At 38.5% G+C, this 133,176-nt stretch overlaps 1 protein-coding gene across 2 annotated transcripts; it reads left to right on the plus strand.

Annotated features, from left to right (window-relative positions):
* The first annotated feature begins 57,472 nt into the window (after nucleotides 1-57,472).
* Nucleotides 57,473-116,728, plus strand: GALNT1 (polypeptide N-acetylgalactosaminyltransferase 1). 2 transcript variants are annotated; one of them, XM_025365362.1, is made up of 11 exons: nucleotides 57,473-57,711; nucleotides 66,535-66,709; nucleotides 81,899-82,065; nucleotides 87,669-87,876; nucleotides 91,572-91,742; nucleotides 93,729-93,846; nucleotides 95,551-95,731; nucleotides 96,676-96,815; nucleotides 108,401-108,499; nucleotides 109,009-109,143; nucleotides 114,704-116,728. In XM_025365362.1, exons 1-11 carry the CDS (start codon nucleotides 57,573-57,575, stop codon nucleotides 114,848-114,850), a joined length of 1,680 nt encoding a protein of 559 aa, XP_025221147.1. In that variant the 5' UTR covers nucleotides 57,473-57,572; the 3' UTR covers nucleotides 114,851-116,728. The 2 variants fall into 2 exon arrangements, with proteins under 2 accessions (XP_025221147.1, XP_025221148.1); XM_025365363.1 differs by having other exon boundaries at nucleotides 57,573-57,711; nucleotides 66,541-66,709.
* The last annotated feature ends 16,448 nt before the right edge of the window (nucleotides 116,729-133,176 follow it).

Here is a 133,176-nt window from a genome sequence, read left to right on the forward strand (position 1 = left end):
GGGACTGTAAAAAAGGTAGGAAGGTGGCACTGTTGTAGTGGAGAGGCCTGATGCTTTGGAGATTGAAGTCCATATTCTGTTCGTATTAGTTTTAATTATTAGTTTTAATTATTTTTAATTAGTTTTAATTATTTTAAGTGTTATCTGAAGTAATAGAACTGATATAGGGAGAGTAGCCGTGAGAGTTTCAACTTTTACTTAGACTGGGGGCAAAAGATGACTAAAACAGCTCTGCCACTGGGGATAGGAAATGAGGGTAACATGTTCTCTGATCTGAAACCTGTGAGGGGATTGAGAAAGTAGAGGGAAGAAAAGGGTGGTTAATTTAGACTGAGAGTCTTTGAACAGGGCTGGAAATCCTTTGATGAGCAACCTCTGGGGCATTTCAGTACATGAGATGTATACATACTCCTGGAGAGAAAGGACCTTTGTGGCAGGAGCTTTTCACTCAAAATGCTTTGAGGAGGGGATGCAACACTGGCAGCTTATCAGCTGGTCCTTGTGCTGTGGTCCTGCCCTGTGCAGTGGTAATAGTTGGTTCAGACAGATGTGAATGTAGGCTGTTGATAATTGGAGATGGGGAAGCAAAACACAAATGAATCACAACTTAGAATATCTCTGGCCATATACCAAGCACAGTTCTAAGTGCTGTACTTGTATTAATTCATTTGCTGTTTATAACAAAATTAAATGGCACTGAGAAGATAAGTGGTAAAGCTGAACAGGTAAACCTGTCCCCATGTCTGTGCATTTAATGTGGCAGTCTGGCTCCAGAGACTATGGTCTTAACTGTCTAACTAGACTACCTTGCTCGGATAGTTTGGGCAAGATTGAAAGGGGCTTTGAATACCAACAAAAAGAGTATGGATGTTCTTTAGAATGCAGGAGGGAGCTGTTGAAGGATTTTGATGAGGGCATTCGTTGACATAATCAGAATTAAGCTTTAACATACATGTAGGTGAGTGATTGCTATTTCAAAAGACTAGAGGCAGGAAATGAGGCTAATGCACTAGTTCACATGACTTTGTATGCAGGAGCATACAGGTGCATTTTTAGAAATGGAATCAGATGGTCTCATCCATGGGTGAAGGAAAAATAAGTCAATCACTTGATTTGTAAGGGGTGTCACCATTAATAACAATAGAAAAAAACAGAGTTTGAGAATAGTTAATGAGTGTGTTTTGGGACATGTCCAGTTGCAGGTGTCAGAGAAGGATTCTAGTTGAAACTGTCCTGTAGGCATCATAGTTGGAGCACTGCATTTTGTTGGGAGAGGTCAGGTCTGGGGGTACAGATGAGCATCATCAGCATTGAAATGATGAAAATAGGGAGTGGTAGAAAGGGCTGAGTAATAAACCTGAGGGGATACTTACAGTTATGGGCCCAGAGGAGGAAAGTGACTTTTACATCCTCACTGGGCAAATATTTATTGAGTATCTGTTTGTGCCAGGCACCGTGACTACAATGGGAAATAAACAGACTTGGATCCTGCCTTTGTTGATCATACAGTTTAATGAGGAAGATAAAAATAGAGACAATTAAGTAAACAATGGGAGAAATGACATTTCAGCTGAGACCCAGAGGTCTAAAAGATTTTAATAATACAAAGAGTATGGGCAAGAGGATTCTGGTAAAAAAGAATGCTATGCACAGAGACTGTGTAGCAAAGAGGACTCATTCTGTTTAAGGAACTGAAGTACCAGTGTGGCTGAAGGGCCATTGGTGCAAGGGATGGGGGGGGTGAGATGAAGGTGGGAAAATTGGCATGGGGTAGCTGATGCAAGACCTCATTCTCAGTGCTGTTGAAAGGTTTTGAGTAGGAGAAAGTTCTGCTTCTGATTTTAAGCAGATCACCTCTTCTGCAGTGTGGAGAATGGATTTGGGTGAGAGGGTGGAATGGGTAAAGGGGAGGCATGGAGATCAGTTGGGAAGCCCTTGCAGGAGACCTGGACTGAATGGTGGTAGTGGATATATCTGAGGCTGGGGATCAGACTCTGGTGTTTCTCTCGGCAAGCTCCTCTGGCCTTCACCTTAGTACCTCTGTTTTTCTTTATCATTGTATGTATCATGTTACCCCTCTCTGTTTATCACTGTCCCTTTTAGGCTGCGAATCCCTTAGGTAGGGACAGGGACCTTCTCTTACTGGTCTGCCTACCACCTGAAAAGTGATCAGTAAATGTTGAATAAATCAATGTACTTGTCTTCATACTGAGGTCGTTTACCTGTTGCCGTTGTTGTTTTTCCTTGAGAGGAGTTGCAAGACGTGGGAGGCTGTGGGCAGGGTTCCACGGGAGAAGGAGCATGCTGCATGTCTGGGGCCTGTGAGGAGGAAGCACCGAAGAAATCTCTGTGGCATGCAGAGGTGTTTTCAGGTGTTGAACCACAGGGAGGTCTACGTGATTTGCTCATTAGGATTAGAGAGGGCAGAGTTGGGAAAGCCAATAAAGGAGGACTTAGAAAGAAGACAGTTGCTGATGTCCAGTGCTGCTGAACAGGCAGGAAGGTGAAAAGATTCTTTGCCTGCTCTCTGTAGTTTTTGCAGAGGGGGAAGAGCAGAAATCTATTACCAGGGGATAGGAGTGACAGCAAATGTAGACCATTCCTTGAGGAAGTATTTGGGAGAGGAGAAAGGAGGAGATTGTAGCTTGCATTTGGGCATTTGGGGTAGTTGAGGCAAATGGTTTTTAGGATAGGAAGGAGCAGAACCTATTATTTGTAGGTAGTAGGTTATGTTGAGTCAGGGTAGTAAGGTGTATGAGAGTCACTGAGGGGTGACTGGGCACAAGGAAAGTCAGCTGTGGTGACTGGAGATGGCAAGCACCCCATTGCAGGAGGGCAGCTAATCAGCTACTAGGATTTCGCTCTTTGGGTATGCTCACTCAGTGGTGGCAGATGATTTTTTTTTTTTAACCAGAGAAGCTAGAATACAAGTCTTTTTTTTTTTTTTTTGAGATGGAATCTTGCTCTGTCACCCAGGCTGGAGTGCAGTGGCACGATCTTGGCTCACTACAACCTCTGCCTCCCGGGTTCAAGTGATTTTCCTGTCTCAGCCTCCCGAGTAGCTGAAACTAAAGGCACGCGCCATCACACCTGGCTAATTTTTGTATTTTTAGTGGAGACGGGGCTTTTGTCACGTTGGTCAGGCTGGTCTTGAACTCCTGACCTTAGGTGATCTACCTGCCTCGGCCTCCCAAAGTGTTGGGATTACAGGAGTAAGTCACCACGCCCAGCCTATAATACAAATCTTGATTTTTCAAGTGTAATGTCCTGATTTTTAAATGTTGGCAATTAAATCAGTTTTTCAATCTTTTTTGGGCAGGGGGGCAGGAGTAGGGGACAAAACTCTCGTCTCTGGCATAACTTTGCCTGAAAGTTACCTTGGGAGAAAGGGCTGATGGCATTGGTTGGTGAATGTGAAAGAGAAGAGGAGTTATTTGTGAAGCAAGGCTTCCAAGGCTTCTTTGTAAAGGAATGTAATTAAGTGTACAAGTAAAGAGTATTATCCTTAAAAAGGAGAAAAAACTCAGAGGAACAAGGGAATGTGAGGTAAAAGTGAGGTGGAAGGAACTCCGGTCTGATGAGGTGAGATTTCTCTGTAGAGAGGCAAGGAATATGTTAGCTGGTCTGTGGGGGTGTGCACAAGGGAAAGTAAAGGGCGAGAGAGGGCTTCCGGGAGAGGAACTGTAAAGAATAGTAAGGCTTGGTCTGGCTAGTTAGTGTAGGTTTACAGGGGACTCCACCAGTGTTTCAGAACTTTCTAATGTCACTTTCCTAGAAATTGAAGCAGAAAAAGTGAAGAGTAGAACTTACCGAGGGTTAGAGATTGTATGTAAGGCTGAAAGGTCCAATGAAGTGAGGGATTTTTTGTGTGTCAAAGAGTACATAATTGCAAAGGTAATATGACTTCTGTGTTGGAAGCTGAGCACATGAAACTAGAAGGCTGGTTAAGTATACTAGGAGGCAACTTCCTGCAGTTGGAGAAGAACGAGTTTGACAGGGGTGAGGGAACCTAAACTCCAGTGGTTGGAGACCATGATGGTGGTGTATTTTATGTCTGGGTTTGGTTTTGGCCGAAGAGTAGTTTATGGTATAAACAGGCAGGTTGGTGTTGACACTTGAGATGGACAAATCAGGATTGAGGCCACTGGGGACTATAAGCTTGGGTGTTGCTGCTAACAGAGGTTTGAGGTGAGCTTTGGAAATGGGGAGGAAGATGGTAAATCCAGTGTTGAAATCAACTCATTAGGGGAGGCTAGATGGTGCCTTAAAGATCAGTGTCAGTATGAGGATAAATTTTTTGGGATGGGGCCTAAATGAAGAGGCAGATTCTGACAAATACACAATTCAAATTCTGTTGTTACAATATGATTTTTCAATAGCATGGAAAATATCCCATGTAAAATACTCTTAATATATAACAAAAAAGTAACGTAATATTTAATAATAATACAATTTACATAATGAAATGATATATGAAAAGATTTTGCTTAGAGGAAAGAGAGGTGGAGTCTGCCTGGGACACACACACAGAGAAGCTGTCCCTGACCTGGTTTGTTCTGATTTACTAGCAACTCCCAGACTTGTGGGAGGTAACAGTGGCTGATCCAATCATGCCATCACTTGGGAGCCTGAAAGTACTTGCAGTACCAACTTTTTGAGGGATGACTGACTTGGAAAAGATCTTCAGATTTCCCTTAAGCTTTTAACAGTGGAAGAACATTGATTTGTTTAGTAACCAGACCGTAAACCTGTGGCAACAAGGTGCTGCATGTCCACTCTCCGCCCTCCAAACAAAACTAAACAGAAACATTGTGAATTTAGGGATGCTCTTTTCTCTTGCCTAGTGTTAACATGTTTTTGCATAAAAATACTATGGCAGAGTGGGACAATAAGATAATTTTTTTGCATTATTAAATAATGGCAGTTTTTTCCTTGAGAGAAAAAATAACGTGTCTACATAGTAAGATGTCCTGACAGTACCAAAAAGTACACAGTGAAAACTAATTGTTCTATTCTAGTAATTTTTTCTAACGTTGTAAATGGAAGGCATAAATATTTCTGGGCCAGATGAGAGTTGCCTCAAAATTCTTTTCTGAATTAGAATATTACGAAAAGATATGATAACTAAAGTAGATGGGAAAGAAATTACCAGTGGGGTGTGACTTGCTGGTAGGCATTTTTAAAAAGTTAAATTTGGGGTGCATTTGGAGAAATGGAAGGAGGTAGGGAATGTGTATTTGGGAGAGAGGGTGCTGTGAAGACACAGCATAACAGCAGAGAGTTTGGAAAGAATTTAGGATACTGATTTTAAATATAGAGATTAGGGTAGATTATGTTGGAGAAGAAAAAAGCGCAGAGTCTTTCACAGTCAGTAGGAGTTTATCTGAGCCCTGAACTAGAAAAACTATTTTCCCCGGAGACCCCAAATGGGAGCTCTAACTGTAGCTTGATTCAGATTGGGTCAGAAAGGTGGAAATAGGTAGACAAGTCAAAGTAGACAGGGATCTAGGAGACTATGGTAGTAATAATGTCATTCCTGGAAAAAATTGTTGAAGGCTTTAAACCTGAAGCAAGCCAGCTGGGTAACTTTTATACTCTTCTCTTACTTCTGAATGTTCTTTGCCTTCAAATGCTATTGAACTGTAATAGAGTTTCATTATGAACTTGAACCTTATGTATGCTAAAAAAGTGTGTTGAGCTGGAGAGGTGGGAGTTGGGGGGAAGGGCATAGAGACTTGGCTCTTTGTAAAAGGTCTCCACCCTTGTGTACTTGTAGATACCTGAGAGTGAGTGTTATTTTTATTTTTATGTTTTTTAATCATCGCAGAACTCTTTGAAAGGGACTTTATAAAAATACACCCTAGAATTTCACCAGGCAGAAATTTCAGGTCCAATGTAGGTGGGCCCACTTCCTCCCATGCAACTCAACTCCTCACACCATAGTTCCTCACTTCTGTAGGGGAAGTCTCCATACCTTACTCCATTGCTCATCACATCTTAGCCTCTGGCTTTCTCACTGTACTTACTAAAACATCTTTCGAAGACTTACTATTCTTATCCTCAGCAGAGCTTCCAGTTCCAGCATGAGCCCCAGCATAGTACCTTCATGCTGTACTCCATTGACTGATCTTCATTCACTACTCCATTGGATTCTTTGGTTAGAGGCAGTAGAATCCACCTCTGCCTAACTTAAGCAGGAGGTAATTTATTGGAAAGGAATTAGAATCTCACAGAACTGATGGAATTCTAGAGAACCAACCTTGGGAACAGGTCAGTGGAAACTAAGGCAACTCTTGGGGTTAGGAGGCAGAATTGCAGAAGTGGTCTGATCAACAGGTTACCACTGGGATGATTGAACCCAGTCTGTTCTTTCATCCTTGAATATTACTTGCCCAAGATTTAAGAGTCCTGGAGAAAGCATCTAGTTGGTGAAACCTAGGTCATGCTTAATGTACCAGTGGTGAGAGTAGGGATTTATAGTATTTACAAGAACCTCCAGGAATCCCTTTGGCATCCATTAGTGGGAGGGTAGTCATATGGAGTTACATATGGGATTATACAAGGACAGGTAATTTTCCAGCAGGAAATTAGGATGGGGGGAGAGATGGATGCTAAGCAGCCAAAATGAAATACCTCCTCCAGACCCCTTGTCAACATTAAATAATTTTATGACTTTTTACATTCTAGTAGTTTACTTATATGAGACAAATAATGACAGGTTATTTAGTGCTTTTCTCAGTAGAATTTATATTGTGTCTGATATTGGCCCTTTACCTGCTGCTCCTTTAATTATCTCAACAGTCTTATAATACAGGCAACTTGTGTGAACTGACCTGGTAGTAGGTGTCAGAGTCAGGGTGCAAACTCAAGCAATCTGGGCTACCTTGCTTGTATGTGGTTTAAAACATTATCATGAATTAGTTAATACTTTTAAATGAATTTGGATTCACTGGTTGTTAGCATAACTGTACTTTTGAAATAATAGTCAAATTCATGTAATAAAACAGTTTACATCTTTTAAGTCACAACTTAAGTTCATCTTTTCAACATATATATGTAAACACCTTGAAATTAGGCATTAAATGCAGTGATTCTTTATGCTGGGGACATTCTGAGAATTCACTTCTAGCTTTTTTGAACTATACAATACATCATTGTTAACTATAGTCACCTGACTGTACTATAGAACACTAGATTTTCATCTAACTCCCCTCCGCTCCCGTCCCCTCGCCTCCCTTCTCTTCTCTTTCAACAGTCTTGCTCTGCTGCCCAGGCTGGAGTGCAGTGGCATGACCTTGGTTCACTGCAGCCTCCGGATTCAAGCAATTCTCCTGCCTCAGCCTCCCGAGTAGCTGGGATTACAGTGCCCACCACCACCCCCGGCTAATTTTTGTATTTTTAGTAGAGATGGAGTTTCACCATGTTGACCAGACTGGTCTCGAACTCCTGACCTCAAATCTTCCTGCCTTGGCCTTCCGAAGTATTGGGACTACAGGCGTGAGCCACTGTGCCTGGCCAATCTAACTGTATTTTTGTACCCAGTAACCAGTCTCTCATCTCCCCTTCTCCTCCCTACCCTTCCCAGCCTCTGGTAACCATCATTTCACTCTCTACCTCTGTGAGATCCACTTTTTTAGCTCTCACATACGAGTGAGAACATGAGGTATTTGTCTTTTTGTGCCTCGCTTATTTCACTTAACATAATGACCTCCAGTTCCATCCATGTTGTTGGAAATGACAGGATTTCATTTTCTATGGCTGAATAATATTCATGTGTATCTATGTACCACATTTTCTTTATCCATTCATCCGTTGATAGATGCTTAGGTTGATTCCACTGTTTTGGCTATTGTAAACAGTACTGCAATAAATACGGGAGTGTGGATATCTCTTCAGTGTACTGATTTCCTTTCTTTTGGATGTATACTGCCCTGGGGTTGCTGGATCATATGGTACTTCTGTTTTTAGTTTTTTAGGAGCCTCCATGGTGTTTTACATAATGGCTGTACTAATTTACATTCCCACCAACAGCATATAAGGGCTCCCCTGTCTCTGCATCCTTGCCAGCATCTGTTATTTTCTTGTCCTTGTAGTAAAAAGCCATTTTAACTAGGGCGAGATGATACCTCATTGTGGTTTTCATTTGCATTTTCCAGGTGATGTATCCAGGCATTTTCTTTTTCATGTACATTTTGGCTATTTGTATGTCTTCCTTTAAGAAATATCTACTGAGATCTTTAGCCCATTTTAACAATTGGATTATTTGTTGTTTTGCTCTTGAGTTCCTTATAATTCTGGTTATTAATCCTTCATTGGATGGATAGTTTACAGATGTTTTCTCCTGTTATACAGGTTATCTCTTCACTTTGTTGTTTCCTTTGCTTTGTGGAAGCTTTTTAGCTTGATGTGCTCCATTTGCCTACATTTACCTTTGTTGCCTGTGTTTTTGAGGTCTTCCCGAAAAGTTTTTGCCCAGACCCATGTCCTGAAGCATTTTCCCAGTGTTTTCTTCTAGTAGTTTCCTAGTTTCAGGTCTGAGATTTACATCTTTTTTTTTTTTTTTTTTTTTTTAGACAAGGTCTCACTCTGTCATTCAAACTGGAGTGCATTATGGCACAATCACAGCTCACTGCAACCTCGAACTCCTAGGCTCAAGTGATCCTCCCACCTCGGTCTCCTGAGTAGCTGGGACCACAGGCATGCACTGCCACATCCGGCTAATTTTCTGTATTTTCGGTAAAGATCTGGTTTCACCAGGCTGATCTCAAACTCCTGAGCTCAAGCAGTCTGCTCGCCTTGGTCTCCTACAGTGCTGGGATTACAGGTGTGAGCCATTGCGCCTAGCCAGATTTAAGTTTTTAAATCCATTTTGAGTTGATTTCTGTATATGATGATAAGTAGTGATCTAGCTTTATTCTTCTGTGTATGGTCATCTGGTTTGCCCAGCTGGATTTATTGAAGAGACTGTCCTTTCCCCAGTGCATATTCTTTGTGCCTTTGTCAAAAATGAGTTGGCTGTAAATGCGTGGATTTCTGTCTGGTTTTCTGTTCTGTTCCATTGATCTTTTTGTCTGTTACTATGTTAGTATCATGCTGTTTTGGTTACTATGGCTTTCTAATACATTTTGAAGTCAGGTAGTGTGATGCCTACAGCTTTATTCTTTTTGCCTGGATTGCTATGGCTATTTGGGGTCTTTTGTGGTTCCAATTTAGGATTGTATTTTCTATTTCTGTGAAGAATGTCCTTGGTATTTTGATAGGGATGCATTGAATCTGTAGATTTACTATGGACATTTTCACAATATTAGTTTTTCCAATTCATGAGCATGGGATATTTTCCCATTTTTAAAAAGTCCTCTTTAATTTCTTTCATCAGTGTTTTATAGTTTTCCTTGTAGAGATCATTCCTTCCTTTCTTTAAATTTATTCCTAGGCATTTAATATTTTTTGTATTTAATAGCTATCGTAAATGGGATTGCTTTCTTAATTTCTTTTTCATTTTATTTGATGTTGGTGTGTATTAATGTTAGTGATTTTTGTTGTTGATTATGTATTCTGCAACTTTACTGGATTTGATTATCGGTTCTAATAGTTTGCTGATGGAGTCTTAGGGTTTTCTAAATATAATACCATGTTGGTGCAAACAAGGATAATTTGACTCCTTTCTTTCCAATTTGGATGCCCTTTATTTCTTTTTCTTTTCTAATTCCTCTGGCTAGGACTTCCAGTACTGTTTTGAAGAGAAATGGTGAATATGAGCATCCTTGTCTTGTTCCAGATCTTAGAGGAAAGGCTTTCAATTTTTTTCCCATTCAGTACAATGTTAGCTGTGGGTTTGTCACATATGGCCTTTATTTTTTGGGGGTATGATCCTTCTATACCATTAACATTTTATTAACGTAATGTGTCAAGTTTATTGACTTGCATATTTTGAGCTATTCTTGCATCAGTGGGAAGAATCTCACTTGATCATGGTGAATAATTTTTTTTAATATGTTGTTCAAGTTGGTTTGCTAGCATTTTCTTGAGGATTTTTGCGTATTATGTTCATCAGGGATATTGGTCTGTAGTTTTCTGTTTTTGTTGTGTCCTTGTCTGCTTTTGGTATATGAGTAATGGTGGCCTAATAGAATGAGTTTGGAAGTATTTCCTTCCTTCTCTTTACTTTTTTGGAATAGTTTGAGTAGAATTGGTATTAGTTCATCTTTAAGTGTTTGGTAGAATTCAGCAGTGAAGCCATCAGGTCCTGGGCTTTTCTTTGATGGGAGACTTTTTATTTACAGATTTAATCTTGTTACTTTTTATTGGTCTGTTCAGATTCTGTATTTCTTTATGTTCTAATTTTGATAGGTCATATGTGTTCAGGAATTATCTCTTTCTTCTAGGCTTTCCAAGTTTTTGGTGTGTAGTTCTTAATAGTCTCTAATGATCCTCTGTATTTCTATGGTATCATTTGTTAACGTCTCCTTTTTCAGTTTTCATTTTATTTATGTGGGTCCTCTCTTTTTCTTAGTCTACCTAAGGGTTTGTTGATTTTATTAATCTTTTCAAAAAACAACTTTTTGTTTTGTAGATCTTTTGTATTTTTTGGTCTCAATTTACTTTTTTCCTGCTCATTATTATTTTTTCCTTCTATTAATTTGGAGTTTTTGTTCTTTTCTAGTTACTTGAGGAGTACTGTTAGGTTGTTTATTTGAAATATTTCTACTGTTTTGATGTAGATGTTTATTACTATAAATATCCCATAGATTTTGATATGTTATATATCCTCATTATTGATTTCTGATTTTACTTCATCATGGTCAGAAAAGATACTTGATATAATTTTGACGGATTTGAATTTGTTGAGACTTGTTTTGTGGCCTGCCAGATGGTCTGTCCTGGAGAATGTTCCATGTGCTGATGAAAAGAATATGTATTCTGCAGCAGTTACATGTTCACTAAATGTGAGTTAGGTCCCTTTGGTCTAGTGTGATTTATATTGTCTTATGACTTAACAGGTTGCTGTAGTTTCTATTTTTGATAGATTTGTTTTTTAGTCATCATTATAGTGATATGAATGGTTTACACATTGCAATTACAGTATTGAGTATTCTGAATTTGTCTGTGTACTTTTACCAGTGAGCTTTATACCTTCAAATGTTTTGTTTTTGCACATCAGCATTATTTTCTTTCAGATTGAAGAACTCCCTTTAGCATTTGTTATGAGTCAGGTCTAGTAGTGGTAAATACCTTTAGTTTTGTTTGTCTGGGAAATACTTGATCTCTCCATGTCTGGAGGAAAGCTTTGCTGGGTCATCGGGGTTGGTAATTTTTTTTCTTTAGCACTTGGAATATGTTGTCGCACTCCCTTTTGGCTTACATAGCTTCCACTGAAGTCTCTTGCCAGATGAATTAGAGCTCCTTTGCATGTCATTTGCTTCTTTTTTTCTTGCTGCTTTTAGGATCCTCTTTTTGTCGTTGAACTTTGAGAGTTTGATCATTATATCTTGGGGTAGTGTTGTTTGGGTTGAATTGTTTGGTGATCTCTGACCTTCTTGTATCTTTATATTTATATCTTTCTCTAGGTTTGGAAAGTTTTCTGTTATTTATTTGAATAAGCTTTCTACCCACCTATTTCTCAACTCCCAGTTGAACACCAGGGACTCTTAGATCTTCTGTTTGAGGTTATTCTGTATATCTTACAGGTGTTCTGTGTTCCTTTTTATTCTCTTTTTTCCTCCTGTGACTGTATTTTCCAATATCCTGTCTTTGAGCTCACTGATGGTTCTGCTTGATCCGTTCTCCTATTGAGACCCTCTAATACATTTTTCAGTTTAGCAAATGTATTTCTCAGTTCCAGGATTTCTATTTGATGTTTTAAAAACTTTTCAATCTTTGGTAAATTTATCTGATAAATTTCTGAATTGTTTTTCTGCGTTATCTTGGAGCTTGCCGATTTTCCATGGAATTGCTATTTTGAATTCTTGATCTGAGAGCTCACACATTGCTCTCTACTTAGGGTTGGTCTCTGGCGTCTCGCTTTGTCCTTCTGGGGAAGTCATAATTCCCTGTTTGCTGTTTCTTGATATATGTCTATGACTTCACATTGAAGGGTTAGTTTTTTATTCCAGTCTTCTCTATATGTCTTGTTATTCTAGCGTATGTTTCCTTAGAAGTTCTTTGCAGTTGACTATAATTTTCATTTATCCTAGATCACTGCCTCCTTTTTGGCACTGGATGGTTGGTGCCTTAAGTCTAGGTTTTCCTTGGCTCTTGCAGATACTCAGAGCACTGCCTGTCCCAGATGGAGGTGGGAGGGTTTTTCTCCTTACAAGCTTCCTGTGGGTTGAGGCAAGAACAGGGAACCCAAGCTGGTGGGGAAGCTGGCCTTTGACCTTAATGTCACTTTTTCCAGTGTAGAAATTGTGAGACGGAGGAATTTTCCATGTGCAGTGCCTAGCAGATTGGGGGAGGGGTATCATGGATAGAGAAGTCTGTTTCTCTTACTGTCTACTTGGAGTTTTTCCACTTCTCTGTGGCCCTGGAGATCTTACTAGCCTGAGATTCAAGTTCTGGGATATTGCTGGTGATATTCTTGGGACTGAATATTTGTTTTTGGTTTTCTGCAGAGGAGGGTAAAGCCAGGTTGCTGCAATTTTGGTAACATCACTTCCTCTGTACATATTTTGAATGGTAGCATCATGTATCTGTGACACACACACGTTAATTTATTAATTTGTTTTGAAAGTGTTAATGAGGAATTCCTTACTTTCCCAAGACTTGTGGACTATAGATTAGGAAACCCTGGCTCTCCTCTTAGTGGCATGTGATTGTCTCCCAATCGTGACTTCTCTTCTTCCCCACTGTGTGGCAATCTTTGGTGGACCCTGAGCTCCATCCCTCTACAATTAAGCCAACTCTGAACTTCACCCTCCCCTGGAACTAACAGTTATATGAGCCAGTAAATTTCCTCATGTTTAAGCGGTTTGAGGTGAAATTTCTGATCTAAAGCTAAAGGAATCCCAACTGATGTAGTAATGCAGAATTAGAATGTAAGGAAATAAGAGGGTTTTTCTTTATTTTTTTCTTTCCAACTTTTAGGTTCAGGGGGTACGTGTGCAGGTTTGTTACATGGGTAAATTGCATGCCGTTGGGGTTTGGTGTGCAAATTCTTTCATCACCCATGTAGTGAGCATAGTACTTGATAGTTTTTCTATCCTCGCCTTCCTCCCACCCTTCACCCTCTAGGCCCCAGTGTCTATTTTTACCCTTCTTTGTGTTCATGTGTACTCAATGTTTCGCTCCCACTTATGAGAACATGTGGTATTTTGGTTCCTAATCTTAGGATAATGGCCTCTATTTGCATTCATGTTGTTGCAAAGGACATGATTTTGTTCTTTTTAATGTCTGCATGGTACTCCATGGTGTATATGTGCCACATTTTCTTTATCCAGTCTACTGCTGATGATGGGCATCTAGACTGATTTCATGTCTTTGCTGTTGTGAATAGTGCTGCGATAAACATAAATGTGCATGTGTCTTTATGGTAGAATGATTTATATTCCTTTGAATACATACATGCCCAGTAATGGGATTCCTGGGTCAAGTAGCAGTTCTAAGTTTTTGAGAAATCTCCCAACTGCTTTCCACTGTGACTGACCTCATTTACATTTCAACCACCATCATGTAAGCATTTCCTTTTCCCTGCAGCGGCACCAGCATCTGTTATCTTTTGACTTTTTAATAATAGTCATTCTGACTGGTGTGAGGTGATATCTCACTGTGGTTTTGATTTGCATTTCTCTAACGATTAGAGATGTTGAACAGTTTTTCATATGTTTATTGGCCATGTGTATGTCTTCTTTTGAGAAGTGTCTGTTCATGGTCCTTTGTCCATCTTTTAATAGGGTTGTTTGTTTTTTGCTTGATGATTTGATAACAAGATTTTTATGTTGGGTATTTATAAGTTGAACACCAAGATACTGCTAAATAGGCTAGTCTCTCAACCTGGCGTTTAGAAACTGCGTAAATTTAGGAGTCAGAGGACCACCTGGGTTTTAGTTTCTACTTTGCCACTCCCTACCTATATCACTAGACCTAAATTTCCTGAACAATAAAAACAAGGAGGTTACCCTCAATAAACCGTAATTTACTTTTTATCTCAGATATTCTTTAATTTTGGAACCCATGTAAAATATCTGGTTAAATTTAATTAGGAGTTAAGAAGGTGAGGATTTTGCAGAACAGGCATCTTAGATCTTTAATGTATTTATTATGGTTTCATAGGCTAGTAGCCCCAAGATGTTCTGTTTCTGCAACTTTTCTGTAAATAGCACTGGCAAAGTCTTTTAACAGTGTTTTAGAAACTTTTTTTCTGACCAGGCACGGTGGCTCACGCCTATAATCCCAGCACCTTGGGAGGCCAAGACAGGTGGATTGGAATTCAAGACCAGCCTGGCCAACATGGTGAAACCCCATCTCTACTAAAAATACAAAAATTAGCTGGGTGTGATGGTGGGCATCTGAAATCTCAGCTACTCGGGAGGCTGAGGCAGGAGAGTCGCTTGAACTCAGGAGGCAGAGGTTGCAGTGAGCCAAGATTGCACCACTGTACTCTAGCCTGGGCCCAGACTCTGTCTCAAAAAAAAAAAAAAAAAAGAAAAACTTTTTTTCTCTCAGGTGCTTAAAACAAATAGTTTTTTTTTTTTTTAAACTCTCAGATCTCCCTCCCTCCCTTCCTTTTTCTTCCTTTTTTAAAACTCATATCTTCCTCCCTCCCTTTTTCTTCCTTTTTTTTATTGTGGAAAATTTCTAATATATGTAGAAGTATAGATAGTATAATGAACCCTCATATACTCATCATCTAACCTCAGTAATTATCAACATTTTGACAGCCTTAAAACCAGTAGCTTTAAAGTGCTTGCATTTGACTCTTCTAGATAAGAGACTTTTTTCCTGCTGAACTCTAGACCTAAGCTAGGCATCTCTTGCTTCAGTGTTTCAGTTGCCTGCATGTTTGTTTAAGGTACTGTTCTTTTTAGCATCATAAGAAGGTATAGCACTGTGAAAACTAGTCTTTATATTAGCAGTTCTGGCCAAACAATTATGAATATTTAGGCATTCATATTTGTACATATCAAGGTAGGATGAGTTATACTGTGCTAACAATCTACCCTAAAACCTCAGTGGCTTAAAACAGTCACAAGACTTGTTGATTGACTGCGGCTTCTGTTCTGCCTCACCAAGCTGAAAGAGCAGTTACTGTCTTGATTGTTGCCAGCACCATCGTAGAAGGAAAGAGAGCAGGGCAAATTGTGTGCGGTCTCCTAAAGCTTCTGCCTGGAAGTGAATCATGGCATTTCTGCTCATGTTTGACCAAAACAAGTCATATGACTAACCTGTATTTCTAGGGGACAGAAAAGTTCAGACTCATCATGTGTTGGTGAAAAGAACCAGAAATGTTTGGTAGGCAACACTAATGACTATCACAGTATTGTGAGAAATATAAAATTTCACCTGTCTTTCAACTTGATGTATAACAGCTAAGGCTTCAAGAATTGTTTACCCTCATTCGACGAGTGTAGGTAATAGTATTAAAGTTACCCTCATTATTTTCTTAGCTGTTATTTTAAAGCCAATTTTAGACTCGTTAATTAGAAGTCCTCAGAGAGGGAATACCAATTGCTAGATTGGATCCCAAATTCTTTCTAGGAGGTACAGAGTTTTCCCTTCTCCAAGGTGATACAGTCAGTATACCAGAGAAGGGGCAGAATAGTTACAGCTTCTTTGCTTCTTATTATAGGAAGACCTTGCCCATCGCTGTCCCTCTTCCTTTTTAAAGTAGGATTTTGATTCAGTTGTGACATGAGTAAAATCCCTGGTCAGACTCTTGGATGTTTCAAGTGGGGTTTGGGATTCCAGATCAGATCTCTTTGTTGATGTCTTTTTGGGCTGGGATTTGTAGATTGTGACCATCCACTGTGAGAGACATAGTCGTAGCACTGGCCATATTTCTATCACATTCCAGAGGAATCTGCCTGACCCCCACAATTCCTGCTCAGAGGTGCTCTTGGTCATATTTTATACCCTCAGAAGTATGCACCAGACTCACGGCAGCCAGGTCAGAAGCACCTGCTGTGATATGACCTGGCTTGAAAAGATAAGTAGGCCGGCCACTCTGCCCTCTTCCTGAGAATTTAACTTCCCAGTCTAAGACAGAGGCCCTGAGTCTAACACAGTGCATGGGAGAGTAAAAAAGCCATTATCACTCATAGGCAGTTTGAGAAAATCAGAGGAAAAAAGTGAGGGCGGAGAAAAAAGAGAGAGCAGAGTTGACTGGGGATGAAATGAGAGGGAAGAAGCTCTTGGAGTGTTGTCCTCATGGAGTCCTTGAGAGACACTAACCCTTCTGTTGGGGTCTTTGGTGGGGCCTTGTGTTCTGCCAGAGCCACTGCATTTTTGCTTCCTTCTGTGATGCCTTACTCTATGGTTGTTTCTGCCCTGTTTGGCTTGGGATTCCTGGTTTCCTTGCATGCATGCTATAGGATAGGATTGGGTGTCGGTACTAGTTTCATGCAGAGGCTTAGTGTAAGAGTAGCTGAAGCAAGGAAGAGGCACTTCTCTCTCATGTCTAAATCTGGACTTACAAGCTCATGTATGAGGCTGGGGGCTGGTGTGGTGACTCCATGGTTTTCTGGGATCTTAGTTCTAGCTTTCTTATTTGCTGACTCAGGGGCTGGTCTTCATCCTCATGGTCTCAAACGAAACTTCAACTATCATATTCATGTTCCATGCAGTGGGATGGAGGAAGGGTGAAAGAAGGGTCATGCTGCAGTCCTTTTTAGACACTTGTGTGAAGTTACACTCAAGGCTTCCTCTCATGTATCAACTAGAACCTCCAACTAGTCATTCCAAGGGTAACTTGGAAATAATATATCTTTATTCCGGTGGTCCACGTACCTAGCAAAAATTGGGGGTTCTGTAACTGCTGAAAGGGACATGAATATTGGGGGATGTCTTGCAGTGTGCTTCATATACGTTTAAAAAATTTTTTTGATATAAATTTAGGGTCACTGCCAATTTTTATTTTTAAAATAGGGATTTGGGGAGAATTATCTTGAATCTATACAGCAGTTTTTATATTTTAACAATATCAAATCATCTAATCACTATTTCTTAGATCCCTCTCTATTTAGATATTTAAAAATTTTTCTCAGTAATATTTTTTATTTTTCACTGAAGTTGTCTTACTGCTAAGTTTATTCCTACAATTTTGTGGGTTTTGTGCTATTATAAAAGGATGTTTTAAGTTGCATTTCTAATTGTTTGCTGCTAATCTGTAGAAATGCAATTGATTAGATTATGTTGATCTTTTACTTTGCATGCTTATTAAATTTAATTTTTTTTAGATTTCTAAGAATTTTGCCCATAAATAACCATGTAATTTATAAATAGAGATAGTTTTATTTCTCCCATGCTTCCTTTATCTTAAAAGTAAACTCCGTGTTGCTTGAGGCCACCTCTGTGCCTTGGTATGAAAAGAGTGTAAAACACCACTTAGAATCTTCTTGTTTGATTTAATGCCTGTTTGTACCTGAGTTTCTGCTGTACTGATTATTTCAGCCAAACTAAACAAAGATTCACTTTGTTTCTTCATTTAATAAACGTTAGTGTCTATTATGTACTCTGGGTGTGGTACTAGGTATTGTAGACACAAAAGAAAGACACGAAAATGAAATACGTGATCTTTTCCCTCAAGGAGCTCACAGTTTGGCAGAGAGACAAATGAGTAAGTAAAAATAATATAGTATGATAAATGCAGTAATGAAGATCAACATTCAGGGTATAAAGTGTACGTATACTACTAGAATGACGGAAAAGGAGGACTAGCTTTCTGCATCTTGCAGCTCTCTTATTTCTTCAAGACAGGAAATAACTAAGCACTAGCCATCACAGGAGCACTGTAAGTCCAAATGCAGGTGTTCTTTCTTACAGGAGCTTTCCAGTTCTTCCTTATTAGTGAACAGAGTAAAAGCTTTCTCTAAACAAATCCCTAAACCTACCACAGTAGAGAGCAATCACATATGTATAATGCTTTATGTTTTAGAAAACTCTTCTCATTACAAACCTAGTTTTACAGAAATCCAGTTACCCAGTTTTGTCAGACTAAGATATCTTTTGGCATTTTAAAAATAGCAGTCTGTGTTTATTGACCAGTTTGCCACTGGTGGTGTGTTTTACTTTATATCTTATCCCTCTTTACTTTTTTTCTGCCTTTGTCTTTAGAAAGTTGGTCTTTGATATTTTGGTGCTTTAGAGGATAGCTACGCTAAGCTTAGATTGAAATGGAATTCTAATGCAAAAAAAATTAGGTCAGTTAAATCTCTGTCAGTTTATGCAGAATATATGGGATAACATGAGATTAATAGAGCATTGTTTCTGCAGCCCATCTCTTGGGATGTGGAAATAGCTTTGCTTTTTAGACCTCTTGTTTGAGGGGGTGTTTTTGCTCTTGGATAATTTTGTCTGGAGCACCTTGCTGCCCTTGAGCGTCTTCTGTGTGTGTTGTCATAGTATGTGTTAAATGTGTGAACTGAAAGCACTGCTATGTGTGATAGTTTACCTAGATAAATTGTAGCTCTAAATTTTATGTTTTAATTCTTCACTGTCTTGGCATCATAGATGTTGTTGGACAGTCCAAAAAAAAGGAAGTTTTCCTATAAGATAATTATTTTTTAATGGAGGTTGGGCACAACATTTCATCAGAAGCATATTTCATCAGAAGCATTTGGGAGAAAACAGTGACCAGGAGACAGAGTGAATTAAAAAATAAATATTGATTGTAATCATCTGCCCACTCTTTGCTTGGTGTTAATATCCTTAGATTCTTTACATTGAAGACATATATTTTAACACTGACATCCCAAATAATAATTCATGTTTTCATTATTTAAAAATGAAGTTAATCCCTAGGATTTGGTTATTCTTCAGTATACATTTGATCCTTTCAGATCGAGGTGGAAAATAGTTCTGAAAACCATTTTTCTGAAATGAGTGGAACACAGATCATTTCAATTTTTTTTATTTTTATTGTTCCTGGAACAATGAAGATACACTTTCATGGATCACAGAGTGTTCAGATTTCAAGGAATAGCACAGCTATATAATTTGTGAGGCCATTTCAGACAGAGAAAGCAACACCTGTGCAGACATGGAAGCCAGAGAAAGCGTGACATAATTGGGCAACTGGGAATGGTTGGATGTGAATGAAGAGCAGGGCATGGGAAAGAGGTCCAGAGTGGAGCCAGGGTGTGGTCGCAGCTGTGATGGGCAGAGTTCCAGAGGCCTCAGCCTAGAAGGCCCTTCTGTAGGATCTTCCCGTGTCTGGCTCCCTGCTCTTCCAGGCTCCTTCTCATTGTCTTGCCTCAAGGAAGCCTTTCCTGATCACCTAGGATAAAGTAGCCGCCAGTCACTTGCTAACAAGCCAACTCCTCTTTTTGTTTGTTTATGGAGCATTCCTTACTGGCAATCACTTTTTGTTTATTGTCTGTGTCCTAGTGCTTCACTACAGTTCCATGAGAGCAGGGACCTTGTCTGTCCTGTTTATTGCTGTAGATCTAGAGCCCAGCATAAAACTGGCATTTAATAAATGTTTGTGATGTGAATATAAGTGGATTTTTTTTTATTATGGATTTTGAATTTTAGTCTGTGGGCTAATTGTTCTCAGTCATGTAGTTCTCTAAACCCTTTTACACTTTTAGAAATTACTGAAGACCCCAAAGAGTTTGTTTTGTAGGTTTATATGTATTGATATTTACCGTGTTAAAGATAACCTAGACATTTAAAAATAATTCACTTAAAATAATAGACTTGTGATATGTTAATGTAAACTTTTTTATGAAAAATAACTTTTACAAAACAAAAAGAGTGAGAAGTGTGGCATTATCTGACATTTGTGCAAATCCCGTTAATGTCTGACTTCTCATAGGTGGATTCTCATAGGTGGATACCTTCTGTTTTCCATTCAGTCTGTTGATACTGCATATCATGTAGACTCTGGACCTCAGCCACATAGGAGGGAATGAGAGTAAACAGGCAAATGGTGACTTGGCATAGTATAAAAATAGTCTTGACCTTGCAGACCTCTTGAACGGGTCTTGATGATCCCTTGAGTTGGATAGGGTGGGGGGTCTTTGTACTACATTTTCAGAACTGCTGCTGTAGGTGGATGATTTGCAAACTTTATAGTAGCAGGAGTATATTTTCAAATATCTCCCAACAAGTTCCAATGCGTAGAACAGATAAAGGTGGAGCTGTTTTGGTTAAAGTGCATATGTGGTGGGAGTAGGGATTCTGGAGCAGGGGAAGTTCCCTGGAGCCATGCTTTCCCTTTCTTTCTGATTTTTTGGCTGAGCTACTAAATTGGCCATGGGATTAATACCTTTACGGCAGGAATACTGTGTGAGAGAAAGTGAAGCAGTTGAACATACTGCAGAGAGTTTCCACCCTGTGCCATAGTTTAACTTTCAGTTATTTAATAGCTTTTTAATATTTTATATGTCAGTAGAAAACTTGCTGTAATTTGCAGCAACCTTATAGAAATATTTATGTAATCAAATATTATCTAACTCAGGTTTTTAAAAGACAGTTTGCTCTCTTTGTCCATCTGAGAGTATGTAAAATAAAATTCAGTCAAGGTCCAATACATAATCAGACAAACGTAAGGATGTGGAGGAAGTTTAATATTGGGAATTGGTCATCTAATTGTATGTGCCAAATGGAGGAGGAATTCTCATGGTCTTGTGAGTGGAGGGAATGGCAGCTGGCCAGAGGCTGCCTAGAGCTTGGACTGTGTGGTAGGCAGCACCACCACCAGCTGATGGTAATACATTGTTGTGATAAATGCAGTGTTTAACTGCCTTGGGAAACATTCTCAGCTCAGTCTATTTTGTTTCTGTGTGAAACTGTTTCTAATCTTTTTTGTCTCCAAAAAAAGGATCCTGACAAAAGTTTCCCATAAAGCTTTTTCTTTTCTTTTTAACACAGTTATCCTGTCTCTAAGTTTTGTAGGCTTTGCCCTTTGGGAGTTTTATCTGACAGGCAACGTGAAGTGGCCTCATTACCATCATTATTTATTACCTGTATCATTAAAAAAAGAGATCATTTATTGTATATAATTATATTACAGTGTTTATATAAAATATGAATTCTAGCTTTGTTGTCTGCCTTTTAAGAGAAGGAAAAATTGAGAGATAAAGAGAAAAGTAATGAAAATAATTACAAGGCTGCAAAATACTGTCTTAGGTTTGGACTTAAATATTTTTAAGATGTGATTTAATAATTTCACACATGATTCTTATGAAAAGATAGAAAACCTGTTTTAATGAGTTAAAAATAGGGTACATCTCCATAAAAGATAGAAGGAGATATAGTTGGACAATTTGCCTTCTGGATTAGGTTTAAAATTCAAAAGAACGTTGATACTAATTAAATTCAAATTATCTTCAGAAATGTGAAAGATAATTCTGCTAATTTAACCATTTTTTCAGTAAAGGCTTCACTCTAAGCCTATTATGTTTATTTTTATATTTCTTTAATTTTTTGAATAAATAGCATCATAAGTTTCCAATTAATATTAAAGTGTGCCCCAATTTCTTTTGAAGTAGATGGAGTCATGTAGTATTAACATATCTGGGCCGGGCGCAGTGGCTCACGCCTGTAATCCCAGCACTTTGGGAGGCCAGGGCATGGATCACCAGACATCAGGAGTTCAAGACCAGCCTGGCCAACGTGATGAAACTCTGTGTCTACTAAAAATACAAAAAATTAGCTGGGCGTGGTGGCAGGTTCCTGTAATCCCAGCTCCTCGAGAGGCTGAGGCAGGAGAATTGCTTGAATCTAGGAGGTGGAGGTTGCAGTGAACTGAGATCACACCATTGCACTCCAGCCTGGGCAACAAGAGTGAAACTCTTGTCTCAAAAAAAAAAAAAAAAAATTCTGGAAGCAGCTCTCCATCGTACCTCAAACCAAGAGAGGAGGGAAGTACCCATAGTTTCTTAAAATTTTATGTTTAATAAAAATTAATTAGTGGTATGTTATAGGGAAGTAAGAAATGTTTTAGTAATAGCTATCTTGTTTAAGATCGCAGCTCCTATCCACCAGGCACTCGTGGTCCTCCCTACCTGACTACTCAATTTTTTCTTTCTTTCTATTGCAATACCTTCTGTGCTATAATCTAGTTTACTTATGTTTATTATTTCCTGTCTTCGACTCTCCTCCTACAGAAGTGCTTTGAATGCGTTGATCTTTGTTTAGTTTACTGATATGTACTTAGTGCCTAGAACGTATCTGTTAATTCAATGAATTATTTTTCCCTTGGCTTCTAGAAGTAGATGTACATTTCTTTTAGGGAAAAATACTCAGCAGACTATTTAAAACTTTAAGAGGCTTCTGTTTTTGGCAGCGTGGCAGAATAGAGGTTAAAAAAAAGGTCCCACATTATGAAATGTTAAAAATACTGGACTTAATATTCAAAATATCTTTTAAGTGCATTGTTGAGCTGACAAGAAGTAAGGAAACTTTCCAGAGACCCAGAACAAGACATCTTGAATCCAGGGAGGTAAGTTAGTAGTGATACTGGCTGCCGTGCTAAGGGTTCTGGTATTTGTAAATCCTTGGAGACCTAGAACTTTGGCTTTTGGAGGGTGGCCACAGGGTACCAGACGATGTCTAGGGATCAAGCAGTTGCTAAGTAAGATCCAGAGACCTTTGTGTAACGCTGAAACTCCCTGAAAGGTGTCAGTGGGTAAACTAGGAAAAAACAAAAAACCTGTCCCTCAGGGGTTGGAAAAGTATGGGGTAGGTAGAATAGGAACAAGGTTGCCTGTTTCAGTTTTTCACCAGAAGGGTAGAATAACCTTCCCTGAAAAATTGTAACTGCACTTCCACTGTAAACTGGATTTGGGGTCGGAGTTCATACTACCTTAATGGTGCGGAGAAGGGGAAACAAAGCCAAGAATTTAGTGAAAAGTAGTCTCAGGTCTCAGGACTTCGAATCAAATGAAATCCTCGCTGGAGAAATATGGGAACACAGGCCTCAGAGAATTGACACAGGTAAAGTTTCTTCCTAGAAATGCATTCACAATTTAAAAAGCCAAAAACACTTTAAATAAACCATGAGTTAATCAGAAGAGCAAGGAGACCATGTAATGAGGCATTCAAACATGGCAGATATTGTAGTTGTCAGATATGGAATATAAGGTAAAGGCTTAATATGTTTAGAGAGTGTAAAAATATGTCTAAAGAGCAAAAGACTGTCAAAAATAATTAGGCAAGTTGAATTCAGCAATATATAAAGGAAATACTGTATATTGAACAAAGGGTTTATTCCAGGAAGGTGAGCTTGGTTCTGCATTAGAAGGACTATTAATATAATTATCCACACAAGCAGTTTAAAGTTAAAAAAAACTATATCATCCTAAAATATGCAGAAAAAGAATTTATTAAAATTCATCTCTCTTTTATGGTAAAAACTCATAACAAACTAAGAACAGAAGGGAAATTCTGTAACCTGACAAAGGGCATCTGTGAAAAACCTACAGCAAACATAGTATTTGATAGAGAAACATTAATGGCATTCCTTTGAAAAGTAGCAGCAATATAAAGATGCCCACTGTTACGCTGCCTCTTCACGATTGCACTGGAGATACGAGTTAGTGCAGTAAAGCAACAAAGAGCTGCAAGGCTATGAGGAATGAACAGAATGATCATTCCTTAGAGTGAATATAAATACCTTCATAGAAAATTCAGGAGTTTATTAAGTTGCTAAATATATGATTGATATAGTAAAATTTAAGGACTGATATCCAGAATCTGCAAGGAATGCCAATTAATCAGCAAGAAGATCAATATGGTAAAGTCAGTTCTATTACTCCAAACTAGCAGCATGCAATAATAAATGTAATAAAAATATTTCTCAATAGTAAAAAAAAAAGCCACGTAGGAATAAATAGAAAAAGAGAGGGCAAGACCTTTAACTAGAAAGGTATAGAAATATATCGAAAGACATTAAGAAGACCTAAATAAATGTGAGGACATACCGTGTTCATAGAGAGAAAGATGGTTTCCTATAAACATATCAGTTAATCTGTCTTTAATATATGAATTTATCGCTCTTTTAAAAAACACCCAGCAGGGTATGGTTTTGTTTGTTTTTGTGGAATTTGACCAGTTAATTCAAAAAATTATTTGGAAATACAAAGGGTCAAGAATGGCTAAGACATTCCTGAAGCAAGTACTTGTCTTACAAGATTTTAAGGCAGTGTAAAACTTTAATCATTGAGATGGTGTAATATTTGGACAAGCATAGACAAATAGATAATGGAAGGAAATTAAGGCAAAAACCAGAACTCTAAGTACCTGGAAACCTAATACATGACAGAGCTAATGTTACAAATCAAGGAAATGGAATACTCTTTAAATGGTGTTGAGATTATTAGCCACATTTTAAAAAATGGTAACACCGTATTAGAAATAAACAATTTCAGATGGATTAAAGACTAGATTGTGAAAGGCAAAACTTAAGCCTTCAGATGAAAATATTAGAGAGTATTTTAGACCTCAGGCTTTGGAAACCGAAAGCACAATTGTTGAAGGAAAAGGTTTATTAATTTGGCTGTACTAAAATTAAGATCTCGTGGGTTTTTTGTACGCGAAAAGGAGAGTGTAAAGACTAGTCACAAATACGCAAGTAGAAGATATTTCTCATACAAAGGACAAGGATTTTTAAAGTCACAGTAATGCACACACCCTTTTGTCAGTACCCATACATACGTAAGTGTGAAAACAGTTAACGGCAAAAGAAAGCAAGAACTGTTTCTTAGGAGAAAAATGAATAGCCAGTGTTGTTTTCAGGGAAATACAAATTAAAGCTACATTGACAAAATTGTAAAAATTGGACATTGTCAAGTATACCACCGCACTACTCCATGGCAGAAGTTGGCAAACTTTTCTGTAAAGGGCCAGATAGTAAGTATTTTAAGTATTTTAGCCTTTGCAGGCCATACAGTCTCTGTAGAGGCCAACAACTTTGATGTTGTAGTGCAGAAGCAGCTGAAAAACCATACATAAATGAATGAGAGTGTCTGCATTCCCATAAAATTTTATTTACAAAAATACTAGTTTGCCAGCCCTTGCTCTATGACACCAAAGTTAGTGAACTACATCAATATGGATGAGTCTTAAAAACATAATGTTGGATTTAAAAGGTCGCAGAAGAATACATTATAATACGATTTAATATATGTAAATTGCAGAGGTAGACAAGGTAAAGGATACAGGTTTGTGGGTTTCATCATAGTTGCTGGGACATGACTAATTTTGAATTCTGGCCTTGATGTTTATAGTCTATGTGACGCTGGCCAAATTACCTAACTTTTTAAAGTGTCAGTTTTCCTGTCTGTAAGATGGGGCACATGATAGTACCTGGCTTACTGGGTTGTTGGGAGGATTGTTAGACAGTGCCCATCAAAGTGCTCAGCACACAGTAAGTGCTTGGTAATTGTTGTTATGCTTTTATTCTCCTCTTTAATTTATATCTCTATTAAAAGAAATATAGCCATTATTGCTTTGGAAACTCTGTTTTTTTTTTTTTTTTTTTTTTGTCTGACCTGCATTGCATATGGCTAATGAGAAGTACTAAGACTTGAAATATCCTCACCTGAAGTCTCGAGTAATGTTTGATTTCTTTTGCTTAGCACAGGTTGTAAAAACCTTCTAGTGTTTTAGTGTTGTGTTTAAATCTCCACGTTCATGGTAGCTTGCTGAATACTTGGCAGAAACAGCTTCCAGTGTCACGTAATCTTTCTCTGTGGCAGTTAGCATCATCCCGGACTCCTTTTTCAGAGCTCTGTCCTCCTTTGTATTGGCACCACTCTTCACATTCCGTGAGTTCTCAGACCTTCCAGTCCTCTAGTATGATCCACCCCTCAAACTTCTGACTCTTCAGCTTCCTCAACTGAAAACGAAGATAAAACCCACTTGAAAGGGTTGTTATTACGATAAAATTCTCTCTGTAATGCCTAATCATCCACCGAGGAACCTTGTAACCATAGATCCTGACTCATTTATGCCGGAGTGAGGTGTGGTGTGAAAACAAACAAAACTTTATGAGTAGTTCCTTCCCCATTTGAGCAGCAGTGATGGGTGAATGTAATGCAAGCCGCACATTGCAGGCATTCAGACAGCTCCCCCCTCCATTTCCTGTCTGTGGCTACTCTTCTCTAGGCTCTTCTCTCACACCACCAAGAATCATTTATTACAGGTATTTATATTGACCATTTCCTCCCTGAAGACAGTGACATTGTATAACTCATCTTTGTTCTCATATGGTCTGGTAAAATGCTTGGCATATAGTAGGGCACTTACCAAATTTGTTAACTGAACAAATGTCTACTATATGCCTTGATTTTGTTCACGGAACACCAGTGTATGCAGTATTTGGCCTGCCAAAGTAAGATGTTAAATCCACTGATAATCCTAATTTAGCTTTTAGCTCTCTGAAACAAGTTTAAAAGTTACTTCTTTGTTTTAACATCGTATTCCGAGAAATTCTAACATATATAAAAGTAGACAGAACAGTGAAACGAGTCCCCTTAAACCTGTATCCATCCTCCACATTCAGCAAACACATTTTCCCACTTGTGCTCCACCTCTCAATCTACCCTCACTCCCCTGCTCTCAAGCCCAAGTATTTTAAAGCAGTAGAGATCATCATGTCATTTTACCTCTAACCTCCTTCAGTACAGATCCTTTAAAATGAGAACATTTTGAATATGACCACAATGCTGCTATCATTCCTAATTAACAGTGATTTTTTAGTAGCATCTATAACCCAGTTCATAATGGTATTTCCTCAGTGGTCCCTGAAGTTTCTTTTTAAGTTGATTTGTAGATTCAGAACTCAAACAAGATCAACATAGTACATTTAGTTTTTTTAAAAAAAGCTTTCCTTAAAAAGAAATAAAACAATACCTATTTTAAAAATTATTTCTCTCCTTGTCTCTTCTTCTTTTTTTTTTTTGAGACGGAGTCTCGCTCTGTCGCCCAGGCTGGAGTGCAGTGGCCGGATCTCAGCTCACTGCAAGCTCCACCTCCCGGGTTCACGCCATTCTCCTGCCTCAGCCTCCCGAGTAGCTGGGACTACAGGCGCCCGCCACCTCGCCCGGCTAGTTTTTTTTGTATTTTTCAGTAGAGACGGGGTTTCACCGTGTTAGCCAGGATGGTCTCGATCTCCTGACCTCGTGATCCGCCCGTCTCGGCCTCCCAAAGTGCTGGGATTACAGGCTTGAGCCACCGCGCCCGGCCCTCTTCTTCTTTTCTTTGTGATAACTCTTTCTTCAGGTTAGGGTTCTTTGTAATGAAACCATAAACTTTGCTCTAGCAGGTAAAGGTGTCATCTTTTAAGACTGCTTTGCTGTTCTTTTTTTTTTTTTTTTGATAGCCAAGCACTTAACATGTATAGAGAGCACTACTGCAGTTAACAGCACAGCAAAATGCAAAACTGTTCACTGTTTTCTGATCTTTCTTGTGCAATGAGATAGCATTATGTGCAGTACCGTTAGGAAAATAATTTTACATCATTTTCATTCATCATAATTTTACATTATTTACATTAAATGCAGTCTAAACCTGTAAAATAATCTTGTATTCATTAAAGAGTATATGTTCTTTGGTATATTTAAATAGTTTAAATATATCTGTAAAATTTTTTAGTTATTCCTCTTGAATTTATGGTTAGGGTCTCAAGAAGGAAGTTTGAGACTAGACTAACGTGTGTTTGAAAAAGACTGCTCCTGGATGAACTTAATTTTTAAATTCTCTAAAGCTCAAATGGAGAAATGACATCTGCAAAAAATTTATCTTTTCGTTACATTATAGGTAATAAAGACAAACATGTGTAACTGTTTAGTGTATTTAAAAGGAAAGGAGAGATAGCCCAAGTGATTAGAGGGTTTAGTAGAATACAGTTTTGAGAATTAGAATTTTAAAAAATAATGCAGAAGAAATGTTTGAGTTATTGATGTGAATTAAATAGCAGGTTTATTTCAGAGGATTTTTTTTCCAACAGTTTACTTAACTTTCCTATTACATTGTTAAGATGTCAACTTAATTGTACTGCACTGGTTTTGTTTGTTTGTTTGTTCTGAGAGCAGGAACCAAATCCTATAATCAGCCCCCTAAAGAGCTGAAACAAATATCAAGAAAAGACACTAGAGATTATCCCCTGGAATGGATCTTAACTGATAGCAATGCAGAAGCAGTCTGAGACTACAGGGCAGACCGAATTGAAGGAGGGAGGCAGAGAATAGCTTTTCACAGGAAAATCAGCAGGCAAGAATGCAGAACAACCAGTAATGCTATAAACTAAGAGAAGTTAAATGACATTAGGGAGAGACTAGTAAGAGAGAAACCAAGTTAGAAAAAACAGCACCTCAAAAACTGATACACCAAATTACTGATTAGTTAAAGGAAAAAGGAAGGGTATGGTTGTTTTGCGGTGTGTGATACCTGTGATAAATCTGTAAGGTAGAATTTGTGACTAACCAGAACACTGTCTTTCTGTAACATGCTAATAAATGAAAAGGTGTTTTGTTTTGTTTTTTCAATGGTAACTAAATATTTCAGGCTATTATTAGGGCCAAAAGTCTAAAATCTGCCCTAACTCAAGTTTTGGTTTTTATTTGGTCTGTTTAGCAAATCTGAAAACTTTCTAGATCTCAAAAGTTGCTTGTCAGTAACCAAGTAACATCAGACAGTGTATTAAGGAAAGTAGTTCTCAAAGGAACCTTCATGCATACAAATGTAAAAAAAAAATTTCATCTAAGGGTACTACTGTCCTTTGAGATTTTTTTCTTCTTTTTCTCCTCACAGATGATCCAGTTGTGGAGGAGGAAAAGTATGGCACTGAGCTCTGGGGAATGCATGGGAAAAAAAAAGAAAATTGGGAAAAGGGAGTGACAACAGAGATTTCCATTTAGTCTGCAAATTGTTTTTGGTCTTTCTCATCCGTAGTGCAGCGCCAAGAGACTGTGGGATCATACAGTCTTGTTTGTTATCCAAACTGGCAGTGGCAGTACTGATGACAACAGTGTAGTAACTGTCTGCGCTCAGTAGTGTCGTTGGCAAACTTCTAGTGAATTCTTTATCCACTCTGGTGGGCCACCTCATGGAGTATACATGTTGTCTTTGCTTTTTAACTTGATCTATGGACCAACACTTGTTTGTGGGTAACATTTAAGAATCTCTGTTTAAAGTTTAGAAAGTAAAAGGTTTTTTGAAATAAAAAATGTAAAGCCTATACAAAAGTACCATTAGCAGACGATAAGGAATAAGCCATGAAGCCACCTCTCCCCTATGTCTTGTCTTATTTTTCTGTTTTGACTGATTTCCTTCTGTGTTTGTTAGCATTAGGTTTGGCAGCATGGAAAAGGTCCCTGTATTCCCTCTTCCCCCACAAAAAAGGTGCTTTAAACAAGGTAGAGGTTTTTTCCTCTCAGGAAATGGCAGCTATGTGGTCACCAAAGACCCAGCTCCTTTTATCTTTCTGTTTTGCATTCTTTAGCTTATGACTTGCCTTCTCAGGGGTATCTCCTGGTTGCAAAGAAGGTCCTTGCAGCTCCATCTGTTGTGTTTGTTTTCCAGGCAGCAGAATCAAGGAGGGGTGAGGGCAAAAGGGCCCTTCTCTCCGTGAAGTTGGTCCCTTTAAAAATCTTTCCCATATTCCCACCCAGTGATTTCTGATATTGGCCACCCTAATCTTCAAGGCAGGCCAGAAGGTGTAAATTGTCACTTTTACTAATACAGCAGTTTGATTTGTAAAAAAAAGAAGAGGAAAATATTGAATGAACAACTAGCAGTCTGCCACAATTTAGATCTTTTATATAGAATAATTTCTGATATAGTTGAAGTCCTTCCCTCCCTCCCTCCTCAGAAACAACCACTAGTAAGAATTTGGTAAATTATTCTCGTGCATATTATTTTCTACAATGTTTGTGTCCATAAGCAGTCTGTTTTATTTTAATATGTTTTAAAGCTGTATATTAATGGAACATACTGTACATATTCTGCAAATTGCTTTTGTCTCATTCAACATTTTTTACTGATAGTGATGCACATAATTCTAGTTTGTTTTTCTTGCTATATAGTAATCTATTATATAGTTCATGTGTACATTTAGGTTGTTACTTTTTTTTTTTTTTTTTTTTTTTGCCGTTGTAAACAATCCTGCAGTCATTTCTCTTTATACTCATGTGTAAGAGTTTCTCCAGGGACTGCAGCTAGAAGTGAAATTAGTGAGTGAGAGGGTAGTGCTTTCTTCAGCTTTATGAGATATTTATGAGATAATATTGCCAGATTGCTCTACAAAGTGGCTGTGCCAAATTACACTTGGAACAACAGTGTGTGAGTGTCCCATTTCCTTGTTTCTTACTAGTTGTGTTTTTGCCGGTTTGATGAGGTCACATTCATTTTCCTGAGTACTACGGAGATTGAGCATATTTTTATATCTTGTCTTATATGTTCCGTGTTTATGATTCTTTGTCTGTGATTTACCCATACATATCTTTTGGCCATTTTTCAATTGTATGTGTCTTTGTTGTTTTATTTATTTATTTATTTTTTAGAGACAAAGTCTCGCTTTGTTGCCCAGGCTGGAGTGCAGTAGTGGGATCACAGCTCACTGTAGCCTCAGCCTTCCAGGCCCAAGTGATCCCCCGACCTCAGCCTCCCAAATAACTGGGACTACAGGTGCCTGTCAACACACCTGGCTAATTTTTTTTTTTTTTTTTTTTACTTTTTGCTTTTTGTAGAGATGGGGTCTTCCTATGTTGCCCACGCTGGTCTCGAACTTCTGGGTTCAAGTGATCCTCCTGCCTTGGCCTCCTACAGTGCTGGGATTATAGACGTGAACCACCGCAATTGGCCTGTTGTTTGTTTTGGTTTGTAGAAGTTTTTAATACATTTGGATACTAATCTTTTGTTCATTATCTGTATTATGAATATTTCTTCCCAGGCTTTCGCATATCTTACGATGTCTTTGGTTATATCAAAAATTTTAATTTTTATGTAGTAGAAATTATTCATTCTTTTGTGGTTTGTGCTTTTTGAATATTGCTTAAGAAATTCTTCTGATGTAATGATGTGACAGTAGTTGCCTGTAGTTTAGAGTGTTAGAGATTTATGCCTTTAAGCCTTTAAAATGTTTTTTTGGTATGGTATGAGGTAGGAATTTTACTTTTACATATGAATGAACATTTACTGAATAGCCCCCCCTTTCACATGGATTTATAGTGCCGTCTCTGTCATATATGAAGTTTGCATATTCATGTGGGTCTGATTCTGGGCTGTCTTCTGTTTCATTGGTCTTTTCATCTGTGTCTGCCTGCGTATCACACTGATGTAGTTACCATATCTTGATGTATGGTAGACAGAGTTCTCTCACCTTGTTGTTCAAAATTGTAATGGCTTTCTTGGCTTTCCTCTTCCATGTAATTTTGGGATCTACTTTTAAAGTTCTATTTAAAAAACTATATTGATATTTTGATTGGAACTATAGTAAGTACACAGATTAATATAGTTTTTTCTTTACTATAGAAAACCTTCCACACGTAAGGATAATATTCCTTAATTTTTTGATAGATCTTTCTAAGCAATTTTCTTCTTTTTCTTTTATTATTATTATTATTTTTTTTCATTAAGAGTTAGGATCTCTGTCACAGAGGCTGGAGTGCAGTGGCATAGTCACAGCTCACTGCAGCTTCGACTTCCTAGGGTCAAGCAATTTTCCCCCCTCAGCCTCCCAAGTAGCTGGGACTACAAGCATGTGCCACCGTGCCTGGCTAACTTCTGTATTTTTTGTAGAGACAGGGTCTCCCTGTGTTGCCCAGGCTGGTCTCGAACTCCTGGACTCAAACAGTACTCCTGCCTCAGCCTCCAAAGTGTTGGGATTACAGGCATGAGCCAAAGCACCTGGCTTAACAATTTTCTAGTTGTTATTGGTACAGAAGACTTTAATCGAATTTTGTATGTTCATCTTGTATCCAGCAACCTTGCTGAATTGTCTTTATTTTCTTGGATTTTCTTTTATTTTTTGTTCGTTTTCTTCTTTCTGATTCTAAATCTTTTTTTTTTTTTCCTTATTGTACTGTGCTAGATAGGGTCTCTAGTACATTTTTGACAGGAAGAAGTAATAGAAGACATTTATCTTTGCCTTTTTCCTAACTTTAACAGTGAGTAGTTTTTTTAACTGTAGATTTGGGGCAGATATCTTTTGTCAAGTTAACCAAATTCTTATTTCTAGTTTTCCATGAGTTCTTTCGTTTTAAGTGTCATAAAGGACTGCTGAGTTTTACTATTTTATATAATATGTAAGTTGTTTACAGCTATATATTATAGTTCCTCTTACCTACACCTCCTTTCTTTGTTCTAATCTTGTCATCTTTCACATCTTCATATAAGTTGTACAACACAGAATTATAACTTTTGTTTTAATTGGTTATACAACTTTTAAGAAATGAAGAGGGAAGAAATCAGGCTTTTATATTTATTCATATATTTACCGTTTCTGGTGTTCTTCGTTCTTTCTCACAGATCTGAGTTTCCATCTTGTGTCATTTCCCTTTTACCTGAAGAACTTCCTTTAGCATTTCTTATGGTACACATCTGTGAGAGATAATTTCTTTTGACATTTCTTTACTTGAAAATGTCTTCGATATGTATAATGAGAAGTCATCCTTTTTTTTTTTTTTTTTTTCCTGTACATAATTTTTTTTCCCTGTGGATGCTTTGAATATTTTCTCTCTATCTTTGGTTTTCAGCAGTTTAAACAAGATGTGCTGTGGTTGTGGTTTTCTTTGTATTTATCTGCTTAGGTTTCACTGGACTTAGACTTGCAATTTTGTTCTTCCGCAAATGTGGCCATTATCAAGGTTTTTTTTTTTTCCATGTATTTTTCTTTGTCCTGTTTCCTCTGTTCTCTCCTTCTGCAACTCTGATTTCACATATGTTAAATTTTATGCTATACCACAGCTCACTGAGGCTCTGTTCATTAAAGATTTTTCTTTCCTCTTCAGATGGGATAATTTCTTTTGATCTGCCTTTAAATTGACTAACCCTGTATTCTGTTGTTTATAATCTGCTGTAATCCCATCAAGTGAATTTCCCATTTTAGACTTTATATTTTTGTGTTTTACGTGATTCTGTGTGGTTCTTCTTTTATAGTTTTAATTTGTTTGATAAGAGTTTCCTCTGTTCATTATTAATTTCTTGAACATATTTATAGTAGGTACATTGTAGTCCTTGCCAACTGATTTCCACATCTGGGTCATCATCTGTTCAATAGCATTGACTGCTTTTTTTGACTCAACTTTTCTGTTTATTTTCATGCCTAGTAATTTTTTGTAGACTGGATATTGTGGATAATATGGTTTTTTGTTTGTTTGTTTTTGTTTTTGACCCTCAGTTCTTTCTTCTCTTAATGAATATTGATTCCTTGCTGGCTAGATTTAAACTCCGAACTCTGCCTCCCTAGCATTGGGCAACATCATGGATACCTCTGTTCAGTTCTTTCAGCCATCTAAATGTTCCTTTTCTTTGGAGCCTCTGGAGTCTGCCCTGTGTTGTATGATTCAAAGTCCAACTAAAGATGGTAGTGAAGTTTACATACATATTTTAGGGTTCTTACTTTTCTAGTATTTCCTCCCTCACTTTCCAGTTGCCTGCTAGTTCCAGACCTCATCCTTTGATGCTTCAAGCCAATTTGATTGTGACTTCCTTCTTGAGTTTCAGTAACTCTGCACAGTGTAGGCTGGTAACTGCCGTTATTTGTGAGTAGGTTAGTCTAGAATAAGCTACTCTACTTTTCTGTGTGTAAGTCTCTCATGCTTTCACTTTCAGCTTTTCTGAATCCTTATGTTTTTGGTGTTTGTTTCGTAAATAGCATTTAGCTTGTTTTTTTTTTTTAATCCAATTTGACAATTTAGATATATGTAGTCATTTTGTCTTAATTTTAATAACTGATGTTTTGGGTTTTATTTCTACCATTTGTGCTGTCTATAGGTGTGGTTTCTCTATTATTTTAAATTCCTTTCTCATTTAAAGTGATTGATTTTCTATTTCCTCCTTTTTCAACTTTGATTTTTAACTTACACATTCTGTTTTTTTTAATTCATTGTTACCTTTTAATTGTCAACATATTTGCTCTTTAAAAAAGCTAAAATTAATCTTTCTACCCTATCCCTAAATACAACGACCTGAAAATGCTTTCATTTCAATTGCCTTTCTTCCTTCTCACATGATACTGTTTTCTGGCATTTTTATTTATTTACTAAATAATTATTGAACTCTTCTATCTTGTGCCAAGTACTGTTCCAGATGATGTAGTAATAACATTAAACAACATAAAGCTCCTGTCATTTTGCAGCTTACAAGATAATTAATAAATTAATTAAGATACATTTTGATGTAAGTTAGTAGTTGGTGCTACAGTGGAAAGTAAAGCATTAGGAAAAAATAAAGAATAACATTGGGGGTGGAGATGCTGTCTTGTAGATGAGTTTCTGCTCTCTTCAGACATTTCGTAACATCTTTAGGGCTCAAGTATGAAAAACATAATTCCCATGCTGGGCATGTTTACAATCTAACCAAAGAGTCCTGGGGAAAAGATACAGATATGGAAGCCACTGGCACATGGCGGGTGAAGCTGTGCCACTGATGAACTTCCCAGGGAGGATGTGTATAGTGTCAGGGGGCTTGAGAACAGATCCGGAGAAGAGTGGGGAGCCAATAAAGAAGACTTCAAAGCGTGGTCAGAAAAGTAGAACAAGAAATGACCCTGGGAGCCAAGAGAAGAGGCTTTATTTTATTTATAGCCTGTCTATGCTAAAAATAATTTAAGATGGCTAAGATATCAAGTAGAATGAAGCTGAGAAAGAGACTTGTGTTGCTAGGTAGGACATTACAGTGACTTGATTAACAGACGGTTTCGATGAAGTGAAGACTTGCCTTAGGGTTAGAGAATAAAGATTTCTTGTGCAGAAGATGGTAAAGGAAGGAAGAACGAATAGAATGATAATTGGAGAGGTTGGTGTTATATCAAAAACATACAGAAAATCTTAGAGATTTGGGGGATTCCATGACCAGAAAATAACATGGGCCCCTGGCCTGGAAGAAGTTCCTGCTGGATCCTTTACTTCCCAGACACTGTTCCCCTGGTAGGCGATGTATTTTCCTGTGTCTGAGTTCAGAGTGGGGAAAAGATGCATATTTTTCTGAAACTCTAACGCAGTGTTCTGTTGTAATGATCTGGCATTCATCTTCGTGCGATTAAAAATTAAAATATGAGAAGAAATTAATGACTTACCTGGCCTTTGCTCTTCATACTCCTTAGCATGACAGTTAAGATTTCCTTTGTTCTGAACACACCCCTTTAGTTATATCTCCCAATTAATTCTTCTGTTTGCTGTTCCCCAGACACTCCCTGCAATTTCTTGCCTCCCTATTTTAACTCACACTATTTTGTTGACTTGAGATATTATTTTGCCTTTTCCTAACTCATACCAATTCTCCAGTCATTCTCCCCACCAGTTTCTCTTTTTTGTGCACTATAGCCCATCACAACTCTTGGCATCTTTTGCAAAGATTTAAGTTGTGAAATGACATGCAAACTCACTTTATTATCTCTCCTTCTATATTGCAAGCTCATTGAGGATAGGGACTGAACATTTTTTATGTTTGTGTGCATCAGACTGCTTAGTGTAGTGTTTTGTACATATTGGAGAAAGTTTGAGTGAATTAGGGATATGTGATTCTGTGATAGACTAAGTAATGCCATGTCTGAGATGAGCAGGTCGTATACCAGGTTCTAGTTTGTAGCTCTTAAAGTTTATGTTGAAGTTCTGCTTCTTTGCAGTCTCCTGTAAAAGTAGAGTCCTTAATTTAGGTCCTCCACTGATTTGTATCTTCATTTTTTTCTTGACAGGATATATACCTATATAAATCAGTAATTGTAGTTGTAGATTGGTGTATCAGGATGCTTTTCACTGTAGTAGCAGAATACCCACTGTAGTAGCAGTTAAATCAGTGAGGGCTTTATCATCTTGCATAACAAGAAGTTCAGACGTGGGGAGGTCTGGTCTTAGGATTGGTCTGGCTCCATGAAATCATGAACGTCCGGTGTGCTCTCCATTTTTTCAATTTGTCATCCTCAGCATGTCAGTGATGGCATGTTGGTGATGACTTCCTTCATGGCCTCAAGATGGTTACATTACTTCTAAGCATACACTACTTCTGTACTCTCCAACAATAACCAAAGGTTGAAAAGTGTAGTTTCTCCTTCAACATCTCTATGAGAGATATAACTTTTTCTGAATGCTTCCTAGCAGACCTCCCTTTGGGTCCCATCAGTCAGGATTTGGTCACTTGTATTAGCTAGAGGAATGGAATGACCGTGGTTGGCTTGGGCCAGTCAGGAATAGGTGACCTAGCAGAGAATAATCACTTGAATTCAGCTGGGGGTCCAATGCAATGAAAAATGTCAGGATGGGATAAGGAACAGTGTCTCCCACAGTGCTGTGTAGGTGTCTTTGGCCTTCCCACCTGGAAAGTTAAGATCCTCACAGTTTTCTAAGAGGGAGAGAGATAATTTTGTATTTCCACTGAGCTTGGCATTGGATCTCAGTAATAATTTATTTATTAACTCACTCATTCATGTAATATACATTAAACACATTTTGTGCCACGTACTGTGCTCAGTTTTGGGGAAGTAGCTGAATAAGGCATGATCCTGGCATCAAGTGGTAGCTGCCTATAGTTAAGTGTAACAGGGTGGCTGACTAAGGGGGGAGAATAGAGTTATTCTGAGACAAACTGATTTTAGGACGTTTATTTTTCAACAGGAGATGTGGGACATGTGGATTTGGGATATGAATTCATTTGAAAAACCACTTTGGGGTAAGTTGATAGTTGGGAGTGAATGACTTTAGGGCTCTCCTTCCCTTACATTAGGGTTTGATCTTACAGCTAGCTTCTTAGGTTTTAAAAATTATGTTGATTGGACTTTATGCCTCATAACAAACAAGAGAATGGCTTGTACTAAAATCCCAGTTTAGTAATTTGAGAAATGTAACAATAAAGCATAGTCCCAATACTAATTAATTAGTATACACACTTCTGATTAGGGAGGTCAATCTGAAGGCTAAATGAGGACCAGGTTCAGAAATTGAAAATACTTGTTTTATAGGATTTAACCTGCTTGAACTTACCCAGTAATCCTGTCATGTGATCTGGAAATCATTCCCAGAGCCAGTGTTGAAGATACAGCGTGAAAGTTTGTCTGTGAGCTTTGCTTTGCAGTGTTCCAAATGACCATTTGAGTTCTTGTTGCATAAGTATACATGAGAAAGGCTCTCCATTGTTTATTTAATCTGAGAAGGTGCCTCTAGAAATAATACCATTTAAAATTTACCAAGTGTGTACTGTCATGTACGAATGTGTTGTTCATTTTCTCATTTAGTTTAGTGCAATGGGACTATAAGGAAGATATGTTTTTCTCATTTAAAGGAATGAAGAGGCTCAGGTTTTTGCAAATATAGTAACATTGCGAGGAGTCACATAACTAATAAGTGTTGGAACTGAAATTTGAACTCATATTTAAATTTCAGCATTTGGCCTAATAGTCACTTACTTCTGTCTTAATATGCTGATTTTGTGTGGGTTCCCAAGACCCACCCCAGGTTCAGTGATTGGCTAGAAGGACTCACACGATCCAGCATACAGTTGTACTAACAGCTAAGATTTATTACAGCACAGGAAAAAGGTGCACGGGGTGAAGTTCAGAGGAAAACAGGCACAGGCTTCCAAGACTCCTCTCCATGTGGCGTCACACAGGATGTACATAATTCCTCCAGCAATGAATCGTGACAACATGTGTGAAATGTTGTCTACTAGGGAACCTCATTAGAGAGTCAGTGCCCAAGATTTTTGTTGAGGCTGGTCATGTAGGCATCTTCTGCCTAGCACATACCAAAATTCCAGATTCCCAGAAGGAAAGCAGGTGTTTATACAAACAATGTTGTTTCTAAAGTTTAGGCACAGTGAATCACACTTATCTTTTAGGGAAAGTTTTATATCAGTGTAGGGAACTGTTCACCATTCAAGCGTCCACATGCCAGCCAAGGGCCAATCTCGACAACCAAGTCCTTCTAAGGATAGCAGTCTTACGCCTGTTAACTTTTTTCCTCTATGCTGATTTATTCATTTGAAGAAGTTGTGATTATGATCATTCAGCTTCTGACAAGTAATGAGAAAAGTAGGTATGATGACAAACTAAATTCTTTAATGGAATCTGTTTTGTGGAGGGTGGAGAGGTCCCAGTTGCCACTGATTTTCTGGAATGATGCACGCAACATAAAGTTGTTCTCATGACTCAGGTTTATTACAGCAAAGGATACAATGCAGGAAGAAGGTAAATGGTAGAGAGGGTAGGCATAGGCTTGCAAGTCCTCTCTCTGAGAATCACAGGGACATGCTTTTCTCTCCAGCAGTGAGTGATAGAGACACATGCAAGATGTCTCTAGCCAGAGAAGCACACAAGTGTTACAGTCCAGAGTTCTTACAGGGAGCTAGTCACATAAGCACATTCCTACCATATGACCAGCTCTGGTAACTGATACTTGGGACCCCACACCAGACACCAGGTACACATCATAAATCTTAATGATTACTTTAAAACAATGCTGACAGCCTGGTACATCCTGACTCACTGCCTGGAGCACACACAAAAAGATCATTAACAAGTGACTGTGAACAATCCAGGAACATAGTTCTCAGAGTTTGGCTAGGGTCATTGCCGTGACTCCAGGAATCCGCTAGAGATTAGCACGACCTAAGTAAAATGGACCTCCTGTGTTAACTCTATTCACACAGTTGAAATACTGTCGGATTTGTTGAATGCAATATTTAATGCTAGATATAGTCTTTATAATATGATATTCTAAACGTAGAAACAATAATTGATAGTAAAATAGCTGACCAATTTTATTTCTCTGAGAAGTTTGTAGATTTTTTTAAAATTAGGGATTTATAGGTTCTTTTCTTTTAGGGTGACTTTTGGATTTCCTATTTTTGTCCACAACTATTTGTATTATATAATGATATGTGTTATGTTGAAGGGTAATACAAAAATATTAACTTAAAGACAGTTATTTCAAAATTAACCTTCACTTTGTGAAGGTCTTCCTTGTGATTGGCTTTACAACACAATGGGATCCTTTTTTACAGAATTTCCAGATTCGCAGAAATACCAGTTTTGCAGAAAGCACATCAGCCATGTTTTTTTTTTTTTAAAAGAATGTCTGATTCTAGGATATGGAGTCAATCTTTGCTGCTTTATTTATTGCTAGTTGAAACCTGCTTTATGTTATACAAAAACAACAAGGAGGATGGGGACAATCCCATGCTTAAAAATGGGACATTCTGAGTTAACATAGTTAAATAGATTCCTTTACTTTTCCTTATTGCAGAACTTTACAGACCCTTTAGTAGGACAATATGCAATGTGAATCTACCAGGACAAATAGAGTATAAACTGTATCCTCGTCTTACTTGACTCTGGAATCTCTTTAGTGAGAACTGTCTCAGTTATTGGTCCTGCAATAACAGTGTTCTTTAGAACAAAATGGACCAGAGGGAAAGAATGTCTTAAGGACAGGGGAAGTCCATTAGAGGGTTTTAGGTCAAAGAGAGCCAGAAACAAAATAACTGTAGAAAAAACTTACTTTAAACAAACAAAACCTTGTATCATATGCTGCTTTCTGGTAAAACCTTTTCAGAAACTTCCCTATCTTGATGTTTCTTTTCCTGTCAGGTTTCCTTAGTTGATATTTCTCTTTTGTAATGTGAATGACATGTCTCTTAGATTGGTGTTTTAACAGTGTGATTAGATGTGGGTCATTACCTTCATGCTTGTACCACCTGTAGTACCTGATGCAGTATCAAGAACATCATTTGCCAAGACTTAATAAATATCTGGAGAGCATGAAATGAGTTGTGACTCAAAAATACAGGCATGTCCATGTTATTGTGCTTTGTTTTATTGTACTTCACAGATACTACTTTTTTTTTCCCCCCCAACAAATGGAAAGTTTATGGCAACCCTACACAGAAAAAGTCCATAGGCACCATTTTTCCAACAGCATGTGCTCACTTTGTGTCTTTATGTCACATTTTGGTAATTCTTAGAGTATTTCAGAGGTTTTCATTATTATATCTTTTGTGGTGATTTTTGATTAGTGATCTTTGTTGTCATTATTGTAATTGTTTTGAAGTGCCACAAACTTGTGCCCATACAAGACGGCAAGTTTAATCAATAAATGTGACTGCTTTTCTGACTGCTCCACCGACCTCGACCAGCCGTTTGCCTGTCTCTCTCCCTCTCCTCGGATCTCCCTGTTCCCTAAGATACAACACATATACCACCACACTCTGCTAAGCAACAGTATTGAAAGGATGCAAATTAATAACCCTTCAGTGGCCTCTAAGCATTCAAGTGAAAGGAAGAGTTATGTGTCTCTCACTTAAATCAAAAGCTAGAAAAGATTACACTTAGTGAGGAAGGCATGTCAAAAGCAGAGATAGGCCAAAAGCTGGGCTTCTTGCGCCATATAATTTGAAAAGTTCTGAATGGCAAGGAAGAGTTCTTGAAGGAAGCTACGCCAGTGAACACACAAATGATAAGAAAGCAGAACAGCTTTATTGCTGATAAGACAGTTTTAGTAGTCTGCATAGATCAAACCAACCACAATGTTCCCTTAAGCCAAGCCTAATCAAGAACAAGGCCTTAACTCTTCAATTCTGTGAAGGCTGAGAGAGGTGAGGAAGCTGCAGAAGAAAAGTTTGAAGCTAGCAGAGATTGGTTCAGGAGGTTTAAGGAAAGAAGCCATCTCCACAACGTAAAAATGAGTGCTGATGTAGAAGCTGCAGCAAGTTATCCAGAAGATCTAACTAAGACCGTTGGTGAAGGTGGCTACACTAAACAACAGATTTTCAGTGCAGACAAAACAGCCTTCTATTGGAAGAAGATGCCATCTAAGACTTTCATAGGTAGAGAGGAGAAGTCAGTGCCTGACTTTAAAGCGTCAAAAAACAGACTGACTTTGTTAGTAGGTGATAGTGCAACTAGTAACTTTAAGTTGAAGCCAATGTTCAGTTACCATTTTGAAAATTCTGGAGCCCTTAAGAATTACAGTAAATATCTTCTGCCTCTGCTCTATATATGGAACAACAAAGGCTGGATGACAGCACATCTGTTTACAACATGGTTTATTAAATAATTTAATTCCACTGTTGAGACTTGCTGCTTAATAAAAAAGATTCCTTTCAAAATATTACTTTTCATTGAGAATGCACCTAATTACCTAAGAGCTGTGATGGAAATGTACGATGAGATTAATGTTTTCATGCCTGCAAATACAACATTTATTCTGCAGCCCATGAATCAAAGAGTAATTCTGACTGTCAAGTCTTATTTAAGAAATACATTTCATAAGGCCATAGCTGCTGGGTCTGACCCTCAGACCCTTACCAAGCGACACACTCAGACACAGGTATCCAGTGAAAGAGCAGGCTGGGGGACTGGGGCTGCTCATGGATCCCAGGGAGGGTATTGTAAGGAGTTGTAGCAGCCGTGGCCATGATAAACTGGTGCTGCAGGCATTTATTTAGTACAGATTTATTGACAAAGGCCTTGAGTCAACATACCTGTGGGTAATTAACATGGTGTCATCCCCCCCCAGAGCAGTCCTGCACTCAGATGATTAAAGGCAAGGTTCCAAGGCCTAAGTAAACTAACTTACCTAGATCAGTTTCTTTACATCTCCTTGTTATCTAACCTAAGCTTTCAGGCACAGGGTAAGAGAATCTGGCTGCCTTCAGCCAAATCCTTTTCCGAAGCTTTTATAAAATCTCCCGGCCTTCCAAGAAGGTTTGCATCTTTCTACAATTTTTCCCACCACATTGACCAACACATAGCTGCCACAGACAGTGATTCCTCTGGTGGATCTGAGCAAAGTAACAGAAAAGAGTTTCACTGTTCTAGATGCCATTAAGAACATTTCTGGTTCATGGTAGGAGGTCAAAACATTGACAGGAGTTTGGAAGAAGTCCAGTTCAACTGCAGGTGTGGTGGCAATAGCAAGAGAACTAGAATCAGAAGTGGAGCCTGAAGATGTGGCTGAATTGCTGCAATCTTAAGATAAAACTTGAATGGATGAGTAGTTACTTATGGATGGGGAAAGAAAGTAGTTTCTTGAGACAGAATCTACGCCTTGTGAAGATGCTATGAACATAGTTGAAATGACAACAAAGGATTTAGAATACTCCATAAACCTAACTAGATAAAGCAATGGCAAGGGGTTTGAAAGAATTGACTTCAATTTCGAAAAAAGTTCTACTCTGGGTAAGATGCCATCAAACAGCATTGCATGCTATAGAGAAATCTTTCATGAAAGGGAGAGTTGACGTGGCAAAGTTCATTTTTATCTTATTTTAAGAAATTGTGACAGCCACTCCAACAGCAACCACCCTGAACAGTCAGCAGCCATCAACACTAAGGCAAGACCCTCCACCAGCAAAAAAGTTACGATTCACTGAAGGCAAAGATGATTGGTAGTATTTTTTAGCAGTAAAATTTTTAAATTAAGGTATATATATTACTTTTAAAGACAATGCTGTTGTGTACTTACACTACTATATAGTATCAACGTAACTTTTATTTGTACTGGGAATCCAAAATATTTGTGACTCATTTTACTGAATATTTGCTTTATTTTGGTAGTCAGGAACCAAACCTGCAATATACCCGAGGTATACCTGTAGTGAAACTTTGTTTTTTTAAGGAACAACAATATAGTAGACATAAAAGTTAGGTGCTATGCATTTATTTTTAGTAATGATATCATTTTGAGAAACATTTTTGGAATTTTATTTTAAACTTCTCTTAGACTTCTCTTGAGTTCGGCTCTTTTTCCCATCAACATTAACTTACTTCTTGTGATCTTTATGCTTGTTTGATTTGTAGAATTGTTCCACCATAAATATTTATTTATTTTATTTTATTTTTTTTATTTTTTATTTTTTTTGAGACAGAGTCTCACGGCGTCCCCCAGGCTGGAGTGCGGTGGCGCGATCTCGGCTCACTGCAAGCTCCGCCTCCCGGGTTCACGCCATTCTCCTGCCTCAGCCTCCCGAGTAGCTGGGACTACAGACGCCCGCCACCACGCCCGGCTAATTTTTTGTATTTTTAGTAGAGACGGGGTTTCACCGTGGTCTCGATCTCCTGACCTTGTGATCCACCCGCCTCGGCCTCCCAAAGTGCTGGGATTACAGGCGTGAGCCACCGCGCCCAGCCCACCATAAATATTTAAATACTTCTAACTACTAGATTTCTTTCTTTCTTTCTTTCTTTTTTTTTGGTCAGATGAAATCTTGCCCTTGTCTCCCAGGGTGTAGTTCTATGGCGTGATCTCGGCTCACTGCAACCTCCACCTTCTGGGTTCAAGCAATTCTGCTGCCTCAGTCTCCCGAGTAACTGGGATTACAGGCGCCTGCCACCACGCCCGGCTAAGTTTTGTGTTTTAAGTAGAGACAGGGTTTCACCATGTTGGCCAGACTGGTCTCAAACTCCTGACCTCGGGTGATCCGCCCACCTCGGCCTCCCAATGTGCTAGGATTACAGGCGTGAGCCACCATTCCTGGCCTTAACTACTAGATTTCTTTTGCAATATTTGTATTATTATTTTAAGTAATTAAATGATCAATCATAGCTACTGCATTTTTTTTTTTTTTGCCTTATTAAAACTTACCCTTTAAGATCAGGAATAAAACAAGGATGCCTGTTGTCACTTTGCTTGTTCAATATGATGTTAATACTAGAAATCTTCGCAAGGTAGCAGAATTTAAATTCAATAAATAAAAGCAGAGGTGCATTTCTATAAATCAACAATAAATAAAGTGATACCGTTTCAGGTAGGAAAAAATACAAAGTATCTAACCAGTATTTTGTAACAAAATTTGTGTTAAACCTTTAAAAGAAAATTATAAAATTTTATTGGAAGATGTTAAGAAAGGTATAAATAAATGGAGAGAGAGAATATTTTTATAAATTTGACGGTGCTATTAGAAAGATAGCAGAGCTCTCCAGTTATTTATATTTTTATATCAGTCTAGTCAGAATCATGACAACTTTTCTTGTTGGGTTGAAAAGTTGATTCTAAAATTTTTGAGGAAGACTTAACAGGTCAGGAGTAGCCAAGGCACTCCTGAAGACGTTGTGATAGGTGAGAAGAATTATTTTCACCATATATGAAGAATTAGTATAAAACTATAAAAGTTAAGATGACAGTATGGTATAGGGAGAGGTAGAGCAATAGAAGAGAATATGGAAACCCACAAACTTGGCTTGTGACAAAGTTGGTATTGCACTCCTTTAAAGACAGCTTTTCATAAATAGTTCTTGACAACTGGTTATCCCCATAGGAGGGAATGACATTGAATCCGTACTTACATGGGAAAAGCAAACCTTTAACATTTTTAGATATTAAAACATTGTTTGTAATGATTTCTAGGTAGAGAAGATTTTCTTAAAACACAGAAAATATGAACCATAAAAGATGCTGCTTTTTTTGTTTTTACAGATGGGGGTCTTGCTATGTTGCCTAAGTTGCTCTTGAACTTCTGGCCTCAAGCAGTCCTCCCAACTTGGCTTCCCAAAGCGTTGAGACTATAGGCATTAGCTGCCATACCCAAACAAAGATACTTCTTTTTTATTAACATTGGGAAAAGGGCTGGGGACGGTGGCTCATACCTATAATTCCAGCACTTCGGGAGGCTGAGGCGGGAGGATTGCTTGAGCCCAGGAGTATGAGACCAGCCTGGCCAATATGGGGAAACCCTCTCTCTACAAAAGAAAAAATACAAAAATTAGGTGGGCATGATGGCGTGTGCCTGTAGTCCTAGCTCGAGAGGCTGAAGTAGGAAGGATTCATTGAGCCCAGGAGGTTGAGGCTTCAGTGAGCCATGATTGTGCCACTGCACTCCAACCTGGGCAATAGAGGGAGACCCTGTCTCCAAAACCATGGGAAAAGATATTGCAGTACATTTAACTCACATAAGGCTACATTAGGATCTTCACAAGCTAACAAGAAAAAACAACACATCTAGTAGAGTAGTGGACCAAACTTCAGTAGGCACATTAGAGAAGAGGAAATGGAATGATCAGTAATGTCAGAGATGGTAGGGAAACGCAAATTAAAACTATATTAAGATACCAATTACATCAGATTGTCAAAAATAAAAATGTCTGACAGTAAGTGTTGTCGGTGATATAACACATCCACCACATCCAGTGATATAACAGTTCACATCTGGTGGGTGGTTTCAGCCACCCTGGGAAAACAAATTAGTGATATCTGGTCATATTGAAAATATGCATACTGTGTGACCTAACAACCATACATATATACTTTAGATCAGGGGTTGGTGTGATGACTCATGAGTTAAGAATGGTTTTTAGCATTTTTAAGTGGTTGGGAAAAAATAATATTTTGTGATTTATAATGTGAAAATTATATGAAATTCAAGTTTTGGTGTCCAAAAATAAGCTTGGAATATTGTCACACTCATTTATATACCTCTTACAGATGCTTTCATGGTGCAACACTAGAGTTAAGTGGTTGCAACAGACATTGCATGGCTCAAAAAGCCTAAAATCTTTATCATCTGGCCCTTTGCAGAAAAACTGACCTCTTCTCTAAATAAATAGTCTTGCACATACGTACTAGTAAACATGTTCAGGAATGGTCATAGCAGTATTGCTTGTAATAATGGAAACCTAGAAAGAACCCAAATGTCCGTTAAGAGTAGAGTAGAGAAATATGGTTTGCTAAGCCAGTGGAATACTATTCAGTAGTGAAATGGAATTGGATGCATGAATGGATCCAAGCATATGGGTGAATCTCAGAAACAGTGTTAGAAAAAAGCAAGTCAGGTTTTTCCACTTATAAGCAGTTCAGAAACAGTGAAGTATAAACAAGGGATTGTTAAAGATACTCGTGAAGTTAAATTATCAGGACAAGGAAGGACCGTAAGTTAAGAATAGGGATTGCCTTTGAAGAGTTGGGGAAAGGTGGGATTTGAGAGGGAATTTTAAAAGTCATGTTCTTATTATTAACCTAGGTGCTGGTGATGTATGTTGTATTGTGATCATTTATTTCTGTGACACATTTTATATGTCCTCTTTTGATATTTTATAAGTTTTTGTGATCTGGGGCATTAAAAAGTATCTTTTCAAATAGTATAGTCTGTCTCATAATATATAATTATGACCCACAGAGGGGAAGCTCATCAGCAGACTAGAAGCTGCTTTTTACCTATAGCCCCCTCTTCCCTGGTTCCCCAAGCATTCTGGTTGTATCAGGAACCCAGTTCAGATTTTCTTAAGCAGAAAAGGGAACTAATAGGAGGATTCCTTAGTGGGTCACCGAAGCCAAGGAAGAGTCAGGGACTTGGTCACTCTCAGGGCGCTCTGCCTCTCACCTGTATGTCTGTGCTTGGCCTTGTTCTTTTTAGCTGCAAGTGGCCTTCTGCACGTCGGGGGCAGTGTGACTGAGTACAGTCCTAGAGCACAGCCTTCCAGGTCTGCGACTCAAGAGGCCAAGGAGTCAGGTCCTGTGGTTAGCCTGGCTAGGTCATTTAACTATACTGTGGCCAGGCAACTGGATCTGTTACCAGAAGAAACCCTTGAAGGAGGGGAGGAGAGGTTAAGGGTCAGAATCATGAGCCAGGGAGCCACCTTTGTTTGTAACTGTTACATATGTATTAAGTGTAAAGCAGTATGTGTGGCATTTTGTCACACCTTTGTGTGGATATTAGGGCTGTTTTGCCATTAACACTAAGATGCCGTGATGTTGCCTAAGACATGACACTGAGACATGGCTGAGGTGGGAAGAGGGGTTAGAAATGTCTGTTGAGCGTATTACCTGTTAAAAATCAAAATACAGCATGATCAGCTCTCCTACCACTTTACAGTCACACCCGTCTCCTTCCCTTCTTCCCATAAGGACATTTAAGGCATTAAGTACTTGAGTTTAAATAGATGTTACAAACTTGGTTTAAAACATAACATGTATCTGGCCAGGCACGGTGGCTCACGCCTGTAATCCCAGCACTTTGGGAGGCTGAGGTGGGCGGATCACGAGGTCAGATTGAGACTATCCTGGCTAACACAGTGAAACCCAGTCTCTACTAAAAATAACAAAAAATTAGCCGGGCGTGTTGGTGGGCGCCTGTAGTCCTAACTACTCGGGAGGCTGAGGCAGGAGAATGGCGTGAACCCGGGAGGCGGAGCTTGCAGTGAGCTGAGATCACGCCACTGCACTCCAGCCTGGGCGACAGAGTGAGACTTCGTCCCAAAAAAAAAAAAAAAAAAAAAACGTAAAACATAAAACAAATCTACTATTCTGAATGATTGGAAGGGCATTTAACCCACTGATGTTTAATTGAGATGCAAATTTGTAGGTAGTTTGTATCTTCTGCTTTTCTGTTTGCCAGGTTCTTTGCTTTGAACATACATTACTTTACAAACAGGAAAAATATAAACTTTTAAAGGTATTGCTGGAAGTCAGTTTATCGTCTTAAAAACTAACATTGCACTCAAGACACTAAACACTGTATTCCCTAAATTGAAACATTTGAGCCAATATATTTAGTAGGAGTTTATTTACATCATGACTACCCAAAATGATAAGCTTGTTCTTCTGACCTCTAAACTTGAGATAACACCTGGGAAATAACTACAGAAAGAGAATATCCAGGTTTTAATGAAATTTTGTCGACATCAGTCTGGGCAGGAATTTTGGATTGATTTTTTTTTGCTAATTTTTGTTAAATGCTTACGTTGAATAAGAAGATTCTAAGACCTGAAAATTGGTTCTCCTTTTTCTTTGTCTAGTGAATGAGGCTTCTCAGTGCTAAATTTTGATCAGTAATCACTTGACAACTCAAAAACTGTGGCAGAAATGTTGGCCTGAACACTTTATAGGAAGCTGGGAATATAAATTGAAGCCTACGGGACTGGAGCCGTACTCACTTTGGCTAGTAGGGTTAGGCCAGAATAGCTGCTACTTGGTTTTGACAATTTCGGCTTCAGTTGTCTTTCCACAGATTCACTTTTTTATTGCTATAAGGTAGGATCCAAGTTTATTTTTTTAGTTATATGGAAAGCCACTTGTCCCTGCATCAATTTTCTTTGTAGTAGCATCTTTTTAGTTTTCTTTTTTTTTTTTTTTTTTTTGAGACGGAGTCTTGCTCTGTCGCCCAGGCTGGAGTGCAGTGGCCGGATCTCAGCTCACTGCAAGCTCCGCCTCCCGGGTTCACGCCATTCTCCTGCCTCAGCCTCCTGAGTAGCTGGGACTACAGGCGCCCGCCACCTCGCCCGGCTAGTTTTTTGTATTTTTAGTAGAGACGAGGTTTCACCATGTTAACCAGGATGGTCTCGATCTCCTGACCTCGTGATCCACCCGTCTCGGCCTCCCTAAGTGCTGGGATTACAGGCTTGAGCCACCGCGCCCGGCCATCTTTTTAGTTTTCACACTTGTATGAATTTGTCTTGGGGTACCATATGGTTTTAAGTACTTCTGCTTTATAATTAAATCTAGTCCAGGCCAGGTGCAGTGACTCACACCAGTAATCCCAGCATTTGGGAGGCCGAGGCGGGCGTATCACTTCAGGTGAGGCGTTCGAGACCAGCCTGGTCAACATGGTGAAACTTCGTCTCTACTAAAAATACAAAAAGTAGCTGGGCATTGTGGCATACGCCTGTAAACCCAGCTACTTGGGAGGCTAAGGCAGGATAATTGCTTGAACCCAAGAGGCAAAGGTTGCAGTGAGCCAGGATCCCACCACCGCACTCCAGCCTGGGTGACAAAGCAAGACTCTGTCTCAAAATAGATAAATAAGTAAATGAACAAATAAATAAATCAATCTACTCCCCAGAGCCTCATTTGGGTTTTGATCAGAATTATATTGAATTTATAGATTAATTTTGGGAAGAACCTGGTATTCATTTTCTCATCTATTTATTAGTTAGTTGTTCTTTTGTATCCTTCAATAAAGCTCCACAGTTTTCTTCACCTGTTGCACCTATTGGGTTTTTATAGCTATTTCGAATGTGGTTGTTTTGTTTTGTTTTGTTTTGAGATGGAGTCTCACTCTGTTGCCCAGGTTGGAGTGCAGTGGCACAGTCTCAACTCACTGCAAGCTCTGCCTCCCGGGTTCACGCCATCCTCCTGCCTCAGCCTCCCGAGTAGCTAGGACTACAGGTGCCCGCCACCATGCCCAGCTAATTTTTTATATTTTTAGTGGAGACGGGGTTTCACTGTATTGGCCAGGATGGTCTCGATCTCCTGATCTCGTGATCCCCCTGCCTCGGCCTCCCAAAGTGCTGGGATTACAGGCGTGAGCCACCATGCCCAGCCAATTTATTTTATATATTCTAGTTAGTTATTACTACCATATAGGAGCATGACTGATGTTATATGTTCATCTGTATTCATCTGTCTTGATGAAATCAATAATTAGCTCTAATGGTTTATCTATTGATTCTTAAATAATTTCTATGTAGAAATCGTACCATCTGCAGATGATAATTTTGGCTTTTTTCCCCCTAAGCCTTATTTCACTTTCTTGTCTGTTGCTTGGACCTTTAGTATGATGTCAAACTGAAGTGAGGATACATAACTTGCCTTGTTTTAACTGAAGCTCCATCATTAAATATGATGTTTATTGTAGATTAAAGAATTCCCTTTCTAGTTCTAGTTTGCTGTTGAAGTTTTCTGTTGCTGAGTAATGAATTACCTAAAAGTTTAATGGCTTTAAGCAATGAAGTTATCTCATATTTTCTTTGGATCAGGAATGGAAGAGCAGTATGTTAGTGCATTTTTACAGTGCTGTGAAGAACTACCTGAGACTGGATAATTTATGAAGAAAAGAGGTTTAATTGACTCACAGTTCCACAGGCTTACCAGGAAGCATGACTAGGAGGCCTCAGGAAACTTACAATCATGGCAGAAGGTGAAGGGGAAGCAAGCATGTCTTACCGTGGGGGAGCAGGAGAAAGAAAGAGATGGGGGAAGTCCCACACACTTGTAAACCCTCAGATCTCCTAAGAACTCACTCATTATCACAAGAACAGCAAGGGGAAAATCTGCCCCCATGATCCAGTTACCTCCCTCCAGGTCCCTTCGCCAACACTGGGGATTACAATTCAACATGAGATTTAGGTGGGGACACAGAGCCAAACTATATCAAGCAGCTTAGCAGGATATTGGCTCAGGATCTTTCATGAGGTTGTACTCAAGCTGTCAGCTGGAGCTGCTGTCATCTGAAGGCTTGCCTGGGGCTGCTTTAAAAGGGGTCCCACTTGCCTGCCTGGCAGCATAATGTTGGTTGTAAGCAGGAGGCTTCAGTTTCTTACTATGTGGACCTCTCCATGGGAATGCTTAAGCATCCTTCTGACATGGCACTGTCTTTCCCCAGAGTGTGATCAGAGAGAGAGCTAGGGGAGGCCATAGAGTGTTTAATGACTCAGTCTTCACTTCCATCATATTCTGTTGGTTAGAATCAAGTCACTAGTAGTCCAGCCCACACTCTAGGAGGAAATTAAATGACACAAAAACTATTTTGTGTGTTTCTTTTAGTCTGTTTGCCCTCACAGAGTAGCATAAGTCAAGGACTTCTGTCTGAAAATCTTTACCTCAGGCCTCTCCTTTGAGCCCCCGAGTGTGTATCCAAGCAGCCATGGTAGCATCTCTCATTCAAGGTTCAAAGGCAGCTCATACTCAACATGTCCAAAATCACACTTCCCATCTTCTTCCCTCCAAAAATTGGTCCTTTTTCACTGGTCCCCATTTCCATGATTGACACCATTCTCTATCCAGTTGTACAAGCTAGGATTGAGTTTGTCCCGTCATATCTCTTGAATCTTCCCACTTTTATCATCTCCAGCTTCATCTCACATCACAGTTTCCTTTTCTTTTTCTTCAGTTCACTAGCTTTTCAGTGTTGGGCTCCTTTCTGCTATAGAGCCTTTACTATTCACTGCCTATAATGCTTATTTTCCCTCAAACCATGTCTTTCTGAGGGAAGCCTTTTTGACAAAATCAAATCTATTATAGATGTGTGTAGAGCTGTGTACCTTCTTTCAAAGCAGTTATCACAATTAGAATTTCACATTTATATGATTGATTAATGTCTGCTTCCCTGGAGCCAACTCTGAACTTCATAAGATCAGGGAGTGTGTGCATTTTGTTCACCCTTGTATTCCCTGCATTTGACACATTCCCTACATTTACTGTTTGGGTGATTGAATGAGTTAATAAGTGAATGAATACATTGTTAGATTATAGTTCTGTTTGAGAAATAGAGCAAATAAAATATAAAAATAATAAAATAATCTGGACTCTATTGTGTTAGAGGATAACACTTGTCTTTTTAAGTCTTTTAGTTTTCTTGGCAGAAACTTTAGCTGTTAATTAAATGAATAGATTTGTTGAAGGGTCTCATATGTAATACTTCTGTCTGGTTAGTATGATGTAAAACTAGTGATCCTGGCTCTGGGTGACTGGGAGAATGCTGTATTCTCAGGAGAGAGGAGTAAAGCATGGATCCAAGAGAATGAAGTTTTGTTTTCTTAGAAAGTTACTATCGAGCTGAGATTCTCTCAAAATTTCTGCAGAGCTTTGGTTAGAAATATGAGGGGTAGGAGAAAATCATTTGGCCCTAGAAAATACTGATTAATCTTCGGGAAAATTTGGCATATGATACTAAGAACAGGATCAGGGTTGGGCGTGGTGATGCATGCCTATAATCCCAGCACTTTGGGAGGCCGAGGCGGGTGGATCACTTGAGACTAGGAATTCCAGAGCAGCCTGGGTAACAAAGTGAGAACCTGTCTCTTACTAAAATAAGAAGAAGAAGAAAAGGAAGGAAGGAAAAAAGGAAGGGAGGGAGGAAAGAAAAGAAGAGAAAGAAAAGAAAGAAGAAGAAAAGAATTGGATCAGAAGTTTACTGATATGCAAATGGGCCCTGACTTAAGATTTTTTGTCTTCACAAGAGTGTAAAACCATCAGAATTTATAGGTAATGTATGGTATTCAGTAAATTGCATAAGATATTCAATACTTTATTGTAAAATAAGCTTTGTGTTAGATGATTTTGCACAACTATAGGCTAATGCAAGTGTTGTAAGCACATTTAAGGTAGGCTAGGCTAAGCTATAATGTTCTGTTGGTTAGTTGTATTAAAGGCATTTTCGACTTTTGACTTAAAATGTTTTCAACTTATGATGGGTTTATTGGTACATAACCCCATCATAAGTCAGGAAGCATCTGAAATTAATCACTATACTTTGATATTAACTCTACTTTTATAACTTTAAAAATAAGTAGTTAAATGCATTTCAAATGGAAGGTTTTAACTTACTGTGGTTGGAACAAAATAAACAACTTTAAGTTACTTCCAAAATGAATTCTGGTATGCATCTTTTGAGAAAACATAAAACAGTTTCTCTCTTTGTAAAACTGGCATTATTTCTTTGAGATATCCTCTCCCCCATGTTTGTTTATTTTTAAGTTGATTGAGATTGAATTTATATACGGTAAAATTCTTTTTAGGTTCAGTTTTATAAGTTTGCACAGTGGACACAGTTGTATGATCGCCACCCCAAGGAAGTTATGGAATGTTTTCATTGCCACAAATTCATTTATGGGCAATCCCCTATTCCTTTTTCAGCCCTTGGCAGCCACTGTTCTGATTTATTGCTGGTTGCTGGGTGGTGTTTCATTGTGTAAATATAGTGCAATTTGTTTATCCATTCATCAGATGATGGACATTTGGATTGTTTCCAGATATTGATGATTATAAGTAAGCTGCTATAAAGATTTGCGTACAGGGCTTTGTGTGGATATATTTTCCTTTCTTCTGAGTGAACACGAATGGGATTATAGATTCTTATGGGGAGAAACTCAACTGTTTTTCAGAGAGCCTGTACCATTTTGCATTCCCACTGGCACTGTATTAGAGTTCCAGTTGCTCCAATTCCTTTCCAGCACTTGTTATTTTTCTTTCTTCTTTTAGCTCTTTTCATCAGTTCATAGTGGTGTTTCATTGTGGTTATAATTTAATGTTGAACTTCTTTTCATGTTCTCATTTGCCATCTGAAAAAAGTGTTTGGCTTTTTTGGTAAAGTGACAATTCAGACCTTTTGCCCATTTTGTTGAATTGTTTGTTTTCTTATTGTGTTCTGACAAATTTTTTATATATTCTGGATACAAGTCATCTATTAGATATGTAATTTATAAATATTTCTCTCAAATTTGTGACTTTATTTTCTTTCAAAGAAAAATTGGAATTTTTAACTTAATCAATAAAAGTATATCACCTGAGCATAAACAGATATTTTCTTAATGGTGTCTTTTGAAGATTAATTAGGAAGTCCAGTTTTTTTTTTTTTTAATGGTTTGTGCTTTTTTGTTCTATCTAGGGAATCTTTGCCTAAGCCAAGGTCTCAAAAGGTTTTTATTCTATGTTCTATTCCAGATCTAGTTCAAAAATTTGAGTTAATATATATATGTGGTATAGGATATGGGCCAATATTTGTGGGGTTTTTTGTATATGGATGTCTAATTGTTCTGGGACCATTGAAATAACTATTAACAATGGACTGTATATGTGTGGGTCTTTTGTAGAGAGCAGGGCTTGGCTTAGTGCTAAGGTTAGCACTCACTGGTGTACTGTTGTCACCAACAATGTTGTTTGTTGTGACAGACAGTGCTTTGGCTGTGCCAAAGATTCCCAGATGATGTTGTCAGTCTTCTCCTCTTGGAAGAGTGGGAAATTGCTCAGGTGAAGGCAACACCAGCAGTCTCTGAAAAATGTGGGACGTTCATTCTTCAAACTTCTTTTGTTTCCTGAACCTTATTAAAGGTCTCTGGGCCAAATGTAAAATTCCTTTTCAGGGCCTCCTAGATTATGGCTCATCTTTTTGAACAAGGAGGTCATGTTAATATCAGTTATTAATGGCTATCATGGACCTAAAAATATGATTTATGACTTAACAATGCATTCATAATTTTGCATCATAACTTTTTATAAAGAAACTGCCCCCATCCCTTTACCTTGAAGAAAAAAATTTCAAAATGTAATTTTAAAAGTCTGATTTTGTAATATATTAATTTTTTCTAGTGATGAAAAATACTGTACCAAAAATATAAAATTGGCCTTGAATTTCTTGGATCAAATAATGAAGTCTGAAGACATTTTTAGTATATTACTTTGGGGTTTGACGTCCTATCATCTCTTAAAGGGCGGAAATTTGTTGTTGGACAGTTCAGCTCTGACTTTTCTCCCCACCTGCTGATTTGTTCTGCGACTGAGCTTTGTGTGCCTTTTGGAACAAGGACTTGGTTTTCTTTGTATCCTTCATTTCAAGGACAGTGAAGGACACACAAAAGTTGCTTAGTAAGTGGAGAATAAGGAATAACTTTACAATAATGGTGGCAATAAAGGTAGCAATTCTTTCCTTAAATACAGTGTACTAGCTTTCATTAAACAAATTGAAATAATAATTATTTAATTATATATGAAAACTAGAATCTTACCTGCAATGCGTCATGCAAATTAACAATCTTTTAAACAACTCTTTAGAAAGAAAAAATATCTGCCATATTTAAATAAATGTTTTTTCATTCTTTTACATCTTATATATTTGGCAACATACTTGGAACTTTATCTTCAATTTTCTAAAGACATAAGTAGCTTTATTTTTTTTTCTTGAACATAAACAATAGAGTAAAAAAAATTCAAGTTCCTTACATGTTATTTGCTCTTCACCAGATTTCTTCCTGATACAGTTATGCTGTTTTAAATGAATCTCAAAGAAACATCTCTTGTGCCGTTTTGTCTTTTTCTTTCCTTCTTCATTTAGAAGATGTTTTCTAAGAGTTTTCGCTGAAGCTTGTAGAGCTGAGCAAGCCTTCTATGACCTTATTCTCTTGCGGGGAACAGTAATAGAAACCGCAAATTACCAGTGGCTTCGTCCTAAGAGCCAAACCCTGTGGACATTCTTTCTTTGTTATCTCAGCCTCATAGAGGGTCTAACATGGCTTGTCCATACTCCTTCCTTCCTCTGACTTCTCATGCCTCTCTCAGAGGGGTCTGTCTTCTGCAGTATGTGGAAAGTGATGGGTTTCCTGGAGTTTCAGCCCCTTTTTTTCTCTGCCTTCTTCGTTGGCCACCTCGTCCCCTTTGCCGACCCCGGCTGCTGCTTATGTATGTATGTTTAACAAACCTGCCTTTTCACATCAGACTCAGTTACTCCCCTGACTGCCTGTTGACACCTCGACTTGAGGCCCCTCACATTCAGTGTGAACTAACTCAACTCTTGATTTAGTCCGTATTTCCTTTCATTATTGTATTACCATCATCCATCTAGCTAGTTATCTTGGCCTTAAATCTGGGAATCATTTTTTTGCCTCTCCTTTATCTTCCTTTCTCCTCATACCCCATGTAGAATGTGCCAGACACCCCTCTTCTCCCAAACACTTCCCCTTCACTGCACTTCACCTTCAATCTTAAAAGCTAATTGTGCACCCTTGCAAAACTTAAGTAGAAGTAGATGAAAAGTTATATTTACATTTAACTATTCTGCAGGCATTTTTTAAAAATAGGATTTTAGAGACCGTAAAACCACATTTGAAATTCAGATATTGCACCAGCAATCAGGCTGCTTTGCCAGTGATCAAAAGAGGCAGCTTTTCATATGAAATAACACAAAATATAAATGTATGTATATAGTTTATCTGGTGAGAACTGTTGTTCCTTGACATTGTACACTCTAATGCTTTAGGTTCTCCCCTCACCTCAGTTGCCATAGTTATCAGTAGTTGCTCACTACAGGTGACCCAGTATCAGGTATTGAGTAAGCATGATTTTCAGGTAAGAACATGACAGTAGCATCCTTGTTTTCATCTTGCAGTCGGGGAGTATTGGTTTGGTGAAAGGAGGAATATGGCAAGTGATCAAAGTCCCTAGAGAGATGAGCATAAATAATGACTTTACATTTATAAGTATCACTTAGTGTTTTCTCAGGTTGCTCTCTAGCAACCTTGTGAAGTAGGCAAGAACTGCTGTATGTATTTCATGGATAAACTACAGGCCTGCCCTGAATTGTTCACGTAAGTGCATCTCTGATGGCCACCATGGAACTTGTTGCATAAAGTTGTCCTTGTAAGAAGCTGCTACCTTGCCCACACTCTGGTCCATCCAGGGCGTCTGCATTTGTAGCTTTCAGCATGGACACAGTGCGAACTCTTGTTTCCTCACTCCACTTCATAGGAATGCACTTGGTTTATATTTCCCCTGGTCTTCAGTGACACAGGCTTTGAGCCTCAGAGTCAGCTGCTGAGCGGGAGATTCTCTACCTCTCTAGATCTCTCAGGCTGCTTCAGCATGCTCCAGGATGAATTCCTTATGCTTAAGACGCCTATGCTCAAACTATCCCAAATGACTTTTCAAAATTGTTAACAGTTCCTCTAGTCATTTTCTCATCATGGTATAGCATGATAAAGGGAGATAGCAGGGTGGGAAATGGAAACTAAAAACAGGGAAGTGTATAAAATTGTCAGAGCCAAGACTAAATGTCAGATCTTATGACATATACTTTTCTTTCCCATTTTACTTTCCACGAATCTGTTTCCTGAATGATTGGTGACTGTTGCAGTTTTAGATTGAGATTCAGTGTAAAAGAGGAATGAGAGTTAGCTCGGGAAGCTACTGTAGTGCAGGCTCCAAGGAGAACTCTTATTAATTCTTGAGCCTGGGTACTGAATGCGGACAGTTGAAATGCACTTGGAATCACTAGTTGCCTAATCCCCTATGGTAATTAATAGCTTAACTTTTGCCTTAACACATAATGTAGCAATTGAGTAGAAAGGTAGTTAAGACCCAGGTGTTTGATGAGTGTGAAATAGTAGCTCACTGTTGTTTTAATTTGCATTTCCTAATTGTAGGGAATTGAGCACTTTTCTACCTGTTTGTTGGCTGTTAGTTTTCCGTTCTGCAAAGTACCTGTTTATATCCTTTACCTGTTTTCCTATTGGATTGTTGTATATTGATTTGTAGGAATTATTTATGTAGTCCTGATACTTTTTATATATTTTATAAGCATTTTTCCAAGTCTGATTTTCAAACATAGTCTTCATAGTGAAATTTCTTATTCTTAATGAAATTAATAATTTATAGTATTTAATGTTTATAATATTAAATTAATTTTATAATTCACTTTTGAGGTTCTGAATTTTTAAGTTAATCTTTTTTCCTTTCTTTATAGGGTATGAATGTGATTTCTGATGAAACTGGATTGGAATAATTTTCATCTTTGTATATTTATATATATATTTTTAAATTTTGCATTTGACTTAAAGTGCCATGAGAAAATTTGCATACTGCAAGGTGGTCCTAGCCACCTCCTTGATTTGGGTACTCTTGGATATGTTCCTGCTGCTTTACTTCAGTGAATGCAACAAATGTGATGAAAAAAAGGAGAGAGGACTTCCTGCTGGGGATGGTGAGTGACATTTTATAATACGGCTGTTTTAATCAGTATATGACTGGTTTTTACTCACTAATTTGGGTAATATAAAATTTTAACTTTTTTAGATTAACAGATGTCCCTGACTTCCTGTAGGAGATACGATGATCATATTGATAGTTCTCAAATGGGTTCATCCAACACTTAAAAGCATTAAAGTATCGTGTATAGAATTGCTAAATTTGACTTTTGTGTTCAATATTCAGTGTAGTTAATTTCTTACAAGTTACTTTATGTTACTTAATAATGTGGGATCTCATAGTTGGGCATATCAAAGTTTTACAGAAGATTAGTCTAATGCTGAGTGGAGCATTAAAATTGCGTTATAAGGTATCAAAAGAGATTACTCCAGCCCTCCCATCTCAGTCCTAAGGGGAAGAAGTTCTTATAGATAGATGTGATCTGGAGAGGTTTTTGTTGTTGTTGTTAATGTTGTAGATAGCTCCAGTTAGTACTTCTAGGGAGAACTTTTAAAAAGATTGGGTGATAGACTAGAGGCTGGAGTGAGATCATTGCAATATCTAGTATGGAAAGGAAAGAAAATATACAAATATAAAGGAGGGAGGGATTAGGTAGTACTGATATTTTTGTCAGAAGACTTTGGAAAATTCAGTTTTAAACTCCTTTTATTCAACAAACAAATTCTTTTTTTTTTTTTTTTTTTCATTTTTAACCATAATGAAAATGACTGCATTGCAGGAGTCAGTAATGCAGTTGTTGTGGGCTCTGAACTCTGTGATTAGTTATAGAATACATGGCTGTACAGCAGTTCTACTATTTTTAGAAATTATATACAAATAATTACTCTTTCAACATGTTTTAAACATATAGCCACATTTAAATTTTTTGCACTTTTATAATGAGAAGGGCCTTTGATCCCCCAAAACTTACAATAGAAAAAAATATTAATTTGTATTGTTAACTGTACCAACTTAACTGTAATTGTTATATGTGGGCTTACATAACTGGTTCTATTTATATCTTCCTGGGAAATCTGCCTAAAATTAGGCTCAGTTGCTAGCACTGAATTCCAGTAATGCCTAGGCTAATTCTTAACTTAAATTTTCACTTTTTTGAAAGGTTTTAATACATTTTTCATCCAAAGTCAGCCTGTTAGTTTGTATACTTACTTTATAGCTCTGCTGTTTAGTATCTGTTGGGTGACAAAATGTTGCCTCCTTAACTGTTGCTAGAGCTGTACTCATGCTGTCTTTGTTTAAATCAAAGAACAGGTATTACCATTCATCAGTCAGAAACTTGAGTATTCTTTTCCCAAACAGAATGGAATAAATTTCCCCTCACCCTACCTTAATTCATTGCTATTTATAATAAACTCCTGGTGTTCTATCTTAAATGTCAAGACTTGACAGTGAGAAAGAATAGGCTCTGTAGCATGTGAAGATTCACTTGAATGTTTTTTTGACTTTTATATGTGCTGGGCAAGTTACTAGGTTTTGTTGATACACAGTTGAACAAAAAAATAAGACAAAATTCCTCCCTTCAGGGAACTCACAGTCTAATGGAAGAGAAATAACAATAGTAAATACCAGTATACTAAATATCACTTTAGGAATATGCACAGGAGTAGAAAGGAAGGAATGCCTTGGGGTGTCTGAGAAGCTGCAGTAAGGAAGTATGTTCCAGCTGAGTATCAGCTTGAGCAGGTGTTTGTTAGGTCTGTTGGGAGAGGGGAAGACCTTCCAAGCAAAGGAAAGAAGGATGTGCAAGATTAGCAAGTGAGAACAGAGTTGATAGGAGAACAAGAGCACAGGATGAAGCTTGGGAGATGGCAGAGGCCATGTCACACAAGGCCTTTTATGGCATTGTAGGGATTTTGGACTTCATCTGTAGACAGCGGCATGGTGCTGAAGCATTTTAAACAAGGGAGTAAGGCCTGATTGGACCTGGACTTCTGGAAGAATGCTTTAGTGGTCATGTGACTGATGGACTGGAAGAGAACGAGGCAGGTAGCAGGTACCAGTCTGAGACTGTTGTGAGAATTTGGAAAAGAGCTTGGAACAGACACTAAAATGACATTGGAGACGGAGAGGAAATGAATATATATGAAAAGTATTTAAGTAGTGGAATTTACATAACCTGGGGAGCCATTGAATATAGGGAATAAGAGAAAGAGAAAAGTCTAAGGTGGCTTTCATGTCTCCATGGTTGGAAGAATTGATGTTCCTCAGAAGAGGAGCAGCTTTGATAAAAAGGTGGATGCATGAAGTTGAATTTGGAATTTTTTTTTTCATTTTTCTTATTTATTTATTTATGAATGAGATGGAGTGTCGCTCTGTCACCAAGGCTGGAGTGCAGTGGCACAATCTTGGTCCACTGCAACATCTGCCTCCTGGATTCAAGCAATTCTCCTGCCTCAGCCTCTTGAGTAGCTTGGGTTACAGGCGCATGCCACCACACCCAGCTAATTTTTGTATTTTTAGCAGAGACGGGGTTTCACCATGTTGGCCAGGCTGTTCTCGAACTCCTGACCTCAGGTGATCCACCTGCCTCGGCCTCCCAAAGGGCTGGGATTACAGGTATGAACAACTGCACCCAACCTCAGTTTGGAATATATAACTTTGAGGAACTGGTAGAGATGTTCTGCAGTAGAGGATGGTCAAGATGGAGAAAACAGATAGGAATTTAAGCCTTGTCTATACATGAGGCTGTGCACAGTATGTGTAGAGTTGGAAGACACAGACTCCCTGTTGGAGAGCCCCTCCTGGAGGGTCACTGAAGGAAGAGAAGGCTTCCCAAGAAGTCGGAGTAGAATGAAAAGCCCCAAGGAGTAGGTCATAGAAGCCCAGTCAAGGGTGGTGTTTGCTCAGAGATTTTACCTGAGATAAAGTGTTTCTGATAGGTTTGGTATAGGGCTTCTCGTGACCCTAGCAAGTGTCATTTCAGGGATGGTAACTGTGGAAGTCAGTGGATTCTGGATTCGATATACCAGAGAAACAGTAGGGATATGGCTGTTCTTTAGGAAGCTTCAGCATGAAGGGAAGCGTGTAGTATACAGTAGTTATAAGAGAGAAATGGAGCCGAAGTTGGTTTTCTATGTATTTATTATTATTTGTATATGTTCAGGAAGAGGTTTAAACTATAGGGGAAAGGAGGGATACTTGAAAGAACAAATTCTCAGCAGATGAGACAGTGTGGTATCAGAATTGTGAAAAGGATTCTCCTCAAAGAGCATTCACAGATTATTATAATTTTGACAACCACTAGTGGCGTAAGTTTCAAAGAAAAAGACTGGGTTTTGTACAGAAGTACAAGCTAAAGGAGCAATAATCTGAAAGTAGCAATGTAGAGGTATGAGATGGCATCATTGCCTCTGGAGGAAAGGAGAATGAATCATTCTCCCAGAAACAGTTGGTTAATGGACTCTGGAGGAGAGCTAGACTTCAGTTAAGTCTGAAGATGGAGCCTGTGTGTTGTGGAGACCAGACAGTGGAGAGGCTTTACAACAGCCTGGGGGTGTCAGGGTGTTCAGGGCACAGACTGAGAAGGACGTCCCAGTGTGAGAGAAGGGCTGAGCAGCCGGAGGGAAAGTACATAGCTAAGGGGAGATAATCTTTGAGGTCCGTGGTAGTCTTAAGGGGAGAAATGATTGGGGAAGAGCACAGTTGATGCTAATAAGCAACAGTTTGAAAAATCTGCTTTGATGTGAAGTTTCAGTGCAACAGGTGCTGAGAGGTCCTAAGTCTTCAGAGCCCAGAAGTTATTAAGGTTCTGCTAGTGAAAAATTGCTGTGGTGAATTTGAAGAGATGTTTACTAAAGAGGATCAGGGAGAGGGGATGGGTAATGGCACCAAGGATGCCAACTTTCTAGTGGAATTAATATGTGCATGACCTCAGAGTTTCCCTCTTTTTTTTTTTTTTTTTTTTTTTTTTTTAAAGACGGAGTCTTACTCTGTCACCCAGGCTGGAGTGTGATGGCACGATCTTGGCTCACTGCAACCTCTGCCTCCTGGGTTCAAGCGATTCTCCTGCCCCAGTCTCCCGAGTTGCTGGGATTACAGGCAACCGCCACCACGCCCAGCTAATTTTTGTATTTTTAGTAGAGTCGTGGTTTCACCATGTTGGCCAGGCTGGTCTTGAACTCCTGACCTCAGTTGATCTGCCTGCTTCGGCCTCCCAAAGTGCTGATATTACAGGTGTGAGCCACCATGCCTGGCATCGAAGTCTCTCTTGATAGAACACATAGGGCCTCCTGGATCTTTGTTTTGAAACAACCAAAACAAAACAACAACAAAAAGCACTGAGCATTGTAACACTCCAGAGTGACTGTTTCAATATTGGAAGCACCTAATTTCTGAATGTTCTACTTTACAGCTCTGATTTCGGTGAAATTTAGCAAATTCTACTCTCTCTGGTGTGAAAAAAAGTTTCCTAGGTTTGAATAGAATGGATTGATGTCATTGTGATAGTGCTGAAGGCTTCCTGTAACGTTGTTGTTGATATGCTGTACTTAAAGAGTTTTCTAAGATTCTTCTATTTACCTGTTACTTGCCTGCTTCAAGGAATAGTGGGCCAGACTTTGGTGATTCCAGAGGGGTTTGTTTTTTTCTGAGTAGTTCTCTTATAGGTCTATACTTGTATTTTATACCTAAGGCTATCTGAAAATAGCAGAGTTCTCCTGCTGCTAGAGTTAGATTGGGCTCCCTTGAAAGAATATGAGTGGTGGGGATTATGGCCTAGGAATATTTTTACTATTCTTCTGCTTACCAGAATTAGCTCATTTATCCACTTTATGGATTTGGGTGTTATATAGAGTGTTCAGTGTTTTTAAAGATGCAGTTTCAAGTAGTGATTGATTCTTCCTGTCAGTACTGCATTTTTAGATCATTAAAATATTAATTATTTAACTTTTCATGTACTTATGCTGGAATTATTTCAACTGTTGAACATTAGGAAGCCTTGGAGAACATGGTTTATAGAAAAAACTTCCAATGGTTAAAAACTTTAAAATATTACTAGTAAAGGCTATAATAATTTCATAACAAATTTTTAAGTGTTGATATTTATATATGCAGCACAGGTAAATTGAACATGAAATTGGAAATTGACAAGGATGTTGAAGTAGCAGAAAGTTACCAGTGAAAGTTATAGATGATATTTTGATGTTTAAAAAATCAGTGTGCTGCATTTTATTGCATCTTACGTACCTTTGTTTATAGAATATTCTGTATACCACTGTAAAAGTGATAACATTCTAGTTACCATTGTGAGCCACATTCCAATTTCAGAGATGTTAAAATGTAGGAGGAAACATTTTGAAATAGTGAAATATAGTGCATAAAGACAGTAAAGATGTTAATTGTATAGTAAGATCAGAAAATAGTTTGGGAAAAATGATTTTAGCCTTTTATTAGTATATTTACCCCCCAAAAAGAAGTCATATAACTTTATACCTCTTTACTTTCATGAGAGAAACACACATAAGAAATTTGAAAAATACCTTAAAGTGTATTCAAAGGCATGCCAGTGGTTTATGTATGTTAATCGTATTTGGAGACTTTCAGAGTGAACCTCTGGTTTTCTTGGTAAATACCTTTTCTAAATCATGATACTTATCTACAGTGTCATGTAAATAAAACTTAACTGAAGTATATAATAAAATGTGTTTGTTCTCACATAATACTTTGGAATGACACCTTTGTCCCTCCCTTGTCAAAGTGATTCGATTCTTAGAAATGAGCTGCATGTGGAATTTTATGCAGAGATATTTTATTTAGTTCATGAAATGACATCCAAACTCATTTCAGTTTCTTTCTAATAAAATTTTCACAGAACTAACTTTTAATATACATAAAGACTGGCAGTAGAGTACATGGAAACTTAATGCTTACCATCTTTTTAGTTGCTTTCCAATACTGTAAATGCATTAATAATAGCATATATTCACTAACCACATGCATTTCATCCAAACTCGTTTGCCAAGAAAATTCGTTTAATGACAAATTTAATTCTGTAGGATATTGTAATTTCTTATTAATAATTAGAGTATTGTGGATTCTCTAAGTCATGCAGTAGACATATAACTTTTGATTAATGGTAATTTTAAATGTGGCTCTGAAATTTCTTATGTAACGGTAGGTTAGAGTACATAATGCAGGTACTGTGTTAGATTTTCAGATTATTAATAAATATCAGGTGATGAAATGTGCAAAATATTTCATCAGCAGGATTGTATATGCTGTACATTTTTGCCTGATCCTTTAAGATCGCAAGACCGACTTTAAGTTTCTGGTTATATAGTTTCATATGTAATAAGCAATTAAGTTTATGTTTTGTAGTATTTATAGTAATAATTTCTCCAGTCGTCCTTAATGCCCCTCCTCCACCTTGAAAATTCTCAAACAGAAACAAAAGTAGAGAGAATAGAAAATTATGGCTGGGCACAGTGGCTCACACCTGTGATCCCAGCCCTTTGGGAGGTGAGGTGAGTGGATCACCTGAGGTCAGGAGTTCAAGACCAGTCTGGCCAACATGGTGGAAACCCATTTCTACTGAAAATACAAAAATTAGCCAGATATGGTGGTGCACGTATGTAATCCCACCTACTAGAGAGGCTGAGACAGGAGGATCACTTGAATCTGAGAGGCAAAGGTTGCAGTGAGCCAGGATTGTACCACTGCACTCTAGTCTGGGTGACAGAGTGAGACTCTGTCTCAAAAAACAAACAAACAAAATTTAAACTCTCGTGGATCCATCATCTGGCCTCAAGAGTTGTCAACTCATGGCTGGTTTTGTGGCATGGATACCTCTTTCTCTTTGTCTCCCTCCGACCTGTTTTGTTGTTGAAGAAGAAATTGAGGTATTTCTCATTTCCAGTTTCCTGCAGTCTGGATTTGCATCCCTTTAATGGTGCATGCCATGTGCCTTTGTCTCACATATTTCCTGTGAATTAGGTCTAGAGGCTTGATCAGGTTGAGGATCTTTTTCCCCCTAGCAAAAACACAGATGGTATATGTATACGTTAATACTCTTCATTTAAAAATTGAGCAGTGTGAAAACGTTTCTATTTTCATTTTTCTGTAATGCATTATTTTATACTAAAATAGGGCATGGGTAACAGAAGGATATTTATAATCAGGGCCACTAGATGTCTCCCACCTACTCTTTATGTTTTCTGTGCCATCCACAAAAGATCTTTGTCACCTTCAGACCTCTGCTGGTTCCTTTTGACCCCTGATATACCAGTCCCAAAATCTGTTGGTTGTTCTTTACTTTCAGAGGAGACTGGCAAGTGGAAATGACTATACGAGTTTTACAATTTATGATTTTTAAAGCTTTAAAGGCTTATTTTGTATGGAGCATTACACTTCTGTATTTGTATTATAGTTTTTACTACACTTGTTGATGATTTTTGTCATTGAGAATTTAAAAAAATTCTACCAACCATTATATTTAAGGAGCTTACTTACTGGGCAAATATTAGGCAGGACTTGTTTTTAAAAACTTGTTTTTACTTGAGTTTCCTATAATTTTTAAAGTGATTTGTTCCTCATAAAAACACAGTTTATCCTGAGAACAGGGGAAAACTAATGCACACTTTTTTCATCATCATTCTCTGAAATCTGTTTTTAAATTCTGGACATGGTTGAGGACACAATGAATAGTTTCATATCCTGCAGCTCTGGTATTGGTCGGTGGCTTTGTACCACTGGCCGAAACAATCACCTAAATAAAGTCAACTTTACCAGCTAGTCTTGTTCTTGCACAGATGAAGCCTGACTGAAGAGAGATGGCTTTTCTGCACCTTGATGCCACTATTTTTGTTTAGAAATGTTTTGAGGATGCCTAAAAAACATTCTACAAGAGAATAAAACTTTAGATTTTAAAATAAGTAATGCATAAAATGTATTTTCATCCCTTTTTTGGCCCCACCCCATTCTTTAGCCATTCCTTTTAGATGAGAAGTTTTTAACATAGCACCTTCCAAATTTAATGAATCCCAGAACCTGTTTTTCTTGGATATTTATTAACATCTCAAAAGCATATAATAAGGAACAAAGCTTGGGAAGTGCTCATCAGGCACATTGCTCTTTTTATGTCTATATCAAGAGATAACATTACTTTTGATGAGAATACTTGTTCTAATGGGAGGGGTACATGAGATAGGTTTGACAATCATTATAATGAGAGATAGTAATTGGTTAGAGACATAAGAACCCTGGATAAAATAATGTGATAGTCAAGAGTAGTAAATAACCACTACAGAGAGATTCAGAAAAGCTACAGGCAAGAGAAGCCATTTTAGTTGGGCATGGGAAGGCAAATAGGAATTTGGTGTTGCAGCGATGGAAGTGGGAACGGGATGTGAGCAAAGGCATGGAAGCAGGAAAATGTGAGGCACGTTGGAAGGAAGGCAGTGGGTGGCTGTTTGACCAGAAGATGAAGTACTGTGGGGTGGGAGAAGAAGGCCTAGCAGGTGATAGGTTTGGAAAATTAGGTTCAATTCCACATTACAGAGGTTGGACTCTAGGAGGCCATAGGAATAACAGTGAAGTCTGCACTTTAGGGAGGTCATTGTGGGAGTAGCTTTTGAGATGGGAGCCAACACCATGCAGTGACTCAGGTGAGTGGGGCAAGGTGAGGAAGTCTTGAATCAGGACACTGGTGTGGAGGTGGAAGACAAGACAGCCCCTTGGAAGGGTTAACAGCCTTGGAGAGGGTGGGCCCAGAAAGGGGTCTGGTTGTTGAGGGCACAGTTCAAACACAAATGTTATTAAATAGAATCATGAATCAATCAATTGCTATGAAATTAATGTTAGTTAAGTTTCCTCCTATTCTTAGTTCTAGAGCCAGTACAAAAGCCTCATGAAGGTCCTGGAGAAATGGGGAAACCAGTCGTCATTCCTAAAGAGGATCAAGAAAAGATGAAAGAGATGTTTAAAATCAATCAGTTCAATTTAATGGCAAGTGAGATGATTGCACTCAACAGATCTTTACCAGATGTTAGGTTAGAAGGGTAAGTACCTATTGTGGTCCTGATAGTATGTGAATGAAAAGTATGTTCTGAATTTTCAGTAAATTGCACTTGAGTGCTGATTGTTCTTAAGGCAAATGTTATATCACTATGTTACTACTTACCCCACTTAGAAAATAATTAAATGCTGATAGAAATAATATCTCAAGCTTCTACTGATTATTAGCACTATGTATTTCAGGCATTGGAAGATAATTATTTATCTTAATGGATTAGTAGGGGATTTTAAACTTTATTATTACCAAAATACTCACATAGTCAACTTTTTACGAAAGATTTAAGTTGTATGTAACTTGAAACAGTGAAAAAAACAGTCATAAGTGCACAGTTCGCTGAATTTTTGCTATGTATACACCTGTGTAACCATCAGCCAAATCAAGACATAGAATGATCCCATCACCCTTGAAAGTCTCTTTATGTTTTTTGTAGTCAGTACTTCCATCCCCAGAGGCAGCCATTATATTGACCTCTCTAAACATAGAGTAGTTTTGTCTCTTTTTGAACTTTTTATAATGGATCCACACCATTTTTTGTGCCTTTAAGATTCATATTGTTGCATATATCAGAAGTTTATTCTTTTCTACTGTAGTATAGTGATTTGTAATATGAATATGCCATCGTTTATTTATACACTGATAGACCTTTGGATTATTTCTACTTTTTGACCACTATAAATAAAACTGTGGTGACATTCTTGTTCATGTCTTTTGGAGGACTTAAGTGCCCGTTACTGTTTGCTATATACTAGAGAAAGGAATAGATTATGCATTTATATAGCATTAGCATGTGTTACCAGACATTTTCCCAAAATGTTTATACCAATTTACACTCCTATCCGCAATATACAAATTAGATGTCTAGTTGTGCCATAAGAAGAAGGTAATACAAGGTACCAGAGTACAATAGGCCGAGTTAAAAGCAAGCAAACTACAGAAAATAGGTAGAGTAAGTGAACATATACATTCTGTGCTGAGGCCCCCTGCACTCCTTGCTCCCATTGATGCTGGCAGCCAAGTTTGCCTCCTCCAGAGAAGAGACGAAGATCTTTCTCATCAGAATTGGATAGCCCTAGAGAGAAGGGTAAGTACCTAGTGTGGTCCTGAGAGTATGTGAATGAAAAGTATGTTCTGAATTTCCAAGAAATTGCATTTTAGTGCTGATTGACTTGGGAAAGTTTCCAACTTAATGGCACAGCCTGATCACCCTTATGGAAATGCATAGTCAGTGAGTCCTACTCACGTGTTTAGGCCTCATATTCAGCCTCTTGGTCTTGCATTCTTAGTAACAAATAGATAAGCAAAGAATACTAGACATCTCAGGAAGCCCTCAACAAACAGAAAAAAGCAACTTTGAGGGAAGAAAAACTATTAAGGTAGAACACGTTAAGAGAAATAACTAATAACCTCAACAAAATAGAGAATATAGTACAACCATAAAATAAGAATAGGATACTATTCAAAAGATACACTGAGAGAACCAGAAAGAGCTTTTGAAAATGAAAAAATGAAAATAAAAATGCAACAAAGAGATGGACAACAGTAAAATTATATGAACATTGAAATGACAATCAGGAAATCCAATATTTTAATAATAGGAGTCTCAAAAAGAATTTTAAAAATAGGGAAGAGAAAATTTATCCACAAAATTTTCCATAACTGAACTGCACAAATTTTCAAATTGGAAGAGCCCACCAACTTTTTGTGACAATAGATGAAGATAGACTGCACTCCAAGACATTGTGACTTTCAGAACACTGAGGATTTCAACTCCCAAGGGGGAAAAAGAAAGACCTTTTACAGGTTTCTTAAGAGGCGAAAGCAGGTCACAATCAAAGGGTTATTAATCAGAATGCCTTCAAACTTCTCAGCAGCAACTCTAGAAACAAAGGAGCAAAATTCTAAAGGAAAATAATTTCTAATCTAAAATGTTATATTCAGCCAAACTTGCAATAAAGTGCACCGGTTAAATGAGGATATTTTTGGACATACAAGATCTCAGAACATTGAACTGCCAAGCATCCATTCTCAGGAAGTTACTAGAGATAGGCCACTACCATTTAAAACCTTAGTTTTAAATAAACTAAGGACAAGAAAGACATAGAATGTAAAAAACAGGAGATTCAGCTTGTGTGAGAAATGGTGAGAATGACCAGAAGATGATGAAGGGAGAGCCTGAGTGAGAGTTGCACAGGCAGAAGCGACCAGCCCAGACGGAGCCGGTGAGAAAATTCCAGAAGAGACTTCAAGAAGATGCCATTGAAGTTACACCTGATATGGCTGAATGTCTACAGTAGATTTAGACAATTGATGGGAAGTTTGGGATTAAAATACATAGAAAACCATAGTAAGAAAAAAAATTAAATGGGCACTACCTTCAGGGAAAACTTTAAAAAACTTGTTCAGAGAAAACAAAAGTAATCATAGTTTACTACTACATGGCTTAGCCATGAATAAGTCATGATAAGGTAACTGTTGAATACTGTGCATGTAAAAATTAAACAAAGGAGATGAAGAGTATCTCTTTATCCAGCAAGTTGATTAAGTGGAGATCCGTCAAAAGAAGCTTAATTTGTAAAGATTTTTCACAAACTGTTTGCTTTCCTGAAAATTTAAACATTGTTGAAGAAGACTGTAGATTCTCCACAGTCTACAGTTTAAATGATGCTTGTATTATAAACAACCTTACACTTCGTTCAAGAGCCTCAACTATTATTGTTTCTAGTAGAATCGTTTTTGTCATTTTAATAACTCCTCTAAGTATATCACCACTCTCAACACATGTTATTAAACATTTATGTCTTTTTGTCTTGATGTGGTTTTTGAAGATACTTTTATTAATGAGTACCTTCTAAGTGCATTGTAAGTCACCAGGTTTTGGACATTGAACAGCTTTATGATATTAGGAACAGTGTTGAAATGGTGTGATACAAATGCTTATGCACCAACTTTCACACTTGATGATCAAGACTCCTCAGACCCGACAAAGTCCACTTTTGTGAAAGCTGCCAGTACATAGTCCTTCTGGCCAACCGCTGGGTCTCTGTGGGACTGGGCTGCCTAGGAGGTAGCGCAGAGTCACTACTACCACTGAGTAGCCTTTTTATGTCTTCATTCCATCTCTGGACTGATACCCTTTTTTAAAAAAAAAGTTTTAGAATTTTTATTATGGAAAATTTCAAATGTATACAAAAATAGAGATAATAATGTAATGAACCCTCATGTATTCACCACTCAGCCTCAGCAATTCCTAACAGTTTTGTCTTATGAATTCTTATACCCTCTGAGATGTCCCCCAACAATCTTTGCCTCCTGGGATTCACACCTCTTTGTAGTCTCCATGTTGCACTAAGATTGGTCTGTTGAGCAATAGAACATGGTGCAAGTAAAATGAAGTATCTCCTTCAATATTATGTTATCAAATATGCTGTGGCTTCCACATTGGTCTTTACTCTTGCTGTGATCATTTGCTCTGGGATAAGCCCCTGACACAATAGCAGCAGCCCTATGTTGACACCTGTGTGGTTTATGGCTTTTTGTGAACAACCAGGTAAGTAAGATTAGAAGCATATTCTCTAACCCCAAGCAAAGACAAAACATTTCTAAATATTTTGGTATGTAGCTCTGAAAGATAAGGACTCATAGAAAAGAAAAATAAAAATCATGATACCATTTTCACCCCTAAAATAACATAAACAATGATCCCTTCATATCATAAAATACTCAGTTAATATTCAGACTTCCCTAGTTATGACATACATATTTCTTTTTTTATAGTGTAGGTGTCAGGATCAAAATTGCAGCTGGTGGATATTCTCTTAAGTCCCTTTTATAAAGTCTGTAGGTTCCTTCTCTATCTTTTTTCCTTACAGTTTATTATTTGAAGAATCCAGGTAGAATACCTCACATCTTTTCTCAGCCTACATTTTGCTGACTGCATCACTGTGGTGTCATTGAACATGTTCTTCAGTTCCCTGTCCTGTGAATTGGTAGTTAGACCTAAAGGCATATTGTACCAATATCCTTAAAGTCAAGTAAATTGTGTGCTTGTGGTATTAAAGGTGTGAGATCTGGCCCATAATATGCATTGTTATTGGACAGGTTCATTACATGTTTCATTTGTCTATTTTCTCTTTTTGTAGCTCATGTTAGCTAGGAATTAAGTGCACTGAGGAAGAAAATACGTTATCAAAGTTGACAGTGTGAATGCTGCATATCAAAACTTGTGGAATGAAGCTAATTCCATGCTTAGGTGATAATATGTACCGTTAAATACATACGACTTTTTTAAAAAAGAAGATGGAAAATTACTGAACTAACCATCTTAAGAAATTAGAAAAGGAACAAATTAGAATAAGTAGAAGAAAGAGTGGCAACTTAAAGCTTGGAGACTTAGGAAATAAAAACGTACAGTAGAGGAACAGCAAAGTCAAAAGTTCATGGGAAAAAAATGTTAAAATGGACTAATCAAGAAAATAAGGAGAGTCACAAATCCATATAAGGAGTGAAAGCTGGTGTCATTACAGATCCAGACCTTAGAAGATAATATATCACGAAGATGAGAAATTATAAAGTAGAATACAAACATCAAGTATAGAGGCTCAACAAAGCTAAAAGTTCTTTGGAAAAAAATAAAATAATAAAATCAAAAAACGCCTTCCTAAATAGCAGATAATGGTATGAAAAAGACAGCATCCCTGCACATCTTGCAGACATTTGAAAGATTATACGTAGATTTTATGAGGTTTTTTAAATAGTCAAACTCATAGAGGCAGGGTGTAGAATGGTAGTTGCCAGGGTCCAGTGGCAGGGGAGAAAGATAATGCTGATTAGTGTTTCAGTTATGCAAGATGAATAAGGACTAGATATCTGCTATACAGTATTGTGCCTGTAGATAACAATACTGCCTCGTACCCTTAAGAACCTAGATCTCATGGTAAGTGTTCTTACCACAATGACATAAAGATAAGATTATAAGTGAATATTATAAATAACATCCCAATTTTTAAAAATTTAGATGAACTTACTAGTTCCTAGAAAAATATAACTTAGTAAAACTGACATCAAAGTAGAAAATATAAGTGTTATAGCTATTAAGTATTAAGTTATAGCTATTAAGTGTTATAATATTAATATAAGCTATTAAATTAATTATTTAAAATCATTACACACGGCTGGGCACGGTGGCTCACACCTGTAATCCCAGCACTTTGGGAGGCTGAGGCAGGCAGATCATGAGGTCAGGAGATCAAGACTATCCTGGTTAACATGGTGAAACCCGGTTTCTACTAAAACTGCAAATTAGCCAGGCGTGGTGGCACATGCCTGTAGTCCCACTTACTCAGGAGGCTGGGGCAGGAGAATGGCGTGAGCCCGGGAGGTGGAGCTTGTAGTGAGCCCAGGTCACGCCACTGCACTCCAGCCTGCGTGACAGAGCAAGACTCCATCTCAAAGGAAAAAAAAAAATCGTTACACACAGACACTCACAAAGTCAGACATAAACACAGACTTCCAGGCATAGATGGCTTTGCCAATGAAAACGAAGCAACATATCAAACTTATTTCATGAAATCAGCATGATGTTGATATGAAAATCCAACAAGGTTATTACAACAAAGAAATATTACAGACCAGTAATCTCGATATAGATGCAGATTTACAAGTGAAATCCAGCAATATAAATAATACATTAAAAATCAGGCCGGGCGCGGTGGCTCAAGCCTGTAATCCCAGCACTTTGGGAGGCCGAGACGGGTGGATCACGAGGTCAGGAGATCGAGACCATCCTGGCTAACACGGTGAAACCCCGTCTCTACTAAAAAATACAAAAAATTAGCCGGGCGCAGAGGTGGGCGCCTGTAGTCCCAGCTACTCGGGAGGCTGAGGCAGGAGAATGGCGTGAACCCGGGAGGCGGAGCTTGCAGTGAGCTGAGGTCCGGCCACTGCACTCCAACCCGGGGGACAGAGCGAGACTCCGTCTCAAAAAAAAAAAAAAAAAAAAAAAAAAAAAAAAAAAAATCAATTGGTTTATTCCAGGCATGTGAAGTTGGTTTAGGATCATTTAGATTCACCACATTTATAGGAAAACGTGGTAAGTTGTGTGATCATTTCATTAGATACAGGAAAAACATTTGATAAAATTTGTCACTGTCATGATAAAACCCCTTAGCAAACTAGGAATAGAAGGGAACTTCTTTAATCTGACAAGATGTTTCTAGAAAAACAAAACCCTCCCAGCAAATATCTATATTTAATAATAATTTTGAAAGCTTTCCCTTTGAGATCTGGAACATGACACAGATGCCTGTTAACACCACTTCTGTTCAGTGTCGTACTGGAGGTCTTAACCAGTGTAAGGAGGCAAGCAAAATAAGTAACTGTTACAAGGATTGGAAAAGAGGAATTAAAATTTATTAAAATGTATTAATTTAAGAAGTTCATTAAAATTTTATTATTTGCAGTTGACATGATTGTGTATAACAAAAATCCAAAAGAATTAGAGGATTAGAATCAAAAAGTGTTTAGAGACTGGGCACGGTGATTCACACCTGTAACCCTAGCACTTTGGGCACCTGAAGCAGGAAGATTGCTTGAGTCCAGGAATTCAAGACCAGCCTGAGCAACATGATGAGACCCCCATCTCTACAAAAAAATTATATAAATAGCTGGACACAGTGGTTCATAGCTGTAGTCCCAGCTACTCAGGAGGCTGAGGCAGAAGGATGTCTTGAGCTTGGGAGTTCGAGGTTGCAGTGAACCATGATTATGCCACACTGCATTCCAGCCTCGGTGACAGTGTGAGACTGTGTCTCAAAAAAAAAAAAAAAAAAAGTGTATTCAGCAAGGTTGAAGATTTTAAGGTTAATATTAAAAAGAAAAATAAATTGCATTTCTGTATGTTATTTTCTTACAAAAGCTAGGAAATAAAACAATTTTAAATAATACTTATAATGCAATCTGAAAATATCAGATATCCAAGAAAGGCTCTTCAGAGTAAACTCTAAAGCAAAGAAAAATTAAATACCTAAATAAATGGAGAACTGTCGCACATTCATGGGGTCGGACTCCTTAATATAAAGATGTTGGTTCTTTCCACATTCATTAGTAGATTTAATGCAGTTCCAGTCATAACCACGTTTGCATATGTAATTTGACCAGTTGATTCTCAAATGTGACTGGAAACGCAAAGACCTGGAAGAGCTAGACATTCTTATAGAACTATTAAGATTTCTTAGAAAACTATAGTAATTAAGATAATGTGGTATTGTTGCAAGGATAGACAAGCAGATCAGTGGAACACAATAGCGAGTTCATGACCAGTCCAATACATACTTGAACACTTGGTTTAGGACAAAGGTGGCACTATGTGGCAGTAGGAGAAGGATGATCTTCTAAAAAATGAACAAATGAATGATGCTGGGCCAACTTGATATAATTCAAGACAAAACTGAAACTGCATCTTTACCTCACACCATACAGAAAAATCAATTTTATATGTATTACCTGAAATAAATGTGAAGGCAAACCAGCAAAGCCCTAAAAGTTCACATAGGAGAAAATAGATCTTTGTGATCTTGGCATAGGAAAGGACTTTGTTTTAGGTGTATTTCTACTAGATGGCTGGACTTTTTTCTTTTAAATGACAGCCTACCATTTATTTATTTAATTTTTTGCTTCTCTCGTGCTCATGTTCATAGGCAGCCTACCATTGAATGGACTCTCACTATGTATGTACACGCATATATATTTTTGAGAAACAGGGTCTTGCTCTGTTGCCCAGGCTGGAGTGCAGTCGCGCAGTCACAGCTGGCTGCAGCCTCAACCTCCTGGGCTCAAACGGTCATCCCACCTCAGCCTCTTGAGTAACAAGGACTACAGGTACATACCACTACACTTGGCTAATTTTTTAAATGTTTTGTAGAGATGGGGGTCTCACCATGTTGCCCAGGCTGGAACTTTGTGTTTTAAATTTAATCTTTGGTTTTTAATAGATGACTTTTGTATATATTATGACTTGATCTACATGTATTATGACTTGATATATTTGAACTTCTTTTATGTTGAACCATATGAAACTGATATTCAACCACTTTTGACCCATGAAAATGACAGTTTCATAAACTTTGACCTAATAAATCTTGCTTTCTGTTTAGTATCTTTTTCCTTTTTTCCCTCTTTTCCTGCTTTTCTAATTGATACAGTTTCAACTGGTAAAGTTTTACCATTCATGTTTTTCTGTCTCTTGGTTTGGAAGCTGTATACTTTTCCTTTATTAGTAAGACCTATGTATCTTGTAATTGTGAAGGTGTAGATTTATCTTTATGTATCTACATGTTCAGTGCACTTTTGATGTGAGCACTGATATTATTCTTCAATTGTGGGACATTCCTAGCTGTAATCTCAAATACTGCTGCTTCATTATTTCCTCCAGTCTGTTCTTTTGGAGCTACTTATATGCATATACTAGAGCTTCTCAATCTATACTCTTATTTTTTCTCTGTTTGTTCCTTTTCAAATTGTCTCTAGGTAAATTTCTCATTAACATCTTGATAATGGCAAAGTCCAAGTCTGGCTCTGCCATTTACTGGCTATGTGGTTTAGGACAAGTTGCCTGACTTTTCTATACCTCAGGTCCTTATCTCTAAGATAAGGAGAATTACAAGGGTGGTTGTGAGGATTTGTAAAGTGCTTTGCACGCTTCCTGCAATCTAGGATACAGAGAAGGCCTCTGTTCAAGGAGTGAGCTCCACGTCCCTATTTGATTCTCAGGAGAAGCTGACTCCAAAGGGACTTTTCCATCTCCACTTTTTTTTCTTTATTTTACTAGTCATTTCCTGACTTCCAAAGCAGATTCACAATGAAATGCCAAGTGGTAAATATTAGATAGTATTTTCTTAAGCCTCAGCTGTGCTGGACAGAGGTATCAGCTGCTTTCCATTCCTGCTCCCCTATGTGGAAGGAATGATGCTGTGGGATGGCCCCTGGAGTGCAGCTTTTTCACCACCTTTTGGAATCCAGAGAAACCTTGCTTATGTTCTAAGACATGGGCTTAACTGGTGTGTAGCTGGCTGTGTCCAGATCATCCTGTCTGCCAATAACTTCTACCGCCTTGTACAGTCTCTAAGGGCACGTTTCCTGAAGGAAACTGGAGGGAAGAATGACATTATTACACTGTTCAGAAGAGTTAAATAGAACCAACAGTCCCTGAATAACTTTTCTCATGTGTAATCTTAGGGAAGGAAGTGTAAGACAGATTCCAAATCATCTAGTAAGCCAATTCCATCCTATATAGTTAGTCTTAGATATTTAAAAAGTAATTTTAATAGCATTTATTGAATGCTTTATTATATACCAGTATTATACACATTGTCATATTCAAACAGATGGGCAAAGTATTAGTAATGTGCTCAGTTTACAAATGGGGAAACTTGGACTTAGGGAAATTAAATGATTTGTCCAAAGTACAGTTAGTAAGTGACACAAGTGAAATTTGAATCTGGGTCTCAGGGTCAAAATATGTGCTCTGAATCACTGTGCTTTGCTCTTACTTTTATGGTTAGATCTTAGTTGATCTTCTCTGAATGAGAGTATACAGAGAAGTAATTTTGTAACATTGCCAAACACTGCCTGGCAGGTAGCCAGACATTTTATGAAATATGAATTGTCATTGATAAATGCTAGTGACAGATGAAATTTAATGGGGGAAAAAGAATACATTGAAAATCATAGCTTGAAGGGACATGGAGGAGAGCATCGGATTATACATGCATAGTCACCTTGGTGTAGAAATTTCTTGAAAATTCTTTTCTTGGCTCTTCTTTCAAACTGTAGTTCTTGACATATATATGGATGATTGATGAGCATTACAAGTTTTATCATAAGTTGTGGATTCAGCTTGTAGTTCTGTTACTAGCTGCTATCATGAACAATCTACTTTATAACTTTAAGCCTCAGTTTCCTCATCTGTAAAATTTGGAGAGTAATAACTCTGTCTTAGGGTTGTTACAAGCATACATGGGATAATATATTTAATCCTCTTAATGCAGTTTCAGGAACTTAATAAAAAGTCAGCAGGACCTTTTCAGGCCAGTGCCCGGAGATAAGATAAATAGAGTAGGACTTTTTTAGTAATGGGGTCTCACTTTGTTGCCCAGGCTGGTCTCAAACTCCTGGGCTCAAGTGATCCTCCTGCCACAGCCTTGCAAAGTGCTGGGATTGTAGACATGAGCCACTGCATCCAGCCAGAGTAGGACTATAACAATAGAAAAATATTAGTAATAGTAAATACCAAGCGACTTCTGTAGCTCTATATTTCTGAATTGTTAGGTACACTTATGTGTTATTTAATGACTGGGGTATGTTCTGAGAAATAGGTCATTAGACAATTTTGTCATCGTGTAAACATTATAGAGTGTACTTACACAAACCTAGATGGTCCAGCCTACTACACACCTAGGCTATACGGTATAGCCTATTACTCCCAGTCTGTAAACCTGCATAGTATATTTCTGTACTGAATGCTGTAGGCAGTTGTGTAGTACAATAGTGCTTGTGTATGTAAACGTAGAAAAGATACAGTATAAATATGGTATAAAAGATGAAAAATGGTACACGTGTATAGGGCACTTACCATGAATGGAGCTTGCAGAAGTGGAACTTGCTCTGGGTGAGTGAGTGCTGAGTGGATGTGAAGGCCTAAGACTTTACTGTATACACTGCTGTAGACTTTATCAACACTGTACACTTAGGCTCTACTAAATGTACTTTGCATATTAAGTAATTATGCTAGTATATTGATGGTGGCCACAATGACACTAGGCCATAGGTATTTTTCAGCTCCATTATAATGATATGGGACTACCATCATATATGTGGTCTGTTGTTGTGGGGGTGCTGTTGAAGTTCAGCGGGGTGAATGCCCTGGTTATCCACCACAGTCCACTGGCAGCCGCACAGTTTGAGGGAGAGGAAAACAAATGGAAGCACACTGGAACTGGGGAGGGAAGTATCTTCCTCCTGCATTGTCCCTCCAGCACCTTCTACCTACAGAGCTTAAGTATGCATCATGCATACTGCAAAGGAGAAATGCTTATAGGAGCCGGTTCCATTATCACAGTGCAGGTAATAAAAGGTGTATTTCGAACTAAGAGGCAATACATTGATAATGGGCACACTACATGGCAATGATGAGTCATCTCCAAGAGCTAATGTATTATGTGTTTGTGGATGCTTGCGCTTTAAAAATTGTTTTAATTTATAAGATGGTAAACATTAATAGCCATAATCCACATAAACAAAAGCCCTTTGGGGTCCTCAATTTCTAAGTGTGTAAAGGGATTATAAGTCAAAAAGTTTGAGAACTGTTGCTTTATATTACTCCGTTTAAGTAATGTTGAAAAAGTCAGGCAAAGCTCATCAGTAGTACTAGAAGTCTTGTAGAGTGGTTACCTTGGAGAGGGGCACAAAGGAATCCTCTGGGATATTGGTAATGGTCTGTTTCTTCATCTGCGTGCTGACTGCTTGATGCTTTCATTGTGGAAATTCATTCAGCTGTACACTTACGATTTGTCAACTTTTTGCATGTATATATTTCAATAGAAAGTTTAAGACTATTCCATTTCTTCCTAACCTATACCTTGCTGTTAAACCTATATGTAACTTTTAGAAATTAGCATAAACTGGCCAGGCGCGGTGGCTCACACCTGTAATCCCAACACTTTGGGAGGCTGAGGTGGGTGGATCACGAGGTCAGGAGATGGAGACCATCCTGGCTAACACGGTGAAACCCTGTCTCTACTAAAAATGCAAAAAATTAGCCGAGCGTGGTGGCGGGTGCCTGTAGTTCCAGCTACTCGGGAGGCTGAGGCAGGAGAATGGCGTGAACCCGGGAGGCAGAGCTTGCAGTGAACCGAGATCACGCCACTGCACTCCAGCCTGGGCGACAGAGCGAGACTCAGTCTCAAAAAAAAAAGAAATTAGCAGGCCGGGCGCGGTGGCTCAAGCCTGTAATCCCAGCACTTTGGGAGGCCGAGACCGGCGGATCACGAGGTCAGGAGATCAAGACCATCCTGGGTAACACGGTGAAACCCCGTCTCTACAAAAAACTAGCCGGGCGACGTGGCGGGCGCCTGTAGTCCCAGCTACTCGGGAGGCTGAGGCAGGAGAATGGCGTAAACCCGGGAGGCGGAGCTTTCAGTGAGCTGAGATCCGGCCACTGCACTCCAGCCTGGGTGGCAGAGCCAGACTCCGTGTCAAATAAATAAATAAATAAATAAATAAATAAATAAAAAGAAATTAGCACTTACACTGGCTGGTTTTCATAACTGAGGATAAAAGTCTCACTTGGGCCAGTGTGGAAGAAAGCTGCTTCCTGAACATGGTCTGTGGCCTTTCTCCTCATCCTCAGCTCTGTGTTGTATGAACCGGTCCCTCTACCCACCTCAAACCCTGAAACACAAAAGGACAGGTGGTTTCTTGATTGGAAAAGCTTAGCTAGAATGCTAAAAGGCTCTTTGGTTCTTCTCAAGTACCTTGTGGCTCTTCCAGGTTAGGGGTGTGTGTTTGTGTGTTTTTGTACCTGTTCTGAGGTTAATTATGGTTGTTTAATATTTTCTCTATGTTTTCTCATTTGCTTTGAGAGAATATTAACTTTTATGAACTCGTTATGGCCTCTGATTAACCATTTGATTTAAAAAAATTATTTCATTTTTATCATCTGTCCTTCTGGCTCGTAATATTGCTTCTCCCTCTGATTCTTCCATCCAGTTTCTTTCTAGTGTTCTTATACTCTTATAATCTTACTTCCTTCCCATACAGTTTTAGAATTTATTCTTTAACATATCATACAAATAGTAAATTTGGGTTATCACTTCTCTTCTGCAGAACCTGTTGTCTCCACATTTTTCTGTCTTCCTTTCTGTTTCCTAGCCATAGACATGGCTAACAGTACCATTTGTACACTATACATCTTTCGTGCATCACTTGATTTTATTATTTTACTTTATTTTGGTAAGGTAGCAACTACATGGCCACTTTGGCTGTTTCCTGCTTCCCAATTCTACCATAATAATAAGTAGGATTCACTTGGGAAAAGAGATTGTATGTGGCATAATAAGATTCAGCTAAATAATATAAGAAACTCTTTTTCTGACTCCCTTTTACCCATACATAGGCCATTCCTGACTTCAGAGTCTTATTCCAGGAGTCTGTGCATCAGGAATTCAACATATAGCTTGCTCAGCTATGATGTACCTGAAACTAGTACTAATTATAATACATAAATATTGTAGCCACCATTTATAACAGTTTTGATGGGAAACTATTTTCAGAAGTATTATTAGTACTGCTGAGAACACATCTTTTCCCCTCTCGCCTAGTCTTCTTTAGTCTAGACTTGGAAGGAGGGAGCTGCAGACAGGGTGGCAGGCTGTGTGGGCCTTCTTGTGGTTGTTAGAGTGAACATAGGGAGTGGGCAGTGAAGTGGAAATGAGGCTGTGGGTAGAGAGGAGGTTACTGGTAGTAGGAGATGGAGACCATCCTGTGAAAGGGGTCTTGGGAGTGGTGAAGAGGGAGAGAGGGGCTGCAGTGGAATATATCGAAGGACAGGAACAGCTACTTGTTGCTCCTTGTCTCCTGGGAGAGAGAAAGGACAAGGGCTGATGGGGCCCCTGTGGTGACTACTTCTTTCAACCCTTTTACCTTGTCATCTTTTTACCCTTCCTTTTTCCTTTTCTTCCAACTGCCAGCCGGCAGCCCTAGGGTAGAGTGTTCAATAAGAAGAGTTATTTCAGCAGCTTCAGAAGAGGAGTCTTATTTGTGTTTTCTTCATTTCCTCCCCATCCTTCCCTTTCTCCACTCCCACTGACAGGCGATTACAGTTGAGACTGGGGAGTGGAAAGTTTGAGGAGCTTGAGAGAGAGCAGGGAATAAAGGAAGAAAGAGGAGGGTGGAGCAACTGTTAGAATTGGGGATACCTGGGAGAGAATTACATACGCACTGTTTAGAGCGGGCTTATGTTCTAAAGCACATCTCTTGATCTCAGGTTACCTACTGCTGTTACTTTCTCTAATAGGCTGTTATCTAGTAATTTTATGTAGCTAACAAGGTTGAAAAAGAGACCATGTTGCCTAACAAAGTGCTAGAAACATACAATTATTGTGTGGATTTCGTGTGCATATCTTTTGAGGGTGTTTGGTATTTCTGATGATTGCATGCTCAGGCATAAATAGTCTTTACTGAACGAGGTACATGTTGATATTTAATTATGGAGGTGGCAGCAGCAAGAATTGGAGCAGCAGGGCATGGGCTGTGGAGTCTTCAGTCAGATTCTGCTGCCTCCTCGCTATCCCTGCCCTGTTTCTCATCTGTGAAATGTGGCTGCACGTATCTGTCTTACAGAATGACTAGGAAGATTAAGAGCCTGGTACATGATAGGTACTCACTAAATATTTATCTTCTTTTGTGGAAGGCATATTTTTGTTTAGGTTATTAAACTATGTAAACTCCAGTGGTTCTGATTTTTTGTCTAATAGGGTCCTTGAAGTACAGTCAGTTTTGGGTAGATAGCTTTATTTCATTCTCTATTAAAGTGAATCACCTGAAAACATTCATCAGGAGGAAGTACCTAATTTTAAGAATATAAATGATGGCCGGGCGCGGTGGCTCAAGCCTGTAATCCCAGCACTTTGGGAGGCCGAGACGGGCGGATCACGAGGTCAGGAGATCAAGACCATCCTGGTTAACACGGTGAAACCCCGTCTCTACTAAAATAAATACAAAAAACTAGCCGGGCGAGGTGGCAGGCGCCTGTAGTCCCAGCTACTCGGGAGGCTGAGGCAGGAGAATGGCGTAAACCCGGGAGGCGGAGCTTGCAGTGAGCTGAGATCTGGCCACTGCACTCCAGCCTGGGCAACAGAGCTAGACTCCGTCTCAAAAAAAAAAAAAAAAAAAAGAATATAAATGACATCTTTGAAATAATTTTAATCTAAATATATCATTTTAAATAGGTGCTATTTATTAAACACGTAACATTAACCAAGACTTAAATAAAAAGGTACCAAGGATCCCACCCCTAGAGCAAACTGCTTTTATTGTTCTATCACCCCTTCTAGTCCAGATTCCTTTATTATGCAATCTTAACAGTCACTTTTTATAAAGGCATTTGCTTTGTCTCTAGGTGTAAAACAAAGGTGTATCCAGATAATCTTCCTACAACAAGTGTGGTGATTGTTTTCCACAATGAGGCTTGGAGCACGCTTCTGCGAACTGTCCATAGTGTCATTAATCGCTCACCAAGACACATGATAGAAGAAATTGTTCTAGTAGATGATGCCAGTGAAAGAGGTAAATTTTAAATTTTAATGCCAATAATTTGCTACACCTTTTGTCACTAACGGTTAAAGCTAGTTGCTATAATTTTTAACCTAATAATTTTATACAAAATTCTAACTTATCCCAAAAATACAGCAGTTGGATTCATTCACATATGTAAAAAAGTACACTCTTGTGAGACTTAAAATATTTAATTAACATTTGATATGTGTTGCATCTTAATCTTGTTTCAAAAGGAAATAATGCTATATAACATAAACTATTATGCAGGACAGTGAAAAAACTCTCATCATTTTGTTAGGATTTTCTCTGTGGGAAGCTGCAGGACTGAGTCAGTAGAGACAGACTGGATTCTGCTTACATCCATGAATGGAGAAATGTAGCTCCATGTTTAGTAGGAAATATCTCTGACAGCAAGATGGAGCCTTAGCTGGGTGAACCTTTGTTCTCCAGATTTTTCTTAGGTTTCCCTATTTTCTCCATTTCTAAGTTTCAGGAATGATCTATAGCTAGGTACATAAAAGGATGAGGAAGGATGAAAAGGTAGGATGTAATATGACTGTCATAATAAATCTCTACAGACTGTTGCCTACATGTCCTTCTAGGAATCTCAGAATTTTTCACAAGCCTAAAATATCCCAAACTATAGCATGAAATACTCTTTGGGAAAGGACATATTAATTAAAGGTGCCTGGGTCAATATTATATATTCTGAATCCTTACTAGAGATTTCACACTACAGAGTACCATATAGAAAAGGCTCCGCTTAGTCCATCAGTAAAGAAACTAGCTTAACTTAGATACCCAGCATTTCCTAATTTTCTTATTCATATCTCATCTCTTTAGGAATCATTGGTGTCATGTGTTCCACCAATGTTCCTGTGTTCACATGAGAAAAATTTAGAGCTACAGAAAATAATTTCCTACTTCTTTTCTTCATCAGCCTTAAATGATCTACCGTTTTAACCTCTCTTGCTAGTATCTTCGACTTTCTTGCCTATTCTCCCATTGCATCTATGATTTAATTATCATACTTTCTCCTTCCTGTGCCCACACTGAATACATGCATTTAATAGAAATTAAGTTTATTCATGTCAAATATCAATTATTTGGAGTAATTAGTGCAATAAAAACTATTTAAATCTTATTACTTTGCCAGATAATACAGATGCAAATGAAGAATAAGATAAATCCTACCTTTTAAATTAGCCTATATCTTACATTTTTAATCAAATTAAAGAGATAGTTTATAATCACACAAGACATTTAAATAGTATAATACATGACATAATTACATGTCAAAAGGAATAAGAGCTGTTAAGAATACCACACGTAAAGAAATAATTGTTGACAACAGAATTATAAACCTCGTGTGGATAATTTATTTGCTAGGAATTAATCCCTCTGTAAGAAAATTAACCTAAGTTAATATAAGGAGGAATATATACAAACATTTATCCTGCAAATGACTTGTGCTTGGTTTACTTATATGTTAATATTTGCTGGATTAAATATATTCTTCCAGAAGAGATACTTAACCTGAGATAAAATGGATTATTTTTTCATTTCCTCCTTTGTTTTTCTCTCGTTCTGTGAATGCCCAAGAAGGCTGTGTAGAATAATAAATTTTTATAGGATATGACCTAATTTAAAAGGTGCAGAGTCCCACAACAAGTGACAGAGAAACTCACCTATACCAGTTCTGTCTTTCCTTCCCCTCATGCAGACCTCACCTAACACCCCAGTCTGTGTACATCTGTGAGAGGAAACTGGTGTGAGCAGGTGTCTACCTCACTGCTCCACCTGAGGCTTAGTCTCTAGGCGGGGTCCTGGAGTGCCGCTCCAGAGTCCCTGCTGAGGGGTGTGTTTCTCCTTTATCTTCCTGCCTTGGAAGCCTCAAATATCCAGGTTACCATTTCTGATATCTGGGAGACACTAGATCTTTGTTTTTGTGGTTATAATTTGCAGTCTTGCTTTCCAGGTTGAGAATCATCTAATGTGTTTTTCTTTGGCTCCATTGTTTAAGTCGTAATTGTTAGACCCAGAAACCAGAGCAAGCTCTTTGCTTTTATGTAACTCTTTAAATCTGCTTTTTTTCCCTATTCATGAGACACATCCAAGGCACCATCATTTCTCACCCAGATGTGGAAATAGGCTAACAAGTCAAACTAACGTCCCCATATACTCTTACCCCCTCCCATCTAGATGTTCATCATGGTGCCTCCAGAGTGAGCTTTTTTAAAGCATGCAAATCTGATCATTTCGCTTCCATGATTTAAACCCCTCCACTAAGGCCTGTATGACCTGGCCACACCTGGCAACTCCAGTCACACCTTGAACCATTCCCATACTTATTCCCACTGTCCAGTTTTCTTCTTTCAGTTTGTTAAAGAGTATCATCCTTCTTCCTATCTCAGGGCCTTCGCTTGTAGTGATTCTGTTCCCTCTCCCTGGAACATTGTTCTGTAGGGAACATTCATCTCCACCATCTATCTCCCCAGCATTGTCAACATTGAATCATCCATCCATCAGAGTTCAGCTCAGATGTGATATATTTAGAGAGGCCTTTCTTGACCTCTCCAGACCTGTCATGTCTCTCTGAAAACATCTCATAACACTCTACCCCTCTGCAGCTCTAACCAGGGTTTGAATTATTTATTTGTCTGTTTAATAGGTATCTTCCCCCAGTAGACTGTATACTTTGTCAGGTCTGTTGGCTCACCATTATCACCTCACTTCCCACAGTGCCTGTACATAACAACAGTCTAGAATTATATAATGAATGGGTGAAAGAATAATGTACGCTGGTACATTTAATCTTCACATTTACTTCTTTTCTGTGCAAACTTCCTAATTGGGTTGTATAGCATAGATAGTGTGCCCATGGCCTCTGAATACTTGATTTCAGGTTAACCTGCTGAGTAACTCTATTAAAGAAGTATGAAGTAGGTGCTGTAATTATTTCTGTTTTATTGATGAGGAAAATAAGGCTTAGCATGGTAGATGAGTATCCAAGCCTTGTATAAATCCAGAGCCTGACCTCTTAACTGCTGTGTACCTCACTTCTGATTGCTTCTGGTGCAACTTTACTGTTACAGGATCTGTAATAAAGTCAGAATTTGGACAAATCCCTAGTTTATTTCAGAAGTTATGTAATTTTCATCTCAGAAAGTTATCTTAAGACTTAGAATTTATGTAATGTTTCTAATCTGAGAAGACTATTATTTTTTCATTTTATACAAAAAGCAGAGGTTTATATTTAGTAGAGGTTAGGCATCAGATTTATTAGACTCTGATTTCCTTATTCTTCCCTACTACTCTTTAGAGTTTTGGCTAATATTTCTCAGACATTGCTGTGAACAGTGAAATTTTTCCCTGATGTTCACACTCTCTGACAATCTCATACCCTGAGAAATGCATAGGGATCCATTTATAGGCCAATAGTTATAAAGATGTCCTAATAAGAAGATTCTCCCTTGTTTTTGATGTAATAGTAGCTTCTAACTATAATCTCTTAACTCATGGCTTCATTTTTGTAAAATGAGACTTGGATAGTTCCTAATTCCCCACCCAGCCCTGAGTCCATAATTCTATATTGACTGAAAAGAAGACACCTATATCCTAATGTTATTGTGTGAAAGCCACAAAGATGTCAAACAAAGATGCCAAGAAAATTTGTGGAAGAGCAAATTTTATGAGTTACCAGACCACAGAATCGTGCATCTTTTTAAAAATTTTGTTCATAAACAAGATAGTATAGCTTTCAAAGACATGTGGGACTTGGGGACTAGATTGCTTTAGTTCTGAAGAAACATTTTAAACTAATATTTTTGGAAAAACTTGTTGGGAGACACATTGTTTATGACACATCCAGTCTTGATTGATCTAAGGTTCTAGATTATATCTTATACTCTACTGCATGAAATTCTATCAAATTCTGGATACAAAGTATTTTAAATTTGCGCTTGATCAGGTGCTTCCACAGACTTGAATTGTTCTCTCTATAGAGTTCCCTTCTAGGATTCTCTTGTTGTAGATAAAAAGATGGGCTTTAAAGTCAACCTGACCTGGGTTTGAATCTTGGATCCATCCCTTAACAAGCTGTATCACCTTAATAAAATTCATGTAATATGCTGAGCCTTAGATTTTCATTTCTAAAGTATGCATAATAACACTTAACCTCATAGGGTCGTTGTGAGCATTAAATGAGATAAAATATATAATGAGACTAGTATTACATATGTTAACATTGTACTAAACAGACACAAAATGTTAATAGGTACTACAAAATGTTGCTCTTCTCTGGGATTGGCACTACCCTTACCTTTTTACTCAGAATCAAGTTAGATCCTTCTGACCCTAAGACTTGGTTCATAAAATCACAGTGATATCTTTCAGATAACTTTTTAGCTCAAATATTAGAAAATATATTAGCAGAAATGGTAAAGATCAGTGTTTTGGTGTAGTGGGACACACAGGCCTTTCTCTTTTACAGCTTTTATATCCCTGATTGTTTCATTATTGAGTCATTTTGTCTTGTTGAGTCAAACAGGCAAGAATCATTTTACTCCCATTTGTCTTTTCCACCTCACTATGCAGGAAGCCTTTCGGATCCCTACTTTTAGTATTTAATTAATAGATGTAAGGATAATCTCTCTAGGGGTCCCAGTAGTTTCATCTCAAATATTTTCTTCCCTGGAGAGATTATCCTCATACTTATTGTATGGTGACTAGTTGGAAAGGCATTTGGCCATATTACCACCAATAGCTTCTCTAGCATAAATTCTGTAAACCTACCTGATCTGAACAATATTTTCTCTTTGCTTTGAGGAAGTTGCACCTTTTCTGCTTTTTAAAGTCAGTTGTGAACTTTGGAGGAAAGGTTTGTCTTATCCTATATGCTTGCCTGTGTCCTGAGGAGCATAACCTCTTATCTGAACTCTCCAGGATAGCTATTGATTTCATACACCCACATACTCTCCCTTTCCCCTTTTGCCCCCTTTTTCTCTTATCTTCTTCAATTGCCCTTTCCTTTTTAAACTTCTTTTCTTAACACCTAACTGTCGGTTTAAGGATCTCTATTTGGCCTTGCAGTTAACAGTCCAGCATTTCTTTTCCAAGCGTTACCTCACTTTCTGCCTCCTGATTTAAAAAAAAAAAAAAAAATGTGTCATCAAAGACTGTGGTAATCAACAAGACAATTTGTTTCTGCTTTCACAATTTTCTGAACTCTACATATTACATATTCTGTGTCTTCTCTCTGTTGAGGTCTGGATTTAATGCTTTCTTTGTATTGCTGATCCTTAAGCATGATTAGAAAAAGAACTGAGTCTGACAGAGTTACTTAGTGAAACATAGGAGCATTCCTATCCTTGGTTAAGTCTGAGCCCAAAGGCACTCTCCTAATTCTGCATGTAATAAAATAGAGGCAGCTCTAGTCCATTCTCTCGGGGAATATAAAGGCTTCCTTTAGCAAAATGGGTTTGTGAGTCAGGGAGCCTTACTGAGAGTGTTCAGTAAGGGTATGTTGAATAAATATTCCAAATCAAAATTACTTTAATCTGAATAGTGCCAGGCCACACCTGTTTTCATGTTTTGTTTTGTTCATTTTCCAGACTTTTTGAAAAGGCCTTTAGAGAGTTATGTGAAAAAACTAAAAGTACCAGTTCATGTAATTCGAATGGAACAACGTTCTGGATTGATTAGAGCTAGATTAAAAGGAGCTGCTGTGTCTAAAGGCCAAGTGATCACCTTCCTGGATGCCCACTGTGAGTGTACAGTGGGATGGCTGGAGCCTCTCTTGGCCAGGATCAAACATGACAGGTAATTTTCTGGTGTCTGTAAGTTTGTTTTTAGTGCATTTGTCCTAAACTATCTGGTTAATTGCCAAATTCTATGTTTTTAAATAAATATAAAAGTAATTTCCTCCCAAGTTTGCTTTAAAATATCTGTGTAAAGGACTCTAAAGAAAATATCTAGAAGACCACATTCTGAAGCCTGGCATGAATGTTTGCAAACTGTCGTGCTAATAGGGAGTGATTAGGAAGCATGTCGTTGGAATGTATACTATATGCTCTGTTCACCAAGCTGGAGCAGAACAGATAGATGGTGAACTTGGGGAAGACAGCATAAAACCCTTCACTTGTCCTTGCTCTCTAAAGCTAACACTGGAGCAGGCAGATCCTCTCAACTTGTAGTGCAGCAAGAAGTAGAAGAGAATGGAGAGAAGCACATTGTGTCCTGAAATGCTTAATTTTATATGGAAAGCACCATAATCTTGGATAACACAGGAAGAACGGTGGTGTAATGAACACCTATGGTTATAGTTTTTCATGTTACACATTTTTCAAATAACTCCTTATTTCTGGCTTAGTTCTTGTGCATCAGGAGAGAACTTGACTTCAGTCTGCTACATCTATGTTGGTTGAATTTCTCTTTGTCATTGTAATTTGAGGTAGAGACTATCCTTGTTAACCTTTAAGTTTAGATTTTAGTGGAGTGAACTTTTACTAATCAAGTGGAGCACGGTGGGAGCTAAAGCCACAGCATCTATTCTATTTGACAGCAAATGCTGGATCTACTTTTTTTTCCCATTCAAAGATGAATAAATAGGAAAACTCAGCATTGGGCCAATCAATGGGAAAGTAGAGCAGCTTTAGAAAAAAAAACATTCCCTGAAGAATCAAAAGAATAGCATATCCCTGTAAATTCTTTTCTTTAAATAATAGATGACTGTTTTAGGGAATATTTGCTTGCCTGAAGATAATACATAACCCATAGAGAGAAAGCAAGGTGAGGTGATGACAGAAGTATGGAAGGGAATCAGCTGAAATAGCAACCACAGTGACTTCCCATTTGGGCTGTATGGTGGACTTGATATTCTGAATAACTTTTCCAACTGAAAAAGCTGGATAAAAGGCCAGACAAATTTTAAATGCATCATTGAGTTGGCACAAAAGTAAGAAATTTGCAGATCTTGAAAAGAAGTGAGAGCAAATGTGCAGTCCAAACACTAAAGCCAGCTTTCACTGGTAGGGTTTCTGCTGAACTTTGGGGACACTAAGCTTCTGCCTTGAGAGACAAATAAGATGGAAGGATAAGAGACAAAACCTAGGCGCTGCCTCAGGTGAGAAGGTTAATAGCAAACACCTGTATAAAGCTGGGATCTTGAAATCTGTACCTTAGTATAAGGCAAGAATGAAAAATAAATCCCACCACATCAGAGAAAACTTGCTGTCTCAACCTTGGTATGCAGTGGCAGAGGGGAAACAAATCTTCCCTAAGAATTTGTAAACAATATAGAAAAGGAATGAACAAAACTCTTTTTATGAGGCTGGTATAACTGTGATATGAAAACCAGAAAATACTACAAGGAAAATTACAGAGCAAACCTGTTCATGAATGCTAGTGCGAAAATCTCACAATACCAGCAAACTGAACCAGCAATACACACACACACACACACATATGTAAAAAACATATCATGATATCATGCCTGCTTGGTTTAGCATGATACTACAAAACTAATTCATTTAATACATCCCGTTAATGTATTTTTAAAACTGTGATTACAAACTTACTAAACACCTCTGATCACTCCTATAGATACTGAAAAAGAGTTCACTGAAATTTAACATGAATTTATTATTAGAAAATACTTAGCAAACTATTACACAGTGGAAGTTTAATCCAAGAAAGGACAGCTTAAAAAAAAAAAAAAAAAAAAAGCCTTTGCAAGCAGAAATCATGTTAATGGAGAAATGTTGAAAGCATTTTTTAAAAAGATGTGGAACAAGATGTTAATGCCCTCAATCACTTCAAGACTTCAGGTATTATTAGAAGTCTTTCATAGGTTTTGCTGTACTACAATAAATAAAGAACATTTATTTATTGGAAAAAGGAAAAGCATTGTTGTCAATTGTATATGTGTTTGTGAAGAAAATGAATCTGTACATAAAATAATAGAAACAATAAGAATTCAGCAATGTTGCCAAACATGAGATTACTATAGAAAAGTTCAGGCTGGTGCAGTGGCTCACACCTGTAATCCCAGCTCTTTGGGAGACCAAGGTGGGCAGATCATTTGAACCCAGGAGTTTGAGACCAGCCTGGCCAACATGGCGAAACCCCATCTCTACTAAAATTACAAAAAATTAGCCATTCATGGTGGCTCATGCCTATAATCCCAACTGCTTGGGTGGCTGAGGCGGGAGGATCACTTGAACTCAGGAAGTCAAGGCTGCAGTGAGCCAGGATTGCACCACTGCCCTCTAGCCTGGGCAACAGGAGTGAGACTTCATCTCCAAACAAAGAAAATTTTATTTCACACCAACAAGGAATACTTAGAAAATATAATGTAAAAAGAAAAGATACCATTCGTAATAGCAATGGAAGTCGTAGACTACACGTAGGAATATGTTTACCAAGATTGACTGAAATTCACAAAAAAATCTTGAGAGAAAGGTGATGTTCATGGATAGGAAAGTAAATATCATAAGAGTATCAGTTCTACCCAAATTCATATATAAATTCAGTGCATTTCCAGTTGAAATCTCCACAGAATTTTGTTTGAGAGACTGTACAGGCTGATTCTAGCATTAATATGGAACTGTAAAAAGAAAAAAAAAAGTTGGGATGCTTCTGAAGAAGAATCAGATCTAAGGGGGCTTACCCTACTAGGCATCAAGACTTATTTTAAAGCTGTGTTAATTACAGCAGTGGTATATTGATGCAGGAATTCACAAAGAGACTAGTGAAACAGGGTAGGGTCTAGAAACCCGCTCATTTTTGTATGTAATCTTCATTTATGACAGAACAGGCACTCATAGTTATGGCAGAAGAAAAAGGGACCATTACATAAATAGTGGTGGAACAATTGGTTATCCATAGAAGAAATAAATGAAGTTGGATACTTGCTGTATATCATAGTTAAAATCAGTCCCTTGAGGATTAAAGACTTAAATATAAAAAACAAAAATATGCTTTTTAAGACAATATAGGAGTATGAATGAAAAGGGGAGGGATTATCAACCAGTAAATAATTATGATGCTAGTTTGATGGGAGATTGAGCATGAAAGTTTTCACCATTGCCTGTAACATTATAGAATGTATTTTTATTTTAAAAACACTTAGGCCCAGGTGCAGTGGTTCATGCTTGTAATCCCGGTACTTTGAGAGGCTGAAGTAGGAGGACCCCTTGAGCCCAGGAGTTAAAGACTAGCCTGGGCAACATAGGGAGACCTCGTCTCTACCAAAAAAAAAAAAAATTCTTTTAATTAGTTGAGTGTGGTGTTATGTACCTGAGGTCCCAGCTCCTCAGGAGGCTGAGGTGGGAAGATCATTTGAGGAGGTCGAGGCTGCAGTGGGCCCTGATTGCACTACTGCATTCCAGCCTGGGTGACAGAGTGATACCCTGTCACAAGGGGGAAAAAAAGTAAAAACACTCTACAGTTGTTCTATAGTTGGCATTAAACAGGAATGTTTTGAAGGATTTTTAAACTTGCTTTTATGACATCAGGAGAACAGTGGTGTGTCCTATCATCGATGTGATCAGCGATGATACTTTTGAGTACATGGCAGGCTCTGATATGACCTATGGTGGGTTCAACTGGAAGCTCAATTTTCGCTGGTATCCTGTTCCCCAAAGAGAAATGGACAGAAGGAAAGGTGATCGGACTCTTCCTGTCAGGTAATTAATTTGTCAAACATTTTCTCTAAAGTGTCATTGGCAGAAGGTTGTGGAGCTCTGGGAATCATATCAAATGGATCAGTGTATTTTGAGAAACATGAAGCATTCGTATACCTTATGGTAGTTAAGAGCCATCTTTCACATATGGGAGTGTTATAAAGAAGGATTTCTCCTCTAATAAAATTAGACATTTTTACTTATTCTGTAAATCTAGTGCACATGAGAAATGATGACATGCATGTTTTTTCATTCCTTTATGAACATTCTGCAAATGTGTAAGTCACATCTATTCTTTAATTCAGTTATTAAGGATAATACTACTTAGCTTAATTAATTGTGTCAGTATGTGAAACTATTACCTAAAACTGGGTCCCTGCATTAAAATGTGCGATTTTAAATTCAGACTTGTACCATCTGGATGAGTTATTGACTGGTAAAGTTAGAAAAGCTTGTATCAAACATAAAAATAGCTAGAATTGACACAAAGTATAAAAAAATTCATTAATCCATTTATTTTCTGATTTTTTTTCTCTACTTGGTCATATATAGATTTTTTTTTTTCAAGATGGAATAAAAATCCTCATGCTCTTTTTAGAACATGAAATTGAGACCTTTGAGCTCTTCTGAGCCATCCTAAAATTTATCCCAATTATATCAACCTGCTACTTCTGTATTAAGAGTTCCTTCAGAACCAGGCTTCAGCCGTCTTCTGTTTTTGGGCCTCCTGCATCTGCCTTCCCTTGAATTCAAGTCCAGTTCTGGCAACACTGAAGAGATTTTCCACTGACTGTGTGCTATTTTCCTTAGCCTGAGTTCTTAGTAGTGCAAGGGACTTTTCTTCTCTTTAGCTGTTAGTGCAATTCACTATCTAAATCAGGGGTTCCTAAACATTTCAAAGATGACAAACTTTTTTGAAAATCTGGTAAAAGCTATGGGTCTTCTCTAATGGAGAAAAATGCACATGTACATACAGAAGATTTAATACACAAAAAACTCAGGTCAAGAAACCCCTGTATTAAATGATAATTCTGAATTTTGGGCTGTTTCTTTTAAACCCTTTTCTCATTCTTTTTTTCTTCTAAAATCAAAATAAGTCCAAACCTTTTTTTGAAACAGCTATTTCCTCTGGAAAGGCAATGAGTACATTTTAGGGTTCATCTTAAAATACAGTTTTCGTGGTATCTTCGGTCCTTGTAACTTAATTATTTTTTCTCCTGGTTGGAGTTCACTTTTTCTCCATACTTGTTCTTTATAAAAATCAAATGGGCTGATATTCATTTATTTAAATCTTCCTTCATTTCTTAATCATTTTTCTGCTTAATTTCACGTCCCCACTCCTTTTGCCTACCTGAGCCCATTTTGATGAATTAGGTTCCTCTTTTGCAGAAAATATACCATACAGTCAGGAAGGAACATATTGATTTTATTCTATATTTTGTCTCCTGTCCTTAAAGATTTCTTGTGGGTATTGGGAAAAGACCTCGTTGTTTCCATCCTGTTTATCTTATGTGTTTAAAATATTTGCCACCCTTTAGAATGTGGCATGGTAACTCTAACCTGAATCTGCTTGGTTAATACAGTCAACTGCCTTGAAGTTACTAGGATCCATGGAGTGGGTGCACAGTCAGATGGAGAGGATTGTGAGGAATAGCTTTAATTTAAGGAGTTTGAGATCTAAACTCAGTTAGGACCTGAGGACCAAGCCAAGAAAGACAGAAAGTACTCTTAGAACTGTGACAGAGAGGGATGTCTGGGCAGAAGCATGACACAGCAAGTCTAGCAGTCAGCATGACCACGGTACAGGTCATGTCTGAAGACCAAATAACAGCATAAAACACAGAAAACCCCTAAGGCCTATGAAAGTTTATGAAGAGTGTGAGAATAAGTACTTAGTCAGTAGTTATAAATGGTTATGAAACTGCTTTTAAAAACAAAAGCTGATTGTAAATTTTAAATTGCTAATGGTATAGCGTTATTGAATTTCAGAACACCTACCATGGCAGGAGGCCTTTTTTCAATAGACAGAGATTACTTTCAGGAAATTGGAACATATGATGCTGGAATGGATATTTGGGGAGGAGAAAACCTTGAAATTTCCTTTAGGGTAAGTTCCCTTCAAAAAAATTAATCTTTTATTTAACCTCAAATATAGATGTGCTTTGATTATTCGTGTATCTCTACATAAAAAATAAAAATTGAATTTAATACAAGTTTAATGTAACTTCAGAACCTTCGGTCCATAAAAAAGACTGATATTAAAGGTTCATTATAAACTATTGAAGCAAATAATTTAGTTACCTTTGAAGTCCAGCTATAAAACTTACACAAGATTCCCTAGTTGTTTTTAATTTTTATTTTCAAGGAAGTAATTTAAGCTCTAAAAACTAATATGTAGTTTGAATATGCTACTTTGGTACTTTACTCTCAAAAACATAAATTTCACATTTTGTAATATGCTTTTTATTTTAGTGTGAAAACTTTTTTATATAAAACCTAGTCACTTTACCAGATTTATATTTTTCAATAAAAAGAAAAACGCAAAAGAATTCTAAAATGACTCTAAAGTGATTTAACCCAGTCTACATATAAAGTCTTTGCATTTCATGTTCACTAGAATCAACATATCATTTAAATGGCATTGCATATTTTTTACAATAACCAACTTTAGACACATAACTAACTTATTATAGTGGAAGTCACACTGACGTGTGCTGTAATCTGAACCAGTGAGCTCACTTTGTTCCCAGTGAATCGCTTTGCCTTCTTGTCAAAGAGAGGGTTGGACTCTAGATCATCTTGGAGATCCTATCCAGCTCTAACACTTTATGATCCTGGGAAAACTTGAAGGTAGGAACACTGAATATTTAACAAAATCAGAACTTTCCAAAATGTTATTTTAATTGTAAAGAGTTATGAGAGTTTTAACTTGTTTGGGGGAACATATTTTGAAAGGAACAGAAGGATTTCATTAAATTAAGGATGTAAGCACATACTTGATCATCTTTCTTTTACCCCTTTTTTTGTTTTTACTGTTCTAACAAAGACAACAAAACATGCTTTTACTCTCTCACTGAAGAACTTACGATGGATCTGGTTTAGATTCCTAGGTTCGGTTTCATGTACAAGCCGTGACACAGGTTTGGAGAGGGGTGAACAGATGAGAATCTGGCTGGCTACTCCATGGTCAGGTTTTGTTTGGTGGTTGTTTTTAACCATGAATCACATTAATACATTATATACTCTGTACACACAAAACATAAAATTTAAACATTTTGTGAAACAGTATGTCCTTGTTAACAAGTATGGGTTGCAATTCATCAATTTGAATTTATGATTCTCTTAGGAATAATGGTATGCAGTTAGAAGAATACTGCTCTAGATCTCATGTCTTTTCTGTATTTAGCCTGTAACCTATGTTTTCTTTATTTTAGTATTCAACTTTTGGTTTGATCAGAACCTAAATTAGAGAAATATTTCTCTTGAGGAAGCACTGACTTTGTAACCTAACCCTACAGCCAGAGCCCACCATGTGCCCCTGATTTTGTGAAATTCCAACTGTGGAACCCAATAGATGTCAACACTTTTTTTTTAAACTATCAATGTCATGTATGGTCTTAGCTGTTATTTTCAGATTTGGTAGTATGGAGGTACTTTGGAAGCTTTTTACCAGTAACTACAATATGTTCCATTTAAGTTTAAACAAAAGCCAAACCCCTATTTAACTGAAAAGAAAAATGCTATGGGAAAACTAAGGTGAACATTTCCTGATTACTCAGCTACATCTTATGGTCATCTCTGCTGTTTTCAGATTTGGCAATGTGGAGGAACTTTGGAAATTGTTACATGCTCACATGTTGGACATGTGTTTCGGAAAGCTACACCTTACACGTTTCCAGGAGGCACAGGGCAGATTATCAATAAAAATAACAGACGACTTGCAGAAGTGTGGATGGATGAATTCAAGAATTTCTTCTATATAATTTCTCCAGGTTAGCATTGTTTTGCATTAGAAATACCAGACTGTACCTTTCTTGACCCTGATCCTGGAGGAGAAGTAAGAAGGGTGGAAGTGAAGCTTTGAGCAGAGGTAAACACCTACCTCTTAAGGTTATTGTAAGGAATGAATGAAATCACACACAGTACAGAAAGTGCTTGGCAGAATGCCTAGAATAATATATAATTAACAGTAATAAATTATCCGGGTCAGTGTTGCTAGCCCAGATTTTACAGATGTTCTATTTTTTTAAAAAACCTAACCGCAACATTTAATTTATTCCTGTGAAGTTTCATCTTGTTAAATTTTCAGCCATTTTTCTAGCTTGCATGACTTTTTCTTGATTCTTGGAGTTTTCATTCAACATAACAAAACCACTGTTTTTGCAGTGGGTCATAAGCATTCTCTATAAGCAGGCCCTCGATGCTGTCATAGGAGGCTTTCATCAAGTATCACAAGGCCACCGAGAGCCCAAAACATGCCACCACAAGGGCCTTCTTTCCAGGAACTTTGCTACTCAGAGTTTTGTAGGAACAGTTGTTCCATCAGCTATAAGTCGGCCTGACATTGTTACTTAGCCCATCCTTATTTTTCAGTTACTGCAAGACTGTCAAGTGGCAGAGCGCACAATTCAGTGAGTTGTGTGAGAGAAGCCTGACTGCAAACAATTGCTCTGTTTAATATTTGAGCAAAATAGACCTTGATTTTTTTGGTCTATTTTCTCACATAAATGTAATTTTTCTCTGAAAAATTAAAACACATTTAATGTCTTTTCCTTGCTTTATACTTTTGGTGGATTCATGGTGTCTCACTTGGTATAGTTACATATCACCCAACTGATACCACTGTTCTCATTCATCTGGCTTATTAGATTCAACAATAAACATGTGTTACCTGAAACAGCACTAATAATTCAGAGTCAGTTATTTCTTTCAACAGGTGTTACAAAGGTAGATTATGGAGATATATCATCAAGAGTTGGTCTAAGACACAAACTACAATGCAAACCTTTTTCTTGGTACCTAGAGAATATATATCCTGATTCTCAAATTCCACGTCACTATTTCTCATTGGGAGAGGTAAGAAATACATATATATTCTATGTGGTTATTATGTTCTTTTTTATACTAAAAAAAAATGGAAGTTAAACTTCCAATAAGGAAAGTCTAAACAACATTCTTTTTCCCATTCCTCCTCCCTAAAAGTTGATTTCCACTGAGTTGATGCATCTGGAGATAAGCTGTGTACTGTGGAGTCTGTTTTTCCCTAATCTGTGTATAGTGATGTGTTTCCTAAACAGACTGTACCATCTGCAATTGTGAATCTGTAAAATTTGTACATATATATTTTAAAAAAAAGATTTCTGTGCAGGTCCTTTTGAACTTGTAATTATAAGATGGCTTTTAGAAAAAAACATGAAGCCAAGTAGGGAAAAAATCCAACCTTTTTGCAATAGAAATCAATAGAAGGACAAGATTTCCTTTTATAAATCACAGCAGCAAATGATGATATGTGTAGACAGGGCCACAACCAGGCCTATCCCAGGATTAAAGCTCAGGAAAAGTGGCCTCCCACTCTGAAGAAGATTGTCACTTCTTCAGTCCTTTCATTCATTCAACAAATATTTGAGTAGCTAGTATATGACAAGTACTATTTTAAGTACTAGGAATACAGCAATAAGTAAAGCAGAGATCCTGTTCTTGTTGATCTTACAGTCCACGAGTGAGACAGATTATGAAAGGCACACAGTATGTCAGGTGGTAATAAGGGCAGAAGGGGTAGAGAATGACTGGCAAGTGAGCGTGGGTAGTAGTACTGTTTTATGTAAGGAAGTTGAAAGAATAAAGAAGTTGAAAGAGTCCTGTCAAGGTGATTTTGAGCAGAGATCTGAAGAAAGTGAATGAGCAGGTTGTACGAATTTTTAGGGGAAGAGTATTCTGGGCACAAGAAAGAACAAGTATAAAGGTTTCTGTTTTTTGTTTTTTATTTTTTTGAGATGGAGTCTCGCTCTGTCACCCAGGCTGGAGTGCAGTGGCACTGTCTCGGCTCACTGCAAGCTCCACCTCCCGGTTCATACCATTCTCCTGCCTCAGCCTCCTGAGCAGCTAGGACCACAGGTGCCCGCCACCATGCCTGGCTAATTTTTTGTATTTTTAGTAGAGACGGGGGTTTCACTGTGTTAGCAAGGATGGTCTCGATCTCCTGACCTCGTGATCCACCCGCCTCAGCTTCCCAAAGTGTTGGGATTACAGGCGTGAGCCACCGCGCCCGGCCTAAAGGTTTCTAAGATGACGATGTACTAGTGCGTTCCAGAAACAGCAGGGAGACCAGTTGTCTGGAATAAAGTGAACAAAGTGGAGAGTAGTAGAAGGTAAGGTCAAAGACATAGTGAGGTTCAAATCATATAAAGCTTGTAGGCTATAGTGAGAAGTTTGCATTTTGCATTTTATTCTTAATCAAATGGAAGCCATCGAGAGATACCAGCAAACTTCCATTAGAAAAGGATCACATTGTCTGCTATGTGGAGAAAAACTATATGGAAACAGGAGTAGAGCTGGTGTACTGTTGGAAGGAAGAGAGTAAAGGATTATGTAAGGTTTCTATCAAGCTTGAGACACTGTAGAGCTGCCATTACTGAGATGGGAAAGCCTACAGGAAGAGCAGATGCTCAAGGGAATCAACAGTGTAGTTTGGGACACATTAAATTTGAGATCCAAGTGAAGATATGAATTGGTCTTTACATTGAAGAATACTCAGTTTGGGGCCGAGCGCAGTGGCTCACGCCTGTAATCCCAGCACTTTGGCAGGCCGAGGCGGGCGGATCACAAGGTCAGGAGATCGAGACCATCCTGGCGAACACGGCGAAACCCCGTTTCTACTAAAAATACAAAAAATTAGCCGGGCGTGGTGGCGGACTACAGGGTCGCAGCTATTCGAGAGGCTGAGGCTGAGGCAGGAGAATGGTGTGAACCCGGGAGGTGGAGGTTGCAGTGAGCCAAGATCGCGCCACTGCACTCCAGCCTGGGCGACAGAACCAGACTTTGTCTCAAAAAAAAAAAAAAAGAATACTCAGTTTGGGGGAGAGGTTGTGATAGAGATGTAAACTTAAAGGTTGTCAGCATATAGGATGGTTTTTAAAGCCATGAAACTGTATGAGGTCATCTGAGGAGGAGAAAATGTTAAGTATGAGAGAGAAGACCGAGGACAATGCCAGAGGGAATGCCACAGTTTAGAAATGATGGAGATGAGAAGGAATCAGCAACAAAGATTGAGAAGGAGTAGGCATTGAAATAGGAGAACCTAGAGAGTGGTGTCTCCAAGACTAAGGGAAAGATGATGTTTCAGGAAAGAGGAAGTGATCAGCTGTATGGAATACTGCAGAGAAGTTGAGGAAGATGAGTACTTAGAATTGGTGATTGCATTTGGCTAGGGAAATGTTATCAGTAGCCTATCTCACAGTGTTGAGTTTCCCATGGATGTCGTTAAAAACCGTGTTTTTAAGAGAGAATGGAAGAAGCAACATAGATGAATGTTTACAAGTCTTGCAAGAAATTTTGTTGTAAAAGAAGAGAAATGGGTGGTAGCTGGAAGAGAATATGGGCTTAAAGGGGTTTTTATTTGTTTATTAAGATAAAACTGTGCTGATACGAGCAACCCAAAAGAGAAAATTTACAGATGCAAAAGAAAGAGCCAACTTAACACCCATTAGGATGGCCACTATCAAAAAAAAAACAGACAGTGACACATGTTAGCAAGGATACTGAAAAATTGGAACCCTTGTGCATTGTTGGTGTGAATGTAAAATGATACAACTGCTATTTAAAAACAGTATGGAGGTTTCTCAAAAAAATGCTCAAAAAAGAGAACTACGATATTATCCAGCAATTCTACCTCAGGGTATGTATCCAAAGGAAATGAACGCAGGGTCTGAAGAGTTATTTTTACTTATATGTTTATAACAGCACTATTCACAATAGCCAAGAAGTGGAAGCGCCCCACGTGTCTGTTCATTCTGGTCCAGCTACCAATGCCTAGGCATTGTCCAAAATTGGGTCAGTTCAAAGGAAAAAACTCCTCATTCTTGGTTCTAAAGACAAGCTACAGAGTGACTGCTATAAATCTTGATAGAACATACAATGGAATATTATTCAGTCTTAAAAAAGGAAGGAAATTCTGATACATGCTACAACATGGATGAACCTTGAGGACATTACGTTAAGCATAATAAGACAGTCACCAAAAGAGAAATACTGTATGATTCAGGCAGCTAGAATAGTCAAACTCATAGAAACAGAAAGTAGAATGGAGGTTACCAGGGCTACGGGAAGGGGGTAAAGAAGAGTTACTTCATGGGTATAGAGTTTCACATTTGTAAGATGAAGAAGTTCTGGAGATTCATTTCACAACAGCATGAGTATATTTAACAGTACTAAACTGTACACTTGAAAACAGTTTAGATGTTAAATTTTATGTTATGTGTTTATGTACCAGAATAGAAAGAAAGAAGGGGTCTGTTGTTATAGGAGTCGTGTATTTGGATGGATAGGAGGTGAAATCTGTACACAAGTAGAGGGTGTTGGTTGGGGGTGGGAAGAAGAGAGGTCATCTTTTGTCATAGGAAGGAAGATAGGGGAATGGGAACAAGTGCAGGGCAGCTGTAGGTTTGGAGGTGGAAACTGGCAGTTTGTGGTGGAAGTGTGAGGACCTTCTCATCTGGTGGCTTGTTTCCTCAGATTATGGGCTGAGAGTGAGGAAGCTGTTGGTGAGGGGGAATTGGGGAAAGAGAAAAGGATGTAAAACAGAAATATAAGATAAGGGAAAGCAAGTAGATCCCCGAAGGAAGCCAGATGGTGGCGAGTTGGTGAAGCCTTCTGGCCTGGTGTTTTTTCCAGTGCCAGGACAGGCACAGACTTCTGCATTTATCCTTAACCATTACTAAGGCTATTTCAGGATTGACTTGAGCTCCCTACCTCTGAACTTCGTTGTGATTTAAGGAATTTGTTTTCAAACAAGTGAGGACTACATTGAGTTTCTTGAGCCCTTCATTCTCACCGATGCCTCGTTAATGGGAATGTGTTTTCCTTTGCTATAACCTCGTACTGGTCAAAGAAGGCCCAGGGTGAGTGGTGCGCCAGGGAAAGATTTCTAGCAGTCATTCTGCAGCTTGTCTTTAGAACCAAAAATGAGTTGTGGTTTTGTTTTTTTTGTTTTTATTTTGAGCTGACCCAATTTTGGACAACGCCTAGGCATTGTTAGCTGGGCCACAGTTTGGGCGTGTGACAAAGAAACACTTGTCTGCTCCATGGTAGATGGCTGCCAAGGCAAGCTTGCGTCTTACCTGCCTCTTGCCAGCTGGCTTCTGGGCAAGTCACAGCATTTACCCTCTGTGGCCTGCTTGTTGTCGCCTTATTAACTTAGCAGCTGGTCTTAAGCCTTGTACGCCCTTAATCCCAGGCCACATCCTCCAGGTTAAAAGTGTCATTTCTAGATTGGAGGTCATTCTTGAGAGTACCCACCATAGTGCAGCCAGGGATCTTACGCTTCTGATCACAGCTTCACCCATGTGAGCCTTCCTTTGCTACCAACAGTAATTTAGCCTTTTATAGATCTCTTGCCATGCTTCAAGGGTCCAGGGAAACCTGAAATCATAGGATTTTTGAGCAGAAAGGGAAGTCAGAAAATGTAAATATGACTATGGTAATAGATATAATTCAGAGCCTCTGGCTTCAGCTAACTCTGACTTTTGTAGTTCCTGTAGAACCTGAATAAGTGTGTTTCATTGTGGTATCTGATAGCTGTTAACCCAGGAGCTGAGTATTCTAAACAACAACAACAAGTAAACAATCTAGACCTTTACTGGTTTAGTCAGTTTTAGGGGCTGACCAATTGCTTTTCCAGGCAGATCTAATAATCCTAACATTTACTGAGCATGTACTTTATGTCAAGCACAAATCTGAATGCTTTATGAATATTAAAGCACAGTACTGTAGAATTGTGCTGTTATTCCCACTTCACAGATAAGTAAATTGAGACAAAAATAAATAGTTTAAAAAACACGGCTAACCTCACAACCATCTGGTTTGAGAGCCTGTGCTGTTAACCCTTAATGTCGGTATTCTTTCTCATATCTAACCAATACTTCCCTTGCAGCAGAGAGTGGAAAAGTGAATCTAAATTCACTAATACTAGATTATAAAAATGCTTTAACAAAGCTTTTACATTGTCCACTCTAATGAGATAAGATACTGATTCTGGAGGAGACTAATAGTAGAAACAAAGAAGGTTAAGCTCTCACCCTTGCCTGGTTTCCCACGAATGAGTGCATTCACAATTATTTTCAATTTCTCATGTCAAAAATAGTATTTTTAAAGTAACAGGTACAGCTAAGTTGCTACTTCTGAAATGGGGTTAAAGAGTTGCTGGGTCTGTGGATAAAGGAAAGAAAACCAACAGTTACTGTGTGTCTACTATGTGTCTGTATGTATTATCTCAATTAGAGCACTTAACAAACCCGAGAGAGAGAGAGATTTATCCCTGCTTTACCAATGAGAAAGGGTTCTTATAGCAGTGTTTTCAGTTCTATGTTGTAAATAATATTGATGTCTGATGTCCCCAAGGTGCTCAATTAGAAAGGTGAGGTACTGGGGAGAAGAAGGTAGATTTTGAGGTCAAATATGTTTGGGTAATACTATTTTACATCTTACATCCATCTGTACCACCATTCCCCACTCCTACCAAGAGTCATGGTATATTAAAAGGCTTTGAGAAGTCCTTCAACAAAGAAACCTATTTAAATTTTATTTATCTGGTATTTCCCAAACATATCTGATCATAAAACACCTTTTTTAGTGGGGCATCTTGCAAGATGCTGTTCTTCAGATTGTGGTTTTTGGAATCACAATCTTAGAGTAAATAACCTGCTCAAGGTCTCATGGCTAGTCAGGAATGAAGCCCCATCTGCATGTCCCTGAAACCTAAACTCTCACCTCTACAACTCTTTGAAAGTGTGGATATTCACACACTGTAAGTCAGACATTGCTTTGATTCAAGTAGAAAAGTTTGTTTCTAACAGCTCCTCACCCTTTATGATACTCTCAGTCTGTACATTGTTTCTAGATTGTTTTGGCTTGACCCAGTGGCGTGCCTGGCCACGCAAGGAAAAATGTGTTAATCAGCCATAAACAATTCCTATGAAGAGTACCATTAACCCACTGATCTTTCCCTTTGAAATAACTAAATCTCCTAGGATTTACACTGTTTCAGAAAGTACAAACCAAACTTGGGCACTTTCCACATGACTTTCATAGGGTGGCCAAGGGTGTGAGAACGGGGGTTTATTAGCATGTTGTGCAACTTTTCCCATCATTGACAAGTAGCTCCTCACAAATGGTGAATGATTTTCTCCTGTGTGTCAGGATCTAGACCTGCACATCCAATGTGTCAGCTACACTGAATTTAATTAAAATTAGGCCATGCCTGGTGGCTCACGCCTGTAATGCCAGCACTTTGGGAAGCCGAAGTGGGTGGATCACTTGAGATCAGGAATTCAAGACCAGCCTGGCCAACATGCTGAAACCCCATATCTACTAAAAATACGAAAAATTAGCTGGGTGTGGTGGCACACATCTGTAGTCTCAGCTACTCGGGAGGCTGAGGCACAAGAATTGCTTGAACTCTGGGGGTGGAGGTTGCAGTGAGCAAAGATCGTGCCACTGCACTCCAGCCTGGGTGACAGAGCAAGAGACTGTTTCAAAATATAAAATAATATAAAATAAATGAAAATAAATTTAATTAAAATTAAATAGAATTTAAAGCCTGGTTCTTCAGTCACAATAGCCACGTTTGAAGTGCTCAATATCCACACATGCCTAGTGGCTACCATATTAGCACAAATATAGACATTTTCATCATCTCAGAAAGTTGTACTGGATGGTGCCGGAGACATTAACATCTGCTGTTTTAAAATAGCCACACGGCCAGGCGTCGGTGGCTCATGTCTGTAATCCCAGCACTTTGGGAGGCCGAGGTAGGTGGATCACGAGGTCAGCATTTCAAGACCAGCCTGGCCAAGATAGTGAAATCCTGCTTCTACTTTAAAAAAAAAAAAAAAAAAAAAAAATTAGCCAGGTGTGGTGGTAGGCGCCTGTAATCCCAGCTACTCGGAAGGCTGAGGCAGAGAATTGCTTGAACCCGGGAGGCAGGGGTTGCACTGAGCCAACGTCGCACCATTGCACTGCAGCCTGGGCGACAGAGTGAGACTGTGTCTCAAAAATAAAATAGATAAGATAAAAAATAAAATAGCCGACCCAGGAGGTTACCCATCTGTCTGTATCATATACTGCTACCCTGTCATTTCACTCATTTCTCCTTCCTAGGTCCTAAGTTGAGGTGACCATATTTGCCTTGTCAAATCCAATGTTTTCAAATCTTGTAACTAATGTATGCCCCCTCTAATTCTCTCTGCTCTGAAATAATTTGGAATTATCATAATTCATAAGGAGGTACCATATCAAATTCCCAAGCCACCCTGTCAGTAGATACCTTCCTACCTGGTTAAGGAGAATATCAGGACCATATTGATATTCAGGAGTATCTACTTCAACCAAGAAAAGCTCCCTTCTTTTCCCGTATCAAATCTGCCTTTTATTTAAGGGTTCCTGATAATTTAGAATCTCAGTTGCCGTTAGATGTTCTGATGACTACTGAATATGTTACCAAACAATGCTCACTTCTTGCTTTTCTCTTTCCAAGATAGTCAAGAGGTGATTTGAAAGGAGTGAACTAAAAGGAATTGGTAGTGTAATAAGACCGCTAAGCAGTTAGCTGTAGACTTGTGTGTACACCAAGAGATGGGATAAAATCCTCTGAAGAGTGGGAGACTCCAGAAAAAATCTGGCCCATTTGTTCCTTAGATTGACCTTCAAAATACCCCTTCTCAGAAGGTTGTCACTATTTTTAGAAGTCCAACAAATAAGACATTTGCATAGAACATCCTTACAAGCTGGTCCTCAATTCTTGAATGTATTTTTTCTTCCTTCTGTATTTTCCAAATTCTGCTGTTTTAAAATTTTTTTCAAATGTCACATTTTGAATAACCAACCCAAATACCTATTTTCATCCCAGATAAACTTGAAACAAGTATGTGTTGTCACCATTTCTGCCCTCCACATCTCATTAGAAAGCTGATAATTGGTTGTAGCCTTTTATGGAATTACAATTTTGAGCATTTATTCAGCATCCCTAGAAAATATTTGTTCCTCATTTTCCCCTTCTCCAAAGGCTCTTCAAACTTAACTCCCAGCAAACAAACCTATTAGGTGGTCCTCTCCCTCCTAGAATCCTAAAGGACAAAACTTACCCCATAGTCATCATAATTTTCCATGTCCTTGAGAAAAACATCTTACACGCCTCATAGATGAGGTAGTCCACATGTATCACTACACAGAAGAGAAGAATATTCTCTGAAAACTCTATATTCTCTAGCCAGGCAGTATATAAAAGGACCCACCTGGAGAGCAGATGTCCCTTCAGCTACAAAGAAGCCACATATTTGTTGAGCCAAACAGAATCCTCTGTCCTCTAATGTGAAATTCACTTAGGGACTCAAACATCATAGCTGTGCTCTTTCAGGAGTGTAATCTCCAGTTTCTCCCCTGTACATTGGAGGACTGCCTCCAGGCCCCACCACGAGCCTGAATCTGGGTCTCTGACCACGCCATCCACCTCACCTGGGCCTCACTGACCACATGTTGATGCAGTTTAGTTGCTCTTCAGTCTTTTTTTTTTCCATTATTATTATTGTTTTTAATTTTACTTTAAGTTCTAGGGTACATGTGCACAACGTGCAGGTTTGTTAACATATGTATACGTGTACCATGTTGGTGTGCTGCACCCATTAACTCGTCATTTACATTAGGTATATCTCCTAATACCATCCCTCCCCCCACCCTCCCCGCACCCCGCGACAGGCTCCAGTGTGTGATGTTCCCCTTCCTGTGTCCAAATGTTCTCATTGTTCAGTTCCCACCTATGAGTGAGAACATGCGGTGTTTGGTTTTTTGTCCTTGGCGATAGTTGCTCTTCACTCTAACACCTAATGGGAAGCAGTGGTTTCCAGTCCTTGGAGAAACTCCACTTTGAACATCTGATGGTCAGTAGTAACCCCAAGGGATAGAGGCCCAGATCTTGCATGTTGGGAATTAGTTGTAGGAATCTTGTTAAGGGTGGTATAAGCTGTTACGTACAAATCTCTTACAACAGTGCCTAGCACAGAAGCACAATGAATTTACTGTAATTATTAGCAGGATCACTTATAGAAATAAACTAGCTAAGTTTATTTATTATAAGATACTTAAAACATGATAGGAAAGCCTATTAAATGTCAGGAGAGTTTCATTTTTAAAAAATTTTATTTATAATTATAAAACAGAGGCAGGGTCTCATCATGTTGGCCAGGCAGGTCTCAAACTCTTGCGCTCAAGTGATCCTCCTGCTTCGGCCTCCCAAAGTGCTGGGATTCTACATGCATGAGCCACCAAGCCCCACCATGAATTGCATTTTTTAATTTGTTTTGAATTTTGGTAAAAGGCAATTATTTAAACAAATGGCCATTCCATATGAGAGCAAGAGAAGCTGAAGATAATGGTGTTAATCTAATAATTCCTGTGGCATTTATCATCTTTCTTTAGCAACCTTTGCATCTGCATTTGGGGGAAGAAATAGAGGAAAACAAAATTGGAGAGTTTATAATTTTTATCAAAAGTATCAGGAAATGATTATTTTATGTGAATGTATGAGATAAAGACTCACCTTGTCACAATATGAACTATTTTTTTTTTTAACAGGGCCTTGCTGTGTCACTTAAGTTGAAGTGCAGTGGCAGTCATAGCTCACTGCAGCATTGAACTCTTGGGCTCAAGTGATCCTCCCACCTCAGCCTCCCAAATAACTGGGACTACAGGCGTGAGCCACTGTGCCTAAGTTTTTTTATTTTTATTTTTTGTAGAGACACGGTCTTGCCATGTTGCCCAGGCTGGTCTTGAACTCCTTGTCTCAGGCGATCCTACTGTCTTGGCCTCTTCAAGTGCTCGGGTTATAGACATGGGTCACTGTGATTGGCCCAATCTGAATTAAATGATTTTTCAAGTGAGGCAGCCATCATCATCTGGTATTAACTGATCACCTACCAGGATTAAGGAAGGGGTGCTTTATGCAAATTGGTATTTAACCATAAAAGCTTTTACACAACCTGTTTATATTGTGTAAACATATACCTCATAAACAACCTATTTATGAGGTGATAGGTTTCACAATTAAAATAATGGATAAAAAATGATGATGTAAATTATATGGTAAAAGAACTCCTGGAAACTGATATGATATATTGGACCCCGAGAAAAAAACATTTTGAAATTTCTAGCTTGAATAATTGGACAAGTTGTAGAAATACTAATAAAAATAGGAATATCGGGAAAATGGGAAATTTTTGGAGGAATGATAATGAGGTTTGTTTCAGGTAGCAATTCTCAAGAGGGGATGAGGTGGGGACGTATTAAAATGTGAAGATGATTCAGTGTTCATATTAGAAAATAGAAAAATTCTGTTTTGAATGAGCCGAGTTTGAGATTTTGGTGGAATAGCAAGATGGATGTGACTAGTGGTAAAGTAACAGTGCAGATTATTACAGTCTCTGAGCCTGCTCATGCTGGACTCTGAATTAGGTGCCTGGATACGTTGCCTTACATAACATCAGCATAGAACTGACATTACCCCCCAGTTCCTGATCTCAAAAGGTTTAGGTAACTTGTATTTAAACCTGAGTCTTGTATGTCAGAACCCTAGTTTTTATTCCTGGCTGCCTGGGAATATTGGAATAATATGCAGACTGTGTATTTGTTTATAGAAGTAACTGGCTTTTTTGTGGTTTTAACTTTACCCCTACTTTATCTATCACACAAAATTAGTTACCTTTTTAAAAACGTCTACATGACAGATGTGGTTTCTCTTCTGGCTTAACCTGCTGACAATACCATACATGGGAATAGATTGAAGACTTTCAGATGTCTGTTAATTTACCATATGCTTTTAAAACTGCAACAGTTTAGAGGAAACAAAATAACCAGGAGCATTACCTAAAATATCCCTCCTAATTCTGATGACTAACTTAAATTCCTTTTACGTAATCCACAAATGTCTAGTAAAAGAGTAGAGTTTGTACCACACTACGCTTCAGCTTCCAGGAAAGACAAATTCCAAGCTCTTTGACTAGAGTCACCTTAGTCTCTCCTAAGTCAGAGTAGTTATCAGAATTAATGTTCCTGTCTTCATTGATAATAGTGTCCTCAGGGAGTTAATTGCTTTAAATCATTAACCAAAGTAGAGTTTTTTGAAGTCAATACGAATTTGAAAGGAATAACTTGAAAAAAATGAAAAAAAAAATTTTAAGGATTTTCCCCCCATAAACACAGAAATTGCATAAACAGTTTGTAAGACCTTTCTAGACAAATGAATTTTAGATAGCCAGACAGTGATAGGCTGATAGGCCAATAGGCCATTTCAGAGTAGTGCCAGGAAAAGTTTAGGTTGGTTTTTAGTGTATCTGTGTGTTTGTCTGTCTAATTAACTTCTCCAACTCCTGATATTTTCATTATTCATTGTCCCATAGATACGAAATGTGGAAACAAATCAGTGTCTAGATAACATGGCTAGAAAAGAGAATGAAAAAGTTGGAATTTTTAATTGCCATGGTATGGGGGGTAATCAGGTGAGTATCTTAGAAAACTCTTAAAAGGGATAATTTTCAGATTTGTTTTTACTTTGCCTTTTTTATCCCATGACATCATTCAGGAAATATTTTCCTTCCTTTAAAGAGAAAATAATAAAGACTTTTAGGTGAAGGAAGCTTTCAATCCAGTGACTTTTTTTTTTTTAATGAAACATTTGTGAAAGGCCCATTGTGAGAACTGTATTTACATTGCTGAGCACAAAATTTATTTTGCCCTTTTTATTCAAACAGATGACAACCCTTGGCAATACATTCAGTGTATACAGAGAGCTCAAGGTCATTTTCGCTTCACCTTGTAAGCAAGAAAATTAGTAACATAACATCAGTGTAAATTAGTGGTAGCTTTTCTGAGTCACTTTATTCTTCATTACTTAAGTACATAAATCACGTACCTTGAAATACTTGTATTTTCCCTGACAGGTAATTGGGCATTTAAAATGCTGACTAATTTATTTTTTCTGTTTATGTGTGTGCATTTTTATTTCCAGGTTTTCTCTTATACTGCCAACAAAGAAATTAGAACAGATGACCTTTGCTTGGATGTTTCCAAACTTAATGGCCCAGTTACAATGCTCAAATGCCACCACCTAAAAGGCAACCAACTCTGGGAGTATGACCCAGTGGTAAGTTATTTATGCAGTTGCCTATAGTAATAAAATTATGTGTGTCACTGGGTATATTTATATACTTTATAGCTAAAGGAATGAATTCTTGTGGACCTTGAATATGGATCAAACTTGTCTTATACACTAAATATTGACAGGTGGGAAAAATAAGTAAAATAAACATGTTTTAATTCTCCCTAATAGTTAAATTTTAGTCCTATAAAATCACAGTTGCCTCCAATCCCTGGGTCCTTGTTTGTTGAGTAGCCACCGTTCCTTCTGTATGTCTTCAAGTTCTATAGTCTAGTTTGGGAGAAATGAGGCAGAAACTAGGCTTTTAAAATTACTTAATTAAACACTTAAGTGAAAGATAAGTTTTAATTAATAAAGTTCTCTGGCTTGTGGTGATTTCTCAGTGACATACATAACAGAACCTTTCATATTTATCTTTCCTTTTGTCTGGAACCTTTCTCTCCACCCACCATCAAATGAGCTCACATGGAAGTACTTAAAAGGTATTAGTTCAATTAGAGCATCCATGGTAAACTTACCTCTTTCCACCTATTTGCCTAATTTTTCAACTTATGCTTTTGCCTTGTGGTTCTGGAACCAGCACCAACATCTTTAATATCTCTTTCTCTGGTTCTTTTTATTTTGGCTTAACTTCTCCAAGGCATTTAGTGCCGCTAAACAGATTTTTTTTTTTTGAGACAGGGTCTTGCTCTGTTACCCAGGCTGGAATGCAGTGGTACAATCACAGCTCACACAACCTCCATCTCCCAGGCTCAAGCTATCCTCCCACCTCAGCCTCCAGAGGAGGTAGGACCCAGGCACATACCATCATGCCCAGCTAATTTTTGTAATTTTGTAGAGACGGAGTTTCACCATGTTGTCGCAGCCTGGTCTTGAACTCTTGGACTCAAGCGATCCACCTGCCTCAGCTTCTCCAAGTTCTGGGATTACAGGCATGAGCCATCATGCCTGGCCTGATATTTTCTAATTTTTTTTTTTTTTTTTGAGATGGAGTCTCATTCTTGTCGCCCAGGCTGGAGTGCAGTGGTGTGATCTCAGCTCATGCAACCTCCACCTTCCCGGTTCAAGCTATTCTCCTGCCTCAGCCTCCTGAATAGCTGGGATTACAGGCGCCCACCACCATGCCCAGCTAATTTTTGTACTTTTAGTAGAGACGGGGTTTCACCATGTTGGCCAGGCTGGTCTTGAACTCCTGACCTCAGGTGATCTGCCTGCCTCAGCCTCCCAAAGTGCTGGGATTATAGGCATGGGCCACTGCACCCAGCCTGACCTGATATTTTCATATCCTCTTATCCCTTGGCCGTAAGATGCACTACTGTTTATGTTCTTCTCTTAGTTTGCTCTCTGTTCCTTTTGTTGGCCTGGCGCTCTCTCCTTCTTCATCCTAGTCCTTAAATGGAAATGTTGTCCAAAGTTACTGACTTTGGCCATCTTTCTTCCCTATACTGTGTCATACACCAACCATGGTCTACTTTAATCATCAATATGCTGTTCTGTGAACATACCTTATACTTTCCTAATTCACAGCTAAGATAATGTGCTTCCCTCTGCCTGACAAACCTTACCCATTCTTAAGAATCCAGCTTTGACGTCACTTCCATGAATCCTAGCCTGAAATTAACTCTGTCAATCCTAACTTAATTAATCATCTCTGACCTCTATAAAGCTGTACTTCTTTGTAGTTATTTATCTAGCAATCGTTTCTCCACTATTAGATTGTTAGATCCGAGAGGACAGAGATCATCTTTTATAAATCCTGGGTCCCCTTTCACAATGTCAGACTATAGAAAAAATAATATTACCTATAATAATAGCTCAGTTAATATGGCCATTGGAAATGGCCTGAATGTGCTGTTCCAGGGTTTCCCATGGTATGTGCTACTGCCATTTTGGGTGTGACTGCCCCATGCATTGCAGGGTGTGTAGCATCTCTGGCTCCAGACAGTAAGTGCTAGTAGCACCCCATAGCCATTGTGACAACCACAAAATTTTAAAAATGAAAAACCTCTTACTTTTATTGGAAAATGACAGTATATTAATTAGGCAGTATTTTTAAAAATGTATTTATTATAGCTAAAACAAAGAGGGATTTATTTTTCTTACATAAGTCTAGAGGTAAGTAAATTCAGGGGCATAGTGATGTCAGGGATAACATTGTTGTAATATTCTTAGATTTTCCTTGTGGCCACAAGATGGTTGCTGCAGCTCTGTCACATCCCAACTCCAGGCAGAAGCGGGAGGGGAAGGGGAATGGGACACTACCACTGTTGTTGCTCTTTATTAGCAAAGTAAAAGGTTTTTCTGGAACCCCCTTAGCAGGCTCTACTTATGTCTTATGGACCAGAACTTCATTCCATGGTGACCCCTAGCTGCAAAGGAAGCTGGGAAAGCAAGTCTTTGGTTCTCTAGTCGTTAGAGTGTGAGATGGCCAAGAGAGATACAGGGATTGGGAAGGACTGTTGGCTAGCCAACCTACACAGTCTACCACAACAGTATTCCAAAAGTAAATGTTTGATGAGACAGGTAAAAAGCTGGAGACAGAGTATTTAGAAAGAGCCAGTTATGAGTGTGAAGTTTTAAAACTGGTAGATCACTTTGCAAGGTTTTTTCCCGCTGAGATAAAACATTAATACTGGGAGTTGATTTCTCCCAGAAGCAGACTCCAAGATAAAGTTGAGCATTCAGGATGTTTATTAGGGAGCACTTTTTGGGTCAATACCTCCCTCTCCCTGGGCAGAGGGAGAAGCTGAATTGCAGTGCAGGTCCAACAGCCTGAGCAGACTGCAGGGGAAGCACTGGAGGGGAACAGCCTCAGAATCATCCTGCCTCCATCCATTGAAAACACAACAGTCTAGAAAAATAACAGAATACTATGTCAATTATCTGTAATCTAAAATCATGAATTCTTAGATTTCAAAGTAACCCTAGAAATTAAACCCAGGATACTTTTTATACAAGTAGAAATTGAAACTCAGAATTAATTTCCCAAGGTCCCCAAGCAGCCAGATAGTATGACTAGATCTCAAATCTGGAATTTTTGATTCTAGATCCAGGTTTCTTTGTACAGTCCCACACTATTTTCAATAGTTTTGAGTCTTCCTTATATTACATATTACATAAAATTTATAATAAGGCACTGGGCTCTTTTGCTTTGACTGCTTATAGCTGTGCTTTCTGGAATAAAATGCAGATTTTAGACCTAGTTGCATCTAGAGATTAGGAGTAGGTTCTAGGATGCAGGCAATGATTAATTACAGCTTTTATCCTCTTCTTCAAAGGTGTACAGTTAGATGCTTGTCACCTGCTTGTCCTGATGCCTTAGTCCAGCTCTCTCTGGATGGAGACTAGCTGGTGTTGCCTGAGTCCTCTGAGGAGTGCTTGATGACAGCATCCTACCCACAGGGTTCCAACCCACAAGGCTGTGTGCCTGCTGTCAGCAGCCAGAGTTGTATCTGGAACAGGGTTCTACACCAGAGTCTAGGCTTCCTGGGGGTGCTTCTTACCTTCCAAGTTACGGGGATTCTGTCCTGATGTCGAACAGTTAAATACTCAGCACACAGCAATAACCTATGTCTTTGTAATGGGTTTATTTTAATGAATCTAGATGAGTGAAATGCACATTTTTAGAAATTGGGTTGAAAGAGACCAACTCTCCCAACTAAATTTTTCATTGTGCTTAATTGGGGTTTTTTGTTTTTAGTAATAGTGACCATGGGCCTGATGAGGGAGGCCACTGGGGTAAGCTTTGCGGGAACTCCCAGAATGTTTGAGAGTTTCTCTTGTTTTGGTCTTTCCTGAGACTGAAGGCATTGGCAGCAATGTGCACACTGAGCTGCAGCGCTCTGGCTGCTGCATTGTGTCCATGACTGCTCAGGATGTTGCTAGGATGTTGTGTTTTCCAATAATAAGCATTACGCTATAAATGCAAATTACTATTGTATGTAAATGTCATTGTACCATTTATCAAGCATTTACTCTGGGATAGGCAGCACTTTATGTACATTATCTCAGTGTTTCCTCATGAAACCCGGTGAGGTATTTTTGTCCCCTTGGAAACTGGGTCTCAAAGAGTTTAAGTTTTTGCTCAGAAGCATATAGTTGGTGTGTGACAAATCTGGAAATCACCCCAGGAATGTCTGACTGCAAAGCCCCTCCTCTCAATAAACTACACAAAGTCTGCATTTAAAAAAAAAAAAGAAAAAGAAAAAAAAATTCCCACAGCCTTGCTGACTCTTCCAGGTTCTAGTCTTAGAATCCTGAACCTAAAGACATTGTCAACAGTGACATCTGCAAAGGTAGACTGTCATCTGCCAGGTCCTGCTTTGACCACTACACGGAAGAATAAATGGCTGGAAGCCGAAGTAGTATACAATTATTAGATTTTGTTTTCATTTCTAACAGGTGCAAAAAAGGCCTCATGAAAATGAAATGTTTCAGATAAAAGAACTACATTAAAATAGAGCCATGAGTAAAAGAATCAGATAACTATGTGTTAAACATTTTACATTTCCTTCGAGTTAATTTGCATTCGTAGAGTAATGCTTAATGCACATTCCTGTATACAACTACTTTGAAGTCCTTAACATGACCAGAGCATATTATCACAATCATTGATGTGGATCATTGTCAACTATCTATCTGTTAATTCTTACCTGCCCTTTCAAAATTATCCTAATAACATGTTGCAGCATCAAATCTAGAACTTAAATAAGTAAAATATATAGCTATGTCTGTTAACTATTTATTAAGAATCTCCTTGGTAGATGAGGCACTATGTACTTTATCTTCATTATCTATGTAGTTTCCCAAAATCTGCTCAAAATATGGAATGTGAACCTAATTTTTAAAATGAGAAACCTCAAGTTACCCAGGCTATGAACTCAACTCCACATTCCTGTGCTTTTCTTTCTGTACCACACCATCTCCTTTAACCACCAGGATAGCCTCTGGGTTTGCTGTGGACATAGGCATAAGATTGACTTTATTAAATCTCAGCTGTCTCAACATTTTTACGATTTTGAGTTATCAGAAACACCTGAGTTTCTAAAAACTTGAGCTTTGAAATCACAGAATTAACTTGAACAGCCTCATCATAGAGAAATGAAACAATTTTGAAATAGCTGTTTGAAAATAGGTTGAGAATCCTAAATTAGGAACCACTAATCTGGTCTTTTTTTGTTGTTTAGGAAACTGAAGCACAAAAAAAGAGAAGCTTCTCATAGTGTTACAGAGCTTATGCCAGAATTAGGACTTAAAATTTAGGTCATCTTGCAGCAAGTCAAGTGTACCCTACTGGACCCCAGTGCCTTTCTCCCTCCCTCATACCTCTTTATCGACCTACCTGCCTATCTACCTATCTCTTCTTCTTCTCTCTCTCTATATCCATCCATCCACCTACCTACTTTTTCTCCATTGTCTTTTAAATAATTTATATTACCCAAAAAAACTGCTTTTCTACAGAGGAATTTAATAATCACCAAAACTGATGCTTGAGGTGTTTTGTTTTCTTCCACTCTCATGTTAAGATTTTTTCTGTTACTTTCAGAAATTAACCCTGCAGCATGTGAACAGTAATCAGTGCCTGGATAAAGCCACAGAAGAGGATAGCCAGGTGCCCAGCATTAGAGACTGCAATGGAAGTCGGTCCCAGCAGTGGCTTCTTCGAAACGTCACCCTGCCAGAAATATTCTGAGACCAAATTTACAAAAAAAAAAACGAAAAAAATAAGGATTGACTGGGCTACCTCAGCATACATTTCTGCCACATTCTTAAGTAGCAAAAAAGGAAAAGTGCTTTCCTCCTCTGCAGGATGTAAGGTTTATCAGCCATTAAAACTTAGACTTCTCTAGCTTTTCACTAGCTGTGAACCAGCCTTCCTGTCCATGGACGTGAAACTGCATAGTAATGAGACTGTGCACACTGATGTTTACAAGACTGAAAGAGTCTTTCTCCGAAAATCATGGTAAAGAATATTGAGACAATGAAAAAAATCAACAAAATATGCTTTCTTTCTGGAGAACTGTACCTTTTATGGTTTGCTTGCACATCAGTAATTTCTGCTGAACGTGCTGTCATAATGAAGAGATTTCCAAGATTTTTTTTCCTGATTAGAACTGGTAGCCAGTATATTAAATATTGATATAAAAATAAAAGAACTGGAACCAGATTCGGAATCATGAAAACAACATTTTTACAACAACAACAACAAAACTATATTAAACAGGGTTTAAAGGAAATTAAAACAGAACTATGAGAAGTACAATTTGTTATAGTATAGTATCAAATTTCTATCTAGATTTTATACCTCAGTGGGGAAAAATAACTGATTCCAATGACATTCATTTTGTTTTCATCTGTGATAGTCATGGATGCTTTTATTTTCCTTGGGGTGCTGAAATTGAGCTGAAAAAAAAAAAGGCTCTTTGAATATAGTTTTACTTTCTCTCTACAGTTTTTTTTGTTTGGTTTGTGGGCTGTTGGAATTGTAATTTTTAATTGCCTTCTAAAAAATGGAAATTTAACAATGTCTGATCTCAACTGAACAAATTAGATGTTTCAGTCGCTCCTGGGTCAGCCGGCTTATAGATTGACACGTGCACACACACACACATTTCTTACCACATTTCCAACTTCTTGACCCAACTGATTATGCTAAATACCCAAGATTCGTACTACTGTACCACAGATTTGTTTTCACAGCAATAAATCTTCAGTTCTTTGTTTATGATTCCACTTAACAAAAGGCCTGCAGAAGTGATTTATTATTTGGGTATTTGGAGATAATATATTTGATGGTTTTTTGGAAAACCTTTTTCACTCCATACTCAGATATGCTTCATTGTCAAGTGCATATTTAGATTAGATTATTGAATTGTAATGTTTATCTGCTGCTTTTTTTTAAATAAAATTTGACTGAAAATGTTTAATTGGCATTTTTTAATGACTTAGCCAAAGAAGTGCAGCTATTATTCCATATTAATAGGCTTGCATTTCTTTTCCTAAATTTTAGGCTAAATCAGTTTTATTTTTCTCTGATTTTTTTTTTATACCACAGAATCACCTGAGTGTCAGTTAAAAGTTGTCAATTAAAAGGTAACCTTTTAATCTCATAGGAGGAATCTCATTAAGACATTTTTCCTGATATGTAGAGCAGTCTGTTGGCAAAAATGCATATATTTTCTTTCATATTTGTAAAATTATATTTAATGGAATTCTTTTCTTTGATTATCAAGGACTTTCACTGCAGGCAGTGCTATTTCTTGTGCCTATGAATGTTTCCAAAAGTCGCATCACTAATTATATTTGCGAGGTTGAGTGTACACAAAGTTTCTCATATCCTGTTCAAGTTAATCAACATCAAGCACATGGGGATGCTTTAGGGTGAGGCTATAGTACAAAATGCATAAACCAAGTCCCCAGGAAATTTGAAAGGAAGCAGGTGCTGGATGGATTTTTTTTTTTTCCTTTTCCATGAGCTGTGTTAACTCTATCTCCAGTAGGCCTAATGCTTGAATAAGCAAGATGTCTAATCAATAAATTATTTTCATGCTCAGAATTTCAGGTTTTTGTACTCCAGCATAGCTTGGTCTTATTTCTTACTGTATGAAAGCTTAACAGCAATGTGATTTAAGGTTTTGTTTTGTTTTTTAAGTGGGAGATGTAAGTGATTTAATTCATGGGTACTTTTAGAACCTGATAGATATTCCCATTGCCTTTATTTTTCTAATTAAAGAATTCCTAAATACTTTGAAAATACAAAATATTCCTGTATAGTTGTGCCTTACATTGGTTTTATTTGAAAGAGTGGATCCCTGTTTGTCATAATTATTTGTAATTTGGCAGATGCTTATCACTCTATTATAAATCAAATTGGGAAGAAAAGAATGAAAAAGAAAACAATGACTGGGTACTGGCTCATACCTGTAATTTTAGCATTTTGGGAAGCTGAGATGGTGGGACCACTTGAGGGCAGGAGTTTGAGGTTGCAGTGAGCTATGATGGTGCCACTGCACTCCAGCCTGGGCAACATAGAAGAAACCATGTCTCTAAAAAAAAAAAAAGAAGAAAAGATAAAATGAAGGATGAAAAAATGGGATTATTATTTAACCAGTGAGGAATTCTTAAATGTGACAATTAAGGATAATTTGAATCTCACAAATCTATTCATGCCAGTCCCAGTCTATTTTAATATATCTCTCTGTCTTAATTGGCATTCTTGAGAAATAGTGCTGCCATTGAACATTGGGAATATTCATCCATTCTGCGGATGGAGGACATCATGCAGGCCATGTCCTCATTGCTCCCATTCTGCGTTTAGCTGAAAAACAGAGGTTCCTCTTTGTAAGGATTTGATGCTCTTCTCATCTTCCAAGAAGTATAGCAAGAACAAATTTAACTCTATAGTTACCTGTTCTTCAAAGGAAAAAGAAACTTAGAAGGTAGTGTTTCTGAGGTCATAACTGTGAGGGGTTGTATACAAAGAATGAGTCACTTTTTAAGCCATTTGGAAAATTAGATGTTTCTAATTAGATGACATTTTCTCCATTCTCTGATTTCTTGAAGATTGCCAAGCATTTGCTTGATAATCTACCAGGACTGATAATTTTGCAGAATATGAGGCAAATATATGAAATTCAGTTGTGTATCTCTACCCTAGCAACAAACACTTGAAAATTCAACGTTGAAATATGCCATTTGTAATAGCATCAGAGAAGTCAAACTTCTAAGTAGGAAGAAAGTTAACAAAAGACCTCTACTCTGAAAACTACAAAACAGTGCTGGGAAGAATTATAGAGCACCAAAATAAATAGATATTCTATGCTCATGGATTGAAGTACTGCATAATGGTAAGATGACAGTTCCCCACAAGTTGATATCTAGATTCAATGAAATCAAAATCCCACAAGGCTATCTTGTAGAAATTGGCAACTACATATATGAAAATGCAACAGACTCTTAAGTAGCCAAGATAATTTTGAAGAAGAAAAATAAAATTGGAGCACTTGTACTACCCAATGTCAAGACTTGCTCTAAAGCTACAACAGTTAAGAGAGTATGGTACTAGAGTTAGGATAAACAACAAATAGATCAATAGACATGTCCAGAAATAGACTCACATATATATTGTTATAGGCTTTTCAGCAAAAACAAGCTATTCAATAGAAAAAGGAAAGATTTTTCAGTTGGAGTTGAAGTAACTGGATGTCTGGTAAAAAGCAATGTTGATGCCTTCTTCATACTGTGTACAATTTATTCGAAATGGATTATAGAACTAAATGTGAATGGCAAAACAATACATCTTGTAAAAGGAAACACAGACTATCTTCATGACATTGGGGTAGACAAGGATATCTTAGGCGAAGATATCTCAGGAAGGTTAAACAAAAAAACTGACAAATTTCATCAAAATTAGATACTTCTCATCAAAAAGATACTTTTAAAGTGAAAAGGCAAGCCACAGCCTAAGAGAAAATATTCACAATACACAGAACTAACAAAGGAAAGCAAAGAACATTTTAAACCATTGTAACATCTACCCAGTTTAACAATGAGTGAATTGAATACATACTTCACAGAAGCTCTCCAGATACAGGGGTAGCATAGGAAGTGGCACTCAAACATCAGCCATCAGGGAATGTAGAATGAAACCACAATGAAATACCACTGCATACCCGCCAAATGGTGAGAATGTGGAACAACTGATAGAAGTCCAAGATGGTTTAATCACCTCAGGAAACAGTTTGCCGGTTGCTTATAAAGGTAAACATAATGCCTACCCTGTGACTTAGTGATTCCACTTTTAAAGATCTACCCAAGATAAATGAGGGTATGTTTTTACAATAAGACTCGTACAAGAATAGCAGTTTTATTTCTAATATCTCCAATCTGACACTACCCAAATAACTGTCAACAAGCTAATAATCAAGTAATGGTATATTTATACATTGGATACTAGTCTGCCATTAAAAGAATGGGCTGGGCTTAATGGCTAACACCTGTGATCCTAACAATTTGGGAGGCCAGGGCGGATCACTTGAGCCCAGGAGTTCAAGACCATTCTGGGCAAGATGGCAAGACACCATCTCTACAGAAAAATTTAAAAATCAGCTGGGCATGGTGGTACACGCCTATAGTCCCACCTACTCAGCAGGCTGAAGTAGGAGGATCCTTTGAGCCCAGGCGTTCAAGCCTGCAGTGAGTTGTGATCATGCCACTGCACTCTAGCCTGAGTGACAGACTGAGACCTTGTCTCTAAAAATAATAAAAATGGTATACTGGCAAAACAATGTAGGTAAATCTTTAAATCATTGTTGAACAAAAGAAGCTAGACATATTCCATTTATATGAAGCTCAAAAACAAATATGGAATGGTTATCTTTGGGGGTGAGTATAGACTGAAGAAGAGCATAGGAGAACTTTCTGGAATGATGGAATGTTCTATATCTCGATTGCAGTAGTAGTAACATATACATATATATGTATGTGTGTATATATTTTAAAATATAGTGAGCTGTATACTTGGGATATATGCATTTTGCTGTATGTAAAGTATGCCTCAATAAAGTGCTGGGGAAAGTGATGAAGGTATTCACCCTGCTGGCATCAAGGTTTTCTGAAAAGTCCTGCACTGCTACAAAACATCCAAAGGCTGAATAAGTTACCACAAATATACTTTAAAGTGGAATACTGAACTTACCAGAAAATACAGAAAATTCCTAAAGACCAGACAAATTTGAAAAATGATAAACATGAACTTCGATGATAATTGTAACTTAAGTATGAAAGCCCTTCCTCTTCTGAGAACAAAGTATAATGCCTAGAGTTTGGGGGCCTGAACAAAGTTGGGTAATTAAACCAAAGATACAGCTGGGCATGGTGGCTCACGCTTGTAATCCCAGCAGTTTGGGAGGCCGAGGTGGGTAGATCACCCGAGGTCAGGAGTTCGAATCTAGCCTGGCCAACATGGTGAAACCCCATGTCTACTAAAAATACAAAAATTAGCTGGGCATGGTGACACACGCCCGTAATCCCAGCTACTCAGGAGGCTGAGACAGGAGAATGGCTTGAACTCGGGAGGCAAAGGTTGTAGTGAGTCAAGATCACACCACTACACTCCAGCCTGGGTGACAGAGTGAGACTCTGTCTCAACAAAAACAACCAACCAAAAATCCCTGCATCTTCAGTTGGAATATTAATAGGTGTTGACACCTACAAGTGAAGGGTGGATAGGGAAGTCAGCCTCTTGAAACCAAAGGGTAATCTGACTGACTCAGCCCCTTTTCCAGGTAGTACATGAGATGATGGTGCCGCCTCTGTAATCATAGGCCTCCTTTCACGTAGATCAGGGATTTAATGCCACATTCATGAAGTCCACAGATCAAGAAAATAAAGTGAGTCTTAAGATTTATACCACTTCCTGAAAACCATCAGAATAAAACAAGTCTTGGCAGGGCACAGTGGCTCACACCTTTAATCCCAGCACTTTGGGAAACCAAGGTGAGTGGATCACTTGTGGCCAGGAGTTTGAGACCAGCCTGGCTAACATGGCGAAATCCCATCTCTACTAAAATACAAAAATTATGTGGTGTGGTGGTGCCCCTGTAGTCCTATCTACTTGGGAGGCTGAGGCATGAGAATTACTTGAATCTGGGAGGCGGGGGTTGCAGTGAGCCGAGATTGCAACACTGCACTCCAGCCTGGACAGAAGAGCAAGATTCTGTCTTAAAAGAATAAAGTCCTTTGAAAACAAAAAACAAAAAAAACAAAAAAAAACTGTCAATCCTGACCCCCATACTCCCACTAACTAAATTCAGATACGAAATTACTATCAAAAAGAGGAAGTAAGCCATCATGTGTGAATATTAACAAAAACTGATTCTAGCTTCTGGCAATGCAAGACTAGCTTGTATCCGACTAAAGCTTAGTAACAATTTGGAACGAAATATTATTTAGAGTGATGCCCCAGGTAAGTGAACAGAAACTGTAGGGCATTTGATCCCTGTTAAAAAGGTGTTCACTGGGTAAGATCTCAGCTTTTTCCCAGAGAGTGTCCACCATGCACTCAGCACACTGAAGGTAGAGTTCATGCAGATGGTGACGAATAATATTAGGCTGAGGAGTCAGATCTTATTTGAGAGCAAACAGGCTGGAAATTGAAGAAGGAAATCCTAGACTGCAAGGAATCGGAAAAAGAAGTCCCCAAATCTACATACAAACTTCCCTCAGATGGTTGGCTGATTACATTTGTGTGCACAGAATGAAACTCCAAGATGGTCACAGAAAACCACCAAAAGGCAGAAAGATCTGAGCAGCGGTCTCAGCAGTTGCCCAGCACCACAAACACAGATTGAAGTTCAAATTTGGAGGGGCTTGATAAACACTTAACTTTATGTTGAAATCCAAGAAGGGCATGTATAAAAATTAACACCATGTCTAAGACCTTAGGGCTGTTTCTAGAGCCAACTACAAAATGGAAATCGACCACATCTAATAAAGTGGCTATTTTATTGACTATTTTTGAAAATAGTCAATAAAAAAAGCAGACCCACTGGTGACCTAGATGTTGGAATTGGCAGACAGATTCTTCAGTGTTTTTAAAATGTATACAGAGAAATGTGGATATAATAAGTAAAACGATGGGAAGTTTCGGAAGAGGCCTGGAAACTAGGGGGAAAAAAATCCTAAAACCAAAAAGTATCTAAAATCAAAAATTCATTGGATGGGATTTACAGCAAATTGGACACACACAAGAAAGGATCAGTGAACTTGAGCACAGGTCAATAAAAAATGTCCAAACTGAATCACAGAGAAAAAAGATAAAGGGATTAAAAAAAAAACCAAAAAAAAAAAAAAACCCAAAAAACAGCCTTGATGATCAAATACATGCATTGACCTGGAAGGAGAGAAGAGAGTGGCGGCTCTGAAGGAGACTTGTTTTCTCGATTCTGTGGTTGCTGGCAATTCTTGGCTTGTCAGATGCCTCACTGCAATCTCTGCCATTGTCTTCACTTGGCATTACTCTCTGCATGTTTTTGTGTCTTTCTTGTCTGCCTTCTCTTATAAGGACACTAGTTATATTGAATGTATAGCCCAGTCTAATCCGTTATGACCTTATCTTAACTGGATCTGCATAGACTGCAATGAACCGAATTGTGTCCACTGGTAAGAAAGACATGTTAAGTCCTACCCACTAATACATCAGAATGTGACATTATTTGGAAGTCAGGTCTTTACAGAGGTAAGCAAATTAAAATGAGATCATTACAGTGAACCCTAGCCCAGTATGACTGATGTCCTTATTAAAGGGGAAATGACGGCCGGGTGCGGTGGCTCACGCCTGTAATCCCAGCACTTTGGGAGGCTGAGGCGGGTGGATCACGAGGACAATAGATGGAGACCATCCCGGCTAACACAGTGAAACCCCGTCTCTACTAAAAATGCAAAAAACCTAGCCGGGCGAGGTGGCGGGCGCCTGTAGTCCCAGCTACTCGGGGCGGGGGCTGAGGCAGGAGAATGGCGTGAACCCAGGAGGCGGAGCTTGCAGTGAGCGTAGATCGCGCCACTGCACTCCAGCCTGGGCGACAGAGGGAGACTCCGTCTCAGGAAAAAAAAAAGGGGGAGGGGGTGGCACGGAAATGACACAGACACATGGAGAAGGAAGATGATGTGCAGATACGGAGAAACACCATCCGCAAACCAAAGGGTGTCTGAATCTACCACAACCTAGGAGAGGCATGAAGCAGATAACCCCTCACAATCCTCAGAAAGAACCAACCCTGCCAACACCTTGATTTTAGGCATCTAACCTCCAAAACAGTCAAAAATTGTTGTTTAAACCATTCAATTTATAGTACTTTGTTACAACAGCCCCAGGAAATTAATATAAGTCATATTTCTAAACTGAGTCTCATGCTGATATTCTGAATAGATGAAATTCGGATACACTAGTCAACCTAATACATCTACTAAACGTTTAAAGAAGAATTAACAACAATCATTCATAAACTCTTACAAAAAGAAGAGGGAACAGTTCTCAATTTGTTCTGTGAAGCCAGCATTACCCTGATACGAAAACCAGACAGACATAACAAGGGAAAACAAAACAAGCTAAAGACCAATATTTCTGATGAATATACAGGTATACCTCATCTTACTGCACTTTGCAGATACTGTGCTTTTTATAAATTGAAGGTTTGTGGCAACCCAGCATCAAGCAAGTCTCACTGTGCCATTTTTCCAATAGCGTGTGCTAACTTCATGTCTCTGTGTCACATTTTGGTAATTCTTGCAATATTTCAAACTTTTTTATTAGAATATCTGTTAAGGGGTTCAGTGGTATTTGATGATACTATTGTAATTGTTTGGGAGCATCACAGACTACACCCGTATGAGAGGATGAACTTAAATGATAAATTGTGTGTGCATGCATGTGTGCGTGCATGTGGACTGTTACACTCATTGGTCCTTCTGCTGTCTCTCTTCCTCTCCTCAGCCCTCTTTATTCCCCGGGACACAACAATTTTGAAATAAGGCCAATTAATAATCGTACAATGGCCTCTTAAGTGTTAGAGTGAAAAAAAGAGTCACATATCTCTCATTTTAAATTGAAAGCTAGAAATGATTAAGCTTAGTGAGGAAGCCATGTTGAAAGCTGAGCTAGTCCAAAAACTAGGCCTCTTGCACCAGTTAGCCAAGTTGTAAATGCAAAATAAAAGTGCCTGGAGGATAAAAATGCTGCTCCAGTGAACACACAAATGATAAGAAAGCAAAACAGCCTTATTGCTGATAGGGAGAAATTTTTAATGGTTTTAATGGTCTGGATAGAAGATCAAACCAACTACAACATTTCCTTAAGCAAAATCCTAATTCAGAGCATAGCCATAGCTGTCTCCAATTCTATGAAGACAGAGCAGAGAGGAAGCTGCAGAAGTAAAGTTTGAAAATAAAGAGGTTGTTCATGAGGTATAAGGAAAGAAGACATCTCCATAACATAAAAGTGTAAGGTGAAGCATCAAGTGCTAATACAGAAGCTGCAGCAAATTATCCAGAAAATCTAAGATCATTGAGGAAAATCTGAAAAACAACAGATTTTCAATGTAGACGAAACAGCCTTCTGTTGATTGTAGGCATCTAGCCTAAAATGAAAGAAGTTGCCATCTAGGACTTTGATGGGTAGAGAAGAGAAGTCAATACCTGTCTTCAAAGGACAGACTGACTCTTTTGTTAGGCGCTATTGCAGCTGTTGACTTTAAGTTGAAGCCAATGCTCATTCACCATTCCAGAAATCCTTGTACCCTTAAGAATTATGCTAAATCTACTCTGACTGTGTTCTACAAGTAGAACAACAAAGCCTGGATGACAGCATATCTGTTTATAGCACGGTTTACTAAATATTTTAGGCGCACTGTTGAGAACTACTACTCAGAAAAAAAGATTCCTTTCAAAACATTACTGCTCATTGACAGTACACCTACAGCTCTGATGGAGATGTACAAGGTTAATATTTTCATTCCTGCTAACACAACATTCATTCTAGAGCCCATGGCCAAGGATTAATTCAGACTTTCAAGTCTTATTATTTAAGAAATAAGATTTCATAAGGCTATAGCTGTCATGGATAGTGATTTCTCTGAAAGACCTGGGCAAAGCAAATCTGAAAAGGATCCACCATTCTAAATTCCATTAAGAACATTCATGATTCATGAGAGGGGGTCAAATACCAACACGAACAGGAGTTTGGAAGAAGTTGATTCCAACCTTCATGGCTAACTTTGAGGGATCCAAAACGTTAGTAGAGGAAGTAACTGCAGATGTAGAAATAGCAAGAGAACTAGAATTATCCTGAAGATGTGTCTGAATACTGCAATCTCATCATAAACTTGAATGGATGAGGAGTTACTTCTTACGGATGAGCAAAGAAAATGTTTTCTTGAGATGAAATCCTCCTGGTGAAAATGCTGTGAACATAGTTGAAATGACAACAAAAGATTTGGAATATTCCATAAAGTTAGTTGACAAAGCAGAGGCAGGGTTTAAGAAAAACAACCCCAATTTTGAAAGAACTTCTACTGTGGGTAAGATGCTATCATACAGCATCAGAAAAATCTTCTGTGAAAGGAAGGCTCAATCAATGTAGCAAATTTCATTGTTATCTTATTTTAAGAAATTTCTACAACCACCCAACCTTCAGCAACCACCACCTTGATTAGTCAACAGCCATCAACATTGAGGCAAGACTCCACTAGCAAAAAGATTAGGACTCACTAAAGTCTCAGGTGAACATTAGCATTAAAAAATGCTAAAAAGCAGTAAAGTATTTTTAATTAAGAATGTACATTGTTTTGGTTTTAGACATAATGCTATTGCACACTTAGTAGGCTACAGTATAGTGTAAATGTAACTTTTATATGCGTTGAGAAACAAAAACTTTGTGTGACTCACTTTATTGCAATATTCACTTTATTGCCGTGGTCTGGAACTGAACCTACACTATCTCTGAGGTATGCCTGTAGATGCAAATAGCCATTACAGGATACTAGTAAACCAAATGCAGCAGCATATTAAAAGGATTATACACCATGATGAAGTGGTATTTATCCTATGGATGCAAAGTTGTTTTAACATTTGAAAATCAATCCATATGATACACCATGTTAACAGAATAAAGAACAAAAGCCACATGATCATCTTAATAGAGAACAGGAAATCCAACACCCTTTTATCGTTAAAACAACCAAACAAAACTGGGACTAAAAGGGAACTTCCTCAATTTGATAAAGGACCCCAATGAAAAGTCCCCAGCTATCATCATATTTAATGGTGAAAGACTGGATGCTTTTCCTGTAAGATCAGGAACATGCAAGGATGTCTATTCTTGCCACATCTATTCAACATTAATATTATACTGAAAGTGCTAGCCAGAACAACTAGTCAAGAAAACGCACCCAGATTGAAGAGGAAGAAATAAAACTATTTTTGCAGATGACATCATTTTGCATCTAGAAAATCTCAGGGAACCCACTAAAAAACTATCAGAACTAATAAATGAGTTCAGCAAGGTTGCAGGACAAAAGATCAATATACTAAACTCATTTGTATTTATATACACCATCAATGAACAGTTCAAAAATGAAATTTTTAAAATTCCATTTAAAATAGTATCAAAAAATAAAATAGGAACAAATCTAATTAAAAAGTGCAAGAGAGGGACAAATGGCCAACTAGATGCAGCCAGGAAGAGCATCCTCCACTAAGAGAGATCAAAATATAGAGTAAACCATCATACTTTGAACAGATCTTTGGGGAGAAAGCACTGAGAGTCAAATGGAGAGATGATGCAGACATCAGGGCTGAAGAGAGAGGAAGCTCGGAACCCTGCATGGGGTTGCCAAGCTCTGGAACTTATTCCTGGCCCTGAACAACTCCTAAGAAAGGGTTGGATGAAGTAACTGCAGACAAGCCCATTCTCATTACAGATCTCCAAGATCCTAGCTGCAGGAGACCCTATGACCCCCATGGACATATGAGTTGGCAGGGGAAACTGCCTGGAGAGTCAGCAGAGATAGAATTTGAGCCTCTTTGCATGGGGACGGCTGTAACAAAACATGGCCATAGATGGTCATCCCCCAAGGCTCTACATATTTCTCTATGAGACTGTAACCTTTGTTGACTACTGAACCTGGAGAGAGCAGGGCTGTCTTTCCTGCATGACCAGGGCATATCTGACCTGTGCACCCACCTGTCCACTGACCGATCCCAGAGTCCCTTTCTGGCCACTCCCATAGGAGCGGGCACACAGCACAGCCTAGTCTGCCCCAACAGAGTGTTTTCGCTAGCAACTACCACTACAGCATTTTTGTTGGCATCCTGGGAGGACCTGTAGCGCCCCCAGCTCCTGCATGGCTGGTGCTCAACTTTGAGGGGCCAGACAACAAAGCCATGGACCCACTCCTAATCTCCCAGGGTTAGAGCACGCAGCCCAGTACTGAACAGAGATCTGTGGCCGAAACTTAAGTGAAGGAAGAACCCTCACTCTCAGTGCTGGGAAGAGTGAGGCAGGGGTTCATGGGCTGACACAGGAGCTGGGTGTGCCTGCTTCTGCTGGGCCAATCTGGGAGGGGTGTGGCCTGTCTGGCAGCCACAGCCTCTCCCCAGGGAAGCCTCGTGGCCCTGAATGCCTAACAGCCCAGCAATCTGGGTGCAGAAGGCTTGGGACAAAAGCTGGTCAGGCCAAATTCTGGGGCACTCATCAGAAGGAGACCTATTGGTGTGTGATGTGAGGACATCCTGTGTCCAAGTGTCCTCATTGTTCAATTCCCGCCTATGAGTGAGAACATACCATGTTTGGTTTTCTGTCCTTGCAGTAGTTTACTCAGAATGATGGTTTCTAGCTTCATGCATGTCTCTACAAAGGACATGAACTCATCCTTTTTTAAGGCTGCATAGTATTCCATGATTTATATGTGCCACATTTTCGTAATCCAGTGTATCATTGATGGACATGTGGGTTGGTTCCAAGTCTTTGCTATTGTGAATACTGCCGCAAGTCCCACTGCTGACTGCTGGCAAAAAACACAAAAAAACAAACAAAAAAAAACCCCGAGGGTTTCTAGCTTCATCCATGTCCCTACAAAGGACGTGAACTCATCCTTTTTTATGGCTGCATAGTATTCCATGGTGTATATGTGCCACATTTTCTTAATCCAGTCTATCACTAATGGACATTTGGGTTGGTTCCAAGTCTTTGCTATTGTGAATACTGCCGCAAATCCCACTGCTGACTACTGGCAAAAAAAAACCTAGACATGGGCACCACACCAGCTGCACACCCACAACAACACTGCCCTGCCCAGAGATGCTCCACCCTTGACCTACTGCATCAACAGACCACCCACAGACCACAGATATACCCCACAACCCGCTCTCACTCTGCCAAGCACACAGGACTTCAGTGGGCCTCCAGAGAGCTGTGGGTCTCCCGGTGACCTAACCTTTGGCTTGGACCACCTCAAAGGGAGGGAGGAGCACAGCTCACCAGAGCCCCCTTTGAGGCTAAGGAAAGGCAGGCATGGCACCAGTGATTGGAGGGGGCTCCCTTAAGAGCCAGGAATGGACTTGCTGAGGGGAACGTCTCTCTCCCAACCCTGTCTGCCCCACCAGAGAGCACTGCTGCCAATGCATTGAAATACACTGAGAGGCACATGGCTCAGCTAGAGTCTATCTACAAGCCCTTACTCTTTTTCTCTTTTTTAAAATTATTATACTTTAAGTTCTAGGGTACATGTGCACAACGTGCAGGTTTGTTACATATGCATACATGTGCCATGTTGGTGTGCTGCACTCATTAACTTGTCATTTACATTAGGTATTTCTCCTAATACTATCTCCCCCTCCTCCCACCCCACAACAGGCCCCAGTGTGTGATGTTCCCCATCCTGTGTCCAAGTATCCTTATTGTTCAATTCCCACCTATGAATGAGAACATGTGGTATTTACTTTTCTGTGCTTGCAACAGTTTGCTGAGAATGATGGTTTCTAGCTTCATCCATGTCCCTACAAAGGATACGAGCTCATCCTTTTTATGGCTGCGTAGTATTCCATGGTGTATATGTGCCACATTTTCTTAATCCAGTCTGTCATTGATGGACATTTGGGTTGATTCCAAGTCTTTGCTATTGTGAATAGTGCCACAATAAACATATGTGTGCATGTGTCTTTACAGTAGCATGATTTATAATCCTCTGGGTATATACCCAGTAATGGGATCACTGGGTCAAATGGTATTTCTAGTTCTAGATCCTTGAGGAATCACTACACTGTCTTCCACAATGGTTGACTAGTTTACAGTCCCACCAACAGTGTAAAAGTGTTCCTATTTTTCCACATCCTCTCCAGCACCTGTTGTTTTCTGACCTTTTAATGACTGCCATTCTAACTGGTATGAGATGGTACCTCATTGTGGTTTTCATTTGCATTTCTCTAATGGCCAGTGATGATGAGCATTTTTTCATGTGTCTGTTGGCTGCATAAATGTCTTCTTTTGAGAAGTGTCTGTTCATATCCTTCACCCAGTTTTTGATGCGGTTGTTTGATTTTTTTCTTGTAAATTTATATAAGTTATTTGTGGATTCTGGATATTAGCCCATTGTCAGATGGGTAGATTGCAAAAATTTTCTCCCATTCTGTAGGTTGCCTGTTCACTCTGATGGTAGTTTCTTTTGCTGTGCAGAAGCTCTTTAGTTTAATTAGATCCCATTTGTCAATTTTGGCTTTTGTTGCAATTGCTTTTGGTATTTTAGTCATGAAGTCCTTGCCCATGCCTATGTCCTGAATGGTATTACCTAGGTTTTCTTCTAAGGTTTTTATGGTTTTAGGTCTAACGTTTAAGTCTTCAATCCATCTTGAAATAATTTTTGTATAAGGTGTAAAGGAAGGATACAGTTTCAGCTTTCTACATATGGCTAGCCAGTTTTCCCAGCACCATTTATTAAACAGGGAATCATTTCCCCATTTCTTGTTTTTGTCAGGTTTGTCAAAGATCAGATGGTTGTAGATTGTGTGGCATTATTTCTGAGGGCTCTGTTCTGTTCCATTGGTCAATATCTCTGTTTTGTTACCAGTACCATGCTGTTTTGGTTGCTGTAGCCTTGTAGTATAGTTTGAAGTCAGGTAGCGTGATGCCTTCAGCTTTGTTCTTTGGGCTTAGGATTGTCTTGGTAATGTGGGCTCTTTTTTGGTTCCATATGAACTTTAAAGTAGTTTCTTTTTTTTCCAATTCTGTGGAGAAAGTTATTGGTTGCTTGATATGGATATACAAGCCCTTACTGTTAAGCCTCATCTACTGATTGCAGCCTGAACTACATCACCAAAAATTCTTCCCACTTTCATTGCCTGTGAAACCCAATGCAGGGTTCTAGCAACAAGTAAAAATCCTGTATAGAGCCTTGGCCCTCTGAAAGCATCCAGAAACAAAGCCGATCAACTATAGTCAACTTACACCACAGTCAAACCCTCAAGGGAAATAAAGAACATAAAAAGCCCCATACAAATGACAGCAACTTCAAAAGATAAAGGAACACCAGCCCTCACAGATGAGAGGGAACTAGCACAAGAACTCCGGCAATTCTAAAAGCCAGAGTGGTTTCTTACCTCCAAACAATTGCACAAGCTCCCCAGCAGTGGCTCTTAACCAGACTGAAATGGCTGAAATGACAGATATAGAATTCAGAATCTGGATAGCAAGGAAGCTTAAAAAAAAGAAAAGACAGAAAGTTGAAGCTAAAAAAAAAGAAAAAAGAAAAAAGAAAAAAAAACAGGAAAAAGTTGAAACCCAATCCAAGGAGAACAGTAAAACAATATAAGAGTTGAAAGATGGTATAACCTTTTTAAGAAAGAACCAAACTGAAATTCTGGAATTGAAAAATTGACTACAGGAATTTCAGAATACAATTGGAAGCATTAATAACAAAATAGATGAAGCTGAGGAAAGAGTCTCACAGCTCAAAGACTGCTCCTTCAAATAAGCTCAGGTAGACAAAAATAAAGAAGAAATGAACCTTTAGAAATGAACAAAACTTCTGAGAAATACGGGATAATAAAAAGGGACCGAACTTATGACTAACTGGCATTCCTGAAAGGGAAAAAAGAATAATCAACTTGGAACATATGTTTGAGGATATTGCCCATGAAAACTTCCCCAAGCTTGCTACAGAGGTCAACATGCAACTTCAATAAATTTAGAGAACCCCTGCAAGACGCTATATAAGATGACCTTCCCTGAGATACATAGTTATCAGATTCTCCAAGGTCAACACGACAGAAAAAATCTTACAGGCAGCTATAGAGAAGGAACAGGTCATTTACAAAGGGAACCCCTTCAGGCGAACAGTGGATATTCCAGCAGAAACCTTACAAACCAGAAGAGTTGGGAGCCTCTTTTCAGTATTCTGAAAGAAAAGAAATTCCAACCAAGAATTTCATATCTTACCAAACTAAGCTTCCTAAATGAGAAATAAAACCATTTTCAGACACACAAATGCAAAGGGAATTCATTATCACTAGATCTGTCTTATAAGAGGTCCTTAAGAAGTGCTAAACATGAAAGCGAAAGAACAATACCTGCTGCCACAAAAACACACTTGAGTACATAGCCCACAAACACTATAAAGCAACTACACAAGCAAGCCTATATAACAACCAGCTAACAACAATAACAAGATCAAATCTTCATATATCTATATTAACCTTTAATATAACAGACTAAATTCCCCAGTTAAAAGGCATAGAGTGGCAAGTTGGATAAAAGAAAAAGACCCAGGTGTCTGTTGTCTTTAAGAGACCCATCTCACATGTAACAACACCCATAGGCTCAAATTAAAAGAATGGATAAAGGTCTATCATGCAAACAAAACAAAAAAGAGCAGGAGTTGCTATTATATCAGAAACACAGACTTGAAGCCAGCAGTGATAAAAAAGGACAAAGAAGGGCATTACCTAGTGATAAAGGGTTCAATTCAGCAGTACTTAACACATGACAGTGGAGCACCTAGATTCATAACAAGTTCTTATAGACCTATGAAGAGACTTACCCACATAATAATAGTGGGAAACCCAAAAACCTAACTGACAGCATTAGACAGATCATTGAGGCAGAACACTAATGAAGATATTCTGGAATTAAACTCAATACTTGACGAGTTGGATCTAATAGACATCTGGAAAATACTCTATCCAACAACCACAGAATATACATTCTCCTCATCTGCACACAGAATATACTCCAAGATTGACTATATGCCATAAAGCAAGTGTCAATAAATTTTTAAAAAATGAAATCATACCAACCACACACTTAGACCACAGTGCAATAAAAACAGAAGTCAAGGGGGGTGCGCCCAAGATGGCCAAATAGGAACAGCTCCAGCCTCCAGCTCCCAGCATGAGCGACACAGAAGATGGGTGATTTCTGCATTTTCAACTGAGGTACTACGTTCATCTCACTGGGGCATGTTGGACAGTTGGTGCTGGTCCACAGGTGCAGCCCAACCAGCGAAAGCTGAAGCAGGGCGAGGCATGGCCTCACCTGGGAAGCGCAAAGGGGAAGGGAATTCCTTTTCCTAGCCAAAGGAAATTGAGACACACAACACCGGGAAAATCGGGTAACTCCCACCCTAATACTGCGCTTTACCAAGGGTCTTAGCAAATGGCACACCAGGAGATTATATCCCACACCTGGCCCAGAGGGTCCCACACCCATGGAGCCTCCCTCATTGCTAGCACAGCAGTCTGAGATCTAACTGCAAGGCAGCAGCAAGGCTGGGAGAAGGGTGCCCACCACTGCTGAGGCTTAAGTAGGTAAACAAAGCCCCTGGGAAGCTCAAATTGGGTGGAGCCCACCACAGCTCAAGGAGGCCAGCCTGCCTCTGAAGACTCCTCCTCTGGGGACAGGGCTCAGCTAAATAAAAAGCAGCAGAAGCCTCGGCAGAGGTAAATGCCCCCGTCTGACAGCTTTGAAGAGAGCAGTGGATCTCCCAGCACAGAGGTTGAGATCTGAGAATGGACAGACTGCCTGCTCAAGTGGGTCCCTGACCCCTGAGTGGCCTAACTGGGAGACATCCCCCACTAGGTGCAGACCGACACCTCACACCTCACACAGCGGGGTACACCACTGACGAAGCTTCCAGAGCAAGAATCAGACAGCAACACTCGCTGTTCAGCAATATTCTATCTTCTGCAGCCTCTGCTGCTGATACCCAGGCAAACAGGGTCTGGAGTGGACCTCAAGCAAACTCCAACAGACCTACAGCTGAGGGTCCTGACTGCAAGAATCAGACAGCAACACTCGCTGTTCAGCAATATTCTATCTTCTGCAGCCTCCGCTGCTGATACCCAAGCAAACAGGGTCTGGAGTGGACCTCAAGCAAACTCCAACAGACCTACAGCTGAGGGTCCTGACTGTTAGAAGGAAAACTAACAAACAGAAAGGACACCCACACCAAAACCCCATCAGTACGTCACCAT

This window comes from Theropithecus gelada, chromosome 18 (genome assembly GCF_003255815.1).
Source record: "Theropithecus gelada isolate Dixy chromosome 18, Tgel_1.0, whole genome shotgun sequence".
Classification (NCBI taxonomy): Eukaryota; Metazoa; Chordata; class Mammalia; order Primates; family Cercopithecidae; genus Theropithecus; species Theropithecus gelada.

Bases quoted from the DNA above. Each gene is read 5' to 3' on its own strand.
- GALNT1 (XM_025365362.1), top strand. From the start codon at position 57,573: ATGAGAAAATTTGCATACTGCAAGGTGGTCCTAGCCACCTCCTTGATT. The intron at 95,732-96,675 runs GTTAGCATTGTT...TTCTTTCAACAG, and splicing joins CTTCTATATAATTTCTCCAG to GTGTTACAAAGGTAGATTAT. The intron at 109,144-114,703 runs GTAAGTTATTTA...TGTTACTTTCAG, and splicing joins TCTGGGAGTATGACCCAGTG to AAATTAACCCTGCAGCATGT.